At 42.1% G+C, this 108,943-nt stretch overlaps 3 protein-coding genes and 1 pseudogene across 6 annotated transcripts; 3 read left to right on the forward strand and 1 right to left on the reverse strand.

Moving 5' to 3' along the window:
- Positions 1 to 1,242: 1,242 nt before the first annotated feature.
- ANP32B (acidic nuclear phosphoprotein 32 family member B) lies at positions 1,243 to 28,171 on the reverse strand. The gene is made up of 7 exons (XM_027105403.1): positions 27,761 to 28,171; positions 15,882 to 16,031; positions 12,567 to 12,689; positions 6,993 to 7,182; positions 4,019 to 4,143; positions 2,918 to 2,993; positions 1,243 to 1,703 (listed from the first exon to the last, which is right to left on the reverse strand). Exons 1-7 carry the CDS (start codon positions 27,812 to 27,814, stop codon positions 1,636 to 1,638), a joined length of 786 nt encoding a protein of 261 aa, XP_026961204.1. The 5' UTR covers positions 27,815 to 28,171; the 3' UTR covers positions 1,243 to 1,635.
- An 8,075-nt stretch (positions 28,172 to 36,246) lies between these two features.
- HEMGN (hemogen) lies at positions 36,247 to 69,968 on the forward strand. 2 transcript variants are annotated; one of them, XM_027105404.1, is made up of 5 exons: positions 36,247 to 36,365; positions 60,250 to 60,375; positions 62,137 to 62,230; positions 66,336 to 67,354; positions 69,725 to 69,968. In XM_027105404.1, exons 1-4 carry the CDS (start codon positions 36,290 to 36,292, stop codon positions 67,351 to 67,353), a joined length of 1,314 nt encoding a protein of 437 aa, XP_026961205.1. In that variant the 5' UTR covers positions 36,247 to 36,289; the 3' UTR covers position 67,354; positions 69,725 to 69,968. The 2 variants fall into 2 exon arrangements, with proteins under 2 accessions (XP_026961205.1, XP_026961206.1); XM_027105405.1 differs by having other exon boundaries at positions 36,275 to 36,394.
- Positions 69,969 to 74,900: 4,932 nt separating this feature from the next.
- TRMO (tRNA methyltransferase O) lies at positions 74,901 to 93,693 on the forward strand. Of its 3 annotated transcripts, XM_027105406.1 has the most exons (5): positions 74,909 to 75,077; positions 80,947 to 81,121; positions 81,939 to 82,096; positions 85,024 to 85,686; positions 86,934 to 93,693. In XM_027105406.1, exons 1-5 carry the CDS (start codon positions 74,942 to 74,944, stop codon positions 87,191 to 87,193), a joined length of 1,392 nt encoding a protein of 463 aa, XP_026961207.1. In that variant the 5' UTR covers positions 74,909 to 74,941; the 3' UTR covers positions 87,194 to 93,693. The 3 variants fall into 3 exon arrangements, with proteins under 3 accessions (XP_026961208.1, XP_026961207.1, XP_026961209.1); XM_027105408.1 differs by lacking the exon at positions 81,939 to 82,096 and having other exon boundaries at positions 74,915 to 75,077; XM_027105407.1 differs by lacking the exons at positions 80,947 to 81,121; positions 81,939 to 82,096 and having other exon boundaries at positions 74,901 to 75,077.
- Positions 93,694 to 95,333: 1,640 nt separating this feature from the next.
- LOC113619918 (nucleophosmin pseudogene) lies at positions 95,334 to 98,973 on the forward strand (annotated as a pseudogene).
- Positions 98,974 to 108,943: the final 9,970 nt, after the last annotated feature.

Genomic DNA, 108,943 nt, shown 5'->3' on the forward strand with positions numbered 1-108,943 from the left:
TACTTTCCTTTCTAGGAAACTTCCCTAATCCTCCCAGTTAAAAGCTACCTTTCCTACCTCTAAATTACTCTTAACACTTACTGGACCACTGGTACTAGGTCTTGGTAAACATCATTCCCATGTGTCTTCTCTTCCCTACTAGTTCCTATGAGCACCCAAGGGCTGGTTTGTCTTTTTTGCTGTTTGCAAAAAGCAAACTCCGCTTTAAAGCCTAGAGGGGACTTTAATGTAAAGTACATGATTTGGGGGCTCCACTGACACTAAAATGACAAATTCAGATTAGTTTCCAATCTTTAACATTGCTTTTACATGTGTAAAAACACACTCACTCCAGTAGCTTATAGCTAAGAGTTACCAAAACAATCCTCAAGTCTTCCACTACAAAAATTGACAATGTAGTCGCACATGTATTAAATTGTTGAGACACTGCATAAAGACTGCAGAATCTTACCCCTCCCCCAAGTCCTTTTAAGATCCGTAAGAACAAATTTCCATCTTCCGCAAAAAAAGCTGAGCTGAGGCAGTGTGTACCCACGCCCCTCCCCCACCCCAGCCAAGCTTTTCACATGTCATTCCTCCTTAGCTTGCCTGTCTTGATAACAAACTATACCCTGTTCACCTGGTCAGTCGAACCCTACATGTTTCAGCCTTCGTGCAAAGCCCATTTTTTTCTTCAGACCTTCCTGTCAGAAGCCATTTGGTCACACCCCCTCAACTTTACAGACTGGGAGGTAGTCCAGAGGGCAACACAAGGTCACACAGGAAATCAGTGGCAGAGCCAGAACTAGAATTCAGATCTCCTGGGACTCAGAGTAAGGCCTTCTCCTTTATACTACCTCCTTTACTTAATTCATCTATTATTTGAATCTAGCATTATTTTTACTGGCTTTCAGGGGCTCCAGAGCATTGAATTTCACACATTATTTTTCAAAAGTCTACCTCATTACTCTCAGTCATCAAGAATGAGGATTAGAGTTAAATGCTCAAAGATCCTACATACTTGTGTATTTCCCCTCAACAACCACTAATATAAAAACACCAAAGAAACCAGTTCTTTAGTGTGTTTCAACACAGGCTTACAATCAAAGTCTTAAATTACAAATGTAAGCATACAACTAGGCTTTACCAAAGAGGAATGTGTTTATTTCACTTAAATTCTTAAAAATACTTTTTTGGCAGTTGTCACATAAAATGTCCTAATGTAAAAAAATTTTCATTAAAAAGAAAAGAAAAGCATGAAAAAACAGACCCAAAATGTTAAGATTTTATTTACAAAGCTTCTTTGTTGTACAGAAAGTAAAAATGCTGTTACAATCTCAGTGTAACTGGCAGCCACGGACCGTTGACTCACCAATCATAGCTATCCACACTACAGCAAGAGTCTTACACGAAAACCTAACAATGCTTACAATTTTGTTGGGGTGAAGTCCCCAAGCTTGGTGGTGGATTTCCAAGAGGGACTAAATGGAGGAAGGCGGAATGTCACAGGAACTATTCTTTGGCTCTTTGGGTGGGTGGGTGTCCTGGGGTTTGTATCACAGCTACTTTTTTTTTTTTTTTTTAAACAGCTACCAAATCCGTGTGAGCAGTCCAACCAATACTGAACAGTTCTTTTTTTGCAGGTTATTTGGGGTCTTAATCATCTTCTCCTTCATCATCTGTTTCTCTCTTCCTCTTTTCACCTTTCCCGCTTTCTTCCTCTTCTGTACAATAATAAAAATTCATTTTGAGACAACTGGAAAGGCATTTACTTTGCCTAATTATTGCTAACAGAGGTAACAACAATGCATTTTTTAAGGGTTGGGAGATAAAAAATGATGTAAGCTTGATCAAATCAACAGGTTGTTAATTAAGAAGTTTTAATTCTAAGAAACATAAACAGTAGCCACGGAACCAAGAAGGGTAAAATGCACAGCAGCACCTCAAATCACAGCAAAGTTAACTCAGTTTTCTCAAGTTAAGTTGCTGTCTAACCAAATGTTTATTTTTCTTACACTTGTTGGTCACCAAAATCAGACATTAGCAGTTATTAAAATAAATAGCAAGGACTCTGGAGCTCTTTAAGCCTATTTCCTCATTTGTAAAATGGGGACAATGGCACTGACTCCATAGGGTTATTCTGAGGATTAAATGAAATAGCACAAGTATTTAGCCTAGAACATGGCAAGGCTCAAATTGTTGCAAGTTTACATTAACTAAAAAGAGATTTCTCAGACTCCTTAAGTATTTGAGACACAGAGACCTACACGTCGTTCTGTCTTTTCAACTAGTAAAAACTCACTGCTACTTTAATGAAATTAGCTAAATCTGCACTAAATTGTGTTCCAAAAAGCTCCCTGAAGGCAGAGACCAGGTCCTAATCATTGCTGTATCCAAAGTAATTTTAGTCCTGTGACTTGCACAGAGAGAAGATGCTGCTGAGAAAGTATGAACCAACAGAAAGCACAGCAACCAACCCAGTACTCTGAAACTTACACAAGCGTTAGAATCTACTTTCTAATAAATAAACAGATGTTTCACTGGTTTTGGTTGTGGTGGGGAAAGGAATAACACCAATAAAAACTAGAAAGGTGCTATTTATCTACCCTGCAAAGATTACAATCCAATTAAGATTTTTTTTTAATGAGAAAATTCCAAACACAGAAATCTCATGCCTAACAGTAACACAAACGATGGGGTCTAAAAACACATGTGGGGACTGAGGCCGGGGCCGCCCATCCTCATACAGGCACTACTAACTGCTGTAGAGCAGGTGGGTGAACCAGTACACACACACTAATGGGGCTTTACAAGTGCTTCTGAAGACCACCAGGGCCAAAGGCATTTTATTTTCTTCTCAGTGATTTCAAATTCTAAATTAACAGACATTTCCCTTGATCTTTAACTGAGAGGGACCAAAGTACATGCAGTAACCCACCTTCATCCTCATCCTCATCTTCATCCTCATCGTCTTCATCTTCATCAACTTCTCCATCATGTCCAAATTCTTCTTCCTAAAGAATGGTAAATAGCATATCATTATTAGATTAATTCTGCCAAGTTAAGAAATACGAAGAGAAACAAGAACTGTCAATTAAATTTAACAGTTCATTCAAAGAGAAAACTGTAATGTTACTTTTATCTACTTTAATATAGTGAGAACTGCTGGATTTTCTTAAATTAATGAGCTTAATTAAAAATTTTCTTTAAAAATTGCTTTTCAGAAGTAAGCATTAATTAAAGACATCTTTAATTAGTATACAACTTACGATGGGTAACTCCAGAAATAATTTTAAAAACTTCAAAGCATGTTTGGACAAAGACTTCCATATTCCCTTTCCTATAAAAAGCTTCTTTCAGAAACTTAATTTCATTAGACACCTCTGAGATTATACAAATGCTCAGCCTTACATTTGTACTACAAAAGTACACTTTTTTTTTTTTTTTTGATGATGTCTAATTTTCTTGGCCTGTATTCACAAGTCCCCTTTAGGGTCAAAGTCACTCCTTTCTCCTATCCTTCTATGGTATTCAGCTCCTCAGAGATAACTGTTATTACTGCCTGTCCCATAAATTAGACTACCTGCCTCTTTCAGAGCAGGACCACATTTTTCTTCAACTTTTCATCCTCAACTCTTTAACACAGCAGGTACATAATGCATTTACTGCATTAAGCTGGATATACAAGAAGTTCAGACTTGGTAAACATACCCTTCACTTCAGTACAACAAAGGGGAGGACATCCCATCAGTTCTCAATGTTTCCAGTTTCCTCACTGTACTGAATGAACACTCAACTTGCTGCTGCCTCCCAAAGTTAAAGGGTCAAAACTTACTCTGCAGAGCCAAGCACTGCCTAGTTAGCATTCAGTAAGTATTCTATTTAGTATTTACTAAAAGGGGGACAAGAGCTAAATTAATCAGATTGCCATTAGTCTATTTACAAGCATACTAATTTCTTCAGAAGACTTTTCTTTTTTAAACAATCCACTTTTATTTCAATTACAAATGGGAAGCAGGGCAACAAGAGGTGCACTGACCTCCCCACTGACTTCATCTTCATCCTCCTCCCCTTCTACATCTTCGTCTTCATCTTCATCCTCTTCATCATCAAACTCTTCTTCCTCACCATCCTCATCTTCCTCCTTGTCCTCATCTTCTCCTTCTGAAAACCGTCCAAAAGGAATACATCAAATACCCTGTGTGTCTCACAAGGTACACCTACTCAGGTGGTGGGGAGCTTTGGGTTGGTCCACAGGACAAATGCTGGGCCACACCAATGTCAGGGAAAACCACGAACCACAGTCACCTCCTTTCTTGCAAGCTGCTGAGGCTCAGTCCCTTTGACCTGAGCCCCATAAAATCCAGAGGCCAGGAGTCCTGGCGGACCAAGTGTACACTACAACACTTACCAATGAAATGATACAATGCCTAGGATTTGCTTCAAAATAAGGAAGGGGAGAAGTGGGTGGGAGTGTGTGTGTCTGTAAAATAATATCAGGCGTGAACAGACCACAGCTGAAACTCAGTAATGGGAACATGAAAGTTAAAGTTAGTTTTACTGTTATTTCTACCTTTGTCTATGTCTGAAATTCTCCATAGTAAAAAGTCACACACACACACAAAAAACAAAAAAGACCCACCAACTTCCTCTGGGGTAAGGGTACCAGCACAAACCAGCTGTGCAAATCAGGAACCTGGGAAACACCCATAATAACCCCATAACGGGGATGGGGGTGGGGGCAGTGGTGGTAGCCAGGCAGGCTGAAAGGCACTTGTGTCCTGTGTTTCTACTCCATTTGGTGCAGGCCTCTCATCAACTAGTTCTTACCTCTCCAGGTCCTGGAGCTCGCTGTGCTCTCTCCTGCCTCCGGACCCCACATGCTCTTCCCTTTCTTTTCTGTGTGGCTAACACTGGCTCAACCTTTGAGTCTCAGTTAAACATCACTTCCTCAGGCCAACTTGCCAGACCCCCAGTCTCAGCTCCTATGCTCTCACACACCTGGTGCTTCTCCATTACCACACACTTTGCTCACTTGTGATTAGTTATTTAGTTATGATTACTTAACATTTCTCTTCTTAGTAGACAGTAAGCTCCAAGGGACAGGAACCATGTTTGTTTTTTCTTAAAACTATTTTTAGTCTAGTTTATAGATAGTTTTAAAAGCCTGGCACATAGGAAATTCTCAAATACTTGTTGCCTGACTGATGTTGCTCTCAAGAACTGCCTTCCACTCTCCAAGGAATTTTCTTTACAGGCTCCTGCACATGGGTGGCTGCTCAACCCATTTAAGGTGGACTTAAATATGGACAATCAGACTGGTTTTTAAGAAAAACTGAGAACAAGCAATGAAGGGACTAAGTGATGTAAACATTTGGAACAAGATGAAACATCCTATTCAGCGTCCACTTTACCATCTAACATCCCATCTCTTTTTGCCTTGTCTCAAACCTGCTGCAAAACAAAACTGTAAAATGCTTTCAGAGTACTACCCCACTAACTGCAACCAAGGTGCCTGATGATGTTCTCCACTTTTCTTAACCATTTCTGTCTTATAAACTTTCATCTTTAAAGATATTTAAAATAATACTTTAAATACAGTAATGCTGCAAATTCTAGCAACATCAGGAATTCTCGGAGAATAAGTTTTCTTCATGCTGATTGATGTGATCACTCATAGCTCTGCTTCCTCTAAGCCACTCAGGTGAGAAACCTTTTATCCTAAGAGTGACTCAGAGTAAACAAGTCACTGTGCAAGGAAAGCACAAGCTAATCAGGAGGGATAGTTTGGGTAGAAAATATACAAAGATTCTTTAAGATAACAGGTAGGGGCTTCCCTGGTGGCGCAGTGGTTAAGAATCTGCCTGCCAACACAGGGCACAAGGGTTCAAGGCCTGGTCCAGGAAGATCCCACATGCCGCGGAGCAGCTGAGCCTGCGTGCCTAGAGCCCGTGCTCCGCAACGAGGGAGGCCACCGCAATGCGAGGCCCGCGCTCCACGGCGAAGAGTGGCCCCCACTCGCCTCAACTAGAGAGAGCCCACGCACAGCAACGAAGACCCAATGCAGCCAAAAATAAATAAATTTATATATTAAAAAAAAGTCAAAAATAAAAAGTATATTCTAATTCCATGTTATAGCTAGAAATTATTTCCTTTATTAATGAAAAATGGAATCCAACACATAGTGCTTTCAAATCATTACCTTTTAAAACTCTATAGTCATATATCAAAGCAGGAAATATATTTATATTTGAATGTAAAAAACATGTACCAAGTGCTAGGCCCTGTGAATAAAGAGATAAGAAGATAATCATAGGGACTGCCCTGGTGGTCCAGTGGTTAAGAACCCGCCTTCCAACGTGGGGGACGAGGGTTCGATCCCTGATCGGGGAACTAAGATCCCACGCGACGCGGGACAACTAAGCCACAGCTAGAGAGCTGGCATGCCACAATGAAAGATCCTGCGTGCCACAACTAAGACCTGATGCGGCTAAATAAATTAATTAAAAAAAAAAAAGAAGGTAATCATAGCATAGTTGGAAGGGACAAGAATAGCAGAGTGACAAGTGCTACGAAAGAGGTAAGCGAGGGGATGCTCTGGCACATACAAGGACCTAGGTCTCCAGCATCATAAAACGCTTCCTGGAAGTGCTGACAAAGCTGAGTTGGTAAGGATAAGCTGGCATTAGCCAAGAAAGGGAAACAGCTAGGAGAAAGGCAGGAGACCTGAGGCAATGGTCCTTTTAGTAAACCATAAACCACAAGTACTTCAAAAAATGGACTGAAGCAGTCTATGATCTCTAGGCTCCAAATTCAAGACTAATTAGCTAACAAACCATTTTCTATTTTGATCATTTGAAGACTTCAATGCCCTAAGAGTTTCAAATTTAACAGAACGCCTACATGCATGGATATAAATTATTTTTCTCAATAGCAAGAGCATTCAGTGGCCTAATCAGGACCTTTGGAAAGCAGAAATTAAGTTCACTGCACGTTGCTTTGTGCCCACTCACCTTCATCGTCCTCTTCTTCATCCACACCATCCACCTCGGCATCTGAGTCAGGGGCTTCACGATCCTCTCGGTCATAGCCATCCAGGTAGGTCAGCTGGGGAAGGAGCTTGAAGACACTCTCTCGGTAGTCATTCAGGTTCGTAACCTCACAGTTAAACAGATCCAGGCTTTTCAGACATTCCAACTTTTTCTGAGGAAAAGGATCAAGAAACATACCTACTAAACCAAAGGAACATAAGCAACAAAACCCATCTCCTAAAGAGGTAAAATTCTAGGCTCTGAATTCAATTAGCTGCTACCTACTCAGCCTTGTACATAGGAAAACATTTCAAGTCCTTTGCAACCTTTATATTAGGTCACTAGATTTTTAATTAGTCCTTCCCTTCTACCTCTATCCTCTCAGAGAACTGTTTTCTTTTGGCAGTATGAACAGTCTTAAGAAATATGAATTTGAAATATTTATTAAAACTGGACCTTTTTACAATATGAGACAAAACAGAGACTTCAACAAATTTGGTTCAAAACTAGGTTTTAATGTTTGAGTAATCAAATGACCAATAAGAACTTGCTGGGTTATCAAGCAGTCAGTCTTCAGTGCTCTGGGGTGGTAGAATAGGAAGGGAAAAAAAATTTTCAATGAAATCAATCAACATCAAGATCCTTGACGTTTCTACTTGGGGACACAGATGGGAAACACTCGAGAACAGAACCTAGTAAAGCACAAAGTGTGGTGATGCAGATATTTTCTGGGAAGACAGGAGTCAGTGCAAGCTGGGGGAAAAGAAGGGGGACTCAGAGTTGAAACTTCACAAGTAGAGAAACTTTACACTCTTTTCTTCTTTTTTAATTTTGGGGGAAAAGATTGCCACTATTACCAGAACTTTCTGAAGTAAAATTCTTCTGATTTTACCATACCTTGAAGTTTTGTTGTAATACCTTTGTTTGAAACCTCCGTTTCATCTATCTAAAACAGTTAAGATCTAAAAACTTGGCCCAAGAAGTTTTCTGAGCAGCCAAAGCGAATAGGAAAATGTCCACGTATTCTACTCAGATCTTCATTTGTTATTACATCAGTGTACTAGTATTTCAATACCAGGTCTATTAAGTTTTGATTAAGGGTGAATTAAGAGATTGGGAGGGCAGAGTTAGTATTACAGGCAAGTAAGGAGACAGCAACAGAAAGTGACAATAGACCCTCATGGGGAGCAGAAGAGGGGGCAAACCGATAAACAGTAAACACAAAATGTGAAGTACTGTGAGGCCTGGTGCCTTTTAAAATAGGGGCTTGGGGGGCATATGGATATACGGCTTCATAAATTTAACTTTTAATGGTTCTGAGTCAAGAGAAAAGTTTGCCATTCTCTAAAAAATTACTGAGAGGATCTCTGTATGAAGCAAGTTGTAAAAAAATAAACGTTGATGTTTAAAGACTTCGATGCTTTATTGGGAAATCTATTTCAACATTCACAAGGACCTGGGAAGAAACAAAGATGGAACAAAACCTTGTCTGCAGGACTTGAGGTATCTGTGTAGTTCTTGGGAGTTACAAAATCATTTGAAAATCTGTGCTCTAAAGCAGGCCTTGGCAAATGACAGCTGGCTGGCCCACTCCGGCCTGCCTCCCATAGTTGTAAACCAAGTTTTACTGGAACACAGCCACACTCACTTGTTTATGTATTATGTATGGCTTCTTTTATGCTACAATGGCAAAGTGGAGTAGTTGTGACAGAGACTGCATGGCCTACAAAGCCTAGAAGATCTATTATCTGGTCCTTTAGAGGAAGGGGTTGATGATCCCTGCACTCACAAATCTTCGTCTTCCTGATCAAAGAGGTTCCCACACTGGTTTTATTCTCACTGAACAGCCCTTGGGAACATGAAGCCAAGCATGGAACACAGAACAGTGTTACAGCAACAGACAAATGTACTCCTCAAAACACCAAGGTACAGTGATCCAAGAGTTTTGTGGATCCAATAATGTGCTTATGTAAGTCAGTACACTGAGGTCTTAAGAAAGCTGTCCCCAGCCCTTCTGATCATAGGGAGAACTGGTTTTCTGTCATGTAGCTTTCAGATTAGGTTCCCTACTGGACAGCCCCTGACCCCCAGAAGCCCAGGTATGACTTCTTGACAAAGAGGAAAAAAAATGCTGAAATACCACCCCAGACAACTGTAGAACTCTTTTCTCTTCACAGAAAGGTTGACTCTATACCAGCTAAGATAGAACCATGAATATATTTAGGCAGCTTTCCCAGAGGCTCAGTATAAATTCTTCACTCAAAGGAATGAGCCATTTACTGTTCAACATTATTTCCTAGGAATGGATGTGCAAAAATACATACAACTCCAGATCTTTAATGCTCAAAAGTGCCCCAAGCCCGTTTTCTAATTCTATCAACTAGCCTAGTACACAGGGCCTCCAAGGCTTTCCTGTTTCTGCAACTCTGAATCTGTGACATTTTTGGCTACTTCTTCAGAAAGGACCCATTATGAATAATTCGGACATGCCAAACAGTATGCTAGAAAACAAAGTGAAAGCAAATAACAAAATCCCCAATAACTGTAGGACTCTAGAATTGTTTAAAGCAGTAAAATTGTGCTTTAAGGCCCAAAATACACTACACACAGATTATTCAGGATCCCAATGTAATGTGTAAATACTGCTTAAAAAACAAAAAACAAAAAAAAAACCCCACAACTCTACCATTTCAGAAATTTGGCCTAAAACTAATAGGCTAGCCATAATAAACATTAAACATTTTATTAACAATAATTTTGCTTGCCTTCTTAGAATTTAGAAGGGCTTTGGGGGATGGTTTGGATGGCCCAGGTCTCTTAAAAAAGGTGTCCAAGGAAGTTTGAATTGATGCCTTCTTTGTCTCTCGATTAATGTCCCTGTAGTAAGCAGAGGCATTCACAATCATTGCATTGACTGTAAGAACTGGGCTCAACGTAGACGGAGTTCAAAATGTATGTGGTTGATGAGGATGAGGATGGTGTTTTCCCCACTGAAGAATACTTTCAGAAGTCAAAATGGACCCAACATTTCCCCCCTTCACCTTCTCCTACAGTTTTATTTATCCTGAAGTTATAACGTCAGGAGACCCACCTAGCGCCCCCAGGAATCTGAATAGAAAGTTCAGGAGAATGGCAGCTCAGCCTTTCCCAGACAGCCCTGGGTGTGTGGCACTGTGGCTCTGTCAACTCCCTAGCCAAGTGTGTGACTCTGGACAAGGGATTCAGCCTCTCCTAAGCCTCAGCTTCCTCATGTGTAAAATGAGGGCCATGCTATTTCTATCCATTTTATAGAAATGTTGAGGATTACTAATGGGATAACATACATAAAGCAACCACTACAGTGTATGGTACATAGCAGATCCTCCAAAAATGGTAAATATTATAATGATTATTTTTCTCATACTTCATTGCCCCAGGGGATTGAGACTTTCATAGCCACCAAAGGGCCCTAATAAATCACTGACCAGGTCAGGAACAACTCCCACACAATGTCTGCTTCTGCTCTGCCTCTGAATGCTAGGACACTGACAAAAGCTTCTGATGAAACATCAAAGAAGACTAAGGCTGCTAGGAGAATTAGGCAATGGCCAGTGATTTAGCATGGAAAGGTACTGCCTGGTGCTCTGTTCTAGAGAGAAGGGGTTCCTGTGCTTCCAATGACCCTAAATTGATAGCCTGTCATTAACACAAACAATAAAGGCTTAGAGTGCCCCATGGGACTGGGAGACCATCAGCACTTAATTTAGTGCTCCTTTTGGAACTCCCAGCTTAGGTCAATTTGGGTATGGGATAAATTTATAGGTTAAAAAGAGAAGAACAGGTCCCAAGGGCAGTGGAAAGAAGGATGGACTTGGATTTGAATCCCTACTCGCCATTTATTCTGCAGCTGCTGAGTAATTAAACTTGGTTTCCTCATTTCTAAAAGGAGGACATTCCCTCTTCTTTGCATTACATGAGGATACATGGGCAAATGTTAACATCCTTGAATAAAGCAAACTGCAATAAATGTTTGCTTAAACATTGGAAATGGGGATTGATTTGGAGGAAAACAGAACTAGTGAAAAAGTAGGGAGCCCAAGTATCTGAGTGAACTGGTAACAGAAAAAAGGGGACGAAATTCATGGAGCAAAGGTGAACAACAGGCTCGCAACATTTATGAGAAATGAGCTAAATGTGGTCTACTTAATGAAACATAAAAACAAAGGGACTCGGTAAACAGTGACTAAATCTATATTGGAACAGACCCTCAATTACTATTAGGAGGGAAAAGACCCTATAGTTTTAGCAGGAAATCCTCTTTATTAAGAGTCATAATTTAACTCTATCTTCTCTTGAAATATCAACAGCACATTCTGTACAAATGATATGAAGTGCAAATATTTTAATATATTGTGATATCAGAAAAGATAGAGATAGCAGAAGGATGCCTTATCCTCTTGGGTTCTGCTGTGCTGGATCCTGAAAGACAGCTCCTATCTGCTGTATAGCCCCTCTCCCAATTAATGTTTGCAAGTTAAGTCAGATGGAAATACTGACTTTATGTACAACACACACACAAAAAAAAAAAAACCCAGAAAGCTGCCACAAACTTCTTTGGGTGATATGAAACAAGTTTGAGTTCATTAGCCTTATTAAAATAGAATTCTACTTCTATGAATAGAATGTCATATTTAGGGGAAAAAAGTCGTTTAACAATCTTGAATTGTTGAATGGAATAGGAATTTCCAGGTGGCAGCCAAAGAGAACAGGCTGTGGGGCTACCCCTACCCTGCATTAATCCCTGCCTCCAGAAGCTCTTTTCTGGTCACTACAAGTTCCACTAGACTGGACCCCCATTAACACAGCTTCCCAACTTACAAAGCAAAGTAAGTGCATTACCTTATTTTATTCTCAGAACTCCTAAGTGAGGTAAGTTAAGCAGGGATTATTATCCTTCCTGCTTCATAAATGAGGAAACTGAGGCCCAGAGAGAAGAAGCAATTTGCCCAAGGTCACACAGCAAGTCTATAACCCAACTGGCATTTAACTTTCCATAGCTTATCCCAGTATGTAAGACTGAGGAGAATCTGGGGGTTCCCATGCAAAACTTTAGGCAACAGTGATCCAGCTACAACACAAGATCATGAATTAGAAGACCTAAAACTCAGTGGAGCTGCCCTTGGCCTGTTCCATCTACAGATCAGATATGTCACCCAATATAAACAGCCTTTTCTGTAAAAGTATAATATAGAACAGTCTGGCCAGTCTGGGGAAACAATTTTAAGATAAATGTTTAAGGCTATAGTTAATATATGACATTTAAAAAGGACAAAAAAGAAAAGAATTCCCCTTTGAAGGAAGCTACCACAATAATAAGGGAGGGAGAGCAAAGTCACAGGAACACGTATAACTAAAGAGGCCCTGATTCTTTAAAACTGGACTCTTTCTATAAGAAGTACTATAAAAAACCACCATTTTCTCAGTCAATTATTATTTCCAATTATTTCCCTCACAATAAAGAAATATGAAAATGAAAATGACCAATAAGTCCTGGTTTTCAAATTCTTGATTACTTACCAAAGGTTCCAGGGTGCTGATATCTTTCAGTTTATTTCCACTTAAGTTTAGATGTGTAAGATTTGGAAGTTTTTCTGCTAACATATCCAGACCTCCAAAGATTCTATTGTCACTGAGCTCAAGCTGTTAAGAGAAAATGCACACAGCACACAAATACACACAGAGAAACACATATCATTGAAGTGTTATAAATAATGAATACAGTTCTCAAACACCAAGATCAAATGATCTCTATTTTTTATTAGGGCAGGTGTGTTCATTTTGTTTGATTAAACCCAAATAAGTAGTTTGCAGATCCCAGGAACACTTCTGGGAAGGAGAGACATGTAAGGATTAGAAGAGTTGTATTTTCTTAACCAGCTGCTAATTATAACAGTTTGCTGGCCCCTAACATCAGCTAATACATTTTCTAACCTAAAAAGTGGGTCAAAGCAAATGAGAATTCTTTGAGAAGTTGTAATACTCTATACCTGCCAGGAAGGGTAAATGGTCTGTGCATTCTAAGCAGCTATTCTGTGTGCCAAGCAAAGCTCACAATGCCCACTTGAAACCTAATCTGGTTCTGTTCAGTGTTGGCTCGCCATGGAGTTCTACATCTGGAAGCCACCAGGGGATGTTGCTCTGAAGGCTACAGTAATGGTACAAGCCCTTAAAGAAGCTCCATGACTTTGGAAAAAGGGACTGGGGCAACGGCTTCGAAAGGGCTGACGAAACCAACTCCCCAGAGGACACTTCTTACACAAACCTGGCACTAGCCTTTTTAAGAACCCACTCTAATTTCTTAGCTGCAGGTCAAGTAGCACAGCAAGTGGTATGCCAATGAAGGAACGAGCCTTCACCAAGGAATATTGGACTCTTAGAGTGAAAGAAATTGGAGCCTGGAAAAATAAGATGGTTGAGAGCATCTAATTCAAACTCTTCATTTTGCAGATGAAGAAAACTAAAGCCAGACAGCTAGTTTCAATTCTCTTTTAACTGCCAACAACAATGGTAACTGTATCTAACCCTTACACAGTACTTCAGGCACTGTTCAAAGCACTAGAAATCCATGAACTCATTTGATCTCACAATCACCCTATGGGGTAGGTAGAATTATTACCCCCATTTACAGATGACAAAAATGAACTATGAAGAGACGATATAAGTGCCCATAGATCACACAGCTGTTACATCGGTGAACCTATGATTTGAAGCCAGGCAGGCTAGCTTCAATGTGCTCCCCGCTATGCTATGTACCTAGAACAGCATGACAACTTATGCAATTTAGTCTGGCATGCAATGAAATGAAGGACATGATGCAGAATAGAGGAACTTTTAAAAATTTAAATATTCGTTGAAAGAATGAGTTTAAAAAACAGTAAGTCTGCTGCTTTGGTGTTATTAAGCATTTCAGAAGAGAAAAATGCAACATTTCAATACATTTTTTTCCTTCTGATGGGACAGTCCAGTAAAATATCTAAAATTTCTCTTGGTTGGTTAGAATATCGACACATGTAGTATTCACATCCTTTCAACATGAGTATCTTAGGGAGTAGAGATAACAAGGCAATCTGCCAAAGCATTTAGTGGCATATTTATTTTGAAATGAAATCAATGTGTAAATTTAGGAAACCTGCGACATTTATACACCAAAATTTCTTTCAGAACCTGTTTCTTGTTAAAAAAAAAAAAACAATCTGTGCTCTAGGGTAGGAAGAAAATCAGCTGTGAGAACACGCAATGTGCCTTTAAGTTTGGTTTACAGATATCTCTATTCCTCCCTCTCTGACCCTACAAGGTAAGTGATTAATAGGACTTCAGAAGGATTTGATACACTGATACACTGACTTTCTGAATAAGTGTGATAGTACACAGACCATGGTAATTCAGGAAAATGTACCAGGATGCTAGAAAAGCAGAACAGAACACAAAACACACAGTAGGGACCTGCTAGCATCAAGTTTATGTAGATACAGGCTAAAAAGCCATCAGTTTTTTATAGGCTTATCAGAGCTTCCAATGTCACAATAAACTATGCAAACATAAAAGGATTACACTTGAACCTCTAAAGGAAATGACTGTCAGAAAAAAGAAAAAAAATTTACAAATTTAATCATAACAGAATTCTTTCTGACAGGAGGGTTGCCCTGAAACTTATGAGGACTTCCTGAGCATTTATTACCTAAAAAGGGCAAATAAATAAAAAGCACTTCTGGATTTTAATTCATGTACTTAACCAAAAAACAAGTCCCTCTCAGAATTCAAGCAAGCAAGTTACAGGAACAGCCTACTTGTCCTTTGCCTCAATTTGATTTGTTTTCTATGTGTATCTTTTTTAGATGAAGGTTCAACTTAAACTCCCTAATAAAGAGATTAGGTAAACAGTGGAGAATTCTGCAACACTGCCATGACCACAAACATTTTCGTATGTAATGGAAAAGATACTGGATTAGCAAACAGGAAGATATGGGTTCTAGCTTTGGTTCCAGTACTAACCACTTCTGTGGGTGGCTTTAGGCAAATTACTGTACCTTTCTGTATTTTCTGGGTCTACTGCTGTGCCTGTAAAACAAGGCTAGAAGATCTAAGTTTCTTCCAGTTCTGACATTCTGGGGCTTTGTGACAGGGCAACGTGCAAGGACATGAAAAAAACATTTTTCTTGAGGTTTTTTTGTTTGTTGTTTTTTTTGGGGGGGGTTGTTAGGGGGGATAGCGATTGGTTTATAATTAGACCAATAAAGCCCTAACAATGGGCCGTCAACTAGGATAGGGAAGTACAGCAGTTTTGTTAAAATGAACTCTTGCAGTCAATCACAACACATTTTAAACTTCCTAGTCATTAAGAATTACATAATGGGTTTGAAATAACATAGACTACAAATTTGAAAGGTCTATACTTCAATTCTCCCTTAACATAAAACACGGAGAATGGGAGGCACCTGTGGTTCTTAAACCAGAGCATACTAAGAACAATGAGTTAACATCATAGCAACAGATTCATAACAAGTAATAAGTTATTCACAAAGTAATTATTCTTCATAACTACTATTTATTCAGCACCCAACATGTATTATTTCCAAACATCACAGCAATTCTGCAAGGTCAGGTGGTATTACAAGTTTACAGATGAGGAAACTGAGTCTTAGAGAAATTAAGTAACCTGAGGAAGATTTACCCATCAGGGAAACGTTAGAGCTGGAATTCAATCCCAGATCTGCCCAGTTCCAAAGGCCATATGCTTTCTGCTACACTAAACGCTTCCTTACAGATAGAATCATATATTTTTCCCTTCCGCAGGATGGTTCTCTCTTCTACTGTTAAAGAAAAAGCACTTACCTTTTTCAATTTAGGTAGTTTGGGGAGATTTGAAACTGAAATCAAGCCTACATTTATTAAACTGAGGAACTCTAAGTTCACAAATTCAGCTGTTAGGCCCTCAATTTTCCCATCATTTGATTTGCAATTGTCCAGGACAAGTTCTCGAACCTGTGGGTGACAAAGTGGGGAAGAAAAGCTTTAAAAAACATGCAGAAAACAATGCAAAAACTCCAATCATAAATACCCACCAAACCACCCACATATAGTGGCAGCCTCAACTTAGACCTAGGTCACAGTTATAAATAAATGAAAAATGATTAAGCCTTTAGTAACAATATTCTAATAGATATCAAGGGTGGAATGTCACACCATGATACAAATAAAGATTTAAACCCTTTATTTTCCAGAGACAGAAACTACAGTTCTTACAAGGTAAGTGAAGAAATGATACCCCCCTTATTCCTTTTCCCAAGTCTCTTCCGCAAGGGGCAGCTTTAACTACAAATGTGGAGTGAAGATACCCCACCACAACCCCTGCAACCTCTTTAGGCTGAGTCCACAACCCCTACAACCCCTTTAGGCCGAGTCTTCCTCAAGGCCCGGGAGACTGACACAAGGAAAAGAGGAAAGCTTCACTTTTCCCATCAAGGTCACTAAGAGATTGTGGCTACAGGTTTCTGGACTATACATTTTTACTTTTGGTCTTATTAATCTTTACTAAGATTATTCTAACACTAGGAAAAGATCAAGATGCAAGAGGCCTTAATTCAAAACAAAGATCATTTTGTGTTACATGTAAGAAAGTATTTCTAGGGGAGAGAACTGTTAGATATTAGGTTCCTTTTTCAGGCAACAAAATCTCCTTATTTGGAGGTCCTGAAATTCAGAATTCAAATCCATCCAAAGGTATCACATCTGAAGACTGTGAATACTGATTATTTAATAAAGTCTACTGTGTGAATATCTACCGTGATAATCCCTACTGCCATTCTTGCTCTGTGGTTGACTCTGAAACTTGCAAGTTTTAAACACATTTTGATAAATTTACACTGATGCAAATTAGTTTTAACTGCCAAAGGCATTCTTGCAGTGAATCTAACACGTTTAATAGCATTAATCAAGCATGTATGAAGAGATGCTGACAGTTCTAAAATGAAAATAGGGGCTAGTAGTATCTTTATTCTCTCATACAAAATCCAAGGATACTACTCTAGCAATTGCTAACATTTATGGAGAATTTACTCATTTTTCTTTGTACCACCATACCCTTCCCTCAGTTACAGAGAAGGAAACTGATTTAGAGTCTGTGACACCCACACCACCACAACTTCTTGCTCGCTTCTTCACTACTTCTCACTACTCTACTTCCTCTTCAGAAGCCTTGCTTTCAGGATGCATACAGGCCCATTATATCTTTTGTTTCTTTCTTCCCTTCCTTCCACTTTTCTCTAGCTACCTCGGACATTCTTTCCTCTTCTGATGAAAATTAGCATATCTGAAAACAAGGTAGACTGAGGAGAGCTGGGCTCCAGAGACAGATGCTTAGGGTTGAATTCTGGCTTTGCCACTCACAACCTGTGTGACCTTAGGCAAGTCACTTAACCTATCTGTGCCTCAGTTTCCTCATCTGTGAAGTAGAACTGTTATAGAAAGTAGTGCTTGGGGCATAGTGAATACTGGGAAAGGCTGCAGGAGAATGACAAAGACCTTTGCTATTTACTTTATTCCTATCTGTACTAAGTATTCTACAAGCATGTATTTCTTTTGTATTAAAAAAAAAAAAAGTAGGCCTTCCCTTGGTTGCACAGTGGTTGGGAATCCACCTGCCGACGCAGGGGACACGGGTTCGATCCCTGGTCCAGGAAGATCCCACATGCCACGGAGCAATTAAGCCCATGCACCACAACTACTGAGCCTGTGCTCTAAAGCCTGTGAGCCACAACTACTGAGCCTGCGTGCCACAACTACTGAAGCCCATGCGCCTAGAGCCCGTGCCCCGCAACCAAAGAAGCCACCACAATGGTAAGCCTGCACACTGCAACAAAGAGTAGCCCCCATTGCCGCAACTAGAGAAAGCCCAGGCGCTGCAACAAAGACCCAACACAGCCAAAAATAAATAAATAAAAAATAAATACATTTATTAAAAAGAGTAAAACCAGCAAATCATTTTTTTTTAAAAAAAGGTCAACTGTAATCCCCCACCAACCTAAGTAGTATACTGCACTACAAATAAATGTTTCTATTTGATTTGGGGGGTTTTCTATGACTATATCTGACAGAGGATCCAAAAACGTTATACAGAATGACACCAATATGCCAAAAGCCAAGTAAGGAGGAATTTAGATAGCCATTTTGCCTCCCAGCCCACGGGTGTACCTCTTGGACATTTCTCTCAACTGGTAAAATTCTGCTTTAACTAGAGTCATCAAAGAGTTAGAACAAGTCTGCTGAACCAAATAGCCGAATAGGAATCAAGGAGAAATTGGGAGGGAAAAAAAGATGTTAAAGTGGTCCAAATCTGCAAATCTAACTGCTGAGTATGAAAGATGATGGAGAGGAATTGAGGTTCTGGTTTAAAGAAATGGGAACTACGTAGCTGGATGGAAATAGGAAGGAACAGCTTTGGGGATGGGGTCGGGGTAGGGGGGGAGCAGGTATATAATGAATACCACAAATAATACCAAGTTTAAAGTTCTCTTGAGAAGTCCAGGTGAAAGCATCCCCAGGCAGCTGGACGTGAGGGTCTGGTGTTCATGGGAGTTCTAGTTTTAAGTTCTGATTTGGAAGTCATCAGGGTAGAGACAGCAGTGAAAAGATGGAATTCCTAGGAAGAGAACCAAGGATGGAACCTGGGGGATCCTGCAAAGGTGACTTGAGAAGAATCAGTAGTACCCGAAGGTGAAGCATTAGTTTCAAACACCCAGAAAGGTTTATGAAATAAGGCATAAGAAGTTACTGAGGGGGGGGGAAAAAAGGATTGAAAAAAATTAGATAACAATACAACTGTCCATCAACAAAGGACTCACTTCCAGGATACAGTGTATGATGAAAAAGGCACAAAATGTATAAAATGTTTTCATTTATGTCACATATCACACATTCACTTTCTTATATTCTTCTCAGGGAGAGAAAGTGACTGGCTGGGGGACTTTTCCATAACCTTATTTAACATTTCTATGATGAGATTAATCTATTAAAAAAAATAAAGGTTAAAAAAAAGGTCACTCCTAGGGACTTCGCTGGTGGTCCAGTGACTAAGGCTCCACGCTCCCAATGCAGGGAGCCCAGGTTCCATCCCTGGTCAGGGAACTAGATCCCCCATGACACAACTAAGACCTAGCGGGGTCAAATAAAGAAATAAATATTAAAAATAAAATAATTTTTTAAAAAGGTCACTGCTAGCCTTGAAATTTCGTCAAGCTTCATGATGGCAGGGTCATGTCTATTTTAGTTACCACCATACCTCAGTATGAGAAGGAGCCTTCACAACTGTCAAATGCAGAAAAAGTGGCATTGGGGTTTGTGTCCGGATTGTAGGGGAATGAGCAGATGATGAAACAGAGGAAACCTGGGTATGAAGAGAACCTACTTTCTGATCTTAAGCATAATCACATTAATGCTGCTTAAAGCATATTGCTGTTTGTCACTTAATACTTTGGGTTTTTTTTTTCAGTCTTTGTATATTTTAAACACAGCAAGATGAAACAATATTACTTAGCATATTTTAACAATTATAAATATTTTTTAATGGCTAAAGAAATTAAAGTGTATGGATGCACCATAAATTACAATCCTCCCTATTGAACATGTTTCCAAGTTTATTATATATAATGTCATGCTATCTTTTTATGTGAAATTTCTTTTGTAATAAGGATTGTTTCCTCACAATCTATTGCTAGGTGAAAAAAAATATAAACGTTAGAGTCTCTGAGTTTTGAGTTCTTTATTTAAAACGGCAACCAATCCCTCTTAACACTTTTTTGGTGACCTTTCTTGACATATGGAAATTCTAGGTATTTGCATATAGTTATCTTTTTCTTGAGGATACTGTTTTTACCCTAAGTGAGGAAAAAAACAAACACCTCAAGAGAAATGACAAAAAAGCAGACAAGCCATAAAAATATAAATCATCAGTAAACAAAAAAATCATTCAACAACAACAAATTATAAAAGATACATATTTAAAAATGAGATGTTATTCTACTCTTATTGAGGATGGGGCAGCTCTTTCATGGAGAAGAGATGGCTAGGATGGGTACAGGTGCAGGTAAGTTTGTAAGTGGGAGAGTGAGAATTCAGGGAACGCACACCTGAGACCTTTAATTTTCTCCTTGAGTAGGAGGCAACAGAATGTATTGGGGTGAGTACAGGGAAGGGCTGGGCTGTATGGCTCAGCAGTGAAATCATGTCCCTAGACTTTTCCAGGAAGGCTAAGCACGTAGTAAAGAAATGGGCTAACCCCAGAACAAAGTTCCAGAGGCACAGTAAGAAGATGAGCCACAAACAAGCACAGAGCAGAGTGAGAAATTACTGCAGAAAGCAGAGACCAAAGGAGGGTCCACTTAGGGCTGTGCCCAAGGATGACAGGTCTGGAAAGCCTGCCATAAGCAGCATTCTAGCCAGTCTAAAGTTCTAAACAGGACCCTGGTGAAAAGGTGTCTGCTCTCAGGCATTGTGTCAGCAGCACTTGAGATAACTAAGCCTCCCCTCTCCCCCAATTCCTTCTTGAGGGTGAAGGGATCCAGACTGCCTTACAAAGGAAGGTACATGGGGTGGGGGACATACAATGCCATGGCATCCCAATCTAGACCCAGAATAAATGGGAGGCTCTAATCAAGAAAAAGCAGCCCTAGTTTTTCCTCCTTATGTCCCAAATCCTCCCAGGAGGGAAGGTTGGGCAGGCACTTGTACATTTGTGGGCACAACTCAGGGAGCTATTTGATCCAAGGCAGAGTTACCAGGCTTTCTGATTGAAGAAAGATAACTTAACTTTGGGGGCCAAATTCACTCTTCTTCATTCCTCATCTTCCAACTAAACTAGTTTTTTCTCAAACGTTAATTTAAGGTAAACACTTAAGAGCTAAAGACAAAAATCCAAACTGTTTCCTATTCAACTTTTGTTTTTGATAGTTATCAGCAAAGCTGATACTCTAGTTTTTCAATGCAAATTTTGAAATATATTGCAACCAAGTTACAGGGATTGGGGCTAGGAGCCCCATAGGAGATCAAGGAATTTTCCTTTCATCCTCTCCAACTTGCTCTCATTTCCTACTTCCCTAGCTACTCTTTTTAAATTTATTTATTTTTGGCTGCTCTGGGTTTTCGTTGCTACACGCGGGCTTTCTCTAGTTGTGGTGAGCAGAGGCTACTCTGTTGCGGTGCGCGGGCTTCTCATTGAAGTGGCTTCTCTTGTTGCGGAGCAGGGCTCTAGGCACATGGGCTTCAGCAGTTGTGGCACGTGGGCTCTAGAGCTTAGGCTCAATAGTTGTGGCACATGGGCTTAGCTGCTCTGTGGCATGTGGGGTCTTCCTGGACCAGGGCTCGAACCCGTGTCTCCTGCATTGGCAGGCGAGTCTTAACCACTGCGCCACCAGGGAAGCCCCCCTAGCTACTCTTTAAAAAAAAAGAAAATAAATTTTCCATAACTGGTTGAGTGACCTTCCCCAATCATCAATTATAATTGTTATAAGAGGGGAAAAGAAGATACAGAGGATTAAAAATCATTGAGTTATCAATTTTTTTGTTAGAAAATACATGATTATTATAGTAAGCGAAATATGTGGAAATATGTCCAAAAATGTAGAAAGTAACTCTTTCTGAGTTAACCAGTCTTCAAACCTTCCACCTTACTATTATTTTAAAATAATGTTTGCAAAATGACAGTAGAATAGAACATTAGCAGTTCTCAAATGTGTTTGGATGGCAGAACTGTTGGTATGAAGAAAGGAAACACTCATACCCTACTGGTGGGGAGAACCATTCTAGAAAGCAATTTGACAGAGATTCACATTACAAAATGTTCATTTCAATACTACTTAAAACAGTAAAAAACCTTCTAACCACCTAATGGGGATGGTTAAATTATGGCCTATGCAGGGCTTCCCTGGTGGCACAGTGGTTGAGAGTCCGCCTGCTAATGCAGGGGACACAGGTTTGTGCCTCGGTCCGGGAAGATCTCACATGCCGTGGAGCGGCTGGGCCCGTGAGCCATGGCCGCTGAGCCTGCGCGTCCGGCGCCTGTGCTCTGCAATGGGAGAGGCCACAACAGTGAGAGGCCCGAGTACCGCAAAAAAAAAAAAAAATTATGACCTATGCAGACGTTAACAATGAGGCTGTAAAATAATAAACTGTGCCAGAGAAAGATAAAGATGTTTACTATATTTTAACAAGATATTATATGCATTAATAGCATGATCTGAGTTTAGAAAAAAACATTCTCGTGGACTATACACCAGAATGTCTAGATGGTAGGATGGGTGTGTATGAGATTTCTGAGTTCTTAAATTTTTCCTTATCTATATCTACTATTTTTTTTAGCTTATCTGTATCAAATTTTTCTTCAATGAAGACTGTATTCCTTATACAAGGAAAAGAACCCAATTAGCTGCTATGCAACCAATTAGAATATTCCACGGAGCTCAAAATCACATTACAACAGACAAAACAATAAATGCCAAAAGTTGGGGGAAAGGTTCTTCTCACGTTGTCTTTTTTTTCCTTTTTTTTTTTTTAAGGCTGTACCATGCGGCATGTGGGATCTTAGTTCCCCAGTCAGGGATCAAACCCGTGCCCCATGCATTGGGGCAGTGAAGCGTTAACCACTGGAACGCCAGGGAAGTCCCCTCACGTTATTTATTTTTAAAAGTAATTTTTTTTAGTAAATTGGGACTAAGGAAAAACTACTCTTATTTGTGGGATATGAAATGTCTCAGTCTAGCATACAGCCCACCAGTGTTCCACAGGGGCATTGATTGTAAACCACAGGAACTGCATGACTTTCTAACTTTGAACACAAGACTGGAACAGAGCTAACATCAAGGCTAGATACCCCTAGATTCACAGTTAATGAGGTGCTCGTATCAGTGGCATGTTTGGCATAATAGAAAGATCAGGGCCTCACATAAAGAACACATATTTTCTCAAATTCTGGAATATATCTAAATTACAAATTTAGATATAGATAATATCTATATCTCGCTACTGCATGTCTCTTCTCACATCTGACAACACCACCAATTTCTGTGGTATACATGGTATGTTCTAGTACTATACAATTTCCTCTCAGTGAAATAACTGACAACACCAATAATGTTTTGTATAAAGTATTTCCTATCCTTGCCTATATTTAAAAACAGTGATCACTGTTCTTTTTGAAGATTATTTTAAAATGCCATCTTAAGCCATTTTTTCCACTATGAGAACAAACCTCTGATATAAAGAGGTGCTTTAGACTAAGAAAAAACTGAATTATTATAGTTCTTTATAAGTCACCCCCTTAGGGAAATGAGCATACCGGTTTATAACAGGTGAAATGGAACCTATTATCTTGGTCTGTCTCATGTACTTTGGCTAAAGAACACAAGAAGTAAAGTGTTACCAGGGTCTTCTTCAAACCCCCAAATAAAATAAAAACGAAAAAGCCACACTCACAATAAAAGTCCATCTGGGGATTTCCCTGGTGGTTCAGTGGTTAAGAATCCACCTGCCAATGTAGAGGACACGGGTTCGAGCCCTGGTCCAGGAAGATCCCACATGGCGCGGAGCAACTAAGCCCGTGCACCACAACTACTGAGCCCGTGTGCCACAACTACTGAAGGCCGTGTGCCTAGAGCCCGTGCTCCACAACAAGAGAAGCCACCGCAATGAGAAGCCCGCGCACCGCAACGAAGAGTAGCCCTCGCTCGCTGCAACTAGAGAAAGCCCGCGTGCAGCAACGAAAACCCAACACAGCCAAAAATAAATAAATTTATTAAAAAAAATTCCATTGAAGAAAAAAAAGCCCATCTGGTCTTTAAACAAAAACACTGATGATCAAGCCTCCACTTACCCTCCTCAAACAGTCTTAAAGCTCACTTGATGACATCAAGGTCAACCAAGGAATACACTGTGCTGAGCATTTAAGAGCCTCCTGTCATTATACCAATACATTCAATAAAGACAGGGTTCTTCTTCTTTCCCCAAATAACAAGAGTCTGCAGGATTCCAGAGGTCAAGGCTACTCTTTAACAGTTGGCTCCACAACATATGGAGCCATGTGACTAGCTGACTTAGAATCATCTTGGAACTTCTCACTTACCTTAAAGATGATGCTTTTGTGCAAAACATTTTTAAACTCTTATTTTAAAATTTCCTACAGCTTCCCCTCACCCCCCAAAGCCTTCAGTTTAAGGTCAAAGCTTTCCCCTCTTAAGAACCTAACTCCTACTCAGTCTCCCTGTAAGAGTTCCTAGGGGAGCCATTCCTTTTTTTTTTTTTTTTTTTTGCGGTACGCAGGCCTCTCACTGTTGTGGCCTCTCCCGTTGAGGAGCACAGGCTCCGGATGCGCAGGCTCAGCGGCCATGGCTCACGGGCCCAGCCACTCTGCGGCATGTCGGATCCTCCTGGACCGGGGCACGAACCCACGTCCCCCGCATCGGCAGGTGGACCCTCAACCACTGCGCCACCAGGGAAGCCCAAGGTGAGCCATTCTTTACCCCACAATCCTGGCTGGCTCCCACGACACTCTCCCAAGGCCCCCTTACTTGCACAGTGCAACGGCACCACCAGGTTCTGAGGCTTCAGGACGGAAGGGGCTGCTCTCTGCGTGTTCACACTGCTTTTCCAGGCCCTGCCATACTGTTGGTACTCAAATATTTATTTAATAAAACCAGTGGATTACGGACTTCTCTGGTGGCAGTGTGGTTAGAAATTCGCCTGCCAATGCAGGGGACACAGGTGCGAGCCCAGGTCTGGGAAGATCCCACATGCCACGGAGCAACTAAGCCCATGCACCACAACTACTGAGCCAGCGAGCCACAACTGCTGAAGCCTGCATGCCTAGAGCCTGTGCTCCACAACGGGAAAGGCCACCACAGCTAGAGGCCTGCACACCGCAACAAAGAGTAGACCCCCCACCCCAGCAAGTAGAGAAAACCCGCGTGCAGCAAGGAAGACCCAACACAGCCAAAAATAGATTAATTTTTTAAAAAGTCTAGGGCTTCCCTGGTGGCGCAGTGGTTGAAAATCTGCCAGCCAAAGCAGGGGACATGGTTTCGAGCCCTGGTCTGGGAAAATCCCACATGCCACGGAGCAACTAGGCCCATGAGCCACAACTACTGAGCCTGCGTGTCTGGAGCCTGTGCTCCACAACAAGAGAGGCCGCGATAGTGAGAGGCCCGCGCACCGTGATGAAGAGTGGCCCCCGCTTGCCGCAACTAGAGAAAGCCCTCGCACAGAAACGAAGACCCAACACAGCCAAAAATAAATAAATAAATTAAAAAAAAAGTCAAGATATATATTTTTAAAAAGGTCATATATTAAAAAACAAAAACCAGTGGATTACAGTAGGAGAGTGCAGCCCAATACAGTAGCCACTAGTCACCTGTGGCTTTTGAGTTCCTGATATGTGAATACTGCAACTGACAAACTGACCTTTCAGTATAAGTTAAATAGCCTCACGACTCTAGCCTGTTTTGGGCAAAAGGGCAAGGCTTAAGCTGATTTCTTGAAAAATTAACGGTTGCACATATATATGTTCTTAAAAAGCAATATATTAGTTATTTCATATAAGAACAAATTCCACATACAACTAGCCCAGCTGTACTTCCCAGAAGGAGCAACAGTGCTCTTAGCTGAGTATTTTAAGAGTACTTTATGCACCCTCAAAGAACTCAAATTCCAGATTTTAAGGCACTTTGAAGACCCATGTGTACTTTTCTTTTGGAAAATTTGGCTAAATCTAATTCCTCCACATTCTCCTCATTTGGAACTACGCAGTAATAATTCAGACGTCTTAAATTAACAACTCCTCAAAATGAGATCACAACTCTACAAGGTTTACAGTATGAAGAAGCTTAACGGTTCAATATACTAGCACGTGGCCGACACAAAATGTCTGACTGATGGACCGAAGGGACCACTGAGGTCAAACCTCAACCTTAAAAACCCAGAGCACCGAGTCGAGACGCCCACCCCCCGAGGTCCTCAGGGACAAACGGGGAGGCTACGAGGTGCAGCGACCCGGCACCTCATTTGTGAAGACCTCAGGAATTCAAAACCTCATGCACACAAGGGAAAGCCGGTTGACGAATTCCCACAAGTTGGCAACTTGTTACCCATAGCTCCCTGACTGCACGAAACGCGCCCATCGCCAGCATCGGCTGCCCCAGGGCCAAAAGACGCCACTCACCCGAAGAAGGGGTCTGGCAGAGGCACGGCCTCCCCGCGCGGGGGCCAGGAAACATGGCCCCGCGCCCGGCCACGGGAAGGCGCTCTAGTTCGCGGGGAGGGCCAGGGGAGAAAAGAAAGCCGATTCTTAAACGTCCACCCGCCGCTCACGCAGCCGCGGCGGGCGAGTGCCGGCCTGGGTCGGCGGCCCTGGAGCACGTGCGAGGACAGAGGCCGCCCGGCCCGCGAGCCCAGCCGAGGCCCGCCCGTGCCCCCGACGCTCGACCAGGGCGGAGGCGGTCGCCTGGCGTTGCCCTTTTAAGAAAGGGGGAGGGAGACGGCAGCGCGCCCAAGAGATGAGTCGGCGGCGGCCGGAGCGCGCGGCTCCAGCCAGAGCGAGCCAAGTCCTGGCGAGGCGGGCACCATACAAGCCGCAGGCTCGGCCCGGGTAGCGGCGGCCCACAGCCACCGCCGGTGCGGACGGGCAGGGCCCGGCTGGCCGAGCCAGCAGGCCGGCTCACGCGGCGGAGGGAGACGAGAGCTCGCCAACATGGCGCTGTGTTGGCCTGTGGCGCGCCCCGGCTGACGCGAGGAGCCGCCGCCGCCCGCCCACACCGAGGGGCCAGCCTCTCAGGCAGGGGCCCCAGGGCTCCGCTGCGGCGGCACGGGGGAAGGGAGAAGCCGCCTACGCCACACCGGCGGCCCCGGGCTGAGCAAGGCCCGCCCTGGGAGGCCGGGACTGGGGAAGGCCCGGGGGGCAAAAAGGGAGCGAGAGAAATGCCGGAGAAAGTTTTATTTTTAGGCTTGAAAAATGGCGGGAACCGCATCCTTTTTTCAAACTTGGCCTGGGGAGGGGCGGCGGTTGCGCCACCGACGCCGCCCGAGCTCGCCCCTCCCCCGCTCCGCGCGCGCCAAGCCATGCCCGCTCAAGCCCCCCAGCGCCCGAGGGGACCTCCCGTCCCCCTCAGAGGCCAAGAGCCCCCTATTCGCCCCTCGGCCCCTGCCCTAGCCGGGCCGGCGCCAACCGCGAGGCCTGGCCGGAGGAGCCCCCCCACCCCGCCCAAGCCCCTTCCCCGGCCGGCCCGGGGCGCGCGGAGCACGGCCTGGCCCGCAATGGGCCCAGCCCGGGCTGGCCGCGCGGCTCCTCGGCAGGCCGGGCCTCCGCCCGGCCGCGCGTCCCGGGAGGCTGCAAACATGGCTCCCAGCGTTACACAACCCCCTCCTCCCTCCCTTGCCGCCGGCCACACGCACACGCGCTCCTCCGGGAAAGGACCCCGGCGGGTGAGGAGCTCAAAGTTTGCTTTCCCCACCCCACCGCCTTCCCCGGACGGCCGCGGGGGCCCGTGGGCGCCAAAGAGTTAATCCCCGCGCGCTCGCTCCCCCCTCCGCGCTCGCCCGCCTTCCCAGTCCGAGCCCGCGAGCTGCGCTCTTCCCCGCGCCGGGCCGGCGAACCCGCGGTCGGGGCCCCGCAGGTGGCCACCATAACATGCAAGTCATCGGGGGAGAGGGCGCCCGAAGGGGGCTCTGCTTACAGCTGCCGGGGTCCGGTTCCTCAGCTCCAGGTGGATCCTCCTCTTCATGTCCATGTTTCTCTCTTCCCCCCTCTCCAAACTTAACTTTCCGCGGCGGTGGCGGAGGGGGGAGAGGCGTCCCAGCCTGCGCAGCGAGGGCCGTCAGAAGGGTTCTGCTAGTAGCAGAGGCCGGCGGCGCGGTCCCGGGCGGTGGGCGGCGTGCGGGCAGGCGAGCGGAGCCCCCGGAGCCAAGTTACTCACGGGAGCGGAGAGAAACCATGGAGGGAAAAGGGGGCTGGAGCGCAGCGCTGTTCTCACTACCGCCGCCCCCGGCCGCGGCCCCGCACTGCGCTTAAACCGGCGACGCGTCGCGGGTGGCTGCTCGGCTCGACTCGGCCCCGCGCGGCGCCGCTCGGCTCGGCGGCCGCGGTGCACCAAGGACGGGGCGGGGAGAGGCGGAGGCTAGGGGGAAAAAGCGCAGCCGGGTGGACGGGAGTGACTTACTCCCGCCCTCAGATCGCGCGTGGGGGTGGCTGATGTAAGACCCGCCTCGGGAGCTTCCCCGCCCGCAGCTAAGCTGAGACCCCGGGGTCCCTCCTCGACGCGCCCGGAGACGGGTCTCCAGACCGCGCTTGGACGTTTGCCGGGAGGGCTGAGGGGGGACTTTACAGCCTGGCTGAGGGGGTACCTAAGGACAAGTCCTTCCGCGGAGGCTCGGCCTGGCCCTCCCGACACCCGCGAAGGCGGGAGACTTGTAGAGAGCGCGGGACGAGGGCTTTCGGGTTCACCTCCCGCTCCTCCGCACCGTGTGGGGCCAACAGCCCGAGCCCCGCGTCCCCTTGACCGTGTGGGGCTGGAAGTGCTGCGAGGATCCTCGTCGGGGGCAGAATCGCGGCGGGCCCGCGTTCTACCGCGTGGCACCGGGCGGAGTCGGCCTTCGTGGCCGGCGGGGACACGGCAGCCCCGGCCGCTTGCCCAAGCCACAGGGGAGCCGAGCATCCCCAAGTCCGGGAGAATCTCCCTGGGTTTTCTAACATTTAAATATAGGCTAGCGAAGGCAGCAATTAGCATCTCTAATGGGGCCTCGGAGTTTACAGTTTCTTCGAAGACTTTTATCTCGTTTATTTTTAAGGGCACCCCTGTGAGGTGTGTGGATTCTAGATGGTCTCCATTTCGGGGATTGGCAGGTAGCCTTTGTAATGGGCTGGCTCAGAGAGCTCCCTGAGAGACAGGGTTAGAGCACTAAGTCGGCTTTGCAGACCTCAGAGAAATAATGTTACATTCAGCTTAAAATAAGTAAATACGTCACGTGTCAAATCAGATACCATCTTAATTCTAGTATGGACAAGAGGCTCCAAGATTGAGAACAATTTATGAAGAGAGAAAAACTTACAATTCTATGCATTAACCTAAGGTTTTCTTCAAGTTAAGAAAGACTGCACTCTTCCATTTCACCTAAGTTCATTTAGTGGCAAACAAAACTACCTATATCAATTTTTAAAATATCAGATGCATTAAAATGTCAAAACAAAAAAGTTTTAGAAGGATTATGGAAAAAGGCAAAAAAGAACCTTTCTAGTATGTTGTTTCCTGAGTCTTGTATTTAAAAGGTTAGTCTCAGCAGTCATCTCTGTGACGGGAAAATGATGAGGGAAGTGCTCTTCGGGATGTTACACTAGGTCTGTAACTGTAAGGTTATGAGAACCGCAGGGCCATGAGATGAAGGCTTTTACAAAAAAACTAGCAAATTAGTTCCATGAGCTAACAAGCAATGATTGAGCATCCACTTTTAGGGCTTAATACGTTCTTTCTAATTTAATGCTCAGACGACCCTGTGAAGTAGATTGTATTTTAGTCGTTTTACAGATGAGGAACTGAAGCTGTGTGGCCAACAAGAGGTGGAGCTAGGGTTTAAACCCAGATGGGTCTGACTCCAAGGCCTGTGTCTCTTCTGCTACACTATCGGTCTGTGTGGAATGAAATCGTAGCATGGGGGTCTGCTTTGAAACAGTAGGTTGGGAACAATTGTAGAGAGGCTTTAATACCAAACAGAGGCTGCAGGCGCCATCTTGTAGGTAAAGGGGAGATGCTGAAGGAGACTGGGCCGTGGTAGCTCTGTGCTAGAGAAAGTGGGAACCTGGTGGCTTGTGGGGGAGGTGATATCAATCCTTAGGGAGAAAGAGGGCAGAATCTTGGGATCCTGTCCTCTCTCTATGACCAACTCAACGGTATGAGAACTCACAAGATAAATGTGTGTTTTATAAGATTAAGCTACAAAGTAATTAATAAACATAGCCACAATGTGCAGCAAATAAAAAGAAAGCAAAAGAGCCAGAAGAGAGACTACAGACCCGGCACTGTCCCTTCTGACACAGCCGGTGCTGGCATGCACCTCTGTGAACAAAGAGCATGTGTTCCAGTGACATGCTTCTTTGTCAGGGGCTTCACTGCCAAAGGCATAAATAACACAGGCAGAACAGGGTGTGTCTCACTGCCCTGCCAACATCTTCCACTGGACTGTCAGTCCACAGGCCTGAAGGGGCTGTTGTCACAACTGTCCTGGTTGTGAATATTGCTGTACTTAACATCATTCTGTGTATGCATCTGGGTGTGAGAAAGAAGTAGAATATTGAACTGTATCTAAGCTGCAATCATTATCATGATTTTGGATTTATGGATTTGAAGGACTGGAAAGGAATAAGGAAAAGCGAAAACATCTTAGTTTGTGAGGGAGTCTGAACTATGGGTAAATCTCTTTTACTTCCATTGATGTTAATGTTTACCTAATAAGTAATACAGATATCAAACAATGCCTGGTTTTGGCACTCCTTTGACCCTTAAAACTGCTTGTTAATCAGAATGTGTGTATTCCAGTAAGCTCCAAAATGTCTGAGAACACTCAGAGCTAGTTTGTAACTCCTTGGATCTGCTCTCCACCCCACTGCCTCAGCAACGTCATCAGATGATCAGAGCCTTCCACAAACTTTGTGTCTGTGAACAGACTTCAGCAAATCTGAAGATGAAACAGACCCACTCAGGCATTGGCTTAACTGGTCTTGAAACCAGTTTAGCAGAATCGGCACCTTTTCTCTTTAAGAAAGACAGTCTATGAAGGTGATGCATAAGATGTGGTGAAGAAATCATTACTCTAAATATTAAACACTTCCATTCTTTCCCTCCTCTCCCATACACATTTGCATACACTGGTAAATCTGTCCGCTGAGTCTCCACAGTATGGTCTGTGTGCCTGTTATAGCAGCTAGGCAACACGTGGGAGTTGTTGAAGGATCTAAATTCTCAGCGAGACTGAGCTCATACAAATATTTCTGGATGATATGAATGGAGAGCAGGAGCCTGGGGCCATCTTTAGAACATAGGTGCCCTGCAAATGTGTTATGTTGAAATAATGTCACGTGTACTCAAAAATATTACCTAGAAACAGCTGAGACACTGAGACAAACGGAGAGAGGAAGGCAAGTAGTTGGGTGAAAATGGGTTAAGGAATAAGATCCTGTTAGTCACCAGATGGTAAAAAAAAAATGAGGAGGGGAAAGTGTCAGGTGTGCAGGCAGCTGCAGGTCCAGTAAGGGGCCCCTGCCAAGACAGCCAGATTCCGTTCTGCTCTCTGAAACAGCTGTAGGTGCGTGGCCTTCCTGGGGCAGCAAGGAAGAGCTATGACCACCAAGAGTCGGGTTTAACATTTATTAAACACTATCCTTATGCCAAGTACTGTGCTTGGGACTTTTGTGTACATTGCATCTCAGTTAATCCTGGCACCAGCTCACGGGGACAAGACTATAATTCCCTTTTATTGTTTAGGAAACAGGCTTAGCAAAGCCAAGTGGAACTCACATAGCTAGTAAGAACCTGGATTTCTCTGTCATTAAAATCTCACTGTAATTCATTCTCATTACTTTGATCCACTAGTCTTCACAACTGCTTCTGAAAACTTTGATCCACTAGTCCTCACAACTGCTTCTGAAAAGCCTTTTTGTTTTCTCTGCTTTAAGAAGATTTACATGCTCAAGGAGGGGATGCAGAGGAAGTTAAAAAAAAGAAAAAACTAAAGAAAATATTAAATTTTAAAATTAGATTCCTACTATTGAAACATATCCACCATTAAGGTGTATATCCTTGCAGCTTTTTTTTTTCTATATTATACATAGTTTTTAAGAAAACAATATTGGGGGGACTTCGCTGGCAGTCCAGGGGTTAAGACTCTGCGCTTCCACTGCAGGGGGCGCGGGTTCCATCCCTGGTTGGCGAACTAAGACCCGCATGCCACGTGACGCAGCCACAAAATTTAAAAAGAAAATTATGTTTCACGATTAAAAAAAAACAATATTGGGATCAGATTGAAGATTTTTGCTTGAAACTTGTTTTTCCAGCTAACACTATGGTAAGTAATGAGTTAATACTCATGACAAATATGAGTGTTAACTTTGCTCAATGTTTTTCGCTTTTTAGAGATGGACTCTAGTAATGTGGGAATCCACTCCATCACTTACAGGCTGTGTGCTTTGGGACAAACCACATAACCTCTAGGAGCCTCAGGCCGCTTATTTCGGGGGACTGTTATGAGGATTAGACATGATCCTGTGGGTGAAGCTCCTACCTGGCGCTGTGCCTGGCGCTGTCTCTGTGCCCCAGTCACAGTTGCTGCAAGGCAGAGTCCCTCCCTTCTAAGCAGAGGCCCAGAGCTTGCTAGCCTCCTCAGGGGTTATCGAAGTTCTGCTGTGGCCATTAGTCTTCCACTTCTGCTCCATGCCCTTCATCTCCTGTAGTTACCTTGCCCTTTTGGCTGAGGTATGGGCTCACCTCAAACCAATGTAAGTTGTTTTATTTATTTATTTATTTATTTATTTATTTATTTATTTATTTATTGGTTGCACAGAGTTGCTGGCGGGATCTTAGTTCCCCGACCAGGGATTGAACCCAGGCCACCACAGTGAAAGTGCTGAGTCCTAACCACTGGACCACCAGGGAATTCTCTAATCAATGTAAGTTTTGACTTTCAAAAAGGGTGGACTCATTTTCTGTTTCATGCAGAACTTGGTCTCTCTTGAGTAACTGAGAACATACTCCTGGAAAATATCTGTGTGGCCCCGCGGTGTTGGACATCCCTCTCCTCCATAATTAGCCAGCATCCCCGCCATCTGGACTCACTCATACCTCACAGGGATTTCCTTGTCCACACAGAACTAAGATTGATCCAAGAGCCCTGCTCCCGCTGACCGAACTCTACCATCTGTTCTCAAGCTTGCTTTGCCAGCTCCTGCCCAGCCAGGGGCCCCTCAGTGGGCATGCAAGGTGGTTTCTGTGCACCCTAATTTGCTAGTCTCTTATTTTGGTAAAGGCCCAAAGTCCCAAATACCCTCACACTCTGCTTCTTCCTTGAAAAGCAGGGCAGCCGGTTTCCTGATTTCTTTATGTTTATTTATGCACGTACTACAGAAAACTTGGAAACTATACTTAACCAGAAAAAAAAAAAAAGAAAAAGAAGAAAGAAAAAGAAAAGAAAAATCTCAGTTCAGAGCTAAACACTGCTCACGTTTTGGTGTCTATTCTTCCAGTCTTTTCTCTACACACATATGGCACTTTCTCAAGTCTCAGATTGCCAGAAGCCTCATCTCATTAATAACAGCTTTTCAGGCAGGCCGGGAGGGGGGAACCACTACATTAAATATTCATATTGATTGTAAGAGACATTTTTATTTCAGAAATAGTAAGTGGTGGAAAAAAAGTATCACAGTACCTAGGAAATATGGTGTCTATTACATTAAAAAAATTTTAAGTGGGATACTATAACCTGCTTTTTTCAGTTAACATATTATGAAAATATTTCCATACCATTGAATAGTCTTTTACAATATATATTCCTTGAGGACATTCTTCTACAAAATGAAAATAGCTTTTCTTTTTCTGAATATAAAGACAATATATATTCATGTAGCACATACATAAAATGCACCAAAAGTATAAAGAAGAAAATACAAGCCAGCCAAAATCCCATTATCTAGCAGCAACCACTGTTAACATTTTTGTTAACAGTGAGCTATTTCTATGAATGTAGATGCATAAGTAAATATATATTATAAAGTGGAATACTACTATAAAGAGCACTTTGTAATATGCTTTTATTTTTCACTTAGCAGTAGGTCACAGGAATTGCTCCAAGTCAATAAATCATTTCATCATTTTTAAAGTCTGCATCATATTTCAGTGTACAGATGAAATGATAGCACAATTTATTCACCTAGTCTTCTACTGATAGACATTTAGGTTACTTCCAGTTGTTCGCCATTATACGTAACATCTTCCTTGAAATAAATGCCTAGAAGTACAACTCCTGAATCAGAGTACATATTTTTCAAATCGGATATACATGGCAAATTGCCCTTCAGATGCTGTTCCTCTTTTATGCTCCCATTAGCAGTGTGTAAGACTTCCCCTCAGTCTTGCCTAAACTGGGTATTATCTTTTAAAAATCTTTGTCAATCATTTTTCAACTAATGTCAAGGTTGAAAACCTAAGGGTGCCAAGACAATTCAATGTGAAAGAATAGTCTTTTAAACAAAATGTGCTTGGACTCATATAGCCATATGCAAAAGAAAGACGTTGAACCTCTGCCTCACACCATATATAAAAATTAACTCAAAATGGACCATGGACTTAAATACAAGAGCTGGAACTATAAGACTCAGGAAACCTAGGAGTAAATCTTCATGACCTTGTATTAGGCAAAGCTTTCTTAGATATGACACCAAAAGCACAAGAAGCCAAAGAAGAAAGAGATAAATTGGACTTAATCAAAATTTAAAACTTTTGTGCTTCAAATGATACCATCAAGAAAGTGAAAAGACAATGCATGGAATGAGAGAAAATATTTGTGAATCATATATCTAATAAGGGACTTGTATCCAGAATAGATAAAGAACTATTAGAGCTCAACAACAAAAAGACAAATAACCCAATTAAAAATGGGCAGAGAATTTGAATAGACATTCCTCTAAAGAAGATATACAAATGGCCAATAAGCACAAAAAGAAGCTTAATGTTATTAGGCATTTGGGAAATGATAATCAAAACCAAAATGAGATACCACTTCGCACTTACTAGGATGCCTATAATTAAAATGATGGACAACAAGTGTTGGTGAGGATGTGGAAAACTTGGAACCCTTGTGCATTGCTTGTGAGAATGTAAAATGGTGCAGCTGCTGTGGAAAACAGCTTGGCAGTTCCTCAAAAAGTTAAACATAGAGCCAGCAGTTTCACTGCTAGTTATATACCCAAGAGAATAAAAATGTATGTCCATATGAAATTTGTACATGAATGTTTATAGCAGCATTATTCATAATTGTCATAAATTGGAAACAACCGAAATGTCCATAAACTGGACATTTTGGTTGTTTATCCATAACAGAATAGATAAACAAAATGTAGTATATACATACAATGGATTTTTTTTCAGACATGAGAATGAATAAAGTACTGATACGTGCTTCAACATGGATGAACCTTAAAAATATTATGTTAGCTGAAAGAAGTCAGGCAAGATGACCACATAGTGTATGACTCCATTTATATGGAATGTCTAAAAAAAGCAAATCCATAGAGACAGAAAATAGATTAGTGGTCGCCAAGGGCTGGGAGTAATAGGGAGTGACTTCTAATGAGTATGGGGTTTCTTTTTGGGATAACAGGAATGCTCTGGAATTTGATAGTAGTGATGGTTGCACAACTCTCTGAACATACTAAAAACTACTGAATTGTACACTTTAGAAGTGAACTTTATGGTAACTGAGTTACATCTCAATAAAACTGTAAAAAATGTTTATCAATTAGGTAAGATGACAATGATATCTCATCTCTAATTTGTACTTGTTTATATAACTAATGGGGCTGAATATTTTTTCAGGTATTTATAAGGAATTTGTTTTCCTTTATAAGTTACCTGTTTATGTCCTGTTGGTATTTTAAAATTATTTATTAATAAGTGCTCTGTATATATTAAGAATATTAACCCTTAGTCTGACATTCATGTTCAAACTATTTTCCCCACTTGTTGTTTGCCTTTAAAATTTTATTTATGTATGTATATATACATACACAAACACACATACAGGGGAGGGTGATGAAGAAAAATTTCAAATTTTTATTTAGGATAAAATTGATCTTTATGTTTATTGCTCTCATGTCATGAGAGCCTTCCCCACCCCAAGACTATATCAATATTCACCTATATTTTCATCTGATACTTCTGGTTTCATTTTTATGTGAAATCTATAATCTATATAGATTAATATTTTAATGTATGCCTTGAAGTAAAGGTCTAATTTTCTTTATTTTTAATGGTTAGCTACTTGTCCCAACACCATGTGTTAAGTAATCATCTTTCCCCCAATGAACATGAAATGTGACCCTTAACACATACTAAGTTCTTACATATTCTTAAGTCTATTTCTGGACCTCCTTCTCTGTTCACTTATTTTTCTATCTCACCAGTACCCCTCTGGGACAGTTTAGCAAATGGAAAGCCAGTGGACAAATGACAGAAGACCAGAAGTTTATTCTCTGGAGATATGGGCTCAGAGCGGCACTGGACTTGGGGACACCAGGCCCAGGTGAGAGTGCATCTCCATTAACCATGTAGGTAAGTAGAGAACATAACTTTCAGAATGCACAGTGCCACCACTAGTCCTATGCTACCCTCCATATTATCTCCCTCCCTATTTATTATCATTCTTCCCCGGAAGAATACACAGTTGACCCTTGTTTTTTTGGCCTCACTATGCGGCATGTGGGATCTTAGTTCCCTGACCAGGGGTTGAAACTGTGCCCCCTGCAGTGGAAGTGTGGAGTCTTAACCACTGGACAGCCAGGGAAATCCCCATGCTTGACCCTTGAACAATGCAGGTTCGTACTGTGGGGGACCACTTATACGTGAATTTTTTTTCAATAAATACAAATTACAGTCCTAAGGTTCATTGAATCTGTGGATGCAGATTGGATGTGGAGGGCCAACTGTAAAGTTATACATGGATTTTCAACTTCAGGGAGGACTGGCAACCCTAACCCTTGTGTTGTTCAAGAGTCAGCTGTACCATCAGTCAAGATGTAAAATGATATCAGAAGGATTTCTGGTTAGTCATGATGGATTTAACTCATATGCTTATCTCCACATCCTCCCAAACCCTTAAAAGGATTTAAAGATAAAGTTGAGGAAATTTTCCCAGAAAGTAGAATAAAAAGGTAATGAAATATACTAAATGACAAATAAAATCAAAGGATCAGTCCAGGAGGTCCAATATCCGACTAATCAGAGTTCAATAAAGAGAGAAAAAATAAAATGGAGGGAATTAAGTGGAAGTCTACATCCCAAATGGCGAGATACCCCTCCAACTCCCCTTTCCCCACTTAGTTCCAGAATGCTAATAGCTAATCTCCAAAGGCAGGAGATTGGAGGATTCTTTTCTGAGGAAAGTGACTGGTTTATTTTTTATTTTTTAAAAATATTTATTTTTGGCTGCATTGGGTCTTCGTTGCTGTGCGTGGGCTTTCTCTAGTTGCGGTGAGCAGGGGCTACTTTTCGTTGACGTGCACGGGTTTCTCATTGTGCTGGCTTCTCTTGTTGCAGAGCACGGGCTCTAGGCACGTGGGCTTCAGTAGTTGTGGCTCGCAGGCTCTAGAGCGCAGGCTTAGTAATTGTGGTGCATGAGCTTAGTTGCTCCGCGGCATGTGGGATCTTCCCGGCCCAGGGATTGAACCCATGTCCCCTGCATTGGCAGGCGGATTCTTAACCACTGTGCCACGAGGGAAGTCCAAAGTGACTGGTTTAAGAGTGAATATCTAAGATAACCAAATTTCTTTTATTTTAGCTATAATTTCCAAGGGCACTTTTTTGTCTCTATAATTATTCATTTTTCATAGCATCCTGTTTTTATTTCATTGATGTAACATCTCTTCTCTTTGAGAAGATAAAATTTTATTCTGATATCTGAATTGTCTCCATTTTCTCCAAGTTCCTTTTTACTAACTCAGATTTCTGGCTCTAGTGTTAGAGTCTGTTAACCCAAAACAATAAAACAGCAAAACGAGTTTATTTGGGAGCAGCAAAGAATTGCACCTCAGGACGCACAACTACGGTGAACCACATGCAAGTCTAGTTAAGAAAAAGAAAGGAGACTCTTTTATAGAGAAGGGGAAATTGGGAGTGGCTGTTAAAAACAAAAAGTCCATTGGAGGAAACTGGGACTTTGAAGTATAGTGGCCTTTCACTGGCTGAGCTGTTGCCAGGCAAGGAGAAATCTTTCTTCCTCCCAAGGTGGTATAGTAGTGTCACTTCTTGCTAGAGATGCAAGGTAGGTCTCTACCTGTCAGGATCTCTATGGATGTTGCGTGGTATGTACATGAGAGCTCCCCCTCTGGCCTCCCAGCTCCATTTTAGTGAGGTTTCCTTTTGTTAATTTTCACAAGTCTTTCCTGAGTATCTGACCATCCTTGAATGTCCGTTCATATTTACGAGAGAGGGGCTAAACAGATGACTGGAAGCGCTGATGTACTGATAGGTCTTAGAGACTTGTGGGTATCAATCCATGGTGATCAGGAAGCAAGCAGGCATTTCCATTGAGAGACCTCCAAATGCCAGTATTTTCAGTACCTACGGCTGTAAAGGATGAAATTATCAAGCAATAATACAACACAATTCCTTTGGATTTCCAGGTTGAAATGGCCCATCAAGGCATATTATAATGAAAATCAGAAAACCAGAGATCCTGAAAGTGTCCTAAGAGAGAAAAAAGTCATAATGAGGGCTTCCCTGGTGGCGCAGTGGTTGAGAGTCCGCCTGCCGATGCAGGGGACACGGGTTTGTGCCCCGGTCCGGGAAGATCCCACATGCCGCTGAGCCTGTGCGTCCGGAGCCTGTGCTCCGCAACGGGAGAGGCCACAACAGTGAGAGGCCCGCGTACCGCGCAAAAAAAAAAAAAAAAAAAGTCATAATGAAAGAATCAAAAATCAAAATGATGTGAGACTTAATAGACCACGGGGAACTAGAAGACAGTGGAGGTGATGCCTTCTGAGGAAAAGGATCCTCCTCTTAGAACCTAACACACAGCCAAACTGTCATTCAAGAGTGAGAGAAGAATAAAAATATTTTCAGACATTCAAGATCTCAAAATATTAACCCTCCACGCACCCTTTCTCAGGAAGCTACTGGAGGATACCCTCCCTTAAGGGTAGCTGTAGTGGGCCTCAAGGACAACCCAATACAGATGGAAACAGAGGACAAGGGCTCCAGGAGGTATGCTGGAAAATAAACATGAAGATTACCTCCTGTGCAGCCTCATTGAGAGGTGACTTTGCAGCTTTGACAGAGAAATGAAAACAATAAAAAGAGGTCATTCTTAACTCCAGGAAAAATAAAAAGTTGTACAAGAAATATAATTACAATATGTTATATGGCTCATCTGTAAACATTATGTAGTCACATAACATAAATAACCAACACTGAAAGGAGGTGGGAAGTCAAAGCTGTGTGGGAGTGAGGACCTGAGAGCTAAATCCTTATTTTTCATAGTAGGAAGTCAATATTTAATGTTCAAAAAACATTGGATGTAATATAACCACATTATTTATATAAAAGAAGGCAGACACCAGAGACGACAGCTAAAAGAATTGAAGTTGCTGTCTCTGGAGAAGAGGGAGGAAAGTGGGAGGGGCCAGGCAGGAGCATGCTGTTTTGGTAACAAGCTCCGTAGTAGTCTATTTCTGCGTTTAAAACGCTCTACTTGTATTACTCGGAAACAAATGAAATTTAAATCAAAAAGCTTGCGAGCTGTTAGAGGTGGCCCCTGACAGTGGGTGTGGATGCTGGGAAAAGGTGTTCTGCCTGCCTGAGATCTATTCCGAAAGGGCTGGAGGTCCCCAGAGACCAGAGGACAGACGGTGTGGGAGGGGCCAAGGGCCTTCACGCCTTTTCTGGGGCACTCTGCTCCTGGGATGGATGTGGGTGTGATAGGGGCTCAAAATTGGGTTGGATTTTCTTCATACAGCTGCAACGTGCACTTTATAAGGGTAGAGATGTTGCCAAGACTCTGACATTACATTTCTGTCAGATTTTGTACAGTGTTGGGGGATTCCTAATTTCCCGATGTCTTCAAATGTGTTTTATTTTTTTAACATCTTTATTGGAGTATAATTGCTTTACAATGGTGTGTTAGTTTCCGCTTTATAACAAAGTGAATCAGCTATACATATATCCCCATATCTCTTCCCTCTTGCGCCTCCCTCCCTCCCACCCCTCTGATGTGTTTTAGAGAGAAGTTGAGAGAGTGCAGGGGGCCACTCAGAAGCCACTGTGTTTGGACATCTGGGTTCTTCTTTCTACAACAGCCTGAGCAGGTCGGCCTCCCTCTCACTCTCTTTTTCTCCTCTCTCTTTCTCTCTCTTTTAAATTGAGGAATAATTACAGTAAAATGCACAGATGTTAAGCATATAGTTGGTGAGTTTTAACAAAGGTGTTCACCAACACCCCATTCAAGATAGAAAGCACTGCTATCGCATCCCCCTGTATCCCTTCCAGTGCCCCATCAGAGGCAACACTTGTTCTAAATTATATCCCCAAGAGACGATTTTGCGCGTTCTTGGACTTCGTATGAAAGAAATCATACACCTGTACTCTCGTGTGTCCGACTTCTTTCCCTCAACATATTTTTGAGATTCATCTGGGTTGTTGAATGCATCAGTAATTCATTTCTTTTTATTGATGAGTACGATTCCAGTGTATGAATAACATGGCTATTTATTCATTTTCTTAACAAGTCTCTTCTTTCTCAAGACCGGCCTTGTTTCTGAGCTGGAGCAAGACTTCTTTACATGACCCTTTTTACTAACACACTAATGAGGTTGTTTCCACTGAGTGGAGTTGAAAAATTAAAATTTAGGCTTTATGAAGGACCAGCATCATTTACCCACATGTTATAAATGGAAATTGGATGTAATACATGCTCATTTAGGTTGAAGCTATTTGTGCACCAGGAGACCAATTAAAAGCCTGTGACAATAACCCAATGTGAGGTAACTGAAGTTTGCACCAGAGTTTTTGCTGTGAAAAGAGAAAGGGAGGAACAGATGGGATAAATATTTCACAGGAAAACTTGACAGGGCTTTGTGACAGATTAGGTGTATGGGATGAAGGGGCAGGATGAAACAAATGCTATTTCCGGGTGGACATCTGCCTGGTGGGTCCCTCTTCTCTTTCACCTTGGGCCAGTCACTCCTTCTGCAAGCTCTGTCCTGTTGGGAATTTTAAGGAGCTCTGATTCAGTGGCTCAGCCTGCCTTCCATGCCCACTTGTACATTTTATATACACCTCGCAGCTATTGAAAGGCATAGTGAAATTGCGGAAAGAACACTGAGTTTGGACTTGGTTAGTCTATCATTCTTTCACTTGCTTAGGCTCCCTAAGTCTCAGTTTCCTCACAGGTGAAATGAAGGTGAGTAAATATCCCCACCCTACCAGATCGTTTTGAGAATCAAGGGAAGTGACTTCAAATTTCTTATAATGGTTCACAAGAAACTAATAAGAGAAATCACCTGTAGGAGGGGGTATGAGGGATGGGGGAAGAAGTGGGAGTTAAACTTTTAGTGAACACCTTTTTTTTTTTTAACCATGTGAGCATATTACCTTTTAAAAAGAAAATCCTAAACAGAATCAAATAAGCTATCTCTACAAATGATTAGGCATTCTAGACTGCTGAAAAGGACAGAGCCTGGCTACCTCCTGTCTGTGAGAATCTTGAGGTCCATTAGCCCAGAAGTCCTATCACTCCAGGATAGCTGACAATAGCAAATTATTTCACTTTAATGACAAAAAATGGGTTTTGGGTTGCAGTGAGAGGACTCTGCTCCGAGAGTAAAGAGATCTGGATCCTGGTCCTGGCTTTTCTGTGTCATTCAGGTGTGTTCCTTCTCTTCTCTGTGTCTTCTATTGAATGAAAGAGTTAGACTGCATGATCTTTGAGATGCTTCCAGCTCTGACATGCTAGAATATAATGCTAACTTCTAAGCAACAGAGGGTCTCATAATGTGATATCTGTAAAGGATTTGCTGGCGACATTTTTGTATCTAAGACGGGAGCAGGGCAAAGAATCACATGCTTCTCTTTTCACCTTTTATTTCCTTTGATACTGAAGTACCCAGAAGCAATGAGTCAAATGGAGTGTGTTTTCCAGAAAAGAAAATTGAGCTGTGTTTCAGTAGAACCATTGGTGCAATCCCATTGCTGTTTGCTACTGACATTAGCCAAAGGGTGTATCAGTGGTATTTTATGTATACACGGCACTTTATATGGATAAAGTTATATCCACTCTATATGGATAAAGTGGATCCACTTTATATGGATATCTACTTTTTATGGATAAAGTTCCTATTCAATGAATAGGAACTCAAAGATCATATAGTTCAAATTCTAACAAGACTCAAACAATGGCCTTTGGGGCTTCCCTGGTGGCTCAGTGGTTGAGAATCCGCCTGCCAATGCAGGGGACACGGGTTCGAGCCCTGGCCTGGGAAGATCCCACATGCCGTGGAGCAACTAGGCCCGTGAGCCACAACTACTGAGCCTGTGCATCTGGAGCTTGTGCTCCACAACAAGAGAGGCCGCGACAGTGAGAGGCCTGTGCACCGCGATGAAGAGTGACCCCTGCTCGCCGCAACTAGAGAAAGCCCTCGCACAGAAACGAAGACCCAACACAGCCAAAAATAATAAATAAATTAAAAAAAAAATAAACAAAAAAACAATGGCCTTTGTTGCCAAGGAACTCATCTCCTGAGGTGCTTCATTCCGTTTTCATCTTGCTCAAATCATTAGGAAACTGTTCCTTAGGTTGAGCTGAAATCTTGACTTCATGATCACTATTAGTGCCAGCTTAGCTCTCTGGGGCTACAAACTACACCTATGTTCTCTCTGGCCAAGGTTGCAAACTGCTGAAATGCAGGCAGTATTTGACCATGACTTGTTGGCTCTTAATAGTGTTTAAAAATATCTCAATTAGTTTTTGACATTAAAACATCATGAGTTTTTTGTTTGTTTGTTTACATAAACTGTTTCTGACTTTTCTGGAAAGATCAAAAGGTCTGTGCAGCTGCCTCCCCAATATGATTCTTCCCTTTTTAGTAAACAATTCAAGGCTTTGTTCCAGTCCCTATCCTCTCTGGCTCAGCCTATGTGCTGTTGGGAGAGGCTGATCCCACCCCTGGTTCTAGAGCAGGGCATGCAAACTAGTCCTAATTCATCAGCATAGCCCTACCTTTTGTCACCTTTGTTGATTCAGAAACAAGCACTGCTTAAAGACTGGGTTCCTTGGAAACAGAATCCAAGATGGAGAGCTGCATGCAGAAGGCTTACTGAGGAGTGTCCTTAGGACACACACCTATGGGGACCTGAAGAAGACAAGCTTGGGGGTGGAGAGAAGCCGACCAGCAAAGTAGGTGCAATGTAGTTACAACCAAAGCCTCAGCTGATCCCAGGAACTCAGGAATGGGGATGGCCCTTCAGAGTTGTCCCAAACTGAAGTAAGGGGGCCAGACATTTGTATTCCCACATCAGCCAGTCACAGGCCTCAGGCTGCACCCTGGAAGGGGGTGTAAAACCTTGGGGGAAGTGGTTTCCTAAGGCTCAGAGCAAGACTATTCCCAGCAGCTGAGGGATGGATGTGTTGCCCCAGAAGAGGGGACCTGGGCTGAGCCCCATAGTATCTCCTGCCGGCATAAGACTCAATCCAGATTAATAGAGATTTGCTAGGACTCCTGAGAAAGAGACTTCCAGAAGTGACCTGTATCTCTCTGGATATGGACAAGGAGCTCTGGGACTTGTCCTTAGCCATCTCACATCAAGGTCAGCTTTGATAACACTGGTGCTCTGCTGAATCAAACCAACCCTGAAGCTTAAATTACCTAGACTTTTAGTGTGAGCTTCATCGTTAAGTCAGTTTTCTGGTTGTTTTAATTACTTACAAATGAACATACTTTGACACATTCTGCATCGCAGAGCTACATTCCCTGGCAATAACCCGCCAAATAGCAGCTGCCTCCCTTTAAGATGGGTCACTTGGTTTCCAGTTTACTAGTGCCCACTTGGCTTTCAGAGGTGGTAGCCGAGAGCTAAATCCTAGTCTTCTAATAATATGAAGTCAATAGATAATGTCTAAAGTGGAAAAACCAAGACATAGAACAGAGCATGTGTCTATAAATATGAGGTAACATCAGAAGAAATAGCTAAAAGTGTTGGCAGTAGTTGCCTCTGGGGAGCTCTGTCAGGGTGGGATGGGACAAGGCACTGCAACTGGTTTTTGTGGGAAGCTTTGAAGTGCGCTTTAATTTGAAACTCTGTGTATCCCCGGTTGCTAATGCATGCCCTGGGGCATCTTGCCCTGCTCTGGGACTCTCCCATCTCCTAGTTCTCTTGCCTTCCTCTGGCCTTTCTTCTGGGTAGGGGGTTTCCTAAATGCTGGTTGATAATCATCTTAAGCTACTCTTTCTCTCTTTATTATCTTATGCATTCTATCCGCTCCTGGGAGACTTTGTTTCCTACTCCTGATCTCTCCTCTTTAGCTCCTGATCCCTATTTCTTCCACAGGATCACCTTGGAATTCCCCTGCCCTATTTCCAACTTGCATGAGGAGGTAACCAAGGTCTCTCCTAGCCCTAACATGCTATGAGGTCTGAAAAATTATATGGAAACATTTAACAAGTCATAAGAATGGATCTCTTTCATTTACTTAATATCATTAGCCATTTTTTTCTTTTGTCATGTTGACTGAAGAAATGCACAACCTAAAAGTTGAGAATTATGTTTTATTTGGCTAACAAAACTGAGGATGAAAGCCCAGGACGAAACCTCTCAGATAGCTCTGAGAGACTGCTCTGAGGAGGTAAGGGAGGAGCTGGGATATAGAGGAGTATTTGCAGCAAAGAGCAGGTAGTCAGAACTCCAAAAGATTACTGTTTTTCGTTTTAATGCTTTATTTATTTATTTTTGGACTGTTTTTTACTGTGGTAAAATTTATATAACATAAAGTTCACCATTTTAACCATTTAAAATTATACAGTCCAGTAGCATTTAGTTATGAAACCACCACCACTACTTAGTTCCAGAACATTTTCATCACCCCGAGGGAAACCCTGTACCCATTAAGCAGTCGCTCCACCTTCTGGCCTCCCCTCACCCTGGGCAGCTCCTTATCTGCTTTCTGTCTCTATAGATTTGCCTATTTTGGACATTTCATATAAGCTGAGTCATATAATTTGAAGTCTTTCAATACTGTGAAAAAGCCAAGTAACATCTTAATATTATTAGGAAAATAATTTTGATCTTATGGACCTCCTGGAAGAGTCTCAGGATCCCCCAGAGGTCTGCAGAGCAGACTTTGAGAACTGCTGGTCTAGGTCATCCAAGTTGTGGGGCACCAGCCAGCTCCCCATTACAGCTTCTCTCCCAGCACAAGGTGATTGTCATGTCCCCACGTCCAACCTGAGGCCTCTACACCTCAGCTTCTCATTTCCCGTGAAAACTCGGTCCGCCACTTCCTGCAAAGTTGAGATTACAATGGATTCACATTCAAACTGCCCAGAGGAACCAAACAACCAAATGGGGACACGTTTTTATAAGTTATAAATCTGATTGTGGTAAGAAACTATACCACAAACTGGTTTCCGGTAAAATTCTGATCACTTCCTGCCACTGTCATTACATTTTATCATCACAGTAGTTACCTTTTACCTGTGATGAGAGCTGTCATGTACTTTTGAATATCAAGCAGCAGCCATGCCATAAATTGCTAGCCCCTTTTTCCTCTAATGATCACAGCTTATTTTATTCTTCAAGTATTCTTCTCAGAGTAATCAGCATGCTTATTATACAGCATATTCAAATGTTAATGCATACATTGAACTCATGCTATTGTGAGACCCATTTGCTCGGGAGCTAAAATTATGTTGCCATTCTGCTTGGTGCTAGAGGTTCTGTGCTCGAAACCGGTTTTCCACATACAAGGAGCCCAGGTTATTTAACAAGAATGTGAGCTAGAATGAGACCTTCTCAACAATGACTTCAACAAGAGAAGCCACTGCAATGAGAAGCCTGCGCACCGCAACGAAGAGTAGCCACCACTCGCTGAAACTAGAGAAAGCCCGCGCAGGGCAACAAAGACCCAACACAGCCAAAAATAAATGAATGAATGAATGAATGAATAAATAAATAAATAAATAAATAATTTTAAAATAACATTAAAAAAAATCAGTTCCTCCGTCACATTAGCCACATTTACAGTGTTCCATAGTCACATGTGACTAGTGGCTACCATATTGGATCATACAGAAGAACATTCCCATCATTGTGGAAAGTTCTATTGGACAGCTCTGCTCTAGAACATTCTAGGTGTACTTCTAAAAAAGGGCCAAACCAGGTAGGATATCATTTTAATGTGCTTATTTTTCCTTTGCTTTCTTCAAGACCCAGCTCATATATCAATTCTTCTGGGAATTTGCCACATGTGTGGTCTGTGATGGTATGCTATAGGAAGCCAAGCATTCTGAGCTATGCAGTTCTTTGTGGTAATGCGTGGATCTAGCTAGAACTTAGTATGGAGATCCTGGCATAGCTATTTGTCAATCCTTAACCAAAATGTGGCCTTTCTCTATCTGGGGAAGGCATCCTCCTTGACAAAGCAATTAGCTTTGGGGCAGGAGGGAAACACTGGCCTAGCCAGCCAGATCTGCTGAATCCACTTCTGTAGCTATAAAAATAATTTGTAATAAAAGCTTTTGACCTCCTGTCCATAAACATTACATAGGCCATCTCGGCCAGGTCATCAAGAAATGGAAGTTAGGGTGTGATTTGCTTGATACAAGATATCTTGTCATCTTACCTGTGGACCCTCACTAAATTTTTAGTCTGCTGTCTTTCTCTTTCAATTTTCTGTGCTGGAGCTCTTAGAATTTCTCATAATAAGATCTGTCATTTCTACCTTCTAAATCTCTCTAGAATCTGTGCTTTCCTTTAATACCCTCAGTGAATTTATCTTCTCTCTCCTTTCCCACCCAGCCCCCTTATTGTCACCTAAATGCTCTAAGAACATTACCTGATTATGGCATTCTCCACCCTAAAACCCCTCAGTGGCTCCCCATGACATCATAAAAGCCTCTCCTTGGGCCCCCAGCTACCTCTCTGGTTTCAGATCTTTCCATTCCCTGGTGTGTAGCACACATTCCAGCTTCTCTGTTACTGTGCCCAGAACCAAGATGCCTTTTCACATCTCTGTGCCTTTGTATACTCACACCTCCCTCTGTCTGAAATGAGCCCCCCACCACCTTTAATCCCCCTGGAGAATTTCTACCCCCTTGTTAAGGTAACATTTAAATCTTATCTCTTCTGAGAAGCCCAGCCTGAGCCCTCAGACAGACTTAAGTGATCCATCAACTGTGCCCAAACGCTGTGTGGGCTTTGGTCATAACCCAGTCTGTATATGACACTCATGAGTCTGTTTCTCCCACTAAACTGTGAGGTCTCAAGGGCAGGCAGCACATCTGACTCATCTCTTACCCACTGTGGCAAGCACAGGACCTGACTCACAACAAACACTTACTAAATGCCTGTTAGAATGAACAATAATCTGTGCCATTATGAGGTTCTGCTATGAGGGTCCTCTGTGTGGAGCTGCTGGGCTCCTTAGGGTTCACCCTTGCTGATAGAGGCCTAGGGCCAAGTGGCACTGGTAGCTGAGGATGTGCAGAAAAGCAAAAGGCCTACAGCTGCTCCCACTGAAAGCCTCCCTGTATGCGTGCAGCTCGTTCCCTCTCAGACTTTGCGACTCGCACAAGCCCATTCCTTGTCTTTCATGAAAAAAACACAGGACCCCTTGGAGAATGTTCCTGTAGGGACCCATCTGTGGGTGATTCTATGGGGGAGAATTATGGGCAAGGGGGAGTAACATCTTAATAGAATGGAGAGGGATGAAACATTGCTACTCTTGCTTAGCATTGGGATGTCGCTCGAGGGGGAATGTAGGAGCTGGTAGCAACACTTCTTATGTTTTAGAAAGTACCCTGTGATTACCAAAACCTTCCACTTTTATCATCTTCTTGAGCCTGTTATCCACCCTGAGGGGCAGGCAAGACAGAGCTGGGGTTATTTGTAGATAAGGAAACTAATATCCAGAGAGGTGAAGTGACTTGCCCAAGGTCATGTTTTGAGCAAAGGCCCACAAAAATGAAGTGACTTTCCCAGGGTTGTGAAGTAATATTCAGAACTATAACATATGGGGTTACTTGTAAAAATTTCTGCGGGTTTTAAACTATTTATTTATTTATTTTTGGCTGCGTTGGGTCTTCGTTGCTGCACGTGGGCTTTCTCTAGTTGAGGCAAGCGGGGGCTACTCTTCGTTGTGGTGCGCGGGCTTCTCATTGCGGTGGCTTCTCTTGCTGCAGGTCACGGGCTCTAGGAGCGTGGGCTTCAGTAGTTGTGTCATGCAGGATCAGTAGTTGTGGCTCGTGGGCTTAGTTACTCCACGGCATGTGGGATCTTCCTGGACCAGGAAGAACCCATGTTCCCCTGCATCGGCAGGCGGATTCTTAACCACTGCGTCACCAGGGAAGTCCCTCTGTGGGGTTTTCTTTAATAAAATTTTTGAAATCAGAAACATTTTCTGGTAAATTGAGTCCACACAGGGCTTTCAGACATCTCTTGGGAAATTTGACTAGATGACATTGAAGATTTCTTCCAGCGGTGAAATTCTATGAAATTTAGTGTTTACTGTGTCCCAGGTTCACGTAACTCCATAAAGTACAATTACCAGTTTGCAAGTAATTTACAAAACAAAGAGCTCTCCTGCCCAGTCAAGCATCACTGTCTGACTTACTAGAAAGTCTCAAGCCCATTACTTACATATTGTATCACCTACTCATCAATCTCTTCTTTCCACTCCTACTTCCTACACTGTAGCAACTCTATTACTTGATCAATTGTTCACTTCCTCTGTCAGAGTTAACTAGGATTTAGAGCTAAAGGCATAATTTCTATATAAGACTAGAAAGCAGAACTGTTGTGTCTTATTGAGATCTTAATTTAATTCCCATTAAAGGGGAATTGAATTGACTGGATTAGTGAAGTTTCATTCTACTCATTCCTCCTCAGAGAGACGACTGAATCCATGTGGGTGCCATATTTGGTAGTGGGATATGGGAATGGAGTTTTCCATAGATCAGGGTAGGGGTAGGGTTTTCTAGAAAGGAAAATCTGTCTTGGTTGGATGGACCAAGTTATTTAAATTCTGCCTGATAATTCTGTCCAGTCTCTTTGCATGAGCACAAAGTATTGTGCACCCATCTGAACTGGGTAAAAACAGAAGTTAGTAGCAGCTCTGTGGAAATAGATACCCTACTTATCTTCTGATCCAAGAGTCCAGGCTCTATCTGCTGCACCACACACTCTTCAGGGTGATAATTGCTCCTATTAGTTAGTGTTTCCTGAGAAGTGAAGCATAGTATCCAATTTTAATAATGAAGGCTATGGCAGTAATAACATGAAACATCCTATTTTATTTTCATCAAGAAGACCAAACCCATCAGATACAAGGATTATGGGTAATTCTGGGTATTGCTGGCAGTCTCTGAAGATGACAATTCTGTCTGGGTTTAATTTCTCTCTTGATTACCAAGAACATTTTGATACTTAAGAATAGATGTGCTTGTTGCTGACGGGGAGGGGAGGGCTCATTACAAAGTGCTGGGGCAGACCTGCACCCTCTTTTCTTCCAGTGGAACATCAGACTTTGCTACATGACTCCCACACAGGTGTCTATCACAGCTGAGCAACTCTGGCTTCCCTAAAATGAGAGTGCTAACAATAAAGGGTGACAATACAGAACATAAAGAAGCACAAAGGAAGTCTTCATCCTCACGTTGAACTTGCCCAGGATATATGCTGATGAAATCAGATCTGATCACATCCTGAGCTCCATCTGTTAAAGGTGCTCACAGCCACTTAGGAGAATGCCAGGGAAGAAAGACCTGACAATACATTTTCTGCCTGCTAAAGTAACTCCTTCTTTTCTCTCTGGCTAAAAATACAACCAAAGTGTCACTAAAACACACACACACACACACACACACACACACCACACACACAAACCCAAAATACAAGAAAGCCTAACATTTGTTGAACAGATTGTGTTAGAATATCAATTAGCTAAGTGTTTGGTATGCAAACATCCCCGATGCGAACTCACCCAGAGGAGGACTTGCAGGGAGGGGGAACGGAGAGTGTCAGAGAATTAGGGAGCAAGGCAGGCTGCCTCCAAGGGAAAGTGCTTGGAACCAAAGCTCAAGACCTAGTTGACAGGTGAGAATGGTGCAATTGCCTTTTACGTCCACCTAGTGGCAGAGTTCTAGCCAGAGTCATCTCTACTTCAACTGGTTCAGGTGACGACCATTTACTTGGACGTATAATATAACATTCAGCACTGGCGCTGAACCATTTGGAAGGCTGCAATTCTTCAGCAGTGTTCACTTTTGGGCAGGGACTCATCTAGGTTATGCTAACTCTAAACTTCAAGCCCAGGGGATAGAATCTGCTGGAAGCAGGGAGTTGAAGTTTCCAAATTAATAAGACTAAAGCATCATGTTAGGTTCTAGTACATATTCTATGCCCGAGTAGCTAAAACTCCAAGGAGTGAATAAAGAGCAAAAATAGGAGAGGCTAACGTTCGAATAGAGACCCCTTGGAGAGTAGCTGATATGAATAACAGTGGGTCAGTGGCAGGCCAGGGAATGAATGGAGTCTTTTGCTCTGTCCCTTTTGAATTATAAAACAGTTCCTGCAAAGGGCAGTTTGGTTTTAGGATAATTTGGACATGATCTAGAAATTCTGTGAAATGAAAAGAATTCACTGATTAATTACATAGGCCAGCATTTTCCAAGAGGTGATATGCATTCATTCCACTTGGGGCAGTGCAGATAATTTCAGATGAAACATCTTTTACTTTAATAGTTCAGTATTTATTTTAATGTACCTTAGAAGAATTATAATTTGTTATACCACAAACCTGTGATTTCACAGGTGATATTGTTGGTTTTCCATTTACATTGGTGATATAAAATTTCCATTTTAAATACTTTTAGGAAAAATGTTTATTTGAAGGAAAACATTAAGTAAATAATAATACAGAAGATGTTATTACAAGAATATGGCAAAAATCATGAAGAGAGAATGTAACAATTGGAAAGTTTGGGAAATACTTCATCAAACCAGGGGATAAGGTAGATTGACTTGTAGACAGAAGGGTTCGGAATAGCAGGCAGGTAAAGGGAAAATGATAAAACTCTCAGAGGATCTGGATTCCGGTTCCAGCTGCCACTAGGCCTGTGTGACATTGGCCCCCTCTGGATCTCCTCATCTATAAAATAACTCTCATGCCTTGCTTAGCTTTATTATTTGGCAGTTCTATTTCACTTACTGTTATTGAGATTATGAACAATCATAATGACAGCCAGAGCAGTAAGGTCTGCTATGTGCCAGATTCTTTCCAATAGTCATCATTCTTAATCCTCATAATAGTCATGAAAGGTAGGTGTTATAATACCCATTCCATATATGAGGGAATTGAGGGTGGAAGATCCTGGCCACACAGAACCTGATTTGAATGAACTTAGGTCTGACTCTGGAGCCTGTGTTTGTTCCTCTGAGCCTGGTTGCATCATAGTAGTTAATTCCTATTCACTCTCAAAACTAAGCTCGAGATCACCTATTCCAGTAAGACTGCTTTGGCCTTATCTCTTCATCTGGGTTAGATGTCCCTCCTCTGTGTTCCCTTAATTTTCTATGTATGCAGTTTTTCCTATTTGCCTTTATATTCCCAGCACCCTACACACTTTTGGGACACAGATTATATAGTCAACAAATTGCAGAAAGAGGGAGAAGATGAGGGAGAGGGAAATGGGAAAGAAAGGAGGGAGAGAGGATCAAAAAAGAATATATATTGCTGCCTTATTTTATTAAATATGAAAGAAGTAGAATTGAGAGGCAGGAGAGCAAAGTGGTTAAGCATATGGCCTCCTAGATCCAAACCACCCAGCTTTGCCACTTACTAGGTGTTTGACTTAGGGCGCAGGTTCAATACCTGTGCTTCAGTTTCTTCATCTACAAAATAGGGATATTAGTAATACCTACCTTAAAAGCTGTTGTAAAGACTAAATGAACTATCATATATAAAGTACTTAGAAGACCGCCTGGAATATGATAAGCAGGTGCTCAATAAATATTGGCTATCATTATTATTTCTGTGAAATTAATAAAAGGGGAAAAGCTTAACACTAGTGTAAAGTGAAAAAACCACATAATACTATTACACACATAGAGCCTTATCATTTTTCCAATTCTACGTGTTGACCAATGCGGAGTGATTTCAAGGCAGTTATGAATAAAGAGGATTATAGCTAGAGGATACACAATATAATATCTTTATCTTTCTGCTTCTGTGAAAGCAGAATTAAGCACTCCACCTCTACTCTTAGAACATTTGGAAATATTGATGTTAAAATTATCATACTGTATTCTAAATTCAGATTTACTTATTGTCTATCACCCTCAATTAGCCTGAGTTCCTTGGAGGAAAGGACTCCTGTTTGATTCTTCTCTATGTCTCCAATTCTTAGTAAAGGGGCTGGCAAGAAATAAATGTTCAATAATGTTTGCTGAATGAACATTATAGAAAAGAAGTGTACATGTGAACAATAAAATAAATATTATGTGATATTTATCATACAAGAGGCTCAGGTCAAGTGACACTATAGCTCAAAAAGGAGAGATCACCTCTAGGTAGGAAAAGGTAGTAAAAAGAATGGTTAAATCTGTGAACTTTAGAGTCAGACTGCTTTGGTTTTGAGCTCTAACTACGGCACCTGTGAGCTTATGTGACCTTGGGATGTAACCTAACTTCTTTAAACCTTAATTTCCTTATCAGTGAAATGGGGATAATATTAGTTAGAAGAACTCAATGAGATAATGTTTGTAACATGTCAGGTACCTATTATGTGTTAGTAGAGTAGCTAATATATCATCATCATTATCACCAAAGGCTTTGTGATGGGGGCACTCACCGTCTGGATGGGCAGACACAAGTGAAGAGCACTGAAGAGCAAGAAGGTGTGAATAAAGGTACTGTGGGTGTTAGAAAGAATCAAAGCCAAACAGGGAGGGCAAGTGGCACTATTTAATTGGAATATTGGGTATTTTCAGGAAAGTAATGGGAGACAAGATTGGGAAGTTGGCTTTAAATGCCAGACTGACAAGTTTAGTCTTCATTCTACACATAATACTGAGACTTTATGGGATTCTAAGTGGGGTAGAGACCAGTTCTGAGCCAGTTTTATGGGGAATGTTCTGGCTGTTTGTGCAGGACAATCTGGGGAAGGTGAGGGGAGATAGAAGAAAATAAACCTCTTAGGAAGCTTCTCCAATACTTCCAATGAGAAGTTGAGGTCCCCCTCTGGGATGGTGGTATGGGAAAGGAAAAGAGGGAATAAGCATGTGGGACATTGGGAAGAATAAACTCAGAACTGTGTCCAACTGGATGTGAGAAGCAAAGTGAGGAGGCAGAGGCAAAGACAATTCTGAACTGGATTGCCAATTAGAACTGGATGTCCAGGAACAAGGTGCCACTCTTCTATAGTAGAATAGTTAAGAGTGGCAGAAATAAAGCGTAGGAGAGACTGGTTTTAGGGGGAAGATATATTTGCTTTTTTTTTTTTTTTTTTTTTTCCCGCTCTGCGGCATGTGGGATCCTCCCGGACTGGGGCACGAACCCGTGTCCCCTGCATTGCCAGGCGGACTCTCAACCACTGTGCCACCAGGGAAACCCTATATTTGATTTTTGCTATGCTAAATTTAAGGTGCAGTGGGATATTCAGGTAAAGAATGATATTCAAGAGACACTTGAAAATGTGATTTTTCAACTCAGACTGGTAATTATTTAGAAGATATCTGCATAAAGGTAATAGCTAAAGGTATACAGTTGAATTGACTGTCTAAGAGTGAGAGAGAAAAGACTCAGAGGAGTCATCCTTGGGAAGTACTTCTCATAGCTAGAGGAGTAAAAGAGAAGTGTGTGGAGGAGCGGGGGGGAGAGGAAGGAGGGATGGAGAACACATTACTAGAGAAGCCAAGAACAGAGGGACAGAAGTGCTCAGAGGAGCCGTGAGCTACAGTGAAGTCACAGAGAGAGAGAAGTGAGAAGGGACCACTGGACTTGGCCATTAGGAATCATTGCTGACTTATGAGAGAACAATATGTGGAAGAGAAAACTAGATTGTGGATGCAAAGGAAAGAAAAAGTTATGTGGGGAAAGGAAGCAGTCGACTTGAGAGTACACTGTTAGTTCCGGAAGTTCAGGAAAGTGAGGACAGAGATGTGATGGGGGCTCAAGGTGGGAGCAGACTTGTTCTTCCCCAGCTAAATGACCACATATCAATGTTTATTCAGAGATGCTTATTGTCTATTCATTAAGAAATAGAAAGCAATATTGGTGGAGGAGGCCGGAGGAGGGACTTTGGAACAAACTAAATTGAAAGTCAGGTTACAGCCATTCTAAAGTCATAGACCGTGTTATCTGTATGTGTACAGTAGCATCTGTTTCAGCAGAGACAGAACTTATTTATCATGCATCAACAGGCTGTGAGAGAGAGGGAAACCAGAAACTCTCCTTCTCCACTAAGGAAAACAAAGCATGATCAACTCTTTGAAAATAATTTAAAAGGTTTGAAAAAGTATTTTAGCAAGGAAAGAACACTAAGAAAAAAAAGTGTATGATAGCTTCCCTTTCTTGACTTTTCCACCCAAATGCACTCCAGGACAATGCCCAGGTGCATAATTAGAACACTTCGAATAATACTATTAACACTGCCCGAGTTTATGGCATGTCTATCTGCACAGTGCTTTTTATTTTATAGAAAGCTCTCATGATCTCTTTTATCCTCCCAGAATCCCTGAGAGGTATTACTTTTTCTCTGTTTTATAAGGGAAGAAACTGAGAATCAGAAAGAATTGAGAGAGTTTCCCCCAAATTACACAGCCAGGAAATGGTAGAGTCCCAAATCCCTTGCTCTTTTTTTCTACACGTTTTCAAATTCCATTCACAGGGTCTTCACAGCATAACACTCCATGTATGGGATGACAAACCAAAGTGTAGCAAAGTGAGCGCTCTCTTTTCTATAATTCTATCAATATGGCCTAAAACTACGTCAGTTTGGGGGCACTTTTATTAGGTCAAGTTTCTCACTGAATAGTATCCAGTGCTCCCTTTTCACCCCCATCATAAAGAGCCCCAGGGCAGAAGTTCTTAGGAATGTTTTTCCCTCCCTCCCACATCTGCCCAGTTCAACCAGGCCTCTGAAATGCATGAACAAGGCCTCAATACTAACTTAAACGTGCTCCAGATGGGTCAGGAGGCAGGAAAGCAATTCTCTCCCTCAATATCTAGTTTGGTCTAGTAGGAAGAAGGCCAGACTTGGAGGCTGCAGGCTCAGGTTTCATGCTCAAACTACCAGTCTAGCTCTGTGACCCTAGTAAAATCACTTTACACCCTGAGCACCAGTGCCTTGATCTGAAAAGTGAGGACACTAATAGCTATTTTATAAGTTTGCCACAAAGATTCAGGGAAGCACTTGTGAAAGTGGCCCTGTGATGGGTTTGACATTCTGATATTCTGCTGTAGCTGTCTTGAAATTCTTAATAGTTTTTGAAGGAGGAGCTCTGTATTTTCATTTTGGACTGGGCCCTGCAAATTATATTGCTGGTCCTGCCTGTATGTCCTTGGCCAAGTCACTTAACCTTTCTGGGCTCCAGTCCATAATTAATTAAATTCTTAGGAAAGAAATGGTTAGGAAAATTCTCAATCCTCCTTCTATCTACCTATTAGCAAAATTTGACAGGTTGATCACTCCCTCCTCCTTGAAACATTTTTTCCACTTGACGTCCAAAACACTACACTTTCCTGGTTATTCTCTGCCTCACTGGCTGCTCCTTTGCTGTTTTATTCCTAATCTATTAGCATGTCCAAAACTAAACTCCTGATCATCTCCTGCAAGCCTGCTCCCCCCAGTCTTCTTTGTCTATTAATGGTATCTCCATCTTTCCAGTTGCTCAGACCAGAACTCTTGTCATACTCTTTGATTCTTTATCACTCACTGCATATCCAGTTTGTAAGCTACTCCAGAGTCTGACCACTTCTTCATCACTCCCATCACAGTCCAAGCCTTAATCATCTGTATTCTGCAGGATCCTTCTAACTGGTCTCCCTGCTTCCACCTCCTCCCGTGTCCCCATGGTCTGTTCTTTATATAGAATAATCCTTGAAAAATATGCCAGGGACTTCCTTGGAGGTCCAGCGGTTAAGACTTCATGCTTCCACTGCAGCGGGCACAGGTTTGATCCCTGCTTGGGGAACTAAGATCCCGCATGCCAAGCAGCGTTGCCAAAAATTAAAAAAAAAAAAAAGTCAGATGGCATCAATCCTCTGTTCAAAACCATCCCATGACTATCCATCTCAATCAGAGTAGACATGCCTACAAGGGGCAATAAGCTACCTCTCTGAACCCACCTCCTACCACTCTCTCACCTCAGGCCATTTGCCAGTGCCTCTCTGCCTACAGTGCCCTCCCAGATGGCAGCCTGGTTGGCTCCTCACCTCCTTCAGTCCCGAACAACTGTCACCCTGTTTAAAATAGCATCCACCATCAACTTTCCCCCCTTGTTCCTTATCCTATCATTCCATGCTCACTTTTCTTTCTTCTTTTCAAAAAATTAATTAATTAATTAATTTTTGGCTGCATTGGGTCTTCATTGCTGCGCAGTCTTTCTCTAGTTGCGGTGAGTGGGGGCTGCTCTTTGTTGTGGTGCGTGGGCTTCTCATTGCGGTGACTTCTCGTTGCGGAGCATGGGCTGTAGGCACGTGGGCTTCAGTAGTTGTGGCACGTGGGCTCAGTAGTTGTGGCTCACGGGCTCTAGAGCACAGGCTCAGTAGTTGTGGTGCATGGGCTTAGTTGCTCCTCAGCATGTGGGATCTTCCCGGACCAGGGCTCAAACCCGTGTTCCCTGCATTGGCAGGAGGATTCTTTTTTTTTTTTTTTTTTGCGGCATGCAGGCCTCTCACTGTTGCGGCCTCTCCCGTTGCAGAGCACAGGCTCCGGACGCGCAGGCTCAGCGGCCATGGCTCACGGGCTCAGCCGCTCTGCGGCATGTGGGATCTTCCCAGACCGGGGCACGAACCCGTGTCCCCTGCATCGGCAGGCGGACTCTCAACCACTGCGCCACCAGGGAAGCCCGGCAGGAGGATTATTAACTACTGTGCCACCAGGGAAATTCTAACTGCTATATCTTCAGCACAGAGGTCAGTGCCAGTGAATGACAGTAGAAAGAGCTCTGGAACAGATGATGGTATTACTAAGTGACAGCAGCATCAGCCCCTCTGAGTGTATAAAGTACTTTCACAGGCTGCACACCCATGAGGCTGGCCCTGCATACAAGAGTGAAGGCGTTTGTGGGGACTGCTCTGGGCTAAGCCTCCTACTAGATTATACTGTGGGGATAGAAAGGTGAATCAGGAGTGGTAACCACCCTCAAAGGGTTTGTGGCCTAGAGAGAGGTATTATGTATATATGCAAATAACTCTAGAACAAGGCAGCTTTTGTTAAAAATATCTGGCCTTTAATGCCTAGCATCTAACATACTGCTATGGACTCTAGACTTCACTACAGAGGGAAAGGACAATGAACTATGGCTTGTGAATTTACTGACTGGCTATTTTTGTCCCAGACAAGTTCCTGCTGTGGCCTGCTTATCACAACAGAGACACCTTGCCTGACTTCCAATCTAGTTTGCTCCAAACTCCCTCCACCTGCCCCCTCCACCCAATATTGCTCCCTAATTACTGTTAACTTGAGACCCCACCCTCATATAGTCCCTCCACATTCTGCTCCTAGATATCAGAACATGGGGTGGAATCAACTTAGGCAGGCTGCAGCAGGGTGTAAAGGGTCTAAATATTATTTCCCTCCAATAAAGATGTGCATATCTCAATGGGCCTACAGTACACAGAACTCAGGGACTAACATCTGTCCACCTTCGTCCACCTTTGTAGTCTGACAGCCTTGCTCAGTACATGGCACAGAGGAGGCATTCAGTAAGGTTTGCTGAATCGTTGAACTGGGTCTTATAAGCTTGAAGGATAATTGTATTTAAGAAGTAATTCTGCATCTTCTGTAAGGCATCCTAGAAGTATTCTAAAAGGTTATCTTATTTCATTATCATAAGAAATAACCTAATCAGTAAGAATTAAAACATATCAAATAAAGCAACTAATTTAAAATGCCAGTTTAAATTATAAAACACTCCTGTTTTATAATTTTCAAAGCTACTTTAGTTTGTATTGGAGTTTTTAAAACCCTGTATCTGTATCTGAAAATCCAAAAATTATCATGAGATAAATTGCAAGTTACACTTTCCATTCCCTATAGGACTTCTTGGAATAGGGACTCCCTGGAGTTATCTGAATTTTTAGGTAGAGATTAACTTACAAGAAAGACTGGGGAACTGAGAAACTTAAAGCTAGAGCTTAGGATCTAGTAATTAAATACCACATTAAGTTTTGGTGGTAAGCGCTTGAGTGCTTGTTATATAATTCTCAATATTTTTCAGTGTGTTTGAAAAAGCTGCTTCTCTCATATGTTCACATCACACATACATCTTCATACCCAGGTAAGATCAAGCATAACAAGATGACCCATCTTATCATCAGTAAGATGTGGTGCCACCAGTAAGTAAGAAAATTTGGGGCAGGTAAATCTTTCCCCTCCTTGGTTCTCAATTTCTCTGTGTATAAAATAGGGGGAGGGACTAGATGGTTTAGGAGGAGATGCTAATGCCTTAAGAGTCTATGGAAGTAGAGGGCATCTATTGACATTATAAAGGTTTTCTCTTTATAAAGGATTCCCTTCAGGTTTTCTCTGAGTTCCTTAGTGCATTTAAACTGTGACTTGACTTACCAAAATCTTGTCACTATATTTTTATTACTAATAAAGCAACTAACACTTACTAAGCATGTTGAATATGCTAGGCACCATGTATTCAATATGACAGGCACATATGAAATGCATTATTTGATTCAGTCATCCCAATAACCTCATGAGGTACATACCAATATTGTCCCATATTGTAGGTAGGTAAACTGGCTCCAAGACTAAGTGGCCTAAGGTGACTGAATTAGGGAATGTGGCAACTCTGGAATTCAAACTCTCTTCACCTCAGTATCTGACTCCAGATACAGTGTTAACCCTGCATCTCACAGACTGTTTGCCTGTAATAGGAGGTGGTCAGTGTTCCTTTCCTTGGTGAACAATCCTCATTCTCTGTACCTCTTTGCCTTCACAAATTGGGTGACCGATTGAAGATGGGTGATTCCTTTGGTTTCAACTTAATTTCTGTGACATAATGTGCTGATATTTTCATTGAGAAATGATTTTGGGGGCTTCCCTGGTGGTGCAGTGGTTGAGAGTCCGCCTGCTGATGCAGGGGACACGGGTTTGTGCCCCGGTCCGGGAAGATCCCACATGCCGCGGGGCGGCTGGGCCCGTGAGCCATGGCCGCTGGGCCTGCGCGTCTGGAGCCTGTGCTCTGTGGCGGGAGAGGCCGCAGCGGTGAGGGGCCCGCATACCACAAAAAAAAAAAAAAAAAAAAAAGAAAAAAAAGAAATGCTTTTTGACCTTCCCTGGATGAGTCACAGTGGATTTCACTAGCTATCTTGAGTCAATTGTGAATGATCAGGTGAGCAGAAGAGGGTTCAAATTTGCTTTGAATTCCTAATTTAGTTCTTTATGTCTATTATCTAACAGCAAGACTTTCCATTACTTTGCATCAGGTTAAGATGAAAAAATGCCACATGCAGGAAAACAATATAAGATTAATTTCATATCTTCCTAATTTTCACATTCATAATATTCACTTTCACAAGAACTGTGTGAGGTGGGCAAGTCAGGAATTATTCACCCACTTTGCAAATGAGGAAGGATAGTCACGAAAAGGGGAAGTGATTTGTTCAAGGACATCGAGCTGGTTAGGTGCTAGACTTGGTGTTCTTCCTATACTATGCCACCTCTGTATGTAAAAAGTAACATCGGACTCAGGTACTTCTTAGCAGACCCAAATGACTGCCATACTGGAGGCTGTGACATACCAGCCTGTGGCTGCAGGGCTGTCTGTATAACTAGCCACTATGGTGGCGGAGGACATAGCACCAGCTGTGCCCCCTGCTCACACCTGTGCAGTATGATAAAGAAAGTAGAAGTAGCCAGCAGCTGTGGTCCAACTAGATAAAACTTTTAGGCAGGAAGTCAAGTGACAAGTGAACTCGGGTATGTGTGTGTTTTTAACTGTTAGTTACTTTTGACATTTTAAAAAAGGGTTCTTGTGGAAGTCAGACCAAACAGCAGGAAGGTATTGCAGCAAGATGGATTTGGGAAAGGACCAGTCTCACTTGATGCTCCATCAGATACCTGATCCTCATCAAGAAGAGAACCATGTTCCAGGTAATGAAAGAGTCCTTAAGAGGTAGTGACTGTTGGGAAGGATTGGACTATGATTATTTTCCTCTTTTTATGGCTCTGGCAAAAAAGGGGCATAATTGGATACGTTCATATATTAGAATGGAAGAATTGGGGCTATATAACTTTTTGAGGTGCCTTCTAGCACTAAGATTCTAATAAGCCAGAGAAACACAAGGAAATAATAAATAAATTATTAATAATATATATAAATGAAAGATAATGAAAATACCCAATACCAGATAGTTGTGGTAAAACAAATACAACCATATACTTCTTTGGTAACGTAAATATACTGAAACTTTTGGAAAGGGATCTGGCAATAAGTAGCCAGATAATAAGAACTATAATAAGAACTATAATAGTGTTTATTCTTTTGACTCACTAATCTTAGTCTTTGGATCTATCCTAAAGCAGCATTTCTGCTGCTTTTGCAGAACCCTATGCCTTGAGGCAGTGATTTAAAACTTTTTAATGCCATGGATCCCTTTGGCATTCTGATGAACCTCTAGACCCCTTCTTAGACTAAGAAGTCTGAATACATAAAATTAAATACATAGGATTATAAGGGAATCAATTATATTAAGATAAGTTATCAAAATAAAAAACTATGATATAATAATATATGTGCTTATTTACAGATGCATTAAATAACAAGGTCCAGTGGTGGATCTAATTACCACTGTATCAAATCAAATATATCATCTCAAATAAATGATATTTTAAGGTATCTGCAATAACTGTCATGTTATATGAAGAAAATCTGTAATTTCTTTTTGTGACAAAATCACACACTGCTAAAACTACTGTGGTTTGCTACCTACATTCATAATTGAAGGAAATGGTCATTTAAATTAAAGATTGGTAAAAATAAAAGTATAATTTTCCTCCATCCATGTTCACCATTAAGGACTTCTGTCCTAAAAACAAAAGGTGCCATGGTCCAAGGGACATTTTCTCTTTTGGGGGTCCCCGTGCAAATTTGAAATCATTCTATAGTCTCTAAGAAGTTCTACATCAAAGACCCAACGTTAACTTTTCACAAACTTGGATGGCAATAGAACCTTTCTTGATAATAACTTTAATATTCCAAAGAACTTGGAGAAACGTCATCCAAAGGAAAAATGTACAAAAGAAAAAAAGCTGTTGTGTACATGAAATATTTATTATAATTTGATCTACAATGGCAAGAAAAAATAACTGGCAACAACCTAAATGTTCAATACGAGTGGAATGAGTGGATAAATGAGAATACATCAACTCGATTAAGTATCATGTAGCTGCTAAAGTTATAATTATGAGGACGAGATGATGGAATATATTTTTGATGTATCAGGTTAATAAATGATAAAACTGTGGTATGCCATCATTACAACTTTGTTTAATATAGGAACTAGATGAATACGAGGAATAAAATGAAAACAGGTTATAGGATGGCAGAACATGGCTGATTTTTTTCTTTTATGTTTGTACAATATGTACACTATTTTGAAAAAATTAATAGGTTGGTAGCACACTCATGTACAAATACTGACCTTTTCATTTAAAAAATGTCGACTGAATGTTTGCTCCCAGGCATTCTTCAGAGGTACAAGAATAAATAAGATATAGTTCTTGTCCTCAAAAGGCTAAGAGAAAAACTTACACACCCAGTAAAGGGATTCTACCATTTTTTCTATAGGACTCTTTTCCTGTTAATGCCACAACTCATCACTATCTCCCATAACTTTCATTTTGATCCTACAGAAGTCATTGGAACTTGGAGTTTAAGAAACAGAGAGCAACTCAGAAAAAGAAAAGCTGAAGCACAAGAAAAGCAAACTTCACAATGGCAATTTGGGTATGGTATTGCTGCAAGGGGAAAGGAACTGATGTTTATCTAGCGTATGCTACTTGTCAAGTGGTGCTGAGCACTTTTACGTACTATATTTCATCTTTCCAAAAATCCCATAAATTGGGAGCTGTTATCCTCATTTTACAAAAAAAGAAACCAAGTCTCTGAAGGTTAAATCTCTTGCCTAAAGTCACCCATCTAGTAAAGTGATGGGAACAGAATCTTATATATGGTCTCTTTTAATTACAGTACCAGGTGATCAAATTATGTATATTGTAGAGAGGACTGGTGTTCAACCACCCTAGTAATATAACCATAGAAGTATCTGTTGGGAGCGGGAGACACCATTGAGAAGACCCCCAAGCTTGTTCTCCAAGCTTTCTATTAGTGAAATTCTTCTTGAATGAGTGTAGTTAACTCTCCATGGAGTAAACCAAAGCACTGTCTGTAAATGAGTGATGGCAGAGTTTGAGAGTTCCTAAATGTCCAAAGTCAGCTGTATGTAATCTCAGGAAGGGAGTACATGAACATGACTATAAATTAGGCAGCATCTAACTGCACCATTTAGAATATAACTGTGAAAACAGAGGTATTGCCTGCTTGGAAATAGAAAAGGGGAGCCCAAGGAGCCAAAGTACAGCATCCATCTGAGCCAGGGTTTCTCAACGCTGGTGTTATTAGTGCTGTGGATAGGCGACTTCTTTGTGTGGGAGGCTGTCCTGTGTATTGAAGATGTTTCGCAGCACCACTGGCCTCTGGAAACCCACAGGACTCTCCCCTCCGCATCGTGACAACCAAAAATGTCTCCAGACCTTGTTAAATGTCTCCTGGGGTCAGGGGAGAGGAGGTAAAATGCTCCCAGTTGAGAACCACTGATCTAAGCACTCTTCTTTAAAATTTTTTTGATTAAGATTTAGATGTGCATTTCTTCTTTACTGTAAAAATGTTTCCTTCAATGGCAAAAATAACATAGGTATACATTTTTCACAGGGCTGGGCTCTGCTTTGTGAAAAAAACCCAAAAAAACATAGGTAAACATTTTTCTAGGCATCATTTTTTTAAAAAACATACAGTGCAGATGTTTTAAGTACCTATTCCCACTGTGGACTGAGTATCGTCCGTTCTGCAACAACACGTTTCTACAACACCAGTTAGCTCACATATGATTGGTAAATATGAGAATGATGTCAGTATAATGTGGAAGTTGTGTTAGTTCATAATTTTTCCTACTCAAAAGAAGCCAGAATAGTGGGAATAGAGTTAAAACCTTCACAGGAAAGGAAAAAGCCTTCAGCTTGGCTGATGTATAGACAGGGTCCTTTTCAGCCTTCATCCGGGGCTTCTTCCCCAGAGAAGGACATTGGTAGCCTTGCAAAGATCTCCACATATAGCAGGTTGCACTTCCTCCTGTGCTCAACTTAGCGGCAGCCCTGCTGTCTCAGAGCACCCTTATTTGCATGATCTCAGCACTGAAAGCCTGCATTTACACTGTTGCTTTTGTGCATTTTTACCATCCCCGAGGCAGCCTCCAGCCATAGTAAGCTGCCTGTCTGGACTATCCAAGTTATCTCACCCTTGTCCCAATTACTGTTTATGCTAGTGTTAAAAAGTTGCATAGGATTTGAATCATTTGCCCCAACTTTATTTTTTCCCCATAAGCACTGTCACTTTTAGTGCATGATTTTGCAGAAAGTGAGGTTTTTCAGGAATGCATATATGTTATAGCAGAAACTTCTGTACTCAAGTCCTCTGACAGGTGACTCTGTTGAAGAACACACAATTAGTTCCCCTAATTCCTTACTCACCAAGCAACCTTCTGATCATTCCTTGCCTTCCCAAGTCTTTGCATTTCTCACTGTTCATTTAAAAATTGGTCTTTAGGTTTACATATCAATCTCTTTGAGCTGGTTGATGAGCTCTGACCCTAGAAATGGAGCTGGTTTCAGTATGCTCATAGAATTGGGCTTCTGTGCTCATTGTTTTGGGGGGGGGGGCAAGGCTGAAGAAGTCACTGGAGTAGGTGGAACCTTAGTGAGCCTCTTGGCAGCTGGCCGGCCTTGCTGTTGTGACATATATCTATACTACTGAGGGCTGTCCTCACTACAACATTCTACACAGTGAAACCTTAGTTCCAGAGAGAAGCGGTAGAGTGTAATAGTTAAGAGCCTGGCTGCTAAAGCCAGATGGCTAAATGACTAGATTTGAAGAGTGGCTCCCTTACTTCTTAGCCATTTCACCTTGGACAAGTTATTCAACCTCTCTGTGCTTTAGTTTTTTCATCTGCAAAATGGAGATAATAATAGTATCTACCACATAAGTTGATGTGAAGACTATATGAGATAACAGAATAAGTAAATTACTTAAAACAGTGCCTGGCACATAGGAAGCACCATATATATATATATATATATTTCTGATATTTATATAAGAGTACTAGTTTCTATCTGGATGATTCATTCATATAAGTTATTACATGCAATTCTTAGGACAACCACATGAGGTTGGGCAGATACTATTTACTCCATTTTACCTGTGAAGAAATCAAGGCATAGAGAGTTTAAGTGACTTGCCCATGATCACATAGCTTATAAGTGACAGAGTACAGATTAAATTTTAGGCCACACAGATATATTTGTATCTTTTGAGAAACTACCAGGAAGTACATGGAACATTACTCACATTTCCATCATATAGAGATCTACATAACAAATTATTTAGGATTTAATTTCTAGGATAATAATGTTGCCTGAAGAATTCACATACATCATCTTTTTAAAATCTGACAATAAGGACTTTATAATTTATCTTGTTACCTTGGTTACTTGGAATTAAACCTCCAAATGCTGAGGTACCATATCATTTTTACCTTCTATATTATTTTTAATATTTATTTTAAACTGTACTATTATAATATGTACCTTTTTAATATTGACTTCAAACTGGTTTTGATGAGACAACCTTTAAAAAAATTTAATTATGGAAATTTTCAAACACGCAGAAGTAGAATAGGGTATACATTTTTTAAGTGTACAAGGAACTGCAAGCATCGCATAGGTGTAAAAAACACTGGTTTTATCTCCAAAGACTGTCTTGTTTACTAAAAGAAATAGGGTTTCTCCAGAAATAACTACAGGATGAGGCAGCCTATGTTCTTTACCTTAAGCATAATCCTCATAATAAATCCTATAGGAGTGGTAAGCAGGGAGAGCATTTCAGCCCTGTGGTCTGTTGGAGAAGGCTCCACGGGGCAGGTAACATGAAACAGAATTTCAATAGGTTTAGAAAAATGATGAAATGCTTTTTTATAGTATCTTTTTCTTCCCCCAAGTCCATCTATATTAGCCATCTGTATTTGGTTATATTTGTAGTACCTAACAATTTGTCATCGGTTGCAATACCCATGCATATCCTTTCATCTTCTAGATCTTTAGCGATTGGTTCAGAGTAGGTATAATATGACCACTCATGCCTTTCCACCAAGCTGCTTTACCTCAAGGAAGTGTTTTTGCAGCTTTGGAGCTGTGGACCCAGCTTTGGCCACTCAGCCTGCTTTACACAAGACACTGTATTAGATAAGCAAGCCACATACATCATTCACCTGCAGGCTGCGCAGATGAGGAGCAGACCTGCACTGCAGATCTAGGAACACAATCATATCAGTTTACCCAGGGTATAGAGAAATGAACTCACATAGACTAAACCCAGAGAGACTAGCATATAAACAAGAATGCCAGTCTATTAATGTATAACATCAACAATACATTTTCCATAACCAAACTTTAAGTATATGCTCTCAAACGTGTGCACACACCACACACACACACACACACACACACACACACACACACACACGCTACACTCACCAAGAAGATTCCTGTAGAGCAAGGCATCAGAGACAAAAAGTCCTGAGGGTCATTTCCTCTCCCGACAATTGAGAGCATCTAGAACTGCTTCTTCATTTTACAAACAAGGAGACTGAGGCCCAGAGAGAGATTAAGTGCTTTGTTCAAGGTCGTGCAACAAGGCAGTGGGAGTCCTGGGACTGTTATTGCCAAATGTTTATTTGAATTCTGGAGCCCTGTTGCTGACACTAATTCGGATTTCTCTATAGAGAGAAAAAACATAAGCGGCAGAGAACAGGAAAAAGAAGTGAAAGAGGCAGAAAGAGACAACAAAATACAGAAATGAAGGTGGAGCCTCTGTCACAATTAGAAAAGGAAATGATGGAGAAAGCACCAGCATCTACAGAGAAAGAAACTGAACCACCCAGGAGTGTGACCGAAGCTCTCCTTCCGGTAGCCTCCACGCAAAGAGTTGTGCCCAAGAAACATTTTTCTGAAATAGGTCAAGAAAGCATTATCCATCAGGAAAATTCTTCTGAATACCAAGAAACAGCAGTACAAAACCACCCTTCTGAAGTACTCCAAAATATGGCTGAATCTGGAGACCTCTCTCCTAAAATGTACCAAGAAATAGCTGTATTTCAAGACCATCCTTCCCAAATGCGCCATGATATGGCTCAACCTGAAGACCTCTCTCTTAAAATGTGCCCAGAAACCGCTGCAGCCAAAGCCCTTTCTTCTAAAACATCTGAAGATGTAGCTGACCTGGAAGGATGCCCTCTTGAAGCATACCCCAAACCAGATGTGCCTAAAGGCTACGCTCTTGAAACATACCAAAAAAGAGCTGAACCTGAGGAACACAATTCTGAACTAGGTCAAGGAATAGCTGAGACTGAAAATTTTGTTCCTAAAGCACAAGAAATAGCTGTGCCTAAAGAGCTTTCTATAAAAACATACCAAGAAACAGTTGAACCTGAACACTTTTCTCATAAAACATATAAAGAAATCGCTGTGTCTAAAGCCCCCTCTCATAAAACAATCCAAGAAACACCTGCTCCTGAAAAATATTCACCTGAAATATACCAAGAAACAGCTGGGCCTGAAGACCATGCCCCTGAAATATACCAAGAAATACCTGGGCCTGAAGACCTCTCTACTAAGACATATAAAGATAAGGATGTGCCTGAAGAATGCTTTCCAGAGCTGCACCAAGAAAGAGGTGGGCCCCAAGACCAGGATCCTAAAGCACACCAGGAAGATGCTAAGGATGTTTATATTTCTCCTTGAGGTAGTTTTTTTTCTTTTTATTGGGGTCAAGCTAGTGACATGCCCCTTATTTGTGTTCCCTGTTCATAATCAGAGTATCAGATAGGTTTATCTCCCTTGGAGCGGTGATTTATTGCCTTCTTTGACAATCCTGGGTTATCCCAGTTATCTCAATGGGTATCATCAATGTCTTTGGCTAGTTTCAAGTGAAAAATGTTTTTCATTCAACCAATATCTGTTGGTATATTACCATATAATTAAAAGAAAATCATTGAAACTATAAGTGTGTATAGTGGGTACTTGTACATACTATCCATTTTGGGAAGCTTTAGCCAGTGAAGAAAAATGAACCCCATATGGAGTGAATTATGTGCAAAATATTTTAAAGGACAATTACATTTAGATTAACAAGAAAACTTGGTGAATAAAGTTTTTTTCTAGAAAATTAAAATTTCCTGGCAAACTAAAGGTAAGTAAATTCATGGTACAAGCTACGGAGGGAGATACAAAGACATAAAATATGATCCTGGTAATAGGGAACTCGTTCTCGTAGGACTTACCAGGCTTACCCCAAACCCTTTCTATTTAAATATTTGCTCCTGAAAAGCTTTCTCCTCTGCATAGCATTTAAGAAATAATGTGACCTTTCTTCAGTTTGACTTGTCTCGGGGACATAACTGAGAGCCCTGATTCTCTTTGTGCACTATTGTACACAGTATAAGAAATGGGCTGGCTAGCGGACCATAGCTATCCCCAGGGAATTGTGTTCTAAAGAAATCCTTTTGGTAGCTTATTTTCTCTTTCTCCTAAAGTATGAGTGCAACAAAAACCTGGGGTTATTGTATTCCAAGTAATACAGGTTTTGAGGAAATACCTTTTAAAAAATTACAGTAAAAGCAGACATATGAAGCACTACTTGTACTGACAGGAGTCCCCTGATGGAGAAGCAGCTCTAATCAACACAGTGCCCGATTCTAAGAGTTTCATTTTAAACCCAGCGAGGTTACGATGGGCAATTAATTAATGCTTATTTTGTTTTGGGCTTTGTCTTACCAAACAAGTGGAAATATCTACCTTTTTGCTGATTATAAAATTGTCATAATAATAAATTATAATGTTTATTGTAATAAATTAAAGCAATATATAAGTGACTGTAGAGTAAAAGTCCCCTATAATACCATCTCCTATCTCTGATCCCCAAGGTTAAGTTTTTGTTTTGCTTTAACAAATGAGATGGTATAAATACAATACATTCCATTTTATAACCTGCTTTTTTTCACATACAATATATATTGTGGCCATCTTAATGACATCTTTTGTAACAATTGTACAGTATTATACGTACAATAATTTATTCAACCAATCCCTATAATGATGAACACTTAGATTACTGCCAAGTTTTACTATTACAGCAACGTTCAATGAAATCATTGGAAGTAACATTTATTTAAATAACATTTATTTGGCACTTTCTATCTGCCAGACACTGTATTAAACATTTCATGTGAATCACTTTATTCAGTGTTAAAAACCCTAGTGGATGAATAATATTATCCTTATTTTATAGATAAGGAAACTAAGGCACTGGAAGCTTAAGTTGGTCTGATTACTTCCTTTGGACAAATCCCTAGAAGTTGAATTGCTGGGCCAAAGGGTACCAGCATTTAAAGTCTGGATACATTCTGTCAGAGTAGCCTCCAAAAATGTTGTAGCAATACACAGAAACCAAGAATTTATGTAAGTGCCTGTTGCCCATGCCCTTGACAGCACTGCACATGATTGTTTTAATAATCTACGCCTATTATGCTAGGTTAAAAAAAACCTAATTGTTTTAATTCCCACTTTTTTATGACTAATGCTGCTAGGCATATTTTTATGATTATTATGAATTCAGTTTTTTTCTTTTGAGAATTGCCTGTTTGAATCCTTGTTCCATTTTATATTTGGGAAATCTACCTTTTTGATTGATTTAAAAAATCTCTTTAAATAATAGTCATTAAATCTTTACCTACATATAAGTTGTAAATATTTTTCTAGTTGTTGTTTAACTTTGTTTATAGTAGTTTGGCATTCTATATGACAAAATTTTAATGTTAGTTTTTAGTTATTCAAACCTGTCACGATTTTAATTCTTAATGATTCAAACCTGTCAGTCTTTTCCCTTATGGCTTCTGGTCTGTGGTCTGCTTAGAAAGGCCTTTATAATCTTAAGATTACAGGAATATTCTATTGTTTCTACAACATTTACTGTATCTTAATATTTAAATCTTTAATTCATCTGAGATTTGTTTTTGTGCAAAGTGTTAGGTAGAGTTTTTTTTCTCCAAGTGGATAGCCAATCATCCCTATACCATTTATTAAATGTATTTTTGTATTTTATTTTATTTTACAGAAATGAAGGAAAAACCCAAAGCAGAGGAACCAGAGATACCAGCAATTCCAAACGTTCCTCAAGAGATTCAACCAGAAAATAAAATTTATAGTTGTTTTGTTTTAACAATGTGCAACCATCATAGTTGTCCAACAAAATTCACATCTTAGTACATTATATGTGATTTTTCTCAAAATATGGTAGAAATCTCTACAATATTCATTAATATTTTAACAGTGGTTTTTCCCCCATATATAGACCATATCTGAAAGAGAGAACTAATGTGATTTTTCAGGCTCTACCACATAGACAACATCCTGCTAGTGTGTGTGTGTCTGTGTGCACGCCCACGCGTGCGCATGCGTGTGTATGTGTAGGTATATTAGGGAGAGTATAGTGGTGGGAACAGACTTAACAATTTTCCTGCCCTTAAGAATTAGTCAAATAAATGTTTGTTTTCAGGGGAAAATTACTGAGCCCTCCCTTTTCCCATTTTTAAGTCTGAACAATTAAAATTTGAGGAAGTATATAGTTTTCTTATAAATACTAATGTAACAATAGCATCAAAATCTTTTTTTGTGTGTGGTACACGGGCCTCTCACTGCTGTGGCCTCTCCCGTTGCGGAGGACAGGCTCCGGACGCGCAGGCCCAACGGCCATGGCTCATGGGTTCAGCCGCTCCGCGGCATGTGGGATCCTCCCGCACTGGGGCACGAACCCGTGTCCCCTGCATCGGCAGGCGGACTCTCAACCACTGCACCACCAGGGAAGCCCAGCATCAAAATCTTATTCAGGCTTCAGATGGCTTTTAACAATTTAACAATTTTAACAATTCTTATTCTGGGACTCCTTCAAAGATATTTTGGAGTGATGAATGTAGTTGTGTATTTGAATTTTGATTTTCTATTTTTACTTTTTATACACTGTAATTGTGCAAAATGTATATTAAATCATTATCACGTGTTTGTGTGGACAGCATCATGGTAAGCACTGTGAGGGTTAGAAGACCTATAACACATAGTCCTTGCCCACTAGGAGTTTAATCTAGTCTCGTGGGGGAATAAAACAGAAAACAAATAATTACAAAAGAAAATAGTAATGCTAGTGCCATTTGAATTAGAAGATACAACAGAGGGAATGCTCACTTTTTTGCTGGAGTGACCCGAAAAAATTACTCATGAGTGGAGCCTTGAAAGATGGAGAGGATTTGTAATATAGGTGAGGATAGCAGCATTATTGTATGTGACAGAGAGAAGGGTGAATTAAAGACATGTTCAAGAGAACTGCATGCAATCTACAGTTAATGCAGGGTCCATGTGGAATAGCAGGCTGAAAATTATTGTATTATTGGAGTGTATGGAATTTTGCTTGCCTAACTAAGAAGTATATTATTTACTTAGATAATGGGGAACTAAGTAAGACTTTTGAACAAAGAGATGGCAGTTTTAGTATTTCAGGAATATTTATCTGGTGATAATGGTCAGGATTAACTGAAAATGATGAGAGACTGGGGGCAGGAGTAGAAACTATTCTGGGCAGGAACATGTCTGAAAATCTTCCCTGGTAAGATGTCACAGAAAAGCCCGAACGAACTTTTTAGCCAGCCCAATATTTTTGAGGGAAAGAGGTTTGTTTTCAGTTTTCCTTCTGTTATTACAGAGGACTCAAAATAAAGGAGATTTCTGCAAATGGTTCAGCAAGGGCACAAGTATGCAAGCTCTCCATATAGGCACTGTGCTAGGTACTAGGCTAGAGTGAAGAACACGACAGGATCCCAGTCTCTCAAGCATTCATGGTGTAGAACAGTGGTTCTTAACCCTCACCATATATTAGAACCACTGGGGAAAATTTCAAAATCACAGTTGCCCAGGCACCTCCCCAGGAATTCTGATTCACCTATCTAGGGTGACATCAAGACATATTTATATTTTACATTGTTTTTTGCTCTAAATAATTTTTGAGGAATAATTTTAGAATTATATAAAAGTTGTAAAGGTAGTACAGAAGTTCCTATATAGCTCTCACCCAGTTTACCCTAATGTTAAGATCTCATATAACCACGGTCCATTTATCAAAACTTAAACTAAGATTGTTACATTACCATTAACTAAACTACAGATATTATTGGGATTTCATTAGTTTTTCTGCTAATGTCTTTTTTCTGCTTCTGGATCCAATCTAGGCTACAACATTGCATTTAGAGCAGTGGTCCCCAACCTTTTTGGCACCAGGGATGGGTTTCATGGAAGACAATTTTTCAACGGAGGGTGGGGGATGGTTCAGGAGGTAATGGGAGCAATGGTGAGTGATGGGGAGCTGCAGATGAAGCTTCACTGGCTCGCCTGCCCACTGCTCACCTCCTGCTGTGCGGCCTGGTTCCCAACAGGCTGAGGACCAGTACCGATCCATGGCCTGGGGGTTGGGGACCCCTGATTTAGAGTATTTTAATGGCTCTCCAGATGATTCTAATGTGCAGCTAGGGTCGAGGACCACTGGTATGGTGGGAGGTTACAATGCTATTTCCCTCCTGTTTGCCACACCCTCTCCCACAATAAAATTTCCCCCCTCAGCATATATTAATTGAACAATGATTACTCATATCCCATTGTATTACTCAGGTAACAGTAGATATTGAGGACAGCACACCATATGATAGTCCCTTACATCTGGATGGCACTTCAGAACTTGTACTTTCAAATACACTTTTTAAAATTTGATCTGCACAAGAATCTTTGAAATAGGCTGGGCAGTGATTATCATTCCCATTTTACAGATGAGGGAATAACTGCAGAGAGGATGGGTACTCACCCAAAGTCTCACCTAACTTCCTCAGTGTTCTTTGTGATGGTTTTCAATCTTTGGAAATCTTGTCTCAATTTTACCTGCCAGGGTGGGTCAAGATTAGAGAAAAAAAGAGTAAACTGAAACCTCAAGTTCTAAAAGTGTTTCATTAAGATGAATCTTACGAGATTTGCATATGTACAATGTACAGGGGCACAAAGGTGAAAGAGATAAGGAAGTAGATGATATGAAGAAATATAGTACATTAGAGGAAGAGGGGTCTTCTCTTTCTACCTTTTAGGACCCTTTCTGCTTGCCTTCTTATCCCACTCCCTATATAGACATACAAACTCTGCTTTCTAACTATTCTCATTCAAACACGAGTGTGTATCTAAAAATGTTCCAGTTTTCTTCTTGGCTTAGAACCTTGATGTCATAGAATTAAAGTTTTGCAAGAATCCATCTAGCCCTACTTTGTGCTACCCTCCACTTGTGGGTAGAATAGTTGTTCTTTAAAATCCATGAATCTTATGATATTAAATCTAATATGATGTGTGAGAAGATCCAAAGCTTTAATTGATATTCAAAGGGATCCTTCACTCAGATGAAAGATTAAGAATCATTACACTGAGAAGTGTTTCTCAAAGTGTAGACAGATGACAACCTGCCTTGAATCATTCGGGTTTTTTTTAAGGCAGATTCCTAGGTCCTAGCTCCAGAGAAAGGGTTGTCTCATAAACTAAAAATAATCGTATATAATGGTTATTTATACAATCATATATACTCTAGACAGGATAATAGACATTTCAAATCATATAATGAAAGGGCTACATATTTAAGTTCCTGTTTTCCATAAAGAGAAATTTTTCCTTTAAATGAAGTAGCAATCTACTTCATCAGTGTCTCCAATTCTGCTTTGCATTTCAGAACTTGTCACACTTGGTAATATATTTTTGGTGTGATTATCATTATATATGTTATCTTAAGCCAGGAGGGAAAATACCTCATTTTCTACAGGAGTCTGTCCACAAATTAAGCAAGACTATCACTTTTAGCAACACCCCCATCTAGTGGCAATTTGCAGCTATTACGGCCTCAGTTTTACAACGTGTATAGTAGCTCAGTGTTTCTCAAACTTGTTCTTGTTTCATCAGCTGCCCAGAATTGTTCCCTCCTCGAAAAAGAATAATGGTATTCTTTTCCAAATTTTCACGTGGAAAGAAACTATCAGAGAACACGTAGGTGTATGAATTTTATCAATTTTTAAGGTTTTTGTTTTAAAACCTACAATCTTCTCTATTTTTCTCATGATTTTAAATACACTGACACGCTACTGTTGGTTAAATTTAAACATGTTTTACCTGCAGAAATTCTCTCACAAATAACCTGCAATAAATTGAAATGCATACACTTTTGAACACTTCCTTTTCTCATGTATAAATTAAAATGTTTGCTGAATTTTGCAAAATGTCAAAACAAAAACCCATAATCTTCTCTTTAAATCTTTGGCTCCTTATGATGGTTACTTTCTGCTAGTGGTCTGTTAGTTCATGACAAATGAACAGGTTTAGGAACAGCTTTTCATGGTTGTTGAATCTTTTCAATCTGTGGAGTTTTACGGTTTTGAATAATTTATTTTTCAGGCAGTATGTCCCCCCTCTCCCCATGAAGCAACAGGATAAAATGCTCAGAAGTAGAATTATATATACAGAGGAACTTGATAAATACACAGGTGAGAGATGACGTTACAAGTAAGTGGGTAAAAGGCCAGGCTAGCTGTGCAGGGATAATTGGTCATCGCATGGGATGAAAACTGACTCTTGTTGGCCCTCAACTTTTTAGAGCTGCCCAGAAACAACGACTACAATTCCCTCAATGTGTATGGCATGTTGACTCAGTTTCATTCTCGCTTCATTTCTCGTGAGAGATGGAGCACAAGGAACAGTCCCCACTTCTTACCCGTTAATTTGGTGTGGGGCTACCCATCCATTAGATTTGAAATAAGGTTTACTTGGGGTTCCTTTCTGACAAAACATCGTTTTTCTTGTGGAAAAATGGGAGCATACAGAGAAGTATAAATGACCATCTGTGTATTCCCACCATTCAAGAAGAATTAACGTTTAATAACATCCGATCATCTTGCTATGTGCTAATTGTATATACATATTCTTTTTATTTAAAAATTAGCGTCATGCACTGGATATGTAGGTTGCTTATTATTTCGAGAGAGACATCTTTATGCATAAATCTTCATCGACGTGCCCCCCTTGGAAAGGGTGGTAACTTGGAGCTTCTGACTGCCCTGGAAAGGCGGGCAACTGCAAGGGGTCCGCGCGATGCAGCAGACACACGTTCAGAAGCAGAACGAGGGATCCAGGCCCTAATCGCCACCTAGCGGTGGCCTCCGGCTCCGCCCGCCGCGCACCGCACTTCTCCTGCACTGCGCAGGCGCCATGCATGGAGACCGGAAGCGGAAGGCTTGAACGCTTTGGGTGGGCACCTGTGAGACCACTAGCCATGCGCGACTTGGAGGAGACCGGCCCTCGACCCACAGCGACCTCGTGCGGGTGCGTGAAGCCGGCTCTGGAGACAGGTAACTTATAAGAGGCTGAAGGTTCCGCACTCCGAAGAGCCCTAAGTGCAGGGAGCCGACTTCACTGCAGGGAGGGACGGCAAATGCGAGACCTAGAATGGACGTGGGTCGTTTTTCCTGGTTGTTGGAAGGCACGGGTCATGTGCTTAGGAGACCACGTGATGTGTCTTAGGCGAGCGGGATGACATCATCTCTCCTGTTCTGTTCTTGGTAGCTAAGGTGGCCTGGTCTTGGCAGAACAGCCACGTGCAGTGTAGCAGCCTTTGTCTTGGGGAGTTCTCACCCATAAATGAGAGATAGGATATATACCTCAGGTGTTCTGCCGATTCGGGATTAATGCCACAAGAGAGAAGCAACCTGTGCTGCAGGAAGTGTAGGAAATAGTTTTAAACTGGGCATTGAAAGATGGCATGCGTTTGTTTCTCTTTATTTTCACCCCTATTTTTAGGGCAGAATATATTAACTTTAGAAATCCGAGGAAGCAAATGGAAAAAAAGATGAAAGTAGTTGGCCATTACCCAGAGAAAACCACTGTTAACATCTTGGTGTCTACTTTCCATAATAGTTTCAGTGCCTACATATTAGAAACATGAGGTGATATGCGACACCATTGTTTTATAACTTCAAAAAAAACTTGAGGACTTCCCTGGTGGCGCAGTGGTTAAGAATCCACCTGCTAGTGCAGGGGACACGGGTTCGAGCCCTGGTCCTGGAAGATTCCTACATGTTGCAGAGCAGCTAAGCCCGTGCACCGCAACTACTGAGCCTGCGCTCTAGAGCCTGCGAGCCACAACTACTGAAGCCCTCGCGCCTAGAGCCCATGCTCCGCAGCAAGAGAAGCCACCGCAATGAGAAGCCTGTGCACCGCAATGAAGAGTTGCCCCCACTCACAGCAGCGAAGACCCAATGCAGCCAAAATTAAATAAATAAATTTAAAAGAATAAAACAAAACTTTGATTTGAATCCCAGCTCTACATTTATTAAAAACAAAACAAAACTTAAGATTCATGAAAATCTTTCCATGGCAATTAATAATGTTAATTTTGAGAAGTTGCACACTATTTTGTTTTATAGATGTGCTCTTATTTAACCAGTTCCCTATTGTTGGGCATTTAGGTTATTGCTGGTTTTCATTGTTCTAAATGAAAGTTTTGAAACTAAAATCTTTGTGTATGTTCTAAATGTTTAACTTGAATTTCTAAAAGGTATTGTTATGTGGTCAACGGTTGTGCCTGTTAAAAAAAAATTGTTGCATACTGCCAGATTGTAGGTCTGATAGTTTTTTTTAAATTAATTAATTATTTATATTTTGGGCTGCTTTGGGTCTTTGTTGTTGCACGTGGGCTTTCTCTAGTTGTGGCGAGTGGGCTACTCTTCGTTGCGGTGTGTGGACTTCTCGTTGCGATGGCTTCTCTTGTTGCAGAGCACAGGCTCTAGGCACGTGGGCTTCAGTAGTTGTGTCATGCAGGCTCAGTAGTTGTGGCACATGGGCTTAGTTGCTCTGCGGCATGTGGGATCTTCCCGGACCAGGGCTGGAGCCCGTGCCCCTGCATTGGCAGGCAGATTCTTAATCACTGAACCACCAGGGAAGCCCCAGGTCTGATATTTTGACAGGCAGGAAAGAGCAGGGCTCAGAGGTCTACAGAGCATGGGGTCCGGGAGCTGTAAGTCAGAAGTGTTGGATGGGGGACTTCCCTGGTGGCCCATTGGTTAAGACTCTGTGGTCCCAGTGCAGGGGGCCAGGGTTCGATCCCTGGCCAGGGACTAGATCCCGCATGCATGCCGCGACTAAGATCCTGCACATGGCAACAAAGATCCCGCATGTGGCAACAAAGCTCCCACATGCCACAACTAAGACACGGCACAGCCAAATAATAAATAAATAAATAAACAAACACAAGGAAGAGTAGCCCCCGCTCGCCGCAGCTAGAGAAAAGCCTGTGCGCAGCAACGAAGACCCAACCTAGCCAAAAATAAATAAATAAATAAATTTAAATAAATAAATAATAAAAATTTAAAAAAAGAAATATGACATCTGTTAATAGTGGGAAACAAAAAGTTTAGAGAGTAGCGAGACATAAGGAACTCAGAATCCGGAGGACTGGTGTAGTGTGTTTTCAGGAGGGGAGGGACTGGCAGAGGGAAGACAAATTATAACAAGGGTAATTTAATAGTCTGGGCAAGAGGTGAAAAGGACCTGGACATTTCTGTCTGCACAAGACTTGTTGATAAGACTTGTGTACAGAAAGCCTCTGCGTTAATAACTTGTGGGTTTTTTAAAATTATATGGTTAGTACAGTTGTAATATTGTTAAATTGAGGGAAAAGCCTGTGTAAGGGCTTTAAAAATCTCTCCTTGCTGAGCACCTTCTGTTGTACTAGGTACTTTACATATTTTAGTCATCTTTTCAAGATAGGATGATTATCCTTGTTTTATAGCTGAGAAAACTGGATTTAGAGAGGTAGGCAGTTTTGCCCAAGGTCACACAGCTAGTGTTACGGCCCTGTGTTGTTTTTGTCCTTTTTCTCTTTTCATACCAGCCATAGGCCCCAGGGAAACTTCTCCCTCTTTCCATGTGGTTCTCATGCCAGTACTACTCTGGCATACCTGTGCTTTCCCTATTCTGCATGTATGTAAGGCAGTTTGATTTAATTGTTGATTTACTTGTCCCCTCTGTCAATGTACTGCACACGTTGATGGTGAGAACTGGTTCTTGTTTATGCCTGTTCCCAGGCACTCAGCGCAGTGCTTACCAAATGGTAGGTGCTTAATGTTTTCTTTTTGTTTGTTTTTTGAGATATGAGGCAAGAGGAAGAAGATCAGAATTCCCTTGGGTGGACGTTCTCAGGCCTCCACTTCAAGGAGAGCATTCAAGCAGAATTTATATTTGGAAATTATTGAGCATTTATATTTCATAGCATTTAATATCCCAAGAACCGGGGCACAGAGAATAAATAAGTTCCAGACGTATTAGAATATGGTTAAGTTCCGACGTTTATTAGATGGATAGTTGATATGTTGAGAGTGGTCCCAAACATTTGAGAGTGACATAGCTGAGGGACTCCTTCCAATGTAGCTCGTTCAGTTCATTGCTTACCCAGTATTATCTTGCTTATGTTCTTATAGAGGTGAACAAACAGGGTTGGAATAAATCTAATTGGTTACAACTTATATTTATCATGGCGTATGTATAGCCTGTGAAAAACAGGTATAGACTGATTCAATGAAGTGATAGCTCAAGTTAGTTATAAACTTGTAGACCCCCAATCAGATAGTCAAAGGCAAAAGTCTTTGATCATTACTACAGATAAGACATTTCCCATGATATTGAAGCATATTGTGAGTTTCTCTCAATCAAGTGTTAACTCCACTGTGAAAAGAGTTCTTGTTTTGTATTTTTTCCCCCAAACTTAGCACAATGTCTGGCAATTGTAGACACTTGGAAAGTGTTTGTTAAATAAAACAGAACATAACTGACTAGGGTAGGAGCCCTTTTTGGCCATTGTTCTTCATGATATTTTTATGAACACCAGAGAATTGTTTGACTTCAGTTCCTTCATCTTTAAGATGTTTACTGGGGGCTTCCCTGGTGGCGCAGTGGTTGAGAATCTGCCCGCCAATGCAGGGGACACGGGTTCGAGCCCTGGTCTGGGAAGATCCCACATGCCGCGGAGCAACTAGGCCCGTGAGCCACAACTACTGAGCCTGCGCGTCTGGAGCTTGTGTTCCGCAACGAGAGGCCACGACCGTGAGAGGCCCGCGCACCGCGATGAAGAGTGGCCCCCGCTCGCCGCAACTAGAGAAAGCCCTCGCACAGAAACGAAGACCCAACACAGCCAAAAATAAATAAATTAATTTAAAAAAAAAAAAAAAAAGATGTTTACTGTATCAATTCCACAGAGCATAGGTGAAGGTTTAAAAAAAAGAGTGCCTATAAATGTAGTTGGAAAAAAATGTAAAGTCATCAAAAACATACACAGTGTCGATGGATCTTAGAATCATAATATTGAGAGAGAGAAAGCAGGTCTGAGAAGATACCAGTTTTTATAGAACTCAAAGACAAAATAAATGAAACGTTGTTTAAGCATGCATATGCATGTGATAAAATCATATTTAAGAAAAGAAATGAATGATAAAGACCACATTCAGGCTCTTGTTCAGGCACATTCAGGGGAAAGGTAGGGAGAGAGGCAACATAAAAAGATGCAAGTTGTTGGTAAAGCACTAGTTTTTGGGCTGGGTGGTGGTACACAGGATTTCATTTTAACATTATGCTTTATTATATATACGTTGCATGTAATATTTTATATGTATCACGTAATTTAGTTTTTATAAGTGAAAAGTCACGAAAGGTGCTGTGAAGGACAGGCCTATAGTCTCACTGCCCACCTGTGCTGATAGGATAGATTTAATGGAAACTGGAAATAAAATGAGGTTCTAGAATGTCTTTATATCATCTCTTAAAAGAAGCTAATACAGCCTTCATGAAATGTGAAAAAAAAAGTTATCTATAAATTCAAAATGCTAGTTGCAGATACCTACTTTAAACCTATATTGATGTTGCCTGGCCAGTTTTTTCTTCTTTTGAGTTACTGGTTTAAAACATTTTAAAAATGATTTGTGATTATTGTAAAATTTTCAAATATTATAGAAATTACAGAGTTGAATATAAAAATAATCCAACAATCCCTCCACCAGTTTTTTTTTTTAACTCACAGTTCCATCTTTATTACTTCTAACAAAAGATACTAGGATGATACTTTTGTCTCTTCCTTGGTATTTGTCTACTGTATTAACTTCGACCATCCCAATAGAAGAATGTGCCAATAAATTATTGATGACTTTTTACTGTTGCCTGTATGGTGCAGTGATACCAATATCAGAGGGATTACAACCAGCCTAAACAGAAAAGGACACAGTTTAAAGTCTCCACCAGTTTTAACCAATGTTAAAATTTTGGTGAATATCCTTCTAGATAGCTTTCTAGACATACATATGTACATGTTTAGTTAGGTAAATACGTAAAATTTTCATAAATAGGATTATGTTACACACATTCTTCTTTCACTTTTTCACTTTCCATTTTAATCAGTTTAGACTCACATAATCCTTTTCTCCATGTAGCATGAATTTTTAAAGTACCTATCCTCTTGTAGGCAAGTACTAGACAATGAGAACGTAGCAATCAGTAAGACAGAAAAACTCCTGCCCACATGGAGTTTACATTCTAGTGGGGCAGAGAGCTGCTGGAGCAAGCCTAACCTGAAATCTATACTGCCTCTAGATATTTTAGTACTGTGATCCCATACACTCCCTTTATTGCTTAATTAAACTAGTTTTTTTCGTGTGTTCTGTTGTTTTCAATTGAAAGCATTTTAACCTATATACAGTCTCTGTCTCCTTATCTTTCATTATTCTTTGCCTTGTATGTTCATACTCCAGCCAATCAAAATGGCTTGTTCCCTCCTTATGCTATAAAATTTCTCATTTAACTTTGTGCAGCTTATTCCCGCTGTTTGAAATACCCTCTTAGCCCTAACCAGGGTCACATAACATAGTAATGGTTGCATAGAATTTGAATTATAGTCATAGTAGTTCTTCTAAAAATGAATTTTTCCTTTCATTCTTTCTTTCTTAGACCAATACTCTTTCCAGTTTATTATCTAAAGGGATGTATTGATAACAATGATATATGTAATGATAAGGATATTTATATGTATTTTTGAATGCTATAAGAATCTTATTTTATAGTTGTATAACATCTAATAGATTTTAAAACTATGAAATCGATGCATTAAAGAAAACATGTCTTCCTACATCTTTGCTTGACCTTTTCATTAATGATTTCTTATCTAATTTTCTTCTGTAGGGAATCTTTTAACGGAGCCAATTGGTTACTTGGAATCCTGTTTCTCGGCCAAGAATGGTACTCCAAGGCAGCCATCCATTTGTAGCCATTCACGGGCTTGTTTGAGGATTAGAAAAAGCATCTTTAATAATCCTGAACATTCCTTGATGGGCTTAGAACAGTTTTCTCATGTTTGGTAAGTGGTTTTATAGTTAGAAATGGTACTTTGGACCATAACTTGCCCTTGAGTAAAGTACTCCAGTTGGAGGCAACCCTGGAGACTGCCATCCAGACCACCTATGTCTATTGCATGGGATTTTTGTACTATATTCATGCATGTGATTGTCTGCATAACTTGGACACCCTCGGGGAAGCTTGGGATCCACTGAGGGGCACATTCCATCTGCAGTTGGTTCCAGTTTTGTTGAATGACTTCTGTTGAGCTGAAATCTGTAGACCTTCTTGATTCTGTCCGTGGGTCATTACTCTGTCCTCTAGACCACGGGTCAGCAAGCTATGGCCTGTGGACCAAACCCATCGCATCTTCTGTTTTTGTAAGTAAGTTTATGGGAACATAACCACGTGCATTCATTTATGTGTTGGCCGTGGCTGCTTTTGTGTTACAACAGCAGAGTTGAATTATTTATAGCAGAGACTCGTTGACCTGCAAACCCTAAAATATTTACCGCCTGGTCCTTTACAGAAAAGGTTTGTGGACCCTGCTCTAGACCCATGAAATATTGTTTATTCAGGTACTTGACAGAAGCCTGTTAAGGTCCTAGCATGTGCCAGCCATTGTGTTACGGGCAGTGGATATAGAGATAAGACTGTCTTCTTTCAAAAAACGGGAATGATATTACTCTTTTTTCCCCCACTGATTATATTTTAGTACCATTAGAAGCATTCTTTCTGTTTTAATTTGTGGGGAATTAAAGTTTTTTTTCTCCCTCAAATCATTATGATAGATTGACTGTGTTCTTTTCTTACTCAGTGGTTTGGTTTATTTTCAATAGGATTTTGTTTGTTTTTCACAAAAATGGTCATTTGAGCTGTAAGGCAAAAGTGCAGCCTCCTAGGCTGAATGGTGTGAAGACTGGCGTTTTCTCTACAAGGAGCCCACATCGTCCCAATGCGATAGGACTGACCCTAGCCAAACTGGAAAAGGTAGAAGGTAATTTGTACTTTTACCACTTTTTCCTTAACCAAAAGAAGTCTTATAAAATCAACATAGTATTCAGCACTGGCTGTTATTGAGACAAGTACCAATGGTGTTAGTCCCTGTGAACCACCAGACATTGAGGAAAATGAAACGATTAAAAGAATGTCAGCATTGAAACACTTTGGAATAAGCTCTCATAGGATGCTCAGAGTTAGTTTATATCATTATATTTATCACAAGTTATTAAATTATTTAAAAGTAACTCTTAAGATTTTATAATCATTAAATTAGTAACCAAATTTTTTCTGACTTGGAATGCAGTAAATATAAAATGATCTAAAAATAACTGGACACTCTCAAAATTTAACGCACCGTAACTGGTTGCACATGCATATATGGTCAGCACATCTGACCACAGTGTGGTGGATCATTTCTTCCTTGCAGCCCTGAGGAAATGAACATGCATCGTGGCTGCAGTGCCGCTGTCCACTGTGATGTGAGGCAGAGGGTCTGGGATGAATACACCATAGGTTGAACATTTGTCAGATTGTGGGAGAACCTGTGTAGAATACCAGATTTAACTACGTGTTCATATATAAACGCGTTACTGAGCCGTTAATTTCTGAAAGCCTCCCATTCTTGAATCCCTTGGACCTGATCAGCACATTTGGGTGTGCTGGGTAACACACAACTTGGGTAACAGTACTGGAACGTTTTATGATCGTTTGTGCAACCCACACGTATTTTCTGAGCACCGAATATGTGCCAACCATTGTTCTAGGTGCTGGGGATATAGTGGCAAGCAGATTAGATAAAAATCCCAGCCCTGCAGAGGATCTTAGTATTCTAATGAGGAAGATCAAATCAGAAAGGTGAAAGGCAAACACAGTAGCGCTGTAGACACTCTTATAAATAAGCGTTATGAGGATGACCAGTGTTTGTGTGGTGCTTTGCAGTTTATAAAGAGTGTTCATGTATGGTAGCTCACAGTGGCTCGTGGGCTTGATAAGGTAGCAGTCTCCATGTTATGGATGAGGGCACTAAGGCTCTTTGATGTTTGATAATTTACCGAATAGCATCCAGCCAGGGGGTTGTCTGACTTCAAATCCCATGAACTCTCACCTGTGCCCCAGTGCTTTTCTTTCTTTTGCAGACATTATTAGGCATAATCCATCACTTAGAAAGTCCAAAATCTTCTTTCCAAAGTTCCAGGTTCATTCCCAATAAGCATGTTTTAGAAATCAGATTCCTTTGTTAGTCATGTTTTTCTCAAATGGAGATAGGATCAAATGTGATCACATGCAGTTTTTGATTCTCACTGGGCCAGTTTTCCAAGGATCAAGTTAGTAGACTTTGCCCCAGTAGAAGGAACTGAACAGCAGCTGTATAAGTGGGACAACAGGGGACCTTTCCTTAATATTTGGTAATGGTGACTTATGTTCTGTTTAATTTTTTTTTTTTTTGGCTGCATTGGGTCTTTGTTGCTGTGCGCGGGCTTTCTGTAGTTGCGATGAGTGGGGTTTCTCATTGCCTCTCGTGTTGTGGGGCATGGGCTCTAGGCACGCTGGCTTCAGTAGTTGCAGCACATGGGCTCAGTAGTTGAGGCACGTGGGCTCTAGAGCGTGTGGGCTTCAGTAGTTGTGGCATGTGGGCTCAGTAGTTGTGGCATATGGGCTCTAGGGCACATGGGCTTCAGTAGTTGTGGCGCATGGGCTCAGTAGTTATGGCTTGTGGGTTCTAGAGTATAGGCTCAGTAGTTGTGGCACACAGACTTGGTTGCTCAGCAGCACGTGGGATCTTCCCGGACCAGGGATCAAACCCATGTTCCCTGCATTGGCAGGCGGGTTCTTAACCACTGCGCCACAGGGAAGTGCCCTGTTTAATTATTCAGTGGAGTATTAGATTCCTATTGCTGTGTAACAAATTACCATGCACTATCAGTTTAAACAGCACACATTTATTATGTGTTTAAAACATTACAATGTTTCTATAGGTTAGGAGTATGGGCACAGCTTAGCTGGGTCCTCACTTAAGAGTCTCACCAAGCTGCAGTGAAGTGGAATGAGTTCTTTTCTGGAGGTTTGACTGTAGAAGAATCCATTTCCAAGCCCTCTCTGGTCATAGGCAGAATTCACTTCCTTGCAGCTGTGGTTCTGAGGGTCCTGGCCTCTTGCTGGTTGTTGGCTGGTGGCTGCTCCCAGCTCCTAGAGGTGGCCCCCAGTGCCTAGAGACCTCTCGCAGTGCCTTGCCACACAGGCTTTCCCAGCAAGGCAGCTTGCTTCTTCAAGCCCACAGGGAGAGTCTCTCAAGTGAACCTGCCAGCAAACACAGGAGTCTTAGATAACATAGCATAGTCACTGAAGTGATATCAAGTCATACTCAAGAAGAGGGGATTATACACCAGGAGGTGACATCATGGGGCCACCTTAGACTCTGTTTGACACATTGGAAGCCATCATCAGTCCCACAGAGATATATTGAGGACTCTGATGTGTCTGGAACAGAGTTAGAAGCCCCCAGTGATGCAAAGGTGAGATGGCCCCACCTAGTGCTCGAGGACCTACTTACTGTCTAGGGGGAGAGACTCTAAGCAGGTCATTGCTAGACCATGTGACGAGGGCTTCAGGAGAGGTTTGGGCACAGGTACCTCTGTGGAACCCAAAGGAAAGAATGCTTATGTCTGGAAGAGCCAGAAAGGCTCTGTAAAGGAGGTGTTTCGTGAGAGCCTTGAAGAGCAAGTAGGAGTTTGACAGATAAAGAAGAGAATGGGTTTCTAGGTAGAAAGAAAACTGTATGTTGGCACCAGGTATAAGAGGGCCTGGTGCGTAAGAGAATTGTGAGTAAGCTTGGTGGGCTTTAAGCAGATGTTGTTGATTCTCCTGTTGTTTGCACTGTTCTTCATTGTTAATATTTCTAAGAGGATGTTTTTCACATTACAGGTGGAGCCATATACCTTTCTGGAATTGACATGATTCATGGCACACCTGTACTAGACATAAAGCCCTACATAGCTGATTATGACTCGCCACAAAATTTGATTGAGCCTTTAGGGGACGTTAATTTACAGAATAACCAATGTAAACCAAAAACCGTGTCCCAGTGTGACGGCAAGACTGATAGCTGTGACGAGCAACAGCTCTCAGGGTATGAGGAACCACAGCTCTACAGTTGTACTAAGGAGAAACCTAAATGTCCTGAAGATAGAACTTCGGGAGAAAACAACGCAAAACAAGACAACTCAGCAAAAATCCAGCAAAGCTCACCTGAGCCCAGGGAGAGAGCAGCAGATTTGGGTGAAGAATCAGGAAGTGGTCCGAGTCCTAGGGTAGCAGAAGAGCAAAGTGGCCCATGTTGCCTGGAGAAGAGCGTTTCAGAGGAACAAGCAGACAGCAGGCTGAGGAGAGGGGAAGCAGCGGTGGTTGCACAAGGACACAGCACGGAGATGCCGCCCGAGGCTCTTCTCTGCCCTTCCAGGGCGGCTGGTGCAGCCCACCGCAGTGCGGTCCCCACCTGGGTGAGAGAGGCTCCCGTGGCCACCTTGGGAGTCCGGTTTACTCCTCACGCGGAGATGGACCTTGAGCACCTCAGCTCAGGTGAACCAGGTACTTTCCATTTCTTGTTTCTGAATGAGAGATGAGCTTTTACTTGGAGGTTTAGGCAAACTTGCTATTTCTGAGGGCAGTTTTTTTTTTTTTTTTTTTGCGGTACGCGGGCCTCTCACTGTTGTGGCCTCTCCCGTTGCGGAGCACAGGCTCCGGACGCGCAGACTCAGCGGCCATGGCTCACGGGCCTAGCCGCTCCGCGGCATGTGGGATCTTCCCAGACCGGGGCACGAACCCGGGTCCCCTGCATCAGCAGGCGGACTCCCAACCACTGTGCCACCAGGGAAGCCCTGAGGGCAGTTTTATATAGAGTATTTGTGATTATGACTTGTAAAGAAACGTAGACGTATAAAATCATACTTGGGCAACGTCATCATCTGATGGCTTTCAATCAACAACTGTTTGTTCAGCACAGTGAGTGCCAGGCACTCAGTCAAGTGTTCGCTGAGAATGGCTGCTGCCCAGGAATGGGGCCTCTTGTTTGCGTGTGGCAGTAGCTCTTGGAGTTCTCAAACAGCGTTTGGAAGCTAAATTGTGCTTGCTCTGTACCTGTGTAGATCGAGCTTTTTCATCTGTTTCACTATCTGAGTAGAGAAATGTCTCATCTTGTTTCACCTATTGGGTGGTGGATAGCTCGACCTCTGTCACAGAGCCCAGGAGTAAGAAGGAAAGAGTGTCTTAGCACAGAAATTGTCCCTATAAAGTCCCAGCACTAGAGGCACGCACTTCACTGCAGAAGAGAGAGGCCACAGGGCTTTTAACTTGGAGACTGTTTACTCTAATACATGGTTGTTAAAAAACATTGTTATCTGGTTTTTCCAGCCCACAAGCAGATTCCAAGCAGCTGTCCAGAGTGAAGGAGAGGCCCATTAAAAAGTGGGTGCGGTGATTCCTGTAAGAAGTAGCCAGTTAGTTGCCAAGGAGATGTCAGATTTCACCTGCCCCTGGATGGTTGTTCTACTCATTCTTTCCTAAGGCTTTATGTTTAAACAGAACATTTGATTTTTAAATCAATCTCTTTATTTTCAAAGTTTTGTTTATCAAAGTTGTTTCATCACTGTGTACCGTTCATGGGAAGAGGAAGGTCAGCTTTTTTTTTTTTGTGGGGAGTGGGGTGCGTCCCACACGGCTTGTGGGATCTTGGTTCACCGCCCAGGCATTGAACCCTCGCCCTCAGCAGTGAAAGCGTAGAGTCGTCGCCACTGGACCGCCAGGGGAATCCCCAAGTTGTGTTCTTCTTATTGCAGGTATTGGTCAGGCTTCATTTAACTATTTTCAGTCAGCGGAGGAAGCAAGGTGTGCCATCGAGGCTGTGCTGTCAGCTGACCCTCGATCTGTATATCGACGGAAACTCTGCCAGGATCGTCTTTTCTACTTTACAGTAGACACAGCACATGTCACGTGCTGGTTTGGTGATGGCTTTGCAGAGGTCTTAAGGATCAAGCCGGCTTCTGAGCCTGTTCAGATGGGTGACCCTGCGGAGTCCTTGGTGCCTCTGGGATCGTGAGTAGCCTCCGTCGAGTCTTTAAGGCAGCCTAATTGACTTCGGTGTGGCTGTTGGATTTTCTGTACAAGCTAATGATGTGCCTTCTTTGCAGAAAGAAGCAACGCTTTGTGATCTCACTGCTTTGATTGATTTGGGTTGTTCAGAATATTTATTTGAAAAACATGTATTTTAATAAACTAAGAGATAAAGAATTTGGAGAAATCGCCATATCATGATCGTTTTTGATCAGTTAATATTGAAGAATCCAAAGGTGATGCTTTATCACTGTTTTCTGAAAGAAGTCAATTCTTCTTGGCACTTGATAAAACTAACTGGGCAGAAGCTGGGTGGATGTGTTGAAAAATTCATGTTGGTTTTTTTGTCTGAAAAAGCCTGACCTCTCTGTTTTATTCTAAATCAAACTGAGTTATGATATCTTAAGAAACTTAACAAATCAAAAACCAAGTAGTTATAAAGATCTTTAGAGATTAAACCCCTGTGTTTCAGAGACTTTGCCATACACTCACGCATGCACACACGCACACACACGTATGTGTAATATTTAATCCTGATTCCAAAATTAGAGACGCTAAGGTTTCTTTGGATGCCTTTGTATCAGAAAAGAAAGTCACTCTGAGAAGTCCAAGAAAATAACTTAATTACTGGTTTATTTCTTGTTTATTCTATGACTGTTTACTGAGAACTATCGTGAGTTAGGTTTTGGTGATAGAATGAAATGAACAGGATGCAATTCTCGTTGCAGGTCATAGTTGTGGAGGAAGAAGACACAAACACATTGTTGTATTACAGTTAGATAGAGTAATTAAGTCCATACATGATTCCTGTGTAAGCACCACACGGGAATCAGTCGTAAGAATGTATTGCCTATAGGTGACTTTAAAGATGTGATCCCAGATAACTGAAGGTTTATGATCAGTGTAACCAAATTAGGCACCTGTCAACATGACGTAGGCTTTCCTAATCGCAACTGTAGATCTTAATAGCTGCTTGATCATGGTTTTGAAATGAGCCCTGCTGCCTGTGGATACTTGCACAGAGTCATTTGTGGCTGATGACACTGCACTCCTGAAACAAACTGGGTTTTATTTGAGTTTACTTAGAACCTCTTGGGGAGGTATATTTAATTTGACTTTTAAAAGCTTTTTATTTCTAGATAATTACAGATTCATAGGAAGTTGGAAAAAATAGGGCAAAGGTCCCATGTACCCTTTACCTAGCTTCTTCCCATGGTAACATCTTACATAACTATGGTAAGGAAGTTGACATTGGTACAATCCACCCTTTTGGATTTTGAATTCTTTTCTCTTAAAATTACTTTGAGACTGAGTCAGGTCTTGAAGCACAAAATGTTGATATTTAATATGGTAAAAATAACTCTTAGGACCATACCAACTGGCCTTCTAGCAAGAGGACTGTTCTGTTGTTTGGGGTTTTAATATACATTCTCAGGATTTTAAAACTAAAATCCTAAATATAATCCAGCTTAGTTCTCTGCCAGCTCACCAGTCTTTTCATTATACCCAGTGTTTGGCCCTCTCCCCCTGCTTAAACCCCTCGGTGATGACCCTTCATGCCTGCCCTGTGTAGCTCATTATTAAAGTGTTCTTCCTTTGTATGAGATCAGATCTGTTCTCTGATAACTCCACCCTCTGGCCAGGCCACATAGGGTAAAGCTGATCAGGCTTCCATGTTTTCTTCAGCTGTTTCTCATATAACGTGTTCTTGAGCCTCACCCCACCCTCAGTCCTTGAGTCCCCCATGTGAGCTTTTGTCTCTAGGCAAGTGTCATATTGTGAGGAAATTTGTATCTCTGGGTTACGAACTTCCATCCCTCAGCAAGATTAATCATTTGAAGTAAATCTACTATTCCTTTTCATCTTGGAAACTTTTTCAAAAGAAAGGGACGCAAATGACATCCACCTTAGAGTTTAGCCTTTGCTTTTTGGTGCCTGTTTGGGGAACCCTGATAGCTGATTATTTTCACTAGCTTGGAGATAAACTCCAGGAGTTCAAGCTGTTTAGGTAATTCTGGCTTTCGGCCCACCTGCCCCAGCTTTCCAGAACAGTCACTTCCACAAGAAACGCTGATACTTGTCAGTCACATATAGGAAGAGATTAGAAGGATGAGTGCCATTTATTACATTTTAAAATTGTATCCTGGCTTAAGGAGGGGGATGGATTATTCCAGCATGCGGAGGCTGTGCACAACCAGGTAGACTCATTAGCTAAACCCATGAGCTCTTGTTGGTAGTTTTCTTTTTATGATACAGTCCCAAAGGAGGCAGATGAGGACTCAGTAATAATGAAATGTGTGTCAGTTACTGAACTTTTAGCACATCCTGGGCACTGGGCTACATGCTCTCCCTACATTGACCAGAGGTTAAGCGACGTGTTCAGGCTCACAGAGCTGGTCAGCCAAGCATCGAGGATTTCAGCCCACCCGCCTGGTCCCAGAGTTGGCTCCCTTCTTAGCTTGGCGCTCCTGCCTCCCCCAGTGCAGGTGCAGATGCTCAGCCAACCATGCTGCTTTATTTGAAGCAACTCCATATGCTTCATAAGCACAGGAAGCTTCACTTAGAGTGATGCTGATGGAAATCTAATCACTAAACGAAGAACAGGGAGAGGAATAAGGGCAGAGATGTCCATTCCCACTAGATCTGCTTGGAACCTCCTGGGAAGCAGCATGGGAGGTATAGAGAGCACTGAGGCTGGCCTCAGAAAGTTCAAGGACTCTTTCTGCTCTGCCCTGTGCTTGCTGTGTGCCCGTGGGCGAGTCACTGAGCCCATCTCCACCTCCGTGACCTTACAGAGTTGTTGTTACAAGGATAATGCCTGGGAAAGTATTTTCTAAACTCTTCCATGGTCTGTAACTTAGGTCATTTTTTTATTGTGCCTGTCGTCATCAACACCCTTTCTCTGTCACTCTGCTCTGGCTTACCTGGCTGGACAAGCAGACTCAGGAGAATCAAGGGGTCCCTAAAATCCAGTGTATGGAAGGTCTTGTTTTATTATCATTACAGAATTTTTTTTTAAAAAAGAACTTCTTTTAGCAAGTTATAGGACGTTTTACTAAGGGAGCTGTCACAAAGTGCCCCACCTTAAGGACCCAGTTGACATTTTGCCACCTGCCCCCCCCCCCCGGCTTTCCCTCCTGAGGTTGCACATGTACCAGGAACCGCCTTCACTGCCCATGCACACAGTCCCCAGCTCAGTCCCTTTCTCACGCACGATCCTCTTCAGGACCCTTTCTCTCTCACCTTCTTTCCTGATTCCAGCCCAGATATTTCAGGGTAAGTCTGCATTTCTTTTATTTATTTAGCTTTTTTTTTTTTACATTTCTTTTATAAGAAAATAGAATTAATCATGATGTGAAATTATTAAGGTAAGTTCTACCTCTGTGACAGAGAAGAGACAAGTTGTAAGGATTAAAAAAGCTCAATGAAATATAATAGGGATTTTTGGTCATTGCTAAAAATAAGGTTCCTCATCTGGGTAGCCACCAAACGACTCTCCAGCATCCTCTCTGATCTGCTCTCTGCCCCCTCTCTGCCTCTGTGGGTTCCAGGAAGTGGGACTCACAGAGGGCTCAAGGTTTAGGTCGGTGCATGTGACTGTGAGTGACAAGCACAAGAAAAGCCTTTCCAGTACCCACAGTGACGGCAGGGGATGGGGGGCAAAAACTCAGCGGTACCCTCTCTGTTTTCTGATGGAGGGTGCTACTTGGCCTACGAACTCAAGCCACACAGACCAATCAACTTTGAGTCAATGTATGTTTATGTTGTGCTGACAAAAACGGTAGGGTTGGATGTAATGCAGGGTTTCCTACTTTTTCTACTTTGTAGATAACTTGAGAAGTCTATTCAGATTCTTCACTAATGCTTCATGCAGTTCAAGATGTGTAAAACTTTTTTATTCAGTGTTAACTAATTTTATTTTTAAAAATCACCACATGCTAAACACTGAAGAAGTCTAATAATTCTTCACAGTGGTATAGACGTTATAGTTTACAAAGCCATTTAAAATATGTTGACTCATTTGGTATCTTAGCAACATTTTGGGTGGATTTTGCTTCTGGGCACTAAGCTGGGAACCTAACCGCTATTTAGAACAGGGCTCAGCAGACTATAGTCTGAAGGCCAAGTTTGGCCCACAGCCTGTTTTTGTGTCACCTAGGAGCTAAGATTGGTCTTTATATTTTTAAAAGATTGTAAACAAAAGCAAACAGCCCCCAAAGCTGAACCAGTGACAGAATATGGCATGCAAAGCTGAAGATTTTACCATCTGGCCCTTTACAGAAGACGTTTATGGACCCTGATTTAGAACATTATTTCTCTGAAAAGGTGTTGTGAGTTCCAGAAAGCTTATTTATAAAATAGGTTTTTGGGTTATTGCATGCTTTTAAGTCATGGACTCTCTAAATCCTTTTGAAAGGATTTAGTCATGTAGCCATGTGAGAAAGTTCACCAAATACAACATAAATAGTAAAGTATGTGTTATAATGTTCTATTCATACATGTCAAATGAAGTTATACAAATCCATGTTTATACATATGTAGAAGACTTCTAGAAGGATAAATACAAGTATGCTAACGATGGTTGCTTGGGGGTGGGGGCATGTTCTCTGGGGGCTTATTGGGGAAGGGAACTTTTCACTTTATTCTCTTCAGTATGCTGTGGATTTTTTTTCTAATCATGAGCACATGTTATTTTTATAGGTGGAACATAAGGAGAGTTAAATGTCCTAACTTGAGTAAGTTCGATTTATATAAATATGTAACTTTGTCCTCGCGCCCCCCCCCCCCCCCCCCAATCTGGTAAATATAGTTAGAGATATATTTTCCTGGAGCATCACATGTGGATCACAGAAACAGAAATCACCCAGGTCACACATCAGCTGTGGAGCTGAGCCAGTTTGGAGCAGGTAAACTGGCTGGGCCTGGGCAGCTTGTCCCCAAGGATGCACTGACTTTTTCTCTTCTTCCCAGACAGGGTTTTGGATAAGGCATTGGGCCTCCAGGCAGAAGACAGGCGCCTGTGCGGGATGGTGTTGCTGGTAGAGGGCTGAGCTGCTGAGAGCACCTTAGCTCTGTACTTGCCAAACCTGTGCAGTTCGTCCAGGCTAGACAAAGGGATGGGTCTCTGCTTGCAGGATCATTTCACTCGTCAGCTCCTCCCACTGGGTCTCTGTCTGCTTGCATTTAGTGAGCTCACAGGCCATTTGACTGCTGGGGATTGCTCTCCCTGGATCCCCAGGGCTGGCCCTTACCCACTGTCAAAAGCTGAGCTCAGTCAGCAGGAAAGGAGAGGCTCAGAGCTGGGGATCGACTATTCCCACTGGGTCAGGGGACTGTGCTGAGATGGAGGTGGGGCAGACTAGGAAGAAGGGCAGGCTGGCACGGTCACAGGTGGCAGAGCTGAGCTTGCGTTGGCGGTGGAGTAGGGCTGTCAACAGATTGGAGGCTCAGGCTCTGCCTGGGTTGGGGAGGAGTCAAGGTCAGAGAACTGGCAGAGCCAAGGCAGGACCGAGTCCCAGAGGGGTTAGGCTGGTTATCCAGGGACCTCAGGGACTTCAAGTCAGGGACCCCCTCATATCGGAGCTGGAGATTTCTCTTCCTTAGTTCTTTGCCCAGTATCCTGTCTTTGCCAAGATAAAAGGTCACATTCAAAGATACCGTCAATCTAGGAGGACAACATGAGTAAGAAGAGCTTGCAAACAAGGCAAGGAGAAATCAAGTGACATAAAATGGATTGATTAGTGAAGCCATGCACAGGATATCCGCTGGGTCCTCAGGTGGGAGGAGCTTGGTCATCAGAGCTTGCCCTCTCTTCCTCTTGGGACTCCTACTACCACACAAACAAGCCTGAGTTAGCCTGCTTGAGATCATGGCTGAGTCTCAGCTGATACTGAACCAGTCACCAGACGTATAAGTGAAGCCATCCTGTATCATCCAGCTATATCTGAGTTGGCCTAGATGGCCAGCCAGCACAAAGAATCATGAGGGGAAAAAACTGTTTATTTTAAGCCACTAATTTTGGGATGATTTTGCTACAAAACAAAAGCTAGCTTGTGACATTTAGCTTCCACACTCTTGAGCAGTGGAAAGTGAGCTTATTTAACAGGAGGGGTTAACATGACAAAATCCTTAAATGATAAAGGGGTTTTTAGGGCAGGATGGATTTTTGTGATGAAAGTCATGAAAAAATAGTAATAAATAACAGCTAACATTTATTAAGCACTTCAGGTTAGGTACAGAGCTAAGAGTTTTAATTAACATGGATTATCTCATTATGAGGAAAGATACTGTTATTTCCACTATACAGTTGAGAAGCTGAGGATCAAGGACATGAAATTACTCTACAAGGTCTCATGGTTAGAAAGGGGGAAGACTTAGGATGTAAATCCTGAGTCTGTAAAACTGCAGAACCAACATTTTTTTTATATTGATTTTGAAACTTAAAAAAAAATTATTTATTGGTTGCACTGGGTCTTCGTTGCTGCTGGCGGGCTCCTTAGTTGCAGCTCGCGGGCTCCTTAGTTGCAGCTCTCGGGCTCCTTAGTTGCGGCTTGCAGGCTCCTTAGTTGTGGCATGCGAACTGTTAGTTACGGCATGCATGTGGGATCTAGTTCCCTGATGGAGATTGAACCCGGGCCCCCTGCATTGGGAGCACGGAGTCTTATCCACTGCGCCACCAGGGAAGTCCCAGAACCAACATTCTTTTTTTTTTTTTTTTTTTTTGCGGTACGTGGCCCTCTCACTGTTGTGGCCTCTCCCATTGTGGAGCACAGGCTCCGGACGCGCAGGCTCAGTGGCCATGGCTCACGGGCCCAGCCGCTCCGCGGCATGTGGGATCTTCCCAGACCGGGGCATGAACCTGTGTCCCCTGCATCGGCAGGCGGACTCTCAACCACTGCGCCACCAGGGAAGCCCCGAGACAACATTCTTAAACACTAATAACTCTAGGGTTTCCAGCCTAGGAGAATCTACAAATGGCTATTCCATGAATTCAAATGGAAGAGCCATGAAGTGGAATTAAAACTGAGTTGACCAGGGAACTGAGGGGGAACTGAGTTCCCCTCAAATCACATCTCTGATTTCTGGATAAACATGGAGTGAACCCATGCATTTGTTTCTGTTGCTTGCTAAAATCCCAATAAATTGCAGCAAAAAGAGCAAATTAAACCCAAAGCAGGAATCAATGAAACAGAAAATTTTAAATAAATCAATAAAACCAAAAGCTGGTTATTTCAGATTAACTTGATAAACTTCTGGCTCAGACTGATTAGAAAAAAAGAAAAAACCAATTGATAGTATCAGGGAAGAGAGGTGACACCTCTATTAATTATACTAATATTTAAAAGGAATATTATGAACAACTTTGTGTCAATAAATTTTAAAAACTTAGATGAAATGAATAAAAAATATGAATATACAAATTACCAGAAGTCACTAAAGAAGAAGTAAATAACTTGAAGAGCCTTTATTAAAGAAATTGGAATTGTAGTTAAAAACCTTCTCTCACAGAAAACTTCAGGTGCAGATGACTTCCCTGGTGAATTCTATCAAACAAGGAAGAAAAAATAATTCTAAATAAACTCTTAAAATATTGAAAAGGAGGGAATACTTTCCAGCTCATTTTATGATCGCAACATTACCATGATACCAAAACCAGACAAAAATATTACAAGAAAGAAAACTACAAACCAATATCTCTTATTTGCAAAAATTCTAAAGAAAATTTTAGGAAGTTTAATCCAACAACATATTAAAGGATAATATATCATGACCAAGTATGATTTATCCCAGGAATGTGGAGTTGGTTTCACATTAAATAAATCAACATAATTCATCATATTTACAAACTGAAAAAGAAAAACGCTATGTTCATTTCAATAGATGCTGAGAAAGCATTTGACCAAATATAATATCCATTCCTGGTAAAAAAAACAAACAAACAAACTCAAAACCAGGAATAGAAGGAAACTTCCTCAATCTGATAAAGGCCATCTACAAAACAACCAGCCAGCATCATATTTAGTGGTGAAAGACTGAATACTTTCCAACCTAAGATCAAGAACAAGACAAGGATGTCTACATGTACCATTTCTATTCAATATTGTACTGGAGGTACTAGCTAATGCAGTAAGGCAAGAAAAAGAAAGAAAAAACACATGGATTGGAAAGGGAGACATATAATTTTCCTTATTTACAGATGACATGTCTATGTAGAAAATCCTAAAGAGTCAACAGAAAAAGCCACTCGAACTAATAAGTTTAACAAAGTTATGGAATATAAGGTCAAAAAACAAAAATTAATTTTATCTCTATATATTAGCAATGAACAATTGGAAACTTAAAAATAGCATTCATGTAAAAATATGAAATAGGGATAAAATTTATCAAGATATGTTTATCAAGATAAATTTATCAAGATAAATTTATCAAGATATAGCTGTACAAGGAAGATTAAAGAACATTGCCAAGGGAAATTGAAGAAGGTCTAAGTACGTGGAGAGATCTACAGTGTTGTGAATTGAAGGGCATGGTGTTATTAAGATGTCAACTCTCCTCAAATTGATTTATAGATTTAAGGAAATGGAGTAGGCAGACTCTCTGAGGCAAGGAGCACTTCAGTGGGAAAATCCTGAGGCTGGCTCTGCATCTCTACCTCCAGTATGAGCCTCAGTCCATGAGCAAGCTGCTCTTTAAGGCTTGGCCTTTGCAGATCTTGGGCAACCAGCACTCCTCAAGGGGGGAGGGAGATTCCTTGGTCACTGGACCCCTTGACCGCTCAGACAGCCATTTAGTTTCTGTACATCTTCCAGCTCACAGGCTCTCAGAACATCTTCCAGTTGTGGCTCAGGAGCTGCAGTCATCTTGAACTTCTTCCCTGGACTTTTTGGCCTTTGAAGGAATCCCTAAATTAATCTCCAACATCCTTTTCCTAAAATGGAAAGAAGATGCTTACCTCCAGACCCTCTCCTCCCTGTTCTCTGCCTCTGGGGTACTGCTTCTCTGTGACTAGAGTCTGTTGGGACATGACTCCACTCTCATGCCTTGGGTCATGTCCTGCCATTGTTTGACTTGGAGTGACTCTGGACTGCCTCTTTTGTCCCCCATACATTCCCACTCTGCCACAGTTTGTCCATGATGATGGTGGGAGGAGCTAAAAAGTTTGTTCTTCTCCTCCGACTGAAAGTCTTGTGTGAACAATAACCAACATCTCAGGGCTGTCTGGCCTTCCTTGTTTACAGCTGAGGAACCGGGAGAGGACTATCCAAGATGGAGACTGAACTTTTGTCGTCAGCTTCTCTCCTGACCTGCCTAAGGGTTTCTTTCAAAGAGCTAAGCAACCTCGGCTTAGCCATCCCTGAAACATGGGTGGCTGAGAGAGGAAGGTGGACTGAGGAAGGGGCCATGATTGAGTCTCTATCAGCTAAACGGTTTTATGGATTCAGGGAACTTGAGAGGTAAGCTCTACCTTTGCTGTACCCCAAACCATATAATCTGGGCTTCTAGTGCTTGTCTAATGCCTAGATCAAGGAAGGAAAGCTTCCAAGAGGTATTCAGGCAGTGTTCCTGATTCATCGAAGGTGCTGAATTTCCAGTTTCCAAGTGGCCATAAGACTCCCCAGGAGGGGGCAGTGTATAGGTGGCAACAAGCCATGAACTACACACACCTACAGGGCTCCTGCTGGAGACATCTACCCAAGTTCTTGTCCAAATGAATCTTTAGGGTGTTTTCCAGTTGCCTCTGGTCTAGGTTTTCTGTTGAGCCCCCTGAGTGACATACCAGGTCACTTTCTGTCTCCTCAGAGTCAGACCTTAGACTCCTCCCAGGATAGCTTTCTAAATACCTGGGTTATTTGGGGGCTCTTCCTCAGGCTATGCACCAGACTCTTTGTGGGTCACCTTGCCTGTCCCTTCACATGGAAATTTCCTGATTGCCTCAATGTCATGTGGCCTAGATTCTTCCTTGCTGCTTTGGCCCCTACCACAGAGGGCTGTGAAGGTTCACGTTTGCCCTTTGGCCAAGAATTCCCTGCTAGTTTGCCCTGAGGCTCTATCTGTGCCAGGTGGGCCCAGTGTTGGATGAAGCTCTTTCAAAGGTGGTGCTCCAGCTGCCGTCAGATCTCATTGATAATAGGAAATTCTCTAGCAAGGATGGAGCCTGGTACTTAGGACAGAGAGGCCATGTTGCACTGCGGAACGTTGGGAGCTAGAGGATGAAAGGTTTCCTGAGCTCTTTGGATGGGAAAGAGTTCCAGCTGCTTCTAGAATAAATGCCAGTCTTGGGGTTGAATTTCTTTTGGGATGAGAGACTGCACTTCATCCTGGGGTTCAGAAAAGGACACTCCACAGGCCCTATCTGGGGTGACAGAATGGGAGAGAGGTTGAAGGTGGGCCTGAGTTAGGGGCTGGGATTGGGGCAGGGTTCAAGATCAGAGGGGGCTGGGGCTGGGGCTGCAATGGGGATATTTTAGCCTGAATATGGACTGGGCCCATTAGGGAATCCACTGAATAAGGCAAAGGGAGACCCTAGTGGGGGTCAGCCACCCAAGACCAGGACAGTAGCCCCAGGGACTCACTATGCAGAGAGGGAACACCCTGGAAGAGCTGGCTCCACTTCTCCAAAGAGTCCCTTCAAGTTTTGGGGTTTGGGAACTGCCGAGGACTGCAGCTGCTTTGGTTTGTCTATGGTGCTCCACAAGGCTTGGGAGCCTGCGGTGTCCTGTGTGTCTGCAAGAGACTAAAGTAGCCCCAGCCCTGGTATGATTCCATCCTTCGTGGCTATTCTCCGGAACAGTAGTCGTTTACCTCCGTCCGCTTTCTCTCCCACCTAAGTGCATGCCACCAACCGATGGAAGATTTGATGGACATGGACATGAGTCCCCTGAGGTCCCAGAACTATCTTTTCGGTTGTGAACTAAAGGCCGACAAAGATTATCACTTTAAGGTGGATAATGATGAAAATGAGCACCAGTTATCTTTAAGAACCCTCAGTTTAGGGGCTGGTGCAAAGGATGAATTGCACATTGTTGGAGCAGAGGCGATGAATTATGAAGGCAGTCCAATTCAGGTAACACTGGCAACTTCAAAGATGTCTGTACAGCCAATGGTTTCCCTTGGGGGCTTTGAAATAACACCAGCTGTGGTCTGATGGTTGAAGTGTGGTTCAGGGCCTGTGCATTATTAGTGGACAGCATTTAGTAGCTGTGGAGGAAGATGCAGAGTGAGAAGATGAAGAGGAGGAGGGTGTGACACTCCTAAGTATACCTGGAAAGTGTTCTGCCCCTGGAAGTGGTAGCAAGTTTCCACGGAAAAAAGTAAAACTTGCTGCTGATGAAGATGACGATGATGATGCAGATGACGATGATGATGACTTTGATGATGAGGAAGCTGAAGAAAAAGCTCCAGTAATCTGTACAAGATACTCCAGCCAAAAGTGCACAAAAATGAAACCAGAATGGAAAAGACTCAAAACCATCAACACCAAGATCAAAAGGTCAAGAATCCTTCAAAAAACAGGAAAAGACTGCTAAAACACAGAAAGGACCTAGCTCTGTAGAAGACATTAAAGTAAAAATGCAAAGTATAGAAAAAGGTGGTTCCCTTCCCAGAGTGGAAGCCAAGTTCATCAGTTAAGTGAAGAATTGTTTCCGGAAGGCTATTCAAGATCTCTGGGAGTGGAGGAAGTCTATTTAAGAAAATAGTTTAGGGACTTCCCTAGTGGTACAGTGGTTAAGAATCCACCTGCCAATGCAGGGGACACGGGTTCAAGCCCTGGTCCGTGAAGATCCTACATGCCGTGGAGCAACTAAGCCCATGCGCCACAACTATTGAGCTCGTGCTCTAGAGCCCACGAGCCACAACTACTGAGCCTGCGTGCCTCGACTACTGAAGCCCACGCACCTAGAGCCCATGCTCTGCAACAAGAGAAGCCACCACAATAAGAAACCCATGCTCCGCAATGAAGAGTAGCCCATGCTCACGACAACTAGAGAAAGCCCGCACACAGCAACAAAGACCCAACGCAGCCAAAAATAGATGATAATAGATAGATAGATAGATAGATGATAGATAGATAGATAGAAAATAGTTGATACCTGGCTGTCCTTTTTATAATGAAGAGTGAGAACTTTCCCTACCATGTCTGATAAATATTGTCCAGGTTCCATTGCTAAGAATGTGTTGTCCAAAATGCATCTTTAGTTTTTAAAGATGGAACTCCACCCTTTGCTTGGTTTTAAGTATGTCTAGAATGTTACGATAGGACATAGTAGTAGTGGTGGTCAGACAAATGAAAATGGTGGGGAGATAAAAATATACATGTGAAATAAACTCAGTATTTTAATAAAGTAAAAAAAAAGTTCTAGAGGATTTCATTGGTAGTCTGCCTCAGTTGCTTAGGAAGTGTCCCTCCTCCTTTTCTCTCTGCTCCATAATTTGGAAATGCACTCTTTTTGTGACTTGTATCTCCTGGAGCTCCTGCAGATCAGGGCTGAGGAAGAGAAGCTACCTCCTCAGCGCACCTGCTTGCCAAGTCCCCCAGAGACAGGACTCTGAGGGAGGGGAGCGCTCAGGCGGAGGAGCTGTGGAAGGCAAAAGGACACAGAGGAAGCAGCAGCTTCCCAACCTCCCCAGACATCAGAAGATCAGCTTCTACAGTCACTCTATCATGATCCTCCCAGCAGGGATCTTGCCGCAAACTGTTATCATCAAGAAGCTTGTCCAGATGGCTGCAAAAGACAGGATGTATGCTGCAGCTGGGAGCAGAATGAGGATAGGAGGGCCCAGCAGGCCTGGCAGGAGTCACGTTCCCTACATCACTGACTTCAAGATGCTTCTTTTTTTCTTCAAGGAGGGTGCTTCTTTCAACTTCCCTTCCCTATAGGATTACCCTCTCATGTCAGCCTCGGTTGCACAGGGGCCCTGCAGTCACAGAAGCCATATGCTAGGAAGAGGGGGAAGGAAAGAAGGAGAAGAGCTTCATCAATACCCGTTTTTCCAACCAGTCAACAGGTCCCATGTCACGTGTGCTCCTTTCTGGCAAACTCTCCAAGCTGGGAAAGAAGGAGACTTGGTCACATGCGGTGAAGGTAGGAGCAAAGGATCTTATAGGAGGCTGAGCAAAACTGTCCTCTGGGGGAGGCTTTTGGGAGACTAGACTTCAAGAGCCCCAAGCATTATTGTACAAGGTCAAACAGTCAGTGACAACAATAGACAGGCTCAGGGATGGAATAGCATTTTATACTTTATCCCATCTGATCCTCATAACCACGGTGTGAGGGATGAAGGTCAAATGTATCTCAAGGAGGAATCTGAACCTTAGGAAAATTAAACAATTTGTCCCAAAACAGGACCCAAAAGGTCTGCCTCCAGATATCCATTCCACTGTGTCTCACACTGCCACCTAGTGGTCAAGACCCACAGGCCCGCTCCACCATTCTTCCATTCCCAGGGATGGACCTAGCAGGGAACTGGAGAAGTGTTCTTGGTTCTGACTCCTTCCTATGACTCTCCCTGCTGAGAGCTTTGTTTTCTAAGAGTGATGAGCTCTAGCAGCTGACATCCTTAGAGACTGTGGATGTGGACCTGGGTCTTACGGAAAGGAGAGATTAAGGTTAACCCTTGAGAGCTCTGGACTGAATAGGCAGAACCTTACCCACAAAATGCTCTCTCTTTGCTCCTCTTCTTCCCTGCACTGATGCTGCAAAACAAAAAAGGAATGAGGGGCTTGGCCTCAATTCTTATTCTCTTCTCTTTAGGCAGATCATAATTCACGACTAAATCGTTCTACTTTGCATTAACAGAGTTCTAATTTACTTCTCTTTTATTCATTTATAAAGTGGATAAAAATATTATTTTCTTGAAAACCTTGCAGAAAGGTCTTCTGTGTGGGATCCACAGTTGATTTTCTTCAGTTAGTAGACTGACCTCTCCTGAGGAAGGGGACAAAATCTCAGATAGGATTTGCTCCAGAAGGTGAGGTTCTGCTCCCTGAGGACAGCACTGGGGCTCCAGCATCCGATTAGAAGCTTTCAGAAGCTCAGCATTGCTATATCAGCCCTAACACAGAGGAAAGGCTTGGCCAAGACACCTGGATGGGGGGTGGGGCTGGGGAATGACTGATGAACCAGTGTTGAGGACTCCGTTCTTCGTCAGTTTTTCTGAACTCTCTTAATAATCCAATCCATGTCTCCTGAATTGCGTGATTGGGTTTCTTTTTTCCCAGACCTCGCTACAACACCAAACAGATGGTCTGTGGGTATTGGATAAAGTCCCTAGACGCTATACTCTAGCCCCCCCTGCCCACAAAGATGATATTCTCTTCTTTCCTCAGAGTTCCCATCTCAGTTGTCTCTCTGGGCCAACATAACTTAATTTAGAAAACTGGGAAGAGGGGCAGGAAAAAAATAAAACTCAGTTACTGCTGGGGGCTCATCTTCAGTTTCTCTAGGGTGGTGGTTGCAGGGCTGGGGGGACAAAGAGTGTAGGTAAACTATAGCCTGTCAGCCTAGCAGGTCCCTCAACGCTTTCTAAATCCCTCTACCCTTCTCTGGGCCTTTTTTATTCTCTACTCCATCTTTTCATCATATCACATATATATCTTATGCTATTTCCTGTTTCTTCCGCCTAAAACCTATATATTAACTGGGTCCTTCTTTACCCCTGGAAGATCTCAACTTGAATCTCACCAGTTCCACAGCTTTTGAAACTCTGAAGTTCTCCTATAATTTTTTGTTCATTTCCAGGGATTTACGCTGAAGTCTTTAGCTCCAGCTTCTCCGCATAATCTGTTTTTGCCTTGCATCAACACAGACATACAACTCATCCCTGTCCCCTTCAACATTTCCCGAAAAATCCATTTTCATATAAAAGAATTAGTGAGCAATGCAGCCTTTTTAAAAGATAGTGTGGGAGTGACCTGAGGGAGAGAGGCCCATGGCATACACCATGGTAAACAACTTAAAAATCCTCTCTGATTAATTCCTTTTCTCTCGAAGTCCCTTTTGTGTTGCTCTGCCCCTGAGGGCTCTCAACTCACCCTAATTCACCCCTGCAGTGTCCCACCCTGCTGGTCCTGGTTCCTCTCTCCTCTCTCCCAGGCGCCTCCCCTTTCCCCAGCATTATAATGCTTCTCCTTTATTACACAGAGCAATTCCCCTCTCCTAAAGCCCTGCCCCAACCTGCACATTCAAACCCATCCTGGTTTGAAGAGTAGGAGAGGCCTTCTCTTTAAGCTGCTCCAACTTTTAAAGAGCGCAGTTGGAGTTGTATATGAAAATATACTTGATTAATTTTGAATCGTGCCTATGGTTACTTCTTCTGTGAAGAATTTCCTGATTTTTCTATCTACTTTTTATATTTCTACCAAACTCTCTATTGAAATCTCAGTATTTTTTTTTCATTTGAGATCAGGCATTTCATGTAACTTCTCAAATTTTCTATTTTTTTACAGCTTTACTGAGGTACAGTTGTTTAAAATGTACAATTCGATGAGTTTTAACATATAAATATACCAGTGAAACCACCACAACAATCAAGAAGTTGAGAAAATCAACCAATTTTCTATAAAACAAGTAAGTTCCAGTCAAGAAGTCCAACTGATAAGCCATAGTATATATTCCCATACTGGTGGATTCATATGAGATTGAGCAGGTGTGACCCTGCAGAGGCCAGAGGTGCAGAGATGGGAAGCACAAAGTTATACAGTGGACATTGGGACTGATGGTTAGTGGGGCCACTGCTGCTTCCACCCCTCGGTTCCCAGGCCATCTATCCTTCCTGCTGGGGCACATGCACCTATAGGGGGTCTCTGATTTAACAAATGCACTGCATCCTGAAGAATGACACTCTATTCTTACAGAGTGCCTAGTACATTGGTTGTGCCTTTAGAAGGGCATTTCAGCATTCTGTGAGGCTGGCCGCCTCCAGGTGCATTATGTGATATCAAGCTGTGCATCCCACGACCATGGGCTATTCCCATACCTTGTTTACTGGTCATATGCTGTGCTTGGTGGGATTCCATGCCTATGGATTGGGCGAGTGTCATGACCCTAGGGGGTCAAAAGTAATAGGATGAAGATAATGGGAATCGTCTTGAGAAAATAGAGGGTGTCAGTGTACAATAATAGGCAAGATGAGTGGTAAAGCAAAGGGAAAGAAAAAGGATTCTGTAGAACCAGAAAGCTAATCTTGTTCTGTCATCTTGGATAGACGCTAACTACTTCCGAAGTCTGCAAATTTTGGAAAATTCCTAAGAATCCTCAGTCTGAGGTCTAATGGAATGGATGGCTTGTAGTCCAGAGAACGTGATGTATGTCTTTTCAGCTGGCAAACACGTATCCAAGGATTAACACTTCGGAGTTTCATGCTGTGTCAGTTGTTAATAGTGGCTGATGAGACCCTGTCTATTGAGGCTCAAGGGCAGTTTTCCTCTGTGATGCCTTTCCCAGATATCAAACCTCCATATTTCAGATCATGCAGAGGCTACGTAGGTGGGTGTTTTGGAAATTGCTAAAAACAAAGCCAAAAAAAAAAAGAAGTTTCAGCTACTACCTTTCCTTCTTGTATGCCTGTTTCTTTCACAAATCTCCCCAAGGCGTCAAGTGGGGGCGAGCCATTTCTTAATTATATCTGTCTTCCTTCTTCTTCTCCAGAGATCCACAAAGGGCGGGTGCAGGTAAATATTTAGAAAAAGACGTTGAATCTCATGGCATCGTGCCCGCCTTACTAGCAGTGGGCTCGCTCTCAGCCAGCCGCTGCTCGTTCTTTCCGCGTGTCCAGCCTGGTGGATCTGTGCCGTGGCATGCACTGCCTCAGTCCTGAGAGCCTGGCCACATTCCAGGGCAGGACTCACTGCTTGATGAAGCCAGAGGAATGCCTGCAGCAGATGAGCACGTCCCCAGCCAGGGTGCGAACGGTAGTGAAATCACTGCCGCTTCCTGTGAGGGGTCAAGTGCCATGACCCCAACAGGAAGATGCTCGTGGCTACGTTAGTAGAATCAGAGTTTCCAGAATGCAGAGGCCTAGCATCTTACTCTATCCAGGGTCATCACCATTGGAGGGTCGATTTTTTCTCTTCCTTTGACTTCTAACATCGTGAGACTGCATTTGTAAGGAAAGGTTTTCTTCTAGCCTCACTCACTCAACAGTGGAATGGACCGCCATGGGGAGTTTGAATTCCCTGCCTGGGGTGCTGGATACAATCTTTGCAGAGATGTGTGGAGGTGGGGAAGAGGACTCCCAGCCCCCAAGATGCTATGAGTCTCTGGTGCCCATTGTCCCTAGGGTGCTGCCAGAGGTACGCAGTCTGATGCAGATTTTGCAATGCAGCTTTGAGGTTAGTGATGCAAGTTCATTGAGTAGAAAACGTGGCTGGTGAGATGGACCCCAGGCTGCTGCTTGGGCTCCAAGGGTCTGACTCACGCCTCACAGCCCCTGTGAGCGTTTCAGACTGAAGCAATGTTGTCTCTCGTTCCTCTTCCTCCGCTCATCCCGTCAAGGTGGGCGGCTGGTCTTCAGCCCTCCTCTCCTTGATTCCACACAACGCCCCTGGGAAACCTCAGCTTCAACCCCTGCCTCTGTGATGATAAATCCTAATGCTGTGTCTCCAGCCTTGACCTCATCCCTTAGCGAACAGACCCACGTAACCAGCAATTTATTGGACATCTTCATATTGTCTGTCCTACATCTCAAACTCGATGTGTCCCAAACTAAGATGTTTTCTCCTGCCTTCAAACCTGACAACCCTCACCGAGCCAGCCACCATACAGGAACCTTCCTCCACCTCCCTCTCAAGTCCACTTCTCTCTTGTGTCCACAGCCTATGTGTTCCACCCTACAGTGCCTCTTTTTATCAGCCTTTTTTATTCCAGTTCTGTTGCCACTGATTTCATTATCTCTTTCCTGGGCTTTATTGCGTGGCCTCGTGGCTGGTCCCTTTGTCCCAGCTCCCTCTTTTCTAAGCACCACGCTCTATGTTAGGTGGGTCTGTAAATGGACAAAACAACTTTAGAAAACTAGCACTGTCTATTCAAGTAGATATATGCATACCCTATGACCCAACAATTCCACTCCTAGATGGGTACACAACAGATGGATAAAAGCACCCATAAAAGCACCAGAAGTCATGTGCAAGAAGGTTTATAGCCCCAAACTGGAAACTAAATGTTGCCCATTAATAATTGTGATACCTTCATACAATGGGATATTAACATAAAGATAACTAACAAACTACTTTTATGTATAGCAACATGGATGAGTCTTGAAAACACTGCTTTGAGTGAAAGAAGCCAAATGCAAGAAAATAGGGGAAAATAATTTATGGTGTTAAAATCAGGATAGTTCTTTCTCCTGTGATCGGGTAGTTCCTGAAAGGGGGCCAAAAGGGATTTCTGGAGTTTTTAGTAATGATTTCTTTCTTTAGCTGGGTGCTATTTACATAGGTGTGGTCAGTTAGTGAAAATGTTTGCACTTTTCTATATGTATGCTATCCTTCAATAAAAAGTTTACTAACACCCTCCCACCCACCTACACGCCGAAACAAAATTCCTTCCATGTTCCTCATAACCAGCAGAAACATTTCCAAACCCTGGCAGTACATTCAGTGTTCTCTGTGGTATGACCCAGGGCATCTCCTTCCCGTCTATGGCATGTGTGCCGTCTACACTAGGCCACGCCCCGTTTTCCTTGCACATCTCTGTGCCCTTGCTTTTGTAGTTCCTTCAGCCTGGAATTCCTCTCTCTATCTGTCCCTGTGCTGCAAGTGCCATCTCTGCGAGGCCTCCCTTGATTTCTCAGGCCAAACATCTCTCCTGGGCTTGCATTCCCATGGCATGCTGCTTTCCCCTCTCTCAGGGCCCTTAGCTCTCTCTGCTTACATGTGTTTCCTTGACTGGTGGTAAACCTCCGAGGTAGTAGGAACAGTGTCTCCTTCACCTTTGTAAAATTTCCTGGAGTCAGTGCTGTGCTTGCTACAGTGCTTGAGCTATCGAATATTGAATGCGTGCTCTGAGTTAAGCCTCAGAGCCTCAGTCTGCGTGCTCTGAGTTAAGCCTCGCTGCCAGAAAGCCAAGACCTCCAGCTTGCCTGCAAAAATATTTTGCCAAGAGCCAAGTCCCTTTGCAAGTAAGCACATCCTGCCGTCCTTTATTGGCTGCTGACAGCCGAGCAGATGTAAATGTGTTGTGCAGCGTTGTGGGCGTGTCCAATTAGACTCGGTGAGACTGAGCAGCCCCACTAACATGAATGAGCCATGCAAATATGTGGTTAATGACCATGTCGCTCCGTGTCAATTCTTAATCCCAGATAATTAGTAGATAGATAATTGGTGGAAGAATGGGAGGTGCTGATGGATGTCCCATCACTTGGGTGAAGCTAATGATCCTCTATGGATTAAGACCCACCCTCTGTAAGTGTTGCTGGCTCCTATTTGAAATGCTCCTTTTGAAAGGGCCCAAGACGAGGTGTCAGGAACTCCAGAGTGGGGCATTAGCATCAGTACTAATTACCTGGGCTGCTTCCATGGAAGGTGGGTGGATGGGCCCCACGGCCACCAGCCTAGTGCAGGCAGCTCAGAGTCCTGTACTGCCCCTGACCTGTTGGGTAATCTTCAGTAGGTCCTTTCTCCTTTCTTGGTTCTGCCGTTTGTCTAATGGCAAAGGGTGGAAGGAATGGGGTGGACATGCGGACTCGAGAACCCATTGTAGACGAGAGTCTCCCTACTCTGCTCCTTCTTGGCTATGTCAGAGGCATGGTTAGTTGGTCTGGATGTCAGGGTGCTGCGAAGGGGATGTTCTGGGGGTGAAAGCAGACATTTAAGATGTGTGCTGACAGTATCTTACTGTGTGCATGGTGACCCTGGAGTTGCATATCCTGACAGCCCTGGGTTCAACAACTTTTACGTGTAACATTTAACAAACCGTTAATGCTCAAGAGAATGGAACTTAAAGGAAGCTCTGCCATGGAACTGGGTGTAGAGGAATGAGCACTCGACTATAAGTCAGGAGGCTAGTTTTGAGGCTGTTACCGAAGGTGGTTAGATCACAATCTCTCTGAGCTTCAGTTAGTAAGAAATTTATATAGATGTGAATCTAAGACTTCTGAATCCAAGTCCAGTCATCTTTCAAAACTGTTTTTGGTGAAATATATCATCCGTATAAAAGAAGGAATTGATGCACTACACATCATCATCATCATCAAATGAGCATCCTTGAAGCCACCACCCAGCCTAAGAGATCAGAATATTGCCATAGACCCGTTAGGTTCCTCTCCCCTTTTGCTTCCTAATTCCTCCCCGCCCAGGATAATCACTAACATAATTTTGTGCTAATCATCCCCATGTGTTTCTTTAGTTACAACGTGATGGTATAGAGGACTGACATTCAGCCCTTTGCTCTGGTACAGTATTTCCCATTGTATACAGCTGGTGTCTGTTTTGGTTGGCTGGGCACCCACTCTGATCGGTTGGTGCCTGGCTGAATAGTCAGCAAATATTTCTAATATCACTCCTATATGTATAGATCCCTAAACAAGAAAGGTATTGTTTAGTTTCATCCATTTAGCACTTTCTATGACTGAAATAATAAGGCATATATTCCTCTGTGACTTTTCTTTTTTTATGTTAAATATTTTGTTTTTGAGATTCACCCATGTTGATGTTTGTAACTGTAGTTCATTCATTTTCACTTGTAGTGAAATTTCACAAGTAGTATTGCATTGTATGAATAGACCACAATTTATTTATGCACTCTGATGTTGATAGACATTTGTGGGGTTTTTTTCAGTTATTTACAATTGATGAACACACTGTTGTGAAAATTCTTGTACATATCTTCTGGTGCACAATGGCAAGATGTGCTGCATCTATGTTTATGTCCTCTTTTTCCATAATTAATTGTATTTATTTGAGCCTTCTCTCTCAATCTCTTTCCCTTTTGATTAATCTCATCAGAAGTTTGTCTATTTTATTAAGCTTTTCAAAAATACAGATTTTACTTTGTTGATATCTCTATATTGTATTTTTATATTTTATTAATTCTTTCTCTTATCTTTATTATCTTCTCCTTTCTTTGGATTTATTATTTTATGATTTCTAATTTCTTATGTTAGATTGCTTAGCTAATTAATTTTGAAAATGTTCTTTTTAAGGTAAATATTAAGGCTATAATTTTCCCTCTAAATAGCACTTTAGCTCTCTCCCTCAGGTTTGATATGCCGTATTTTATTTATGGTTTGATCTTAAATATCTTACTATTTCTATTAAGACTTCTTCTTTGAGTTGTTTAGAATTGTTTTAAATTTTCCAAACATGTAGGGTGCTTTAGTTTTCTTTTTTTTTATCTTTAGTTATTTTTGTTGTTGTTATTATTGTTAACTTAAGTGCACGGTCAGAGTTTACGGTCTGACACGAATCTTTTGAGGCTTGTTTTATGGGTTAGCACCTGGTCAATACTTACAGATGTTCCATGTGTGCTAACAAAAATGTTTTCTTCTATTGCTGGGTTCCCTATTCCTTGAATGACATTAGGCTTGTTAATTGAGCTGTTCAAATATTCCCTATGCTTATGGATATTTTTGTTTGTTTGATCTATTATTATTGAGAGAGATGTGTTTACTGTGATGGTGTATTTTATTTTATTATTTATTTATTTATTATTGAAGTATAGTTGAATTACAATGCTGTGTTAATTACTGCTGTACAGCAAAGCGACTCAGTTATACATATATACATATATATATATAC

Source organism: Aethalodelphis obliquidens, unplaced genomic scaffold, assembly GCF_003676395.1.
Source record: "Aethalodelphis obliquidens isolate GAN/ISIS:26980383/991018 unplaced genomic scaffold, ASM367639v1 scaffold7, whole genome shotgun sequence".
Taxonomy (NCBI): Eukaryota; Metazoa; Chordata; class Mammalia; order Artiodactyla; family Delphinidae; genus Aethalodelphis; species Aethalodelphis obliquidens.

Excerpts from the sequence above, each read along its gene's own strand:
- ANP32B (XM_027105403.1), bottom strand. The coding sequence starts at position 27,814 with ATGGACATGAAGAGGAGGATCCACCTGGAGCTGAGGAACCGGACCCCG. Across the intron at positions 16,032-27,760 it reads GGAACCGGACCCCGGCAGCT|GTTCGAGAACTTGTCCTGGA; the intron begins GTAAGCAGAGCC and ends TGTCACCCACAG. Across the intron at positions 2,994-4,018 it reads AAGATGAAGTCAGTGGGGAG|GAAGAAGAATTTGGACATGA; the intron begins GTCAGTGCACCT and ends ACCATTCTTTAG.
- HEMGN (XM_027105404.1), top strand. The coding sequence starts at position 36,290 with ATGACAGAAGACCAGAAGTTTATTCTCTGGAGATATGGGCTCAGAGCG. Across the intron at positions 60,376-62,136 it reads AGAAGAGAACCATGTTCCAG|AAGTCATTGGAACTTGGAGT; the intron begins GTAATGAAAGAG and ends TTGATCCTACAG. Across the intron at positions 62,231-66,335 it reads ACTTCACAATGGCAATTTGG|AGAGAAAAAACATAAGCGGC; the intron begins GTATGGTATTGC and ends ATTTCTCTATAG.
- TRMO (XM_027105406.1), top strand. The coding sequence starts at position 74,942 with ATGGAGACCGGAAGCGGAAGGCTTGAACGCTTTGGGTGGGCACCTGTG. Across the intron at positions 75,078-80,946 it reads GAAGCCGGCTCTGGAGACAG|GGAATCTTTTAACGGAGCCA; the intron begins GTAACTTATAAG and ends TTTCTTCTGTAG. Across the intron at positions 81,122-81,938 it reads GAACAGTTTTCTCATGTTTG|GATTTTGTTTGTTTTTCACA; the intron begins GTAAGTGGTTTT and ends TATTTTCAATAG.